This window comes from Oncorhynchus mykiss, chromosome 11 (assembly GCF_013265735.2).
Source record: "Oncorhynchus mykiss isolate Arlee chromosome 11, USDA_OmykA_1.1, whole genome shotgun sequence".
NCBI classification, from domain to species: domain Eukaryota; kingdom Metazoa; phylum Chordata; class Actinopteri; order Salmoniformes; family Salmonidae; genus Oncorhynchus; species Oncorhynchus mykiss.
The window spans coordinates 47,931,670-48,075,848 of NC_048575.1; the positions used below are offsets into that span (position 1 = coordinate 47,931,670).

At 41.8% G+C, this 144,179-nt stretch overlaps 4 protein-coding genes, 1 long non-coding RNA gene and 1 pseudogene across 9 annotated transcripts in view; 3 read left to right on the plus strand and 3 right to left on the minus strand.

The window, feature by feature from the left end:
• LOC110536626 overlaps positions 1-2,191 on the plus strand; it is a 4,842-nt gene extending 2,651 nt beyond the window's left edge. The window contains exons 2-5 of one of the 2 annotated variants that reach the window (XR_005034648.1): positions 499-542; positions 884-994; positions 1,140-1,313; positions 1,753-2,191. This is a non-coding gene — a long non-coding RNA (uncharacterized LOC110536626). The remainder of the gene's footprint in view (positions 1-498; positions 543-883; positions 995-1,139; positions 1,314-1,752) is intronic. The other variant, XR_002475493.2, reaches the window with a different exon arrangement.
• Positions 2,192-22,420: 20,229 nt separating this feature from the next.
• On the plus strand, positions 22,421-70,322 carry si:dkey-96l17.6 (kinesin-like protein KIN-14E). Its single transcript, XM_036935626.1, has 10 exons — positions 22,421-22,669; positions 31,647-31,713; positions 46,232-46,420; positions 62,546-62,738; positions 65,977-66,157; positions 67,881-68,091; positions 68,491-68,651; positions 68,993-69,195; positions 69,661-69,739; positions 70,190-70,322. The coding sequence occupies exons 1-10, from the start codon at positions 22,613-22,615 to the stop codon at positions 70,238-70,240; spliced, it is 1,392 nt and encodes a 463-aa protein (XP_036791521.1). The 5' UTR covers positions 22,421-22,612; the 3' UTR covers positions 70,241-70,322.
• LOC110535798 (annexin A1) lies at positions 23,690-32,834 on the minus strand. Of its 3 annotated transcripts, none has more exons than XM_021621084.2 (13): positions 32,734-32,834; positions 32,055-32,126; positions 29,074-29,152; positions 28,727-28,821; positions 28,439-28,552; positions 27,981-28,071; positions 27,812-27,891; positions 27,661-27,717; positions 27,448-27,541; positions 26,649-26,744; positions 24,644-24,702; positions 24,204-24,326; positions 23,690-23,817 (listed from the first exon to the last, which is right to left on the minus strand). In XM_021621084.2, exons 2-13 carry the CDS (start codon positions 32,112-32,114, stop codon positions 23,758-23,760), a joined length of 1,008 nt encoding a protein of 335 aa, XP_021476759.1. In that variant the 5' UTR covers positions 32,115-32,126; positions 32,734-32,834; the 3' UTR covers positions 23,690-23,757. The 3 variants fall into 3 exon arrangements, with proteins under 3 accessions (XP_021476759.1, XP_021476758.1, XP_021476760.1); XM_021621083.2 differs by lacking the exon at positions 29,074-29,152 and adding an exon at positions 31,352-31,442; XM_021621085.2 differs by lacking the exon at positions 32,734-32,834 and adding an exon at positions 31,352-31,442 and having other exon boundaries at positions 32,055-32,082.
• A 30,332-nt stretch (positions 70,323-100,654) lies between the features above and the next one.
• Positions 100,655-106,091, minus strand: LOC110535039 (annotated as a pseudogene).
• Positions 106,092-110,207: 4,116 nt separating this feature from the next.
• On the plus strand, positions 110,208-120,063 carry LOC110535799 (retinal dehydrogenase 1). Of its 2 annotated transcripts, none has more exons than XM_021621087.2 (14): positions 110,208-110,623; positions 112,147-112,286; positions 113,592-113,696; positions 113,895-114,035; positions 114,191-114,320; positions 114,930-114,991; positions 115,143-115,271; positions 116,691-116,804; positions 117,039-117,141; positions 117,294-117,478; positions 117,674-117,838; positions 117,943-118,100; positions 118,414-118,488; positions 118,595-120,063. In XM_021621087.2, the coding sequence occupies exons 1-14, from the start codon at positions 110,566-110,568 to the stop codon at positions 118,665-118,667; spliced, it is 1,638 nt and encodes a 545-aa protein (XP_021476762.2). In that variant the 5' UTR covers positions 110,208-110,565; the 3' UTR covers positions 118,668-120,063. The 2 variants fall into 2 exon arrangements, with proteins under 2 accessions (XP_021476762.2, XP_021476763.2); XM_021621088.2 differs by having other exon boundaries at positions 112,150-112,286.
• Positions 120,064-120,180: 117 nt separating this feature from the next.
• Positions 120,181-141,140, minus strand: LOC110535040 (transmembrane channel-like protein 2-B). Its single transcript, XM_036935627.1, has 21 exons — positions 141,095-141,140; positions 140,767-140,812; positions 140,113-140,392; positions 140,000-140,067; positions 137,243-137,392; positions 132,937-133,027; positions 132,599-132,680; positions 132,389-132,495; positions 132,130-132,228; positions 130,995-131,137; positions 130,564-130,711; positions 129,650-129,844; positions 124,963-125,142; positions 124,343-124,501; positions 124,049-124,177; positions 121,857-121,924; positions 121,509-121,748; positions 121,304-121,429; positions 121,069-121,147; positions 120,782-120,911; positions 120,181-120,566 (listed from the first exon to the last, which is right to left on the minus strand). Exons 1-21 carry the CDS (start codon positions 141,138-141,140, stop codon positions 120,337-120,339), a joined length of 2,796 nt encoding a protein of 931 aa, XP_036791522.1. The 3' UTR covers positions 120,181-120,336.
• Between the last annotated feature and the right edge of the window lie 3,039 nt (positions 141,141-144,179).

Below are 144,179 nucleotides of genomic sequence, written 5' to 3' on the forward strand. Positions count from 1 at the left end.
TGATAAATACTAGTGGCCCACTTTGGCGCAGGACGTAGCCCACTGAGCACAATCTGAACCTGAATTGACAATCCAAATCCCCCCGCAACGCTCCAACAGTACAACTCCTTCCTGTGCCTCAGCGTCCATGGTCTTGTCAGTCCATTGACTTTGGTACTGATCTCCCCTCTTTTGATGGTTTTACCATCATTTTGCTGATAGTGGACAGATTCTCTAAATCATGCCGTTTCATCCCTGTCTGGGCTCCCTACCGCTCTCCAGGTCACTGAGGCACTGTTCCAGCAGGCCTTCTGGCACTATGGCCTTCTGGAGGCCCACAATTCACATCACGGGTATGGAAAGCCCGTGATGCACGTTACTAGCTACTGTACTTATTTACCTCAGCCTGCCTAGCCATTTACAGTGGCTGTTTTATTTATCTAACTCTAGCTAACTACTGTTATTGTAGCTTGCACTTCAATGGCATCCCTCAGATTTTTCTTTTATCTTTCCAAACAGGCGAAGTACTATGAAGAAACCACTGATCTCGACAACCATTCAGGGTAACGTTAAGCTTTTATTAGATAACTGGACGTATGTAGCTATGTACAACCATTTTCCATCTTGCTAGCTATACCTATTCAGTGGAAGCTGCTGAGGGGAGGATGGCTCATAATAATGTCTGGAATGGCTTGAATGGAATGGTATCCAACACGTTGTTTCCATGTGGTTGATATTCAATTGACTCCATTCGAATCATTATTATAAGCCGTCCTCCCCCTCAGCAGCCTTTACTGATGTAGTTATATGTCTGTCATATTGAGGTGTCTAGCTATAAGGTAAACCTGATTAATCAAATGGATAGGTGTAAGCAATTATGGTAACTCCAAATGACCTTAACTAGGTGTCTTCGCTAGACAGACAGAGGGGAGGGGAGGTGTCCCATCCACCGGAACCAGTGAGTTCAGATCACTCTGATTCTTTGTGCTCTGAGTCGGAGGGAGACCAGCTTGAGGTAAGCTATACCTTCCAAAAGTGTTAAAGTACATATCTCCCATTTCTAACACTGCACTAATCATATTTTCTCACAGTAAAGTGTAACCTGTGTGTTTGTCTCAGTCTCCTTCCTGTTCCCTCTAAATTCTGCTCCTGTTCTCCAGGAGCTAGGGGTTCTGCCTAACACCCAGACCTGGATACACCTGATGTCCTCCATTACCAACTACATAACATCAGATGCTGTTGTCATTATCTGTCAAGTTCTTGCTTTATCATAATGTGAGACCCAGATAAAAAAACTAATTTGCATATGAATGGAGACTTACTTACTTCGTAAAGTAAGTAACTTTAATGTGTCAAGCAGATTACACTTTGTCTGCCAGTAACGTAGCGATGTTTAAGACATGGATTTCATGTTGTAATGTTAACAAGGTACCCAAAAGTCGTTTGAATTAATGTTTTCATTTGATTAGTTAAGCAACTTGTTCAAACAGCGAAATTGTGGTCGGAACTCTGCCTTGTTTGCATAGCGACGATGAAAAGAATGTAATTTAGGCGGTAATCTCAAACTCTAATCATTAGGTCATCACACCGTTGATACAGCAACGGCCGCTAATAGTTTATAGAATCCCAATGTGACGCAGAGGACACTATTTGTCATGACATGCCCGATTCCTTCCTTGGGCGGAGTATGCCCAGAATTAACAACTGAACATACAGATTACAACTCCCCTCCAACTACCAGAGTTCACCCTCTTTTCACGTTTCCCTCTTAAGGCCAGTGGTTCCTGGTCTCCTGGCTGACGATGTCCCGCACAACACTCCACCTCTCCTGGACATCGAGGAAGCCCAAAAATAGTGTACAACACCCCAGTTAGCATGCACAATCACGTCTCCTCCCCTTCGACATGACCGGTCTACTAACTATTGGTCCTGGCAACCCATCTTCACGCACACCTGCATCTCATCAGTCATAACTGGACCTCATTGCTCCCTGCTTATTTACCCTTCTAATAGCACTCTTTTGTTACTAGTTTTCAAGTGTGTTTGTTTCTGTGTGATGCTTCTCTTGTTTTGCATCATTCCAGGTTCATTGATACTAAACTCACTAACTGCACCTGCTTCCTGCGTCTACTTTACACCTTATGTTGCGTTTTATATTTTTTGTTCAGTGTACATTCCCATACTCATCTTCCTTGAGTGTTTAAATAAAGTTCCTTTGTAACACTAAGGCTGCTTTATTCCCCTCTAACTGGGGGCGGTAACAATTGGGCACAAACCAGTCAAATGCGTAGAGCATTTTCCTTCTTTCAGAAGTGTTTCCATACTTGAGGGGTGTGTCTATACACTACCGTTCAAATGTTTGGGGTCACTTAAATGTCTTTTTTTTTTTAAAAAAAAGCTTTTTTTTGGCCATTAAAATAACATCAATTTGATCAGAAATACAGTGTAGACATTGTTAATGTTGTGAATTACTATCGTAGCTGGAAACGGCAGATTTTATTTATGGAATATCTAGAGGCCCATTATCAGCAACCATCCCTCCAGTGTTCCAATGGCTAATCCAAGTTTATCATTTTTAAAAGGCTAATTGATCATTAGAAAACCCTTTTGCAATTATGTTAGCACAGCTGAAAACTGTTGTGTTTAATAAGCAATAAAACTGGCTGCCTTTAGACTAGTTGAGTATCTGGAGAATCAGCATTTGTAGGTTTGATTACAGGCTCAAAATGGCCAGAAACAAAGCACTTTCTTCTGAAACTTGTCAGTGAGAGAGAGGCCCTGGTGCACAACTGCGCAAGAGGACAAGTACATTAGTTTGAGAAACAGACGCCTCGCAAAACACCAGTCTCAATGTCAACAGTGAAGAGGTGACTCCGGGATGCTGGCCTTTTGTACTTTTTTTGTAACACTTTTGTAACTGCAGTAGCCTAGTGCAGGGCCACCGTGTCCCCCCCCCCCTGCCGCCCCACAGTTTGGGAATCACTGGGCTAGTGCAGTCAGTTTGTAGTTCAACTGTAGTTTATTTTGCAATTACTGCGTCCAAATTAACACTATTCATTTTTGGATAGGGAGGATAGGCAGATAACAAGGATTGCCCATGGCAATGTTTTTTTTTTGAGTGTAGCATATTTGTTTGCTTTATAGATCAGTGAGATAGAACCTCCCTTTACACTGCTCTTGGCGGACCATAATTGAAAACACCTCACATTCCTGTGCATGATGAATGAGGGGATTGCATTCGTTTATTAGGGCTGTCACAATTACGAATAACTGTAACAGACTGTTATGGATGAAAATAACCTTCATAACTGTTTATATTTTTAGCAAAAATATTTTGTGGAATGAACAGCTGACTTTATGGGATGGTAGGGCAATCATGTGGTTGAGTCCTTTTCAGCTGTAACATGGACTCTTAATAACAACGTGATGAAACCACAGTTTTTAAACCCAAAGGCGCAACATCGCGAGACTTCCGGGAACGCTTGCGAAACAGACTAAACAGTTTGAGAAGTCAATGAGAGAAGTGAAAGATTCTTCCTTAGTTGTTAATTTCCTCTAAATCTAGTCAATGTCTTAAGAGGCTGAACATGTTATTACTCACATCTTGTGAAAGTGACAAACAGTCACGTTTTCATTTTCGTCAAAAACAACTTCATATCAAAGGACTGCCTTTGATTTGAAGGCCTGCATACGCACAGTTCGCCACCGTTAGACCCGATAATGTGTTTCTACACGAGTTTAGCTAGCCTTTGGTTCCCAAACTGTGGGGTCTAAGGGGAACTCAATCCAGCTTTCAATTTACTCTTGAAAGCTGCAACAGTAGAATGCACAAGGTGCAATTTTGAAATGAGGTAGTGCTGATCAGTTTTCCTCTTGTCATGTCAGTCATTGCAAACCTTTATAACTTGTCAGAAATGTCTGATTAACTAGCCCATGCCAGCTAAGAATTTTTAGCCCATATATTTTGTTGCAATGTTTGAGTCGCTCAAATATCACATGAATACACATTAGACATGGCAAAATGTATAGAATTGCAATAAAATTAGCTCAAAAACGGCAAAATGTTCTCTGCACCCCATGACAAAATGTGGAGAATTGCATGAAATAAGCTTTAAACCTAAAACATTTTCTCTCCGCCAACAAGAGGGGTGTGAACAGTTGGTGTTACAGTGCTTGTGCCCATTAAAATAGATGTGCCACGCGTGCAGGAGGGCACGGGATGTTCCCCAATGCTGGAAGGGGGCCTGAGTGAAAAAGTTTGGGAACCCCTGAGCTAGCCAACATCGCCATGACATCGCCTATAAGTGTGATTAGGGATTTCTATTGGAGAAGCAATCTTCTGAACCTATCTTCATACTGTACTGTCTTTGATGAAACTGTTGCTGCCTGCTGAAACAAGCAAAAGAGTCTATGGTTCCCTAGGCAACGTCCCTCAAAATGCAGCAGCAGCACACATCGAAATAGAATGAATATATTACATTTTTTATATAATTATTAACCTTTATTTAACTAGGCAAGTCAGCTAAGAACACATTTTTATTTACAAACCAAATCATTTTTATTTACGACCTACCAAAAGGCAAAAGGCCTTCTGCGGGGAGGAAAAAACACACATCACGACAAGAGATATACCACAACACTACATAAAGAGAGCCCTAAGACAACAACATATCATGACAGCCACACATGACAACACAGCATGGTAACAACACAACATGACAACAACACAACATGATAGCAGCACAACATTGTAGCAGCACAAAACATGGCACAAACATTATTGGGCACAGACAACAGCACAAAGGGCAAGAAGGTAGAGACAACAATAGATCATGCGAAGCAGCCAAAACTGTCAGAGTGTCCATGATTGAGTCTTTGAATGAAGAGATGGAGATACAACTGTCCAGTTTGAGTGTTTGTTGCAGCTCGTTACAGTGACGAGCGACCCAGGGATGTGTGTGCTTTGGGGACCTTTAACAGAATGTGACTGTCAGAACGGGTGTTGTATGTGGAGAATGAGGGCTGCAGTATATATCTCAGATAGAGGGGAGTGAGGCCTAAGAGGGTTTTGTAAATAAGCATCAACCAGTGGGTCTTGTGACAGCTATACAGAGATGACCAGTTTACAGAGGAGTGTAGAGACGTGTCCTATTGATAAGGGAATGATATGCTTAACTTCTTTGTGACTAGGGGGCAGTATTGAGTAGCTTGGATTTATTATTTTTTTACCTTTATTTTACTAGGCAAGTCAGTTAAGAACAAATTCTTATTTTCAATGACAGCCTAGGAACAGTGGGTTAACTGCCTGTTCAGGGGCAGAACGACAGATTTTGTACCTTGTCAGCTTGGGGATTTGAACTTGCAACCTTTCGGTTACTAGTCCAATGCTCTAACCACTAGGCTACCCTGCCTAGGTGCCCAGAATAAACTAACTGCTACTCAGCCATAAAAGCTAGAATATGCATATATAGATAGAAAACACTGAAGTTTCTAAAACTGTTTGAATGATGTCTGTGAGTATAACAGAACTAATATGGCAGGCGAAAATCGGAGAAAAATCCAACCAGGAAGTGGGAAATCTGAGGTTTGTGGTTTTTCAACTCATTGCCATTCCAATATACCGTGTCTGTGGGGTCATTTTGCACTTCCTACGGCTTCCACTAGATGTCAACAGTCTTTAGAACCTTGTTTGATGCTTCTACTGTGAAGGGGGGCCGAATGAGAGGGGATTGAGTCAGAGGTCTGGCAGATTGCCATGAGCTCGTGATGCGCGGTCATGTGAAAGTTAGCTTGCGTTCCATTGCTTTTCTACAGGCAAAGGAATTCTCTGGTTGGAACATTATTGAAGATTTATGATAAAAACATCCTAAAGATTGATTCTATACTTTGTTTGACATGTTTCTGCGACCTGTAATATAACTTTTTGGATTTTTCGTCCGACCTTTCGGCTGGACTTGCACGCGCGTTTGGATTTGTTTACCAAACGACCTAACAAAAGGAGGTATTTGGACATAAATTATGAACTTTATCAAACAAATCAAACTTTAATTGTGGAACTGGGATTCCTGGGAGTGCATTCTGATGAAGATCCTCAAAGGTAAGTGAATATTTATAATGCTATTTCTGACTAATGTTGACTCCATCTCCAACATGGTGGATATCTCTTTGGCTGTTTTGGTCTCTGAGCGCCATACTCAGATTATTGCATGGTATGCTTTTTACGTAAAGTTTTTTTTTAAATCTGACACAGCGGTTGTATTAAGGAGAAGTTTATCTGAAGTTCAATGTATAATAGTTGTATCTTTTATCAATGTTTATTATGAGTATTTCTGTAAATTGATGTGGCTCTCTGCAAAATCACCGCATGTTTTGGAACTACTGAACATAACACGCCAATGTAAAAGGAGAGTTTTGGATATAAATATGCACTTTATCGAACAAAACATACATGTATTGTGTAACACAAAGTCTATGAGTGTCATCTGATGAAGATCATCAAAGGTTAGTGATTAATTATATCTCTATTTGTGCTTTTCGTGACACCTCTCGTTGGCTGGAAAAATTGCTGTGTTTTTCTGTGACTTGGTGGTGACATAACATAATCGTTTGTGGTGCTTTCGCTGTAAAGCTTTTATGAAATTAGACACTGTGGCTGGATTAACGAGAATTTTCTCTTTAAAATGATGTAAAATACTTGTATGCTTGAGGAATTTTAATTGTTGTTTTGAATTTGGCACCCTGCACTTTCACTGGCTGTTGGCGGAGTGGGACGCTACCGTCCCGAATATCTGTCATGTATTGTCATATTATGTCTTGTTCCTGTTCTTTCTCTTCACTCCGTCTCCCTCTGCTGGTCGTATTAGGTTACCTTCTCTTCCTCTCCTTCCCCCAGCTGCTCCTCATCTTCTCTAACTACCTCGTTCACCCTTTTCCCACCTGTTCCCTTTTTTCCCTCTGATTAGGTCTCTATTTCTCTCTCTGTTCCTGCTTCTGTCTTTGTCAGATTCTCGTTTGAGTTTCTCATGCCAGAACCAAACTATCGTCTCGTTTGCTCCACCCTTGTCCTGTCCTGTCGGAATCTGCCTGTTCTTCTGATGCTACGTGTGATCAGGTACCTCTGTCCTCTACAACCCAGCTATTCTCCTCTGCTGCTAGAAGGGGAACTCTTCTGTGATATTCAGAAGGACTTTATGTTTAATTTGTCGCCCTCTTTGCGGGTTGTTTATTTTGCCATCATATACATTTGAAGAGGATCTATGTCTTACCTGTGTTTTGACATTAAAGGACTCTGTTTTTGTTAAACCGCTTTTGGGTCCTCACTCACGTGCATAACAATATCTCAGAGAGTTTAATGATAATGACTAAAAATATTCCACCCTGAAACCATATAATTGTATGAAATATATTAGAATCATAAAACTATAATCTGATGATGTGTGTAGTTTTAGTCAGAATTAGAACAAGGGCCTTTTGTTCCTTTTTAGTTTGTAAGCAGGGTGCAAGTGTGAAACAAATGATAAGAGGAGCTATTGACAGACAAGCTGGACTACTGTGTTCCTTACAGGACATTCTGTCTCCACCCTTGGAGGGGAGAAACTGTTAGGCTTGCAGAAAATTATGAAACATGTTGCAGATTAAAGAAACTATGTATCTGTGTAGTGGAAAAACACTGACTGTCTGAGCAAGGCGTAGCTTAAGATTTTAACTTGTTTGAGTGTTATAAAGACTGTGTTTGCATTCTTGACTTTAGAACGTTCTCGTGAATAAACTGTACTAGCCTTTTGCATTAGATGAGTCTTTGCCAAATTATTATTAAACCCATGGTCTTACAAACCTCGGGGGATGGTCAAAGCTATTGATTGTTAGTGATTATCATTGGAATTGAACATTCTCGTGACACCTATAAGGAGCATTGGTGGCAAATCTGATGGCCGAATGGTAAAGAACAACTAGCCCCTCGAGAGCACCCTTACCTGCCAGTCTATAAATTACCTATCCGTAATCTAGCATAGGTACGATGGTCAGCTGAATCAGGGTTAGTTTGGCAGCTGGGGTGAAAGAGGAGCGATTACGATAGAGGAAATCAAGTCAAGATTTAACTTTAGCCTGCAGATTTGATATGTGCTGAGAGAACGACAGTGTACTGTCTAGTCAAACTCTAAAACCTCAGAGGTAGTAATCCCGCCTGTGGAGAGAGGGGCATTCTTCTTACCAAACCATATTAAGTTTGTTTTGGAGGTGCTCAGAACAAGGTTAAGGGCAGAGAAAGCTTGTTGGATACTAAAGAAAGCTTTGTTGTAGAGCGTTTAACATAAAATCTGGGGAGGGGCCAGCTGAGTATAAGACTGTATCATCTGAATATAAATGGATGAGAGAGCTTCCTACTGCCTGAGCTATGTTGTTGATGTAAATTGAGAAGAGCTTGGGGCCTACAATCGAGCCTTGAGGTACTCCCTTGGTGACAGGCAGTGGCTGAGACAGCAAACCAGGCTAAAGACCCCTCAGAGCCACCAATACTCCTTAGCTGGCCAACAAGAATGGAATGGTCTTCCGTATCAAAAGCTTTGGACAAATCAATAAAAATAGCGGCACAACATTGTTTAGAATCATGGGCAATGATGACATCATTGAGGACCTTTATAGTTGCAGTGACACATCCATAACCTTAGCAGAAACCAGATTACATACCAGAGAGAATATTATAGACATCAAGAAAGCCAGTCAGTTGATTATTGACAAACACTTTTGATAAACAGGGCAACATAGAAATTGGCCTATGACAGTTACTTTAGGAATCGCTTGATCTTTAAATAAAAGGTGCAGCGTGGCTGCCTTCCAAGCAATGGGAACCTCACCAGAGAGGAGAGACAGGTTAAAAAGGTCAGAGATAGGTTTGGCAATGATAGGGGCATCAACCTTAAAGAATAAAGGGTCTAAACCATCTGACCCAGACGTTTCTTTGGGGTCAAGTTTAAGGAGCTCCTTTAGCACCTTGGACTCAGTGACCGCCTGCAGGGAGAGACTTTGTAGCGGGGCAGGGGGAAAACAGGGACTAGGGGCTAGTCGCATTAGAATGTGTGGGAGAACTGCTCCTTAAAGTAACTAACTTTGGCTTTCCGGTTAGCCTGAATGCACATGAATGCATATCAAGAGCCAGTCAGCTTGAGTATGCGTGTGACGAGCCTTTCGCAAAATGGAATTCTTGAAGTGGAGTAACTCTGCATGATCACGGTCGAACCAGGGGCTGAACCCGTCTTTAATTCTCCTTTTCTTTATGGGGGTATGTTTTGTTAACAATACCACTGAAAATATAAAAAAAGAAGGTCCAAGCGTCTTTGACATAGGGGATCAAGCTGATTCTATACCAATTTACAAAGGTCAGGTCATGAAGGAAGGCTTGTTTGTTAAAGTTTTTTAGAAAGCGTCTATGACAAATCAGGACAGGTCATTTCACTGAGCAGCAATTACGAACACAGGCTGTAAAACAGTTATCACTAAAGTCATTACAGAAAACGCCAGACTGATACCAATCAGGATTATTTGTGAGGATAACATCGAGGAGAGTAGCATTTTCTGGGTCTTTGGAGTCATACCTTGTGGGATTGGTAATAATTTGAGAAAGATTTAAGGAGCCCCATAAGCTTTTGGACTTGGTAAGATGGTTTAAGCATGTCCCAGTTCAGGTCACCTAGCAGGACAAGTTCAGATTTAGTGTAAGGGGCCAGGAGAAAGCTAAGGGCAAGTAGGGTACAGGCTGGTGCTGATAGAGTACGATAACACCCAGCAACAGTCAACAAATAGCTATTTGAAAGTTTAATTCTTAAAACCAGCTAATCAAATTGTTTGGGGACAGACTTGGTGGAGACAACCGTGCACTGAAGGTGATCCTTGGTAAAGATTGCCACCACCCAAGATTGCCACCAGCTTTAGAATAGGATGGGAGGCCAATAGTCTGTGTAACCAATAGAGAGTCAGAGTCCCGAGTGTGGGAACAAACATAGTCTGTCCCACGGTTGGGTGAACAAGAAAGTTCATAGTCAACAAAGCATGCAGGAGTCATGAGGCAAATAGCATAAAGCTCAATAAAAAAATATAATGACTTGTGTGTGCTGGAGGCGAGCGAAAGCTCGGGAGAGAGGGGGGAGTGTGGCGAGGGTATCTGTACCAGACAGGGGGAGACAGGCCAGGGAAGATGACGAACAGATCACCAGGTTCAATCCAAGCAGCAGTGCAGCAGGCAACGGGAGTAGGTGTCACACCCACTTGGGAGAAACATTTTTCTGGAGGCAGATATATTATAGAAAATGCCAGTGGATGGTCTCTGAACAGCCTTAGGGGACTTCAATGGCATCTGGATTTGTGTGGGGTTTGCTGTGAAACTTTCTTGCCATTGTTGGGCTCAAAGTAGATTTTAACCTACTAACAACCTATTCATTTAGGCTGTGGAGCAAATCTACTATTTCCTTGTTGTGTAGTGCAAACTATTTTGTTTTGCTGGTGTTAAGATCGCGGATCTCCCTCAACTCGGATACATTTTCTTTCTCGCTATTTTCACTTCTTTACTTGAAGTATACCAAAGTAACCCTCTCTCTGGCTGGCCTGGGTTCTATCCTCAGCTTTCCCTCAGTGGAGTGTCTTGTCCAAGCTGCATCTACCCCCACACCGAATCTACTCACATGCGCACACACTCACATACAGACAGACATACATACACATAGTCCCTCTCTCCCCTTACCTTTCCTTGGCCTCTATTTTTTACATCTCTCAGAGAAAATGATTTTTTTTGTGGTATTGCTTTGTGCACTGACTTTACTGAACTCTGGAGAAAACTAACATTGTCGCTGGGTGAGTACATCTGACACTGTGCTCTCCCGTCCATTAGACATTTTGTCTGCGGGAATTCGCTATGAACTTGTGTCACTACCAAAGTCTAATGGTTTTAAATTACTGTTATGTATTGTCTGGAAACTCACTTGTACAATTCGCTTACAGTAGGTCTCTTAAAAAAGAGAAGCCCTGCAAGGTTATTAAACAAAGGTGTCTATTTTCTTCTTTTGTTGATATCAGGTAACGTGCAACCTAATCCTGGCCCTGATATGCAATGTCTCCAACACCCCCTCTGATTTTAAATCTAGATCTGGTTTTTGTATTTTCATTTAAATGTACACAGCCTGTTGTCAGAAATGTATGGGGTTAGGATTTGGGCTAAATCAACTGATGCTGATGTACTTGTGTTTTCTGAAACCTGGCTCAGCAAGTCTGTTCTTGATAAGGATATTTGTATAAATGTGTATCGCACTGATCGAGTTAAGAAAGGTGGGGGTGTGGCTACATATGTAAAGACTAAATTCCTTGTAAATGTGGCAAAGTCTGAAGCTATTTGTAAGCAGAATTTCTTGCTTTGAATCTTGAGGTTTCAAAGGGTCTCTCTATAACTGTGATTGGCTGTTATAGACCCCCCCCTGCATTTTCTTCTCTGATGCACCTTATGTCTTAACTTCTTTACGGTGAAATGGTCTTGATTCGTGATCTCAACTGGTGTTGGTTAAAGCTGGTGTCTGATGATTTTAAAATGTTTTGTCATTCTATGAATCTTACCCAGTTGATTAACACACCCACTCGCCCAAATCTCAAATGTCCAGAGAAATTTACCCTGATTGATTTGATGTTGACAAATGTTCCACATAAATATCCTGCGGTTGGTGTTTTTTGTAATGATTTAAGTGACCATTGTGCTGTTGTTGCTGTTAGAAATACTGAAGTTCCTAAAACAAAACCACACTTTATTCGTAAGAGAAACGTTAGGAGTTTTAATGAGCAGACTTTCTTTCATGATTTGTTTTATTTTGACTGGAGCAAGATTGAGTTTATTCCTGATGTGGAAACGGCCTGTAAGTTCTTTCGTTATGTTGTTTTCCAAATAGTAAACAAACATGCCCCATTCCACAGGTTCAGAGTTAAAGGGCGGGATAATCTATGGATTTCTTCTGAGCTGTCTTGTATTATTCACAAACGTAATTAAGCCTGGGCTAAAGCAAGGAAATCATGTTCTGATGCTGATTGGCTACGAAACAAGTGTTATTTTCTTCTCAGGAAGGCCAAGTCTGAATATTTTATGTCTGTTACCACTGATAACCTGAATGACCCGAGAAAGTTTTGGAAGGCTATTAAGTCTATGTCTGGTAACAGTAATGTTAATGAATTACCATTGTGTATTGAAGGACTCAATATGACTGTATATGACAAAACTGAAACGCTGAATTGTTTCAATGAGCACTTTGTGTCATCTGGTAGGCTGTTTGATTCAGTGTCCTCTGTCTCTGTACAACCCTGTGTGGATGAACCAGTGAGAGCTGGTCAAACCTTTAGCTTTTTGACATTCTCAGTGCAGGAGGCACTTAAAAAGCCCTGAAATCATCCTTAGATCAGAGAAAGCCTGGAGGTCCCGATATTCTTGATCCCTGTTCTTTAAAACTGTCAGGTGATTTCATAGCTGAACCACTTACATATCTGTTCAATCTAACCCTGGAATGTAATGAAATTCCAAAGTTCTGGAAATCAGCATTTGTCCTACCACTTTTAAAAGGGGGAGATCCAACTCTTTTAAATAATTATATGCCAATCTCAAAGCTGTCACCCCTGGTGAAAATACTTGAAACCCTTGTTAGTGAACAGCTAAAATAGTTTTTATATACTAACTTTATTTTATCAATGTACCAATCGGGCTTCAGGAAGAAGCATAGCACAATTACAGCAGCCATGAAGGTTTTAAATGATATCACTGAAGCCCTTGACAGAAAACAGCACTGTGTCTCACTTTTTATTGATCTCTCTATGGCTTTTGATACAGTTGATCATGCTATACTGAGGCAGAGATTGTTAAGCGTAGGTCTTTCGGAGCATGCAGTTGCATGGTTTGCTAACTATCTGTCTGATAGAACTCAGTGCACTCAATTTGATGTGCTCATGTCTGTTAAATTGTCTGTCTGTAATGATATGCCCCATGGCTCTGTACTTGGTCCCCTCTTATTCACTATTTATATAACTCATTTAGACAAAAATGTGCAAAATGCGCAATTTCACTTTTATTCTGATGATACTGTTATTTATTGTTGTGCCTCGTCTCTCACAAAAGCTTTACAGAACTTGCAAACTGCTGTTCAACATACCTTGTGTCAATTGAAGCTTATCCTCAATATTGACAAAACTAAACTAATGGTGTTTTCTAAAGCAAGAAAGAGACCTCTGAACCTTTCACCTATTACAACCTGTCAGGGCAATGAGATTTTAATCTCATATAAATATATTGGAATTTTAATTGATGACAGCCTCTCTTTTAAACTGCATATTCAACAACTTACAATTTTTTTTATCAGCTACATTTATGGAGACTATGGAGATATTTTATATATGAACATATATGTTTGAGATCAATTGACACCCTTTACCATGGAGCATTGAGATTTATTTTAAACTGCAAAACCCTTACGCACCACTGCACTGGTATCCAAGATGGCATAGCAGTTCAGACGTCTTTTGTCCTCATCTTATATATTTACAACTTTTTTCATATACCTTTTTATGTATATTTTTTTAATTTTCCATAAACTCATCTTCAAAACACTCTCCTGCAACCCGCCTCACCAATTTATATTTATAAAAAAAGTATTATTTACCTCAAATCTGTAATCCTCCAAGAAGCTAGCCAGAAACTAATCCAGATGCTAATCAGAAGCTAATCAGAAGCTAGTTAGCTTCTTTACTGGCTAATCGTTAGTATTCAGCTAACCACGGTTTGTGGTCATCAGCTATCCTTTAGCTCGAAAATCTATCGGCAGTTTTGTACGGCGCGGCTCGGAACGGAACATACCGGACCATTTTTTCTCTCCATGTCCCTGGATTTCAACCGCTAACTCTGGACATTCATACCTGGATCTCACAGCTAGCTAGCTGCTATCCGTGTGACTATCGGCTTTCGTCGATTCCGGAGCAAACATAAATTATTCCGGAGCTAGCCAGAGTTCCATCAATCACTCCTGGGCTACAATCACCTATCCGGACCCGTTTTACTGCCTACGCGGAGCCCCACCGGGCCTTCACAACTGGACTGCCGACGTTATCTACCCGAAGGAGTTATCCGGCTGGCTCCTCCGTCGCGACGTTACCTGAACGCCCATCTGCGGCCCGCTAACCGTTAGCTGTCTTATCGGCTGCTATCTGAATAGACAATCGGACAATTTTTTTATTTTATTTTTATTATTATTATTATTATTATTATTTTTTTCTTCTTGGGCCTCTATAACTATATCTATTGTTTTTTTTTTGTTCTAGCAAGAGGTGGCTAATAACAGACCTCCATCCTATGCTAGCTTGCTACCGATGGCCTGGCTAGCTGTCTAAATCGCCGTGACCCCCAACCAACCTCTCTACTCACTGGACCCTTTTGATCACTCGACTAAGCATGCCTCTCCTTAATGTCAATATGCCTTGTCCATTGCTGTTCTGGTTAGTGTTTATTGGCTTATTTCACTGTAGAGCCTCTAGTCCTGCTCACTATACCTTTTCCAACCTATTAGTTCCACCACCCACACATGCAATGACATCTCCTGGTTGCAATGATGTTTCTAGAGACAATATCGCTCTCTTCATCACTCAATACCTAGATTTACCTCCACTGTATTCACATCCTACCATACCTTTGTCTGTACATTATACCTTGATGCTATTTTATCGCCCCCAGAAACCTCCTTTAACTCTCTGTTCCAGACGTTCCAGACGACCAATTCTAATTGCTTTTAGCCGTACCCTTATTTTACTCCTCCTCTGTTCCTCTGGCGATGTAGAGGTGAATCCAGGCCCTGCAGTGCCTAGCTCCACTCCTATTCCCCAGGCGCTCTCTTTTGACGACTTCTGTAACCGTAATAGCCTTGGTTTCATGCATGTTAACATTAGAAGCCTCCTCCCTAAGTTTGTTCTATTCACTGCTTTAGCACACTCTGCCAACCCGGATGTTCTAGCTGTGTCTGAATTCTGGTTTAGGAAGACCACCAACAATTCTGACATTTTAATCCCAAACTACAACATTTTCAGACAAGATAGAACTGCCAAAGGGGGTGGTGTTGCAATCTACTGCAAAGATAGCCTGCAGAGTTCTGTCCTACTATCTAGGTCTGTACCCAAACAATTTGAACTTCTACTTTTAAAAATCCACCTCTCTAAAAACAAGTCTCTCACCGTTGCCGCCTGCTATAGACCACCCTCTGCCCCCAGCTGTGCTCTGGACACCATATGTGAACTGATTGCCCCCCATCTATCTTCAGAGCTCGTGCTGCTAGGCGACCTAAACTGGAACATGCTTAACACCCCAGCCATCCTACAATCTAAACTTGATGCCCTCAATCTCACACAAATTATCAATGAACCTACCAGGTACCTCCCCAAAGCCTTAAACACGGGCACCCTCATAGATATCATCCTAACCAACTTGCCCTCTAAATACACCTCTGCTGTCTTCAACCAAGATCTCAGCGATCACTGCCTCATTGCCTGCATCCGTAATGGGTCAGCGGTCAAACGACCTCCACTCATTACTGTCAAACGCTCCCTGAAACACTTCAGCGAGCAGGCCTTTCTAATCGACCTGGCTGGGGTATCCTGGAAGGATATTGATCTCATCCCGTCAGTAGAGGATGCCTGGATATTTTTTTTAATGCCTTCCTAACCATCTTGAATAAACATGCCCCATTCAAGAAATTTGGAACCAGGAACAGATATAGCCCTTGGTTCTCCCCAGACCTGACTACCCTTAGCCAACACAAAAACATCCTATGGCGTTCTGCATTAGCATCGAACAGCCCCCGTGATATGCAGCTGTTCAGGGAAGCTAGAAACCATTATACACAGGCAGTTAGAAAAGCTAAGGCTAGCTTTTTCAAGCAGAAATTTGCTTCCTGCAACACTAACTCAAAAAAGTTCTGGGACACTGTAAAGTCCATGGAGAATAAGAACACCTCCACCCAGCTGCCCACTGCACTGAAGATAGGAAACACTGTCACCACTGATAAATCCACCATAATTGAGAATTTCAATAAGCATTTTTCTACGGCTGGCCATGCTTTCCACCTGGCTACTCCTACCCTGGTCAACAGCACTGCACCCCCCACAGCAACTCGCCCAAGCCTTCCCCATTTCTCCTTCTCCCAAATCCGTTCAGCTGATGTTCTGAAAGAGCTGAAAAATCTGGACCCCTACAAATCAGCCGGGCTACACAATCTGGACCCTTTATTCTAAAATTAGCTTCCGAAATTGTTGCCACCCCTATTACTAGCCTGTTCAACCGCTCTTTCGTGTCGTCTGAGATTCCCAAAGATTGGAAAGCAGCTGCAGTCATTCCCTCTTCAAAGGGGGGGACACTCTTGACCCAAACTGCTACAGACCTATATCTATCCTACCATGCCTTTCTAAGGTCTTCGAAAGCCAAGTCAACAAACAGATTACCGACCATTTCGAATCTCACCATACCTTCTCTGCTATGCAATCTGGTTTCAGAGCTGATCATGGGTGCACCTCAGCCACGCTCAAGGTCCTAAATGATATCTTAACCGCCATCGATAAGAAACATTACTGTGCAGCCGTATTCATTGATCTGGCCAAGGCTTTCAACTCTGTCAATCACCACATCCTCATCGGCAGACTCGACAGCCTTGGTTTCTCAAATGATTGCCTCGCCTGGTTCACCAACTACTTCTCTGATAGAGTTCAGTGTGTCAAATCGGAGGGTCTGCTGTCCGGACCTCTGGCAGTCTCTATGGGGGTGCCACAGGGTTCAATTCTTGGACCGACTCTCTTCTCTGTATACATCAATGAGGTCGCTCTTGCTGCTGGTGAGTCTCTGATCCACCTCTACGCAGATGACACCATTCTGTATACTTCTGGCCCTTCTTTGGACACTGTTAACAACCCTCCAGGCAAGCTGCAATGCCATACAACTCTCCTTCCGTGGCCTCCAATTGCTCTTAAATACAAGTAAAACTAAATGCATGCTCTTCAACCGATCACTACCTGCACCTGCCCGCCTGTCCAACATCACTACTCTGGACGGCTCTGACTTTGTCTGGTTAGACTGTAAACTCTCCTTCCAGACCCATATCAAACATCTCCAATCCAAAGTTAAATCTAGAATTGGCTTCCTATTTCGCAACAAAGCATCCTTCACTCATGCTGCCAAACATACCCTTGTAAAACTGACCAAAACTGTAAAACTGACCTGCTCTCGTTGGCTGGCCCTCGCTTCATACTCGTCGCCAAACCCACTGGCTCCATGTCATCTACAAGACCCTGCTAGGTAAAGTCCCCCCTTATCTCAACTCGCTGGTCACCATAGCATCTCCCACCTGTAGCACACGCTCCAGCAGGTATATCTCTCTAGTCACCCCCAAAACCAATTATTTCTTTGGCCGCCTCTCCTTCCAGTTCTCTGCTGCCAATGACTGGAACGAACTACAAAAATCTCTGAAACTGGAAACACTTATCTCCCTCACTAGCTTTAAGCACCAACTGTCAGAGCAGCTCACAGATTACTGCACCTGTACATAGCCCACCTATAATTTAGCCCAAACAACTACCTCTTTCCCTACTGTATTTAATGTATTCATTTATTTTTCTCCTTTGCACCCCATTATTTTTATTTCTACTTTGCACATTCTTCCATTGCAAATCTACCATTCCAGTGTTTTATTTGCTATATTGTATTTACTTTGCCACCATGGCCTTTTTTTTGCCTACACCTCATTTGTTCACATCGTATATAGACTTGTTTATACTGTATTATTGACTGTATGTTTGTTTTACTCCATGTGTAACTCTGTGTCGTTGTACGTGTCGAACTGCTTTGCTTTATCTTGGCCAGGTCGCAGTTGTAAATGAGAACTTGTTCTCAACTTGCCTACCTGGTTAGATAAAGGTGAAATAAAAAAATATATTAAAAAAAATATACAAGGGTTGGCTGGCCTTCTCTAGGCTCAGTCACCGGTATACTTTTATTTACAAAGCCATTTTGGGTTTACTAGCATTTTATTTGTGCATTTTTATTGTTCAGAAATGTGGTGGGTACTCTCTTCGTTCACAGGACTTTATCTTGCTAACTGTTCCACATGTCCAAACTGAATTTGGTAAAAGGGCTTTTATGTGCTCTACGCCATCAGCTATGAACACCTTACAAAATACTTTTAAACTGGAAGAACTTGATCTACCCCAGTCTACCTGGCCACAACTGTTGTGTCATCTCAGGTCTATGGTGTATAGAAAACCAAACACGCCAGGTTATCTTTTCGGTATTATCCTTGACTTTGTGAGCAGTGATTCCTCAATAGATCCTCCTTTGAGGCTGGCAGTAAAGACAGTAAAGAGTGCCTCTAAGCCTAGGGTGTGGTTTGCTAGTTACCTCCTGCAGTTGTCAAGGCAACATGACTGTCTGGGTCCTGACGCTACCTTTTTACTAGAATAGAATAGAATAAAAATGTATTGTCCATCCAGGATATACATTATACAAAGATTTTTCTTTGGCATCACCTTCCATTAAAATAATCACATACACATACATTCTCACATCATACACATTTAAACTAGTCAGTCCATCATGTAGCAAACACTAAAAACATAGAGGACGTTGCAAACACTAACAACATAGAGGACATTAATACATTCACTCACAAACGACCAATGTCCCAACTGCATTAGATAGATACAGTTAAAGTCGGAAGTTTACATACACTTAGGTTGGAGTCATTAAAACTAGTTTTTCAACCACTCCACAAATGTCTTGTTAACAAACAATAGTTTTGACAAGTCGGTTAGGACATCTACTTTGTGCATGACACAAGTAATTTTTCCAACAATTGTTTACAGACAGATTATTTCATGTATAATTCACTGTATCACAATTCCAGTGGGTCAGAAGTTTACATACACTAAGTTTAAACAGCTTGGAAAATTCCAGAAAATTATGTCATGGCTTTAGAAGTGTCTGATAGGCTAATTTACATAATTTGAGTCAATTGGAGGTGTACCTGTGGATGTATTTCAGGGCTTACCTTCAAACTCAGTGCCTCTTTGCTTGACATCATGGTAAAATCAAAATAAATTGACCAAGGCATCAGAAAAACAAATGTAGACCTCCACAAGTCTGGTTCATCCTTGGGAGCAATTTCCAAATGCCTGAAGGTACCACGTTCATCTGTACAAACAATAGTACACAAGTATTAACACCATGGGACCACGCAGCCGTCATACCACTCAGGAAGGAGTTGCGTTCTGTCTCCTAGAGATAAACGTATTTTGGTGTGAAAAGTGCAAATCAATCCCAGAACATCAGCAAAGGACCTTGTGAAGATGCTGGAGGAAACAGGTACAAAAGTATTTATATCCACAGTAAAACGAGTCCTATATCGACATAACCTGAAAGGCCGCTCAGCAAGGAAGAAGCCACTGCTCCAAAACCGCCATAAAAAAATCCAGACTACGGTTTGCAACTGTACATGGGGACAAAGATCGTACTTTTCTGAGAAATGTCTTCTGGTCTGATGAAACAAAAATAGAACTGTTTGGCCATAATGACCATCGTTATGTTTGGCGGAAAAAGGGTGGAGGCTTGCAAGCCGAAGAACACCATCCCAACCGTGAAGCACAGGCGTGACAGCATCATGTTGTGGGGGTGCTTTGCTGCAGGAGGGACTGGTGCACTTCACAATATACAATATACATGAGGAAGGAAAATTATATGGATATAGTGAAGCAACATCTCAAGACATCAGTCAGGAAGTTAAAGTTTGGTCGCAAATTTGTCTTCCAACTCGACAATGATGCCAAGTGTACTTCCAAATTTGTTGAAAAATGGCTTAAGGACCACAAAGTTAAGATATTGGAGCTGCCATCACAAAGCCCTGACCTCAATCCTATATGTGTGGGCAGAAAATGTGTTTGCAGAACTGAAAAAACTTGTGTGAGCAAGGACGCCTGCAAATCTGACTCAGTTACACCAGCTCTGTCAGGAGGAATGGGCCAAAATTCACCCAACTTATTGTGGGAGAAACGTTTGACCCAAGTTAAACAATTTAAAGGCAATGCTACAAAATACTAATTGAGTGTATGTAAACTTCTGACCCACTGGGAATGTGAGTCAAAAGCTGAAATAAATAATTCTTTCTACTCTTATTCTGACATTTCACATTCTTAAAATAAAGTGGCGATCCTAACTGACTTAAGACAGGGAATTTGTACAAGGATTAAATGTCAGGAATTGTGAAAAACTGAGTTTAAATGTATTTTGCTAAGTTGTATGTAAACTTCCAACTTCAACTGAATATTGAACACCGTCTTAACGGAGTGTGTGCACAATTTCTTAATACATAATATCAGGAGTAATACAGCCATGGAAACTACCATATTTAAATGTGGAGGGGTCAGTCACATTAATTTGCACTACTTTGGAGATCGATTTGCTCTAAAGTTGGCAGGTAGTGCTGCCATTATTTAGCTTAGCTACTTCCGTTTCATTCCAGACGGTTTTATTCAGACAGGGGTCACATTTAACCCCCATACCCATGTACGCATGATGAAAAATTATAACCCTTGCTGATGAGGATCTTCTCCATGAACCACCACACATACCCTGACTCATTCAGTCTAATAGCCTACTCCTCTAGTTTCCAACCTTCACCAAAAACATCCTTTCCAAAAGTGACGTTTACGAACGACCATAGAGGAAAAGGCGATGCGTGTCACGCCCTGGCCATAGAGAGGTTTTTATTCTCTGTTTTGGTTAGGCCAGGGTGTGACTAGGGTGGGCATTCTATGTTCATTTTCTATGTTTTTTTGGGATGTCTTTGTTGTTTGGCCGGGTGTGGTCGTCAATCAGAGGCAGCTGTCTATCGTTGTCTCTGAGAACAATAGCCTTTTCCCACCTGAGTTTTGTGGGTAGTTAATTCCTGTTTTGTGTTTTGCACCTGACGGAGCTGTTTCGGTTGTTCTTTTGTTACTTGTTGTATTTAGTGTTCAGTTTAATAAATTAACATGAACACGTACCACGCTGCGCTTTGGTCCTCACCTTCTTCCACCAACGGCCCTTACAATGAGAGAGTGTCTACTCCGCCCAAAATCTGTCTGCATGAAAATAAGCATTAAGCAGACCAAGAAGTTTATTTTATTGGGGACAATAAGATAAAACTTAATTGCTATTTTGATGCGTAAGGCTTATTTTATCAAACATAAGTTTTATAATGCTTAGGTTTTATGAGTGTACTGATTTAGTTGTATGTACGGGATATCCAAGGTATACTGTACATCGTCCAACGAAATGCTTACTTGCAGGTTCCTTCACAATGCAACAACAAGAAATAATTAAAGAATGGCTGTAGAATAGTATAATACATTTTAGCATAGGTATAATACAGGAAGGCACAATTTATAGTCCAGTCTTTACACTTGTATTGGGGATGGGTGGCAAGTATGTAAATTGAGCAGTATAGAAGTCTGGTGGCAGCAGTGGTGGACAAAGTACTCAATTATCATACTTGAGTAAAAGTAAAGATACCATAATAGAAAATGACTCAAGTGAAAGTCATCCAATAAAATACTACTTGAGTAGAAGTCTAAAAGTTTGGTTTTAAAGACTTAAGTATTAAAAGTATAAATAGTTTCAAAATCCTTTAGATGAAGCAAACCAGACGGCTCAATTTTCATATTTATTTTAATAATGTATGGTTAGGCAGGGTTAGCCATTTAGACATGATGTTTAATGAGTCCGCCAGATCCGAGGCAGTAGGGATGACCAGGGTCAAGTGTTCTGTTAAGTGCATGAATTGGACCATTTTCCTGTGATGTTAAGCATTTTTATTTAATTTAACTAGGCAAGTCAGTTAAGAACAAATTCTTATTTACAATGATGGCCTACCCAAACCTTAACCTGGACGAGGCTGGGCTAATTGTGCCCCGCGCTAAGGGACTCCCAATCACGGCCGGTTGTGATACAGCCTGGAATCGAACGAGGGTCTGTAGTGGCGCCTCTAGCACTGAGATGAAAGGAATACTTTTGGTGTCAGGGAAAATGTATGGAGTAAAAAGTACAATATTTTCTTAACGAATGTAGTTCAGTAAAAGTCAAAAATATAAATAGTAAAGTTAAGTACAGATACCCCCAAAAACTACTTAAGTACTTTTACTTAAGTAGTGTACACTACTGGGTAGCAGCAGTTGTGATGTGTGTGCAGCATGAATGTATGTCTGTGTGGGTGGGTGTGTGCATGATTGAGTGCATGTGCGCTAAGGTACGGAGAATCAGAGCAGGTGGTCAGTCCAGTTTAAGTGTTCAGCAGTCTGATGGCTTGTATAGACTGTTGTTTTCAGACCTCATGCTCCGATACTGTCTGCCCAAAGGTAAGGGAAAGAACAGCTCGTGTGCGGGGTCCTTGATGATGCTGTGTGCCTCCCTCAGGCACTGCTTCGAGTAGATGTACTGGATTGGTGGGAGTGTGGTCCCAGTGATGTACCTATGGCCGTGTGAATAGCGATGTAAATGGCATCTTCCGTGGATCTGTTGGAGCAGTAGGTAAATTGGAGTGGGACCAGTGTGCCTGGCATGCTGGCCTTGATGTGTGCCATGACCGGCCTTTTGAAGCACTTCATAATGACCAAGGTGAGCGCGTCGGGCCGATAGACAAGTTTTGTTGAAATTTAAATTAGGCCTGCGATCTATAAGATTTGTTTGTTCACGTTCCCTGTATTTTTCAAAAAATTGCCTTACTTTTGAGGCTGGTGGGAGAACCTATATTTATTTTACTAGGCAAGTCAGTTAAGAACAACTTCTTATTTTCAATGACAGCCTAGGAACAGTGGGTTAACTGCCTGTTCAGGGGTAGAAGGACAGATTTGTACCTTGTTAGCTTGGGGATTTGAACTTGCAACCTTTCGGTTACTAGTCCAACGCTCTAACCACTAGGCTACCCTGGACAGGCGCATTATGATGGATGGAATGGGATTAATGGAACAAAGTCAAACGTGGTTTCCATATGTTTGATGCGTTTGATACCATTTCCTTTATTCTATTACAGCCTTAACAATGAGCCCATCCTCCAATAGCTCCTCCCACCAGCCTCCTCTGCCTTATATGTAACATAGCTGAAGTCTCACATGACCATCCTTCCAAATCCCGTCTAGCTACTGTAGATTTAATACAATGAAGTCCATTTAAAATTGAGGGCGAGATCCTTCATTTGTATTAATTACATATGCCATGTCTGTCTGTGTTTTACAACTGAATCTGTTGTGAATATATTTCATGACAGGTCTTAAGAGGTTCATTGTTGGCGGGTCATTCTCAAATTAGACCTCATGGGCTATAGTCAAACGTGCAATGTAGGATAGAATAAAAAATATACATACAGATCAATAAAGACAATTTGAAGCAACATAAAAAGCTTTATTTGCACAAAGGACCAGTCATCCAGGCTACATCATATTCTTGCCACTCAAATGGTGTCTGGTATATTCCACTATAGATCCTCAAGTCAGCTGAAGCTTGGCTAAATATATGTCAATGTTGCTTACCATGTTTACTGTGCTCATTGCTGTTAGCAGGCAGAGAAAATACATCATGACTGCTATTTCAGACAGTTGTCATGAACCATAATATTTTGCATTTGGGAGGGGAACATTTGTGTACATTATTCTCCATTGGCACTCATGCACTGTGGTAATTGGCTCCAGGTGAGATCTGAGAGAAAGTTAGTTGTCACTTCCACACAGGGCCAGTAGGATCTTCTCATAGTCTCCCTTGGTGTCATCCTAAGGAGGTAAGAGACAGAGCACAGAGTTACTCTGCAAAATGTAAAGGTCAATCATGTTTAGACATGTCACACCATTATAACATTTTAGTTCAATTATTTTCAGATGCCATATTTCCCAAATGGTTTGTCTTTTGTCCAGATGCCGATTGGACCTAGTAATCAGAATGCCTTATACAATGTGATGCATTACTTAACTCGGAGGGGGTGGTGTCAGTTCCCCAGACCCGATTAAGTCTAGTCCTGGATATAAAACATTCTCAATGGAGGATCTGTTTAATTAGATTTAATTAGATTAGATTTAGATTAGTCCAGTACTAGGCTTAATCTGGGAAAACAGTCCCTTGTCTTTTATTGCCACTAAAGAAAGTGGAGATGTTTGCTCACCAGAATTTCCTGGGAGAGGGTTTTCCCAAACGTCTTCTTGTACTCCTGAATAATCCGGGCCAGGTCGACTTCAGACCTGCTCACCATGACCCGGGTCAGAATATTGGTCCTGGTTCCTTTACCCTGGGGTATGGCACAGACACAAACTGAAGATGTATAACCGGATAGTGGAAGCTCCTTAGCCTGAATCCAGATCTGTTTGTGCTGTCTTGTACAGTATGTGCATAACCAGTGTTCTTGTGTAGATTGTCACATCTTATAACAGGGTCATATTTATTAAGTAGAAAATGGACTGAAACAGGGAAGAACTACCAGGATTTGTCCAATAAGAAATGCACATTTTATTTTTTTAAATATCTTTGTTGTGTACCCTAATGATCAGGACCCAGGGCAACCTCATCTGGTACATAACATGTAACAATGTTTAACAGTTAACACACCTTCATTGCCAAGTTTAGCTTCTCAGCAAAGAAAACCGGCTTGCTTCCAGCACACTTCACTGAAAGACAGAAAAGAAAAACAGTCAGGTGACAGCATCGACAAGAAGGGGCATTCTCCAAAGCTGTCTCGAGACAAATGTTATTTGTCACATGCTTTGTAAACAACAGGTGTAGACTAATGGTGAAATGCTTACTAACGGCCCTTCCTAATAACACAGAGAGAGAAATTTAATTAAAAAAAACAGGAATAAATACATAATGAGTAACAATAACTTGGGTATATACACGGGGTACCAATACCAAGTCGATGTGCAGGGGTACTAGGTAGTCGAGGTAAATATGTACATATTAGGCAGCAGGATAGGTAATAAACAGTAGCAGTGTAGGTGATGAGTCAAAAGAGTTAGTGCAAAAAGGGTCAATGCAGATAGTCCGGGTAGCTATTTGATTAACTATTTAGCAGTTTTATGGCTTGGGGTTAGAAGCTGTAGAGGCTCCTGTTGGTTCCAGACTTGGCGCATTGGTATCGCTTTCCATGTGGAAGCAGAGAGAACAGTCTATGACTTGGGTGTCTGAAGTCTTTGACAATTTGTAGGGCCTTCCTCTGACAACTCTTTGTAAAGAGGTCCTGGATGGCAGGGACCTCGGGCCCCAGTGATGTACTGGGACGTACGCACTACTCTTTGTAGCGCCTTGCGGTTGGATGCCAAGCAGTTGCCACACCAAGTGGTGATGCAGCCAGTCAAGATATGGTGCAGCTTTAGAACTTCTTGAGGATCTGAGGGCCCATGCCAAATCTTTTCAGCCTCCCGAGGGGGAAGAGGTGTTGTCGTGCCTTCTTCACGATTGTGTTCATCTGTGTGGACCATTTGAATTCCTTAGTGATGTGGACACTGAGGAATTTAAGCTCTCAACCTGCCCCACTACAGCCCTGTTGATTTAGATGGGGGGCGTGCTCCGTCCTCCTGTTTCCTGTAGTCCACAGTCAGTTCCTTTGTCTTGCTGATGTTAAGGTAGAGGTTGTTGTTCTGGCACCATACTGCCAGGTCCCTGACCTCCTCCCTATAGGCTGTTTCTTCATGTAGGTTATCGGTCCTACCAACGTCGTAAAGTCTGCAAAGTTTATGATGGTGTTGGAGTCGTGTGCGGTCATGTAGTCGTGGGTGAACAGGGAGTACATGAGGGAACTATGCATGCCCCCACGATGAGGGTGTGTTGCTGCCTACCCTCTCCACCTGGAGGCGTCCGGTCCGGAAGTTCAAGATCCAGGGTACTGAGCTTAGTGATGAGCTTGGTGTTGAATGCTGAGCTATAGCTGCTGAACAGCATTCTTACATAGGTATTCCTCTTGTCCAGATGGGAGAGGACAGTGTGGAGAGCAGTAGAGATTGAGTCATCTGTGGATCTGTTGGGATGGTATGAGGATTGGAGTGGGTCTGGGGTGTCTGGGATGGTGGTGATGTGAGCCATGACCAGCCTTGCAAAGCATTTCATGGCTACAGATGCCGTTTAGACAGGTTACCTTGGTGTTCTTGGGCAGAGGGACTATGTTGGTCTGGCTTGAAACATGTAGGCTTTATAGACTGGGTCAGGGAGAGGTTGAAAATGTCAGATAAGACACTTGCCAGCTGGTACTATGGTATTTTCTTAAATCAGACATAGTGCTCCATTGTCCTCACACAAAACAAAACGGCTATGAAATGATAAACAGGCATTTGCAATCAATAATTGGATAATATGAATATGCCTTGGGTAATGTGCCATCACATCTATTTATACAAAAAAGTGATGATTGTTTTAGTCTCGAGAGACTAATGTTATTTTGCTCAGTGTGGCCTTATTTGAATGAAGAAAATGGAGCCATGATGTAATGTTACAGAACTAAGGACTAGTGAAGGGTGTGAGGCAGCAGAAGACATGGATTGAAGGTGATGCACAGATTATTTGAGGACATTGGAACATTTGTGCAACGTTACTAAGCTTGGTCCTGGCTGTGCTCTCTCACCTACGGCAGTCAGACAGTTCTCAATGTCTCCCTTCAGTTCCAGGTCAATAGCCTTTGCCACATCCACCTTACTGTACTTGGAGTACCTCTCAAACGCTGACAGAAAGAGAGAGTGGGAAAGGATTATGTACTTAAAATTATTATACAGTATCAACCATGTGTGTTTGTACATGCAGTGTATGAAAAAGGAAAAAGCCTCCACACACACATCTAGATTCTATTAGTATTTGTGGTGCGTTGACTAAAAGCAACATTCTATGATTAAAAATGAAGGTCCACACTCAGGTATTTGCAGTGAAAAAAATGTATGAAGTGTCTAAAATAAATTCTGGACAAATGTTGCTTCGCCCGACTTCATCAAAATGTGCAGTCTTCAAATTTAATATATGTCCTCGCAGTCCCCCAAAATATGTTCCTATCTATCACGTTTAGAAATTTTGATGCTCCCTGACTGTTATGCTTTTGTTTCAATGACTGTTAGTAAGCTGGACAGAGTGAAGGGACTATGAATGTAGGTCCATTATCATTGGTACACAGTTTCGATTTGGTTTTAGTCATTTAAAATGTTGACTAAATATATAAAATAACGCCCCCACCACCAAAGCACCCGCAGGCCGGATTGAATGTGCTCGTGGGCCGCATGTTTGACACCCCTGGTCTAACTGATGACAAAAACAAATCACACTATAGGGTTACGACATAATGAACAGGTGGTGAGACAAGAAATAGTGTAAGCTTATTGGGCAATGTCTTCTTTACCAAATGTGTGTATACATGTGCAGTTTGTGTGTATATTCACTTTGGCGGAGCTGAGGAGCACTTCTGGTGGTCAGAATGTCAATGAAGACAGAGCAGTCTGTTCCCTTCCTCTTCTCTCCAGCCTCATACAGGGCCTATAGACAGATACAGTAGGCACGGGCATCACACACACAGGGTTTGCATTACACATCGACTCTTTGCGGTGCCCAACCTTGATTCTGACACACATTCACTCTTTTCCTCTCCCCCATACCCTGGCATCACTGTCAGCAAGTTCCTGGTTCACCATGGTGTCCTCATTCCTAGTAGCCTACAGTATGCGAGTGAGAGAGAGGGGGAGTGATGTTAATTGTGCCAAACTATGTATCTTTAAACATGTTTAAACAAACTGTAAATAAACACACCTTGCAGAGCGAGAGCAGAGCATTCCTGAAGTCTGCGCTTGTGTCAGATTTGATGTCATCCTCTAGCTCCTTTTTGTTTTCTAGCAAAGAAAATGCCATGATTATTGGTACGTTGTAAATATCACATACAGGACATTTACATAGACATATTTACATATTGCTGACACACCTCCCTTATAGACTTTCTTTATCTCTCTGATCTCCTTATTGGTCCTGGAGGCCAGAATCTCAACCAGAGTATCCTCATCTGTGTCCAATCCCTGAGAGAGAAGTCGAGAGGGGAGGGGTGTGAACAGTCAACAAGGACAAAAGGGTCAGGTCACATCAGTCGTAAAGCTAAGAAAAGTCCAGGATCGGATAACACAAACAGGAAGTGCAGGGCAGTGTTAATTATGCCCCAAACACAAAACATGGAGGGACTACCTGCACTTGTTCAATAATAGCTCATTTTCAGGTCTACCGCTATACCAGACACCTCACACACACTGCACATCATGAAATCTAAAGTACAGTAGATACTCGTCAGCACCGTCTCCTCACACATAAAACAGTCCCACCAGTTGTAAAAGTCCCACCTTTTGCCTCTATTCTGAGTTATAGTGAGTGACTAGGTGCGTGCATGTTTACATTCATGGCCTGTTTGAGCTGTTGGGCGTCATATTGGGCTGGCGTCTTGAGCAGAGCCAGAACCACATCCTCCAGGTCTCCCTTTAGGGCTGACTTCAGGGCAGTCTCCAGAGGCTGCAGAGAGAGGGGTGACACACTCTTCCACAGTCATACACAAATGTGTGTGTTTGCACGTTTTGCATCATTCCATCGGCCCTAAAGTGCAAACTCCACCCACCCGCCGCCAGCCGCACATGCTAAACCAAACACAACTAGTGTGTTGGTAAGTGTGCATGTGTCACATCTTACCTTGCCTTTAGCCTTCTCATAGGTAGCTTTGATCTGCTGTCTCTGGGCGTTGCTCCTCCTCACCAGCACATCAATGATGGTGTTCTCATCCACACCTACATCACAAGATGGAGGGACTTGTTCAATAAGAAACACTGTTGCGTATGTTGCCTAATCCATGAGCCCTCATCTGTTTTTTTACTAATACGTGTGACCCCGGCCTTACGGTGAGGCAACCCTGACTACTCACCAGCAACAAACAATGAAAAAACGGACATGTTCACACGTGTTTTTTTTACCAATACCAGGTTTAGTATCATGATACTTGATACCGAAGAGATACTCAATACCAAAACGATACTCAATACCACAGATAACCGCGTGGCTCAGTTGGAAGAGCATAGCAGTCGCTACGCCAGGGATGTGTGTTCTATTCCCACAGAAGACCTGAAAGGGGGAATAAAGTTTGAAAATGTATGCAATGTTGAATAATACATGGTAAAACTAAAATAACAGATAGAATATCTTCTGTAGGCAATGTCTTATTAAAGTAAATAACAGAAGAATATCTACAATGGTCTTTCTTTTTGATACACAGTGTTAATTTGCTCATCTAGGCCCATAATATTGGGTCAAATGACATTCGTGAGGCATATGATTCATTATAGCATAATCAATTAATGTATTAAACTAATAGTTTAGTTTAAAAATAGACATAAAAACACTGAAGCTCATTTCGAAAGCTTCTATATTGCAATAGTCTATTACACACCACAGAAATATAATGAATTTTACACAGCAAACTACGATTCCCAGAGTGCATTTCACTTCCCATGGTGCAATGCTCCACCCAGGGCTGCTGGCTGTAGTAGTCTAAATATCTTGCTGTCAAGTTATGAGTGCATTTCACATTACTTTTGGGTTGTAATCATATATTACAATGCTCACATGAATGCCATGCTGAATATATGTTCATGTTATTGTTACTCAAATTATTCCAATTTAGTTGCTAGTAGACTAACGTTACAATGTAAAAGTAATGTTTAATATAGTTTTTCTTAGTTGTTTCAGTAGGCTGGCCCTCATCTGCTTTATAAGCAAAGTCTTCCAATAGTTTGCTTCTGCAGACAATTTTGTCAACAAACTGCAGGCGTGGAGGTATGATGTTTCTGTTATAAGTAGCCATGCTGTCAGCATTTTCTCTTTCCCCCTTGTTTTCTTCTCAAAAGTGGCTCACACTGTGTCAGCTGCATGCGCAAGTAGCCTGGTTAGCTACTGCCCCCTTGAGAAGTTTCAGACAAATTACAAGATGGACAATCCGTATATAACGTGAGACACATTTGACAGTACTGAAATAAACATTCTAGTACCAAACTAGGATCGAAAAAGTCCCGAAGTGTTGGTATAATGTCCAACACTACACACATGCTCAATTGAAGAATTGAAGGAATGATGGATGGTGCTAAATACAAGGAAATTCTTGAGGGAAACCTGTTTCAGTCTTCATGAGATTTGAGACTGGGGCGGAGGTTCACCTTCCCGCATGACAATGACACAAAGAATACTGCTAAAGCAACACTTGAGTGGTTTAATGGGAAACATTTAAATGTCTTGGAATGGCCTAGTCAAAGCCCAGACCTCAATCCAATTGAGAATCTGTGGTATGACTTAAAGATTGCTGTACACCAGCAGAACCCATCCAAAATGAAGGAGGTGGAGCAGTTTTGCCTTGAAGAATGGGCCTAAATCCCAGTGGCTAGAAGTGCCAAGCTTATAGAGACATACCCCAAGAGACTTGCAGCTGTAATTGCTGCAAAAGGTGTCTCTACAAATTATTGACTTTGGGGGGTGAATAGTTTTTTTTTGTTGTCTTGTTATTTTCACAATAAAAAATATTTTGCATCCTCAAAGTGGTAGGCATGTTGTGTAAATCAAATGACACAAACCCCCCCAAAATCAATTTTAATTCCAGGTTGTAAGGCAACAAAATAGCAAAAATGCCAAGTGGGGTGAATACTTTCGCAAGCCACTGTAGTACGCAACCCAGACTTGCCAAAAGCCATGAGTGATGTCATCTTTCATGTAGGAATCAGGTCCTTTTCAAACCTGTTTCATCAGAACACAACTATACTGAAATCCTTTCAAGAGGCTCTGCAGTGAATTCAATGTGACAAGATCAAATTCATATTCAAATTAGACACGTCATTTCCTCATTCACTTCCAAGGGGAGGTTTATAGCTCAGCTCAATGAAGTTGAGATCCTTCTTGCAACAGCACAGTCCATCAAAGGCTAAATCTCCCATATCTATAGGCTCTTATCTGAGAATGTGGGCTCCTCCTTTAATCCTTTGAAAATAATCTGGGAAAGGACCTTTGTCTGACTAACAGTGATGAATTATGGGTGGATGTTTGCGACAGGGTATACTGCTCCTCTCTAACATGAAAATTAAAGAATTGAATTAAACATTTTTGTACATATTATATTATACTCCAGTGAGACTCCATAGAATGAATACTTTAAAATACTTTCAATTTAAGAAAAAAAGTTTCCTGGTACGGGGACCTCCTGTCTACTTTCACCCGTAGCTATGTATCACACACATGTACTTTGTTGAGTACATGCGTGTGTGTGTATGTCAATCTCACCCTTGGCCTTGATGGCCTTATCCAAGATGAGTACATCCCTATCGACATTGAAATCTGGGTCAGGAGTCACAGTCCCCTGACTGGGTAAGGTCTGTGGAAGAGACAGAGAGAGAGAGAACACTTAGCTGCCATGCAGTTAATTAATGAATACCTTCACAAAATCCAGAACAATAGTATAGAAGCAAAGGAAGGAACAGCACATACAAAGAATATGATAACCTACTCCTGAATTCCTTCTATGAGTCACAAGACTACCATTATTTTGTATCTCAGACTCTTTCTTTATCCTCAACAGCCATCACTTTTCTCTGTCTTCCCTCCCCGTCCTGTCTATCCGGCTACGAATGTACAAACACCGCCTGGTAAGTTTTTACACACATTTAAATGTTTTTTTGACATTTTGTATTTAACCTTTATTTAACTAGGCAAGTCAGTTAAGAACAAATTCTTATTTACGATGACGGCCTACACCAGACAAACCCGGACGTCGCTGGGCCAATTGTGCCCTGCCCTATGGGACTCCCAATCACGGCCATTTCTGATACAGCCTGGATTCTAACAAGGGTGTCTGTAGTGACGCCTCTAGCACTGAGATGCAGTGCCTTAGACCTCTGCACTACTCGGGAGCCCATGAAATACCACAAGAAGGGGAAAAAAGAGCAGATTTGAGGCGTTCCCTCTAGAAAGTGGAACAGAACCCTACCGAGTCATCGGGCTGGCCCAGATAGAAGATCTGCTTGAAGAAGTCTGCGATGAAGGACATGGTGGCACGGGTCTGAAGAGAAAGGACAAGGGGGATTCAATAATAACCACAGTATTAATAACATCCTTTGTATTGAACACCAAGGCCTTTTGCATTTCTGAGTGTTAAATGGAGGGATGAAAGGCTCTTTCTTTGTTTCCAGAATATGCTACAGTACAAGACCAAATTGGTCAAATTACATTTTAGTAGACTCACCCCCAACACAACCTCATTCAATGTGGTTCAAACATTTTGTTATTTTCCTATGACTGCCACTTACACAGGATAATCATCATTACATAGAGTAAAATTAAACATGTCTAGAACAAGGGGATATAATTCCTGTTTATGATGCTGCACAGATGATTTATTTATTTATTTAACTTGAACCGTTTCATCACTTTTGCTCAGTTAGTTCACAATGGTTCTCAAGGCATGACAGGATCAGCTACATAAAATAATTCATCAAAATAATAATGAAATGTCACTACTACGCCCAGTCACACACACATATGCTAAAGTTCCTTGGTAACTGGGCTGTATTTAGAATGTAGGCTATTCATACAGTGGGAAGTTTAGTTTCCCAGTTTAACAAGGTTCAAACTCCCGAAAAATAGAGAAATTAACAAATGACTGTTACCTAGGTTCGCCAGGTGCTCAATTTCCAGGAGTAGGTTCAATGAAGGGACTGGGAAACTTCTTCAGAATGAGTTTGCAGGGGCATTGTGAAGTTGCGCTCATGTATTATATAGCTACACAATAAATCCCACCTAGAAACCGTGCATCCCACACTTGCTCTATGCTACCATTTGATTGGCACTTGCCATTTGATTGGCACCCAGGGTGGTGAAAGTGTATGGTGATCTTGATGCTCGTTTCTAATAAATATCAAGGGTCTTATTCTGGTGACATGATGATCGATGCTTGACTGCCATTTGACAAATACAAATATTCTCGCTCTTATCAATAATAGTCTCATCATGTAGACTAGCCTACAGGCACAGCCTACCCCGTATGCAGCACACAGAACGCACTGCAACTGCCTCTGCAATGCAATGCTATAAAAGCCAATCCCTTACAAAAAGCAGTGCAGTAACTGCAATCGACTGTGAAATGTTGGAAACATGAATTGCAGGTTAACTGCAGCGTACTGCAGTTGAGCTGCAGTTATACTGCACTGTGACTGCAGTAACACTGAAAAAAGGTTTTGAAAAGTATTCCGACCCTTTCACTTTTTCAACATTTTGTTACCTTACAGCCTTATTCTAACATGGATTAAATTGTTTTTCCCCCAAATAATTCTACTAACAAAACACTATAGTGACAAAGCAAAAACAGGTTTTTAGACATTTTAGTAAATGTATAAAAAAAAAGATATCACATTTACATGAATTAGTATTCAGTACTTTGTTGAAGCACCTTTGGCAGCGTTTACAGCCTCGAGTCTTCTTTGGTATGACACTACAAGCTTGGCACACCTGTATTTGGGGATTTTCTCCCATTTTTCTCTGCAGATCCCCTCAAGCTCTGTCAGGTTGGATGGGGAGTGTCGCTGCATAGCTATTTTCAGGTGGTGCCAGGTCTACTTCAGACGTTTAAATAAAGTTCCTGTGTGTTAACTCTTGGGCTGCTTTATTCCCCTGTAACCGGGGGGGGGGGGGGGGGGGGTCAGTTGGTCATAAAACCAGTAAAATAGGTAGAGCCAGGTCACTCTCTTTCAGAAATGTAGCCATTGTTACTTGAAGAATATAACCTGGAAATACTTCATGAGCTTAGTTCAACTGTCTTGCCTTTCAACAAACCCTGTAAAGCTTTAGAACGTGGTTAAACTATCATTTTCATTTCATGGATGGTCAGGTCTTGCATTCATAGCTCTGTCTATGAATTTGAAAGTGGATACATTTATCCAGCCCCATCCTTCAGCTGTTTCCCAAAGAAGTGGCAGGGTGCCAGTTTTATTGTTGTTTGAATCACAGATTCAAATCTTTTTAGACTGCCCCTTTAAAGGAAAGAGATATTTTCAAAAAATGTAATTGGACAGAATATGGGGCACACCTCCCCATGCCCATAAGCAAAAACTCAATTAACATTTTGTTATTACTGCATCCTCACTTTTGTAACTGCAGTAGCCTAGTGCAGGGCCACCACGCCCCACCGAACAACGCATGCAAGCACCCACATATAAAGGGGGTTCTACAGTAACTAGTCATAAGTATAGTGATGATCCTTCTTGTAATTTGTAGTTGTTTGGATCCTTGGTGAGGAGTGTTGTGGAAATTCTACACATTAAAGGGAAAGCAAGAGAGACTGCAAGTTTCCTCAAACAACAAAGTTCTTTATTAGTAAGATTTGCGAAAATGGAGCTGGTTAGCGGAGACCCAAAATGTTGCACAGCTAAGAGCCCCTGAACGAACACATTCAGACTCTGTCATTTATAGCCATCCTCAGTGTCTGTCTTTGCCAGATAACCTACAGCTGGCAAAGATAAATATGTCCTTATATGGTCACTTATGTTAGAGTTTCGCTAAGCATGTCATAGTCATCTCATACCTTGAGAAAACAGGAACCGTATCCCAGATAGGAACACTTGAAACGGGTCAGACAAGTCTGCAGAAACCAGTCGTTCCCTGCTATCTCACAACTAAGATTAACAACAGAATCAGATTTATTCTCATATAAATCTTTAAGCATGCAATGTCAAAGTAATTGAGTATGCACAACATTTCTCCCATAGGAGGTACGTTAATATCGTAATAGACTAGAATAACTTTCTTTTTCCACGCAAGGGAATTTCTTTTTGGAGATAGTGAGGTCATGAGGGAGGATTCAAGGTTGGACCCTGACTGATGTTCACAAGATGGCGCTGACAGAGATGGTCTCCTCGCTTCAGGTCCTTAGGAAATATGCAGTTATTTGTTTTTTTCTGTATTATTTCTTACATGTTAGCACAGGATATCTCAAGTGTTATTACATACAGCCGGGAAGAACTATTGGATATAAAAGCGATGACAACTTACCAACATTACGACCAGGAATACGTCTTTCCCGAAGCGGATCCTTTGTTCGGACCTCCACCCTGGACATGGGATCTTATCCCAGAGGCCGACCCAAAACAACACAGTCGCCACAGGAGAGACAGACAGAGCGGCCTACTGGTCAGACTCAGAAGGCGAGCACACCATCCACATATAGCATATCACTCTCCAATGTCCGATCTCTAGATAACAAGGTGGACGAAATCAGAGCTTGAGTTGCCTTCCAGAGAGACATCAGAGATTGCAACATTCTCTGTTTCACGGTAACATGGCTCACTTGGGATACGTTGTCAAAGTCGGTACAGCCACCCGGTTTCTTCATGCATCGCGCCAACAGAAACAAACATCTCTCTCGTAAGAAGAAGGGCGGGGGTGTATGCCTTATGATTAACGACTCATGGTGTAATCACAACAACATACAGGAACTTAAGTCGTTTTGTTCACCTGACCTAGATACCGACCGCAATATCTTCCAAGAGAATTCTCTTCGATTATAGTCAGAGCCGTGTATATCCCCCCAAGCAGATACCTCGTCAGCCCTGAAAGAGCTTCACTGGACTCTATGTAAACTGGAAACCATACATCCTGAGGCTGCATTTTTTGTTTGTCAGGGATTTTAACAGAGCTAATCTGAGAACGAGACTTCCTAAATTCTATCAGTATATCGAATGCGTGACACGGGCTGCTAGCATTCCGGATCATTGCTACTCTAACTTCCGCGATGCATACAAAGCCCTCCCCCGCCCTGCCTTCGGCAAATCTGACCATGACTCCATTTTGTTGCTCCCAGCCTATAGACAGAAACTAAAACAGGAAACGCCCATGCTAAGATTTGTCCAACACTGGTCGACCAATCGGATTCCACGCTTCAGTATTGTTTCAATCACATGGACTGGGATATGTTCCGGATAGCCTCAGACAACAACATTGATGTATACGCTGACTCGGTGAGCGAGTTTATTAGCAAGTGCATCGGAGATGTCGTACCCACTGTGACTATTAAAACATTATCTAACCAGAAACCATGGATTGATGGCAGCATTCACACAAAACTGAAAGCGTGAACCACCGCTTTCAATCATGGCAAGGTGACTGGAAACATGACCAAATACAAACAGTGCAGCTATTCCCTCCGCAAGGCAATCAAACAAGCAAAGCATCAGTATAGAGACAAAGTAGAGTCGCAATTCAACGGCTCAAACACGAGACGTTTGTGGCATTGTCTACAGTCAATCACGGATTACAAAATGAAAACCAGCTCCGTCGCGCACATCGACGTCTTGCTCCCAGACAAATTAAACAACTTCTTTGCTCGCTTTGACGACAATACAGTGCCATTGACATGGCCCGGTACCAAAGCCTGTGGGCTCTCCTTCTCTGTGGCCAACGTGAGTAAAACATTTAAACGTGTTAACCCTCGCAGGGCTGCCGGCCCAGACGGCATCCCTAGCCGCGTCCTCAGAGCATGCTCAGACCAGCTGGCTGGTATGTTTACGGATATATTCAATAAATCCCTATCCAAGTCTGTTGTCCCCACATGCTTCAAGATGGCCACCATTGTTCCTGTTCCCAAGAAAGCTAAGGTAACTGAACTAAATGACTATCGCCCCATTGCACTCACTTCTATCATCATGAAGTGCTTTGAGAGACTAGTCAAGGAGCAAATCACCTCCACCCTACCTGATACCCTAGACCCATTCCAATTTGCTTAATGCCCCAATAGGCAAACTACCTGCCCTCCAGGACACCTACAACCCCCGATGTCACAGGAAGGCCAAAAATATATTTTTTCATTTTATTTACCTTTATTCAACTAGGCAAGTCAGTTAAGAACAAATTCTTACTTTCCATTTTTATTTTCAATGACGGATACAGCTCAGCCTTTTCTCTGTTTACTCTTTTATAACACCCGCAAGTAGCACGCACTCCAGCAGGAATATCTAACGGGTCATCCCCAAAGCCAACACCTCCTTTGGCCGCCTTTCCTTCCAGTTCTCCGCTGCCAGTGACTGAAACGAATTGCAAAAATCGCTGAAGCTGGAGACTCATATTTCCCTCACCAACTTTAAACATCAGCTATCTGAGCAGCTAACCGATCGCTGCAGCTGTACATAGCATATCTGTAAATAGCACACCCAATCTACCTACCTCATCCCCATATTGTTTTTATTTACTTTTTTGCTCTTTGGCACACCAGTATTTCTACCTGCACATCACCATCTGCTCCTCTATCACTCCAGTTTTACTTTGCTACTATGGCCTATTTATTGCCTTACCTCCTCACGCCATTTGCACACACTGTATATCAACATTCTTTTTTTCCTATTTTTTTCCTATTGTGTTCCTATTGTGTTCCTATCTGTGTTGTTGTTTGTATCGCACTGCCTTGCTTTATCTTGGCCAGGTCGCAGTTGTGAATGAGAACTTGTTCTCAACTAGCCTACCTGGTTAAATAAAGGTGAAATAAAACAAAAAAACAAAACAGCCTAGGAACTGTGGGTTAACCACCTTGTTCAGGTGCTGAACAACAGATTGTTGCCTTGTCAGCTCAGGGATTCAATCTTGCAACCTTTCAGTTACTATTCCAATGCTCTAACCACTAGGCTACCTATCATCAAGAAAAACAACCACCCGAGCCACTGCCTGTTCACCCCGCTATCATCCAGAAGGTGAGGTCAGTACAGGTGCATCAAAGCTGGGACCGAGAGACTGAAAAACAGATTATTTCTCAAGGCCATCAGACTGTTAAATGCCATCACTAACATAGAGATGCTGCTGCCAACATACAGACTCAAATCTCTGGCCACTTTAATAGATGTACTGAATAAAGGTATCACTAGTCACTTTAAATGTCCCCATTTTAATCATGTTTACATATCCTACATTACTCATCTCATATGTTTATACTGTTATACTGTACCATCTACTGCATCTTACCTATGCCGCATGGCCATCGCTCATCTATATATTAATATGTACATATTCTTATTCATACCTTTACATTTGTGTGTATAAGGTAGTTGTTGTGAATTTGTTAGATTACTTGTGAGATATTACTGCATTGTCGAAACTACAAGCACAAGCATTTCGCTACACTCACATTAACATCTGCTAAACATGTGTAAGTGACCAATACAACTCCGTAGACAGCAGGTGTAGATTAACAGGGAAAAACTTACTTCTGGGTTATTTTCCAATAATGCAGAGTTAAAGCTAAGACACACAAAAAAAATTGAAATAGTGAATAACGAATACAAATAACAAGTAAAAATAACATGGGCACACTCGTGTTGTCTTTATGAGGACATTACTTTTGTACTAAACCTTGTGCTAAATCTTACTTTTGTACTAAAATAGATATATTTTTCTCAATTTTATGGTATCCAATTGGTAGTAGTTACTGTCTTCTCTCATTGCTGCAACTCCCGTACAGACTCAGGAGACGCAAAGGTTTAGAGCCATGCATCCCCAGAAACACGACTGCTGCAACCACACTGCTTCTTGACACAACACACATCCAACCCGGAAGCCAGCAGCACCAATGTGTCAGAGGAAACATCGTACACCTGGCAACCTGGTCAGCATGCACTGCACCTGGCCCGCCACAGGAGTCACTAGTGCGTGAGGAGACAAGGATATCCCTGCCGGCCAAACCCTCCCTAACCCGGACGACACTGGGCCAAATGTGCGTCGCCCCATTGACCTCCCAGCTGCCACAGAGCCTGGGATCAAACCCAGAATCTCTGGTGGCACAGAGTGGCACGATGCAGTGCCTTAGACCACTGCGCCGCCCGGGAGGCCAAATAGCCATCTTTAAACCTGGGCATTGGGCTTGAGTTATCTTCTTTAACAAACTCATATAATATAGAAAAGTTTGTGCGCCTTAACAAGAGGCCTGTCCTGTTTTGTGTGTGTAGAATGACCCCATGATGTCTGGGCACTCAGCCAAGAATATGACAGAAACTGACTGGTTCCTCTTGATCCTAGACAGGGCAAAGTGTTATATTCTGCACACCAGAGATAGAGCTATTGTTCTGTTTTGGAGCCTTTTTCTGGGTGAAAGGTTCATGTTTTTATGTGTGTATGTGACCAGTACGACCATACATCATATGGGCTGACAGTCAGAGGCGTTTGCTTGCCCAACTTGGGGGAACTGTGGAGCTACGGTTAGAGGAAGTATGTCTGGTTCCTGTCATTCAGGCCCCTGTCGTCCTCACTCAGTTGCGACAGACTCACACACACACACACACAGACACATACATTGGGTCAAGTGTTTTGCAGATGCTTGCATGGGGTAGCTTGACTATATAAATGTTCCTGTACGTTCTGTACAGGAGGCTCTCACTCTATCTCACCTGCGGGAGTGGGGCGACACGCCTCCTTCTTATAATATTTTTTTTTTTAAATGACACTTTGATTGATTATTGATTTTGCCTCTCCTCATTATTAGTTAATGGTAGAATTTCCACCACACGTTCAACATGGGCAATAGTTAGCAAACGTTGGCTAATGTTAGCTAACATTTTTCCATTTGTTTTATGTTTGCCGCAGATAGAAGATAGTGTGGGGTGAACGTACGTGTCTGTTTCGGGTCTAAACTGCCGCAAAAAATAATAAAGTGGGCATGTAGACTTTCTACTATATTTATGTTAGTAGTTGCTATTCAAACGGCTATTAAGGTGACCCCGGTCAGTTTTCTGTGGGTTAAGCATGTGGAGTAAAGAGTAGGATTCTTTGTTTTCACATGCAAAAGTGGTTGATTTTGATACAAACGCTTTATCTGTCTTCCCAATGAAAACTAGTTTAAAAATTCTAACATATTCATGTATGATGCATCATTGTTCACACTATGACCACCTGGTGCAGATTACTGTTCGATTTGAGCAAGGTGCGCATCCCACTGGCTTCACCCGGTCATGTGACGGGCCATAGCCCAGTGCAACGCAGGGCAGCTTAATCAAATCCCCTGTTTGGCTGTCCATCATCCATGACTCTAGCCGGCAACCTTCAGACACCGCCCACTGATCTACTCCAGCCTACTGAGTAACAAGAATGCATCAGAGATAAAGTGAAATAACTTTCACTGGCAGTTAAAATATCAAAGAGGATAAGACTAAGATTGCAGAGGCAGCCAGGCTGATGATGGCCAAACGCCACGCCCCTCAGTTGTGACCTCTTTAACTGTAACTCGCCCGGCCCCTGGAGAGTATTGTGCCACCCTTACCTGCATGACCCTGGCATATGCATGGAATGTCAACTGTGAGTGACTTACTGACAGGTCTGTCTGTATGCCAGGCTATGGATGTCCTATGGGCAATCTGGGTTGTGGAAGCGGAAGCATGCTATTGGTCGTTTCCTGCTGAGTCAGGATGTTCATTAAAAGGCCTCAAGATGGATGTACGGGTTATAACACATGCTTTGCTGGTGCGAGCTTACCCTTTGTGCCTTCTAATTCAGATTAGTTGGAGCATGGGTGGTTTCATAAATGTTTCCTGACCATGTGACCTGACCAGAAACACTCTGGGCCCTAGGTATAGCATGTACACTTGATTAACTGAAATCTTACAGATGATGGCTTTAAAGTGATTCACTACCGATCATCTAACTTTCCTGTTAGTCTAGTTTCACTCTGTTTGTTACTGCTCTGGACATATTCTGTTTGGCATGACGACCACCACAACAACAACAACAAAGCTGGCTAAAGCAGAAACCAAATTGCATCCAGGCTAGCTGAACATACAGCACAGCAGTTACTACGATCACTCTGTGTAAGGTCCCCCAATTATCCCACCACTACCTTTCTCATGCACCCTTGAATACGGGTGACCTACTGTACAATACACCCTCACCTCCACCTGAGAAGAGAAGGGTTATATTGGACAATGCTGATCATAGACCTTGGCCCGTGTTCATAAAGCATCTCAGACTGAGTAAGCTCTAGGATCAGTTTAGCCTTTTAGAGTACAATGAATAAGAATAGAGGGACATGGGGGACCTGATCCTAGATCAGAACTCACTACTCTGAGGCACTTGTGAATACAAGCCCTGATCCAATCTAGACAATGGTGGTGATGTATGGGGTCTCATGGACTAGAGAGACAGCATCTAATTGCAATCTCTATCTCACACACTGGAAACCCGATGAGTGTTTGGAGCTCTTCCTCCACAGCGAACAGGGCAAACTAATACCCAAGTGGCGAAACCCCATCTCTGAAGTTTAATATTTAAAGAGTGTTGAGAGTTTGGTTACCCTGAAAAGCAAGCAGCAATCCATCTATTCCCTATCCGTACCTGGACAGCAGCAGGTCTCCGACATCGCTTTGCCACAGCAGGGATCGGATCTGAAAAAAGGTGCTCATTTATAATCAATCCAATATTTGATTTGATTGTTCTTTTTTGGGGGGTGGGGGGCACATGTCATTGATAAGCTACACGTGTGAACGAATCTCATCCTGTAGTTGAGTGAGAGTGCAAGTTCAGATCAAACCGGTTGCTTTGTGTAAGTTATTGATAATAATGTTTGAAAATGTTCAATTCATAGTGTTACAAAGTGAATCAGTTCAAGGTCTAGACCAACCTCTGTGGAAAGTAGCTTAGGATAGGTGGTGAGACAGACGTGCATCTTCCAGAATGTTCTTTGTTTGATAAAGATGAGATGCTATTTTCAGTTGTTTTTTTCTGCATGGACAAACAGTTAGTGTGAAATCCTGTTTTGCAAAGCACACACACACACACACACACACGCACACGCACACGCGCACGCGCACGCACACGCACACGCACACACATGCACATGGACAGCTGCAATGGTTATGAAGGCATGAGTGTCTCATGTGCCATCAAATGAGAAAGTCTTTATTTAAGAGTTCTGTGGTTTTGTCACTACTCTACTCTTGTCACCACTCGACATGTATCCCTGTTTTGCAGCTTTATGACCGGGTCCAAGCAGTCATACATGCACAAACACAAACACTCATCTCAGACATCATGTACGTGAGTTCCTCGGGAACTGAGAATGTGTCCCTGTCTCTTTCGTTTCTGGGGAAGACGGTAGGGAGGCACTGCTCTGTTGCCCCTTCATCAAAACAACGTGAGTATGGCACCAACTCCCAAACACTGGTGCATGCACGAACAACGCATGCAAGCACGCACATACAACTAGATGCTGTCACCCTGGTAACTCTACTTGCAAATCATCATCTGCACATACATCACTCCAGTATTAATGCTAAATTGTAATTATTTTCACCTCTATGGCCTATTTATTGCCTACCTCTCTACTCTTCTACCTTTGCACACACTGTACATAGATTTTTCTATTTTTCTTTTCTATTGTGTTATTGTACGTTTGTTTATGTGTAACTCTGTGTTGTTGTTTTTGTCGCACTAATTTGCTTTATCTTGGCCAGGTCGCAGTTGTAAATGAGAACTTGTTCTCAACTGGCCTACCTGGTCAAATAAATGTGAAATAAAATAAAATAAAAATATAGAGGAGGTTCTAACTAGTTATAAGTATAGTGAGGATCCTTCTTGTGATTTCTAGTTAATTGGATCCTTGGTGAGGAGTGTCGTGTAAATTCTACACATGAAAGGGAAAGCAAGAGAGGCTGCAAGTTTCCTCAAACAACAAAGTTCTTTATGAGTAAGATTTGCAAAAATTGAGCTGGTTAGCGGAGAACCAAAAGGTTGCACAGCTAAGAGCCCCCGAACACATTCAGACTGTCATTTATAGCCATCCTCAGTCTCTGTCTTTGCCAGATAACCTAGAGCTGGCAACGAGCCATATGTCCTTATATGGTCCCTTATGTTGGAGTTTCGCTAAGCGTGTCATAGGCATCTCATACCTTTAGAAAACAAGAACCGTATCCCAGAAAGGTCCACTTGAAGTCAACAGAAACCAGTTGTTTCCTGCTTTATCAGGGCATAGCACACAGCTAAGATTAACAACAGAAAAAGATGTATGCCTATATAAATCTTTCAGCGTGCAATGTCAAAGTAATAGAATATTCACAACATTTCTCCCATAGGAGGTACGTTAATACCTTAATTGAATAGAATAACTTTATTGTTCCCGTTTCTTTTTGGAGATAGTGAGGTCATGAGGGAGGATTCTAGGTATGACCCAGACTGTGAGGTGCTGGTTTGTGTGTGTCTGGGAAGCTCCCGGGTTCTTCTCAGAGGAATGTGTTGGGTGTAGACATGTGAAGACAGAAGAGGTTTAAATATTTCAGCTGCTTGGTTGGGTCCATTTACAGGCAGCAGAGCAATCAAATCAAATTGTATTTGTCACATGCTTCGTAGACAACAAGGTCTAGATTAACGTTGAAAAAATGACTTACGGGTCCTCCAACAATGCAGTTGAAGGTAAAGTTAAGAGTACATTTTTTTGTGTGCATGTTATTTGTATGTGGGCTTATGAGGTGTATGTGTGTGTGTGTTTAGGTCTGTGTTGGGTACCTGTGAAATTGTTTCAACAGCTAATGTTATTTTTCTGGAAAATAATATTCAAGCACAATTTTTCCCCCAACAAAACGTTGATTTGGAATAATAGAGTTATTAAAACTTCTTAGGGTAGAGAAAAGTCATTTGGAAATGAGCTCCCTGGATGCAATTCCTATGGCTTCCATAGGGTGTCAGCAGTCTATGTTCAAGGTTTCAGGCTTGTAACTTCAAAAACTAATAAGAAATAACAGTTTTAGTAGAAGGACAAAGTCTTGTAAATTTGTGTTTGCGCGCACCATGAAGACATTACGCACCTGGTAAAATCGGTTTCCTATTGAACATATTTCTTTCCGAAATAAATATTATAGTTTGATGACATTTTAGTGTGTCGGAGGAGTAAACAGAAACTGATTCCTTTCTCTGCAAGTTGAACTAGTGGTTTACTCAAATCGATGGCGCCATCTCAACAGAATTTTTGGGATATAAAGTAGGATTTGATCTACCAAAACAACACTACATGTTAAAGCTGGGACCCTTTGGATGACAAATCAAAGGAAGATTTAAGTGAATATTTATTAAGTAAGTGGATATTTAATCTTTATATGTGAATGTATGAAACCTGTGCCGGTGGGAAAATATTTTTATGTGGTGCGCCGTCCTCAAACAATCGCAGGGCATGTTTTTGCTGTAACAGCTACTGTAAATCAGACAGTGCAGTTAGATTTACAATAATTTAAACCTTCAGCTGATATAAGACCCTTATATGTACCTAAATGTTTAAATTCCATAATATTTATGATTATTTATTTGACTGGAAGTTGTCCCGCTAGCGGCACACCGATCCTTAATGAATAGGAAACCCACTTTCAAAGGCCTTTGGTTTAACAAGGGTATTCATTTTGTATTTGATTTGGTAGATAACGCTGTGGAGTTTTTGCGGTTTGATGAGTTCATTAGTACATTTCAGGTTAATATTACTCAGAGAATTACTCCACATTCTTTACTTTGACTTATTAATAACACTTTGTTATATTATGAGGTTGTTCTCTCTTTTCCAAGTTTACAAAATAATGACTTGAAGCTTTTGGATAAAAAAAAAATGCAACAATAAGTGGATACAATTGGCAGTTAATGAAGTCATTTTTTGTGATTATAATTCAATATATTGCTATGGAAGTGACCAACCCATGCTATGGTCAAAAGCGACTTCCTTTTACCTTACTTGTTCAGTTATCCCAAAAGGTAAAGAAACTAATTTTAAAATATGTTATTTGATCTACCCTGTTAATGATTTCTTGCACAAAAGATTCAATTTTGACAAAATTCCTCGTATTTTTTTCACCTCCGATTCAGAATCAATAGAGCATTTTTTTTTTCATGCCGCCATTCTAGTAAACTATGGATTGAAATTCATGGATGGCTGTGTATAAAATCTCCAGAATTGCCTATGTTTACCTTTGATGATGTTAAATGGCATTATGCTTATCCTTGTAATTCCGATCATAACTATTTCATTAACATTATTATTCTCTTGGCCAAATATTATATTCACAAATGTAAATGGGGTGGAAAAATTCCTTATTTTGTAGTTTTTTTTCATTGAACTGTTACAATTGTATAAATCCCTCAAACTTGTGAAACTTAAAAAGTTGGATTTTTTTTTAGAAGTCATGTCTCTGAATGTCTGTTAATGTCTCATTGCCTTGTCACATATTCATGTCCTGAATCGCCTGGGGTTCTATTATTTCATTTGTTTCATTGTATTCACAGGAATGTCCTTGTATTGATGTGTAATATTCTTTATTATTGTTGCAATAAAAAAATGTCTGTGTTGGGGTGTCAGTGTAAGTATGTGTGAGTGTGTGCGTAGAGTCCAGTCTGTGTGAAAAGAGTCTGTGCAAGAGAGTTAGTGCAAAAAAGTGTCACTGCAGGTAGTCCATTTAGCCATTTGATTAGCGACTGCAGTCTTGCCGGGAGCCGGGCCCGCAGTGATGTATTGGGCCGTAGGCACTACCCTCTCTAGTGCCTTGCGGTCGGATGCCAAGTAGTTGCCATACCAAGCAGTGATGCATCCAGTCAAGATGCTCTCGATGGTGCAGCTGTCAAACGTTTTGAGGATCTGAGGGCCAATGCAAAATCTTTTCAGCCTCCTGAGGGGAAAGAGGCATTGTCGTGCCCTCTTCATGACTGTGTTGGTGTGTTTGGACCATGATCCTTTGTGATATGGACACCGAGGAACTTGAAGCTCTCGACCCGCTTCACTACAGCCTCATCCATTTCCTGTAGTCCACAATCAACTCCTTTGTCTTACTGACATTGAATCTGTCCGTCAGTGGCATTCCTCTGTTTGGACCAGAGCCCTTGAGAGCCTGTGTGTAGTGTGTGTGCGTGCATGTGCGTGTGCTTGCAAGCGTGTGTTAGCCCGTGTGCATCTATTCCTATTCTCTAGTTTAGCAAACCTGTAGGCTGTCCTCACTGCCAGACAGCCTGATGTGTTCTAGCTGCCAGCTCCACCGTCTTCTGTCCAGATGTCCTGTTTAAATCAATTACCTTCTCTGTCTGCTTTATCCCAGTCATTAGGCATCTCTCTGTCCTCACATATCTTCTTCTTCCAGTCTCTAATCTCATAGTGACGTATATCCTGTGTTGTATTTTGCTCAGGCGCTTGGGAGACGACCACCCGGTCGCCATATCCTGAGGTGACAGTGAGGTCCTCGCGGGTGGACAACCCGGCAGTGTCAGTTCTGGAGGAGTTACCTGGGAGTGTCCCTGACCTGAGGGAGGAGGCCAAGCACCACCAGCCATGCCCGGTAGTACACAGCACACATCTGGACCAAGAGCTGGACACAGGTCAGCACAAGCAGAAACCCTGTCATGACACCATAAACCGGAAAACTTTAGCCATAACTGTGTCAGGAGAGTAAATATCCATTATAACGCTAAAGCCTAAATAACTTTAAACTTGAACAACAGTCTCCAACAATAACCATGAATCCTACCTAAACACAGGCCCTAAGACGTGTAGGCCAAATGGACTATGTTTAATCATAGAATGCAGCAAGCTTGTATACTGTCTCTTAACCTTTCAGATAAATAATTATTTACCCTGATTCATAACATAATTTCTCTCCACAAAAAGGTGTTTCTGGGAAGAGAGTTACCACATGAGGTCATAACCATTCTTCTTCGGAGTAAAAGAGGCAGGAAGAGAGAAGGGGCGGGGATGAAAGACAGAATGAAGAAAGTATTCAAAGGCGACCATCTCAAGCAATGAACTGTGTTGCTGGTTCTTTAGCCATGTTGCTGATATCGTTTCCTAAATCATGATAATAACGAACTAACCTTTACATAAATACTGCATAGAAATATAAAATATATTGTGGAAAACATACACCGTTAAACATATATGTTCTGTAGAATACACCTTTAAACATATATGTTCTGTAGATCATCATAATAACAAAACATAAGTGCATCTGTGTAACTATACAAAGTGTTAAACTATTATTATGAGAGCAACGTGGTCTCTGAGCATTTCATATTATTCTGTACGTAAATCCGAGACACTCCATTTAGTATGATTTTTAAAGTATCTTATGGTATGTGTTAATTTGTGGATGTCCATAATCCATTTCGTACAATATGTTACAAATTGCAATTTGTACAATATGTTACGAATTTGCAATTGTATTACAAATTCAAATTTGTTGTGGCTAATGTTAGCTAGGTGGCTAGGTTGCTAATGCTAACTTTAAGGTTAGGGTTAAGGTTAGGAGTAAGGTTAAAAGGTTAAGGCTTGGGTTAGGGTTAGGAGAAGGGTTAAGGTTAGTATTTGGGGAAGGGTTAGCCAACATGTTAAGTAGTTGCATAGTAGCTAAAAAGTAGTAAGTAGTTACAAAGCTGCTAATTAGCTAAAATGTTAAAGTTGTTTGCGATGACATTAGAACATACAACCTTTGGGCTGCTAGATGTTTGCGTTATCTGCCCACCCATCCACCCCGTGTTATACGCCCACACATCCACCCCGACCAACCACCCTTCTTTAGTTTTTGCCCTAAGTAACCTTCTATCTTATGCAACAATACCAAACGTAACATATCATACTAATTTGAGTGTCTCTGATTTACATGTAATATGTTACACCTAGTCTATGAGACCAGTCTGATCAGAAACGTGTAAACCGTGTTTTAAACTAAATTAATAAAATATAAACTTGACTTAAAACAATGCTGCAGTGTGTGTGTGTGTGTGTGTGTGTGTGTGTGTGTGTGTGTGTGTGTGTGTGCGTAAAAATATCCAGGCCAGCACAGTACAAATCAGTTCGGCCCTATGTTTGTTCGACCATGATAAAATTGCAGTTCTCAACAGACAAATATTGGCCATATATCTCTAACCTTCAGCCATGACCTCAATCTGAACCGCAACCATTTTTGACTTTTTAAGTGGTGGTTGAACACAAAGCATTGTGGTTGAAGAGGTGGGCTGCATTTCGACGCTGGATTGGAGCTGACCACAGAAAAGAGCCTGGAGGCGGGTCCGTGGAGCAAGGTGCTGTATACAGACAGGAGAGAAGGATGGGAGATTCAGATTTTTGTCTGGGTGGCAGATAGTTCAAGCAGGGTGGTTGGTAAATAAATCAGTTTGCCGAAATTATCGGACGCCGATTCGGTCACGAAGCCTCAGCCTAAATAAAATGACTGAAACAGAAGTTGTTTAATTGTTAAGCACAATATTTGCTGCTGATCTTCCTGCTTTTCCTTCCTTGCATGGGTACACTCAATATGGCAGCAGGTTCACCCATCACAGAATATGACTTGAATGGAAATGTCCATTGGAGTCACTCTATATGGGAGTGGCAAAGGGAGCGTGTTGGTATTGGACAGAAGAGAGAGATTGGTATGTTTGGGCGATTCACTGCAACGATAATTAGGGAGCGTGTGGGTGGAAATTAAACTATGACATTATCTAGAATTCTTAGGAATGGCTTGACTTAGGGTCAGGAAGCGGAAGAGAATGGGTACCCACTGGGCACAAACTGGTTAAATCAACGTTGTTTCTACATCATTTCAACAAAAAAATCAATGTGATGATGTTGAATCAATTTGGGAAACTGATTGAATGATTTGCAAAAAGTCATCAACTTAAAGGAATTCCGTGAATATTTGACTTTTTTCCACCCAGCTTTGAACCTAAATCTAGTTAAATGGTTGTTTTGGCACTGTACTCCAACACTTTGGGTTTGAAAGGATACAATGACTATGAGGTTTAAGTGCAGACTGCGAGCTTAAATTTGAGGGTATTTTCATCCATATCAGGGGAACAGTTTAAAATGTCAGCACTTTTTGTACATAGTCCCTCCATTTTAAGGGACCAAAAGTATTGGGACAAATTCACTTGAATGTTTATTAAAGGAGTAGAAAGTGAAGTATTTGGTCCCATATTCATAGCACGCAATGATTACGTTAAGCTTCTGACACCACAAATTTGTTGGATGCATTTTCTATTTGTTTTTGTTTATTTTTCAAATTATTTTGTGCCCGATAGAAATGAATGGTAAATAATGGATTGTGTCACTTGGAGTCACTTTTGTTGTAAATAAGAATAGAATATGTTTCTAAACACTTCCAGATAAATGTAGATGCTACCACAGTTACAGATAATCCTGAATGGATCGTGAATAATGATGAGTGAGAAAAATATATATTGTTATTGTAATAGCAATGTAATGGTGAGAGGTTGGCATGTCTTGGGGGTATGATATTTGTGTGTAACTTTTTCACAAATCCTTATTCGCGATTCATTCAGGTTTATCCGTAATCATGGTAGCATCTACATTCATGTGGAAATGTTTAGAAACGTCTTCTATTCTTAGTTACAATAAAAGTGACTCCAAAATGTAACAATACATTATTTACCAATAATTAGAATTTTTGTTAGATTGTGTGTGTTATCCCTTACCTCCCGTAGGCATCTCTGAATCTCTGCCCTCAAATGAGAGAGGGAAGCACCAGGAGTTGAAAGTAGAGGGGGCCATGGACGTCAAGCTCTACATCCCCTACGAGTCAGCTGAACTCTACATTACGCAGGTACACATCCATAAGTCATACAAGATCTGGGGATCTTTAGAAAGTATTTTACACATTTTGTTGTGTTCCAGCCTGAATTTAAATGGATTCAGTTAAGAATTTGGGTCACTGGCCTACACACAATACCCCATAATGTCGAAGGGGAATTATGTTTTTACAAATGAATGAAAACTTAAAAGATGACATTTCTTGAGTCAATAAGAATTCAACCCCTGCCTCTAGTTATGGCAAGCCTAAATAAGTTCAGGAGTAAAAATTGTGCAATAATAGTGTTTAACATGATTTTTGAAGGACTACTTCATCTGTAATAACAATGTACCTCACACATACAATCAATTATCTGCAAGATCCCGCGGTAGAGCAGTGAATTTCAAACACAGATTCAACCACAAAGACCAGGGAGGTTTTCCAATGACTCGCAAAGAAGGGCACCTACTGGTAGATGGGTAAAAAAATAAGCAAAATGTGAATATCCCGTTGAGCACGGTGAAGTTATTAATGACATTTTGAATGGTGTAACAATACACCCAGTCACTACAAACTTAGGTACCGGAGGGGAAGGAAACTGCTCAGGGATTTCACCATGAGGCCAATGGTGACTTTAAAACAGTTACATAGTTTAATGGCTGTGATAAGAGAAAACTAAAGATTGCAGTTACTCCACAATACTAACATAAATGACAGAGTGAAAAACTGGAAGCTTGCACAGAAAAAAGAATATGGAAAATAAATAAATAAATATATATTTGCAACAAGGCGTACTGAGTACCATCCTTCATATTTTCAAGCATGGAGGCTGCATCATGTTACGGGTATGCTTGTCATTGGTAAGGATTCAATCGAAAATCCTGGAGGAAAACCTGGTTCAGTCTTCTTTCCAACAGACACTCAGCAGGACAATAACCTAAAACACAAGGCCAAATATACACTGGATTTGCTTACCAAGACGACATTGAATGTTCCTGAGTGGCCTAGTTACAGTTTTCACTTAAATCTACTTGAAAATCTATGGCAAGACTTGAAAATGGTTGGCTAGCAAGGATCAACGACCAACCTGACAAAATCTATGGCAAGACTTGAAAATGGTTGGCTAGCAAGGATCAACGACCAACCTGACAGAGCTTGAATAATTTTTTAAAGAATAATGTGCAAATATTCTACAATCGGTGTGAGCAAAATTCTTAGAGACTTACCCAGAAAGACTCACAGCTGTAATCGCTGCCAAAGGTGATTCTAACATGTATTGACTCAGGAGTGTGAATACTTATGTCAATTAGTTATTTCTGTATTTCATTTTCAATACATTTGCAAAAATGTATAAAAACATGTTTTTCATTATGGGGTATTGTGTGCAGATGGGTGAGAGAAAAAACTATATTTAAGCCATTTTGAATTCAGTCTGTAAGACAGCAAAACGTGGAATAAGTCAAGGGGTATGAATGCTTTCTGAAGGGACTGTAAGTTTATAATTTCTGTGAAGTCACATAGTACTCAATATGAAATGTACAGAGAAGGAATGGGTTAAGATAGTCAGACGTGTGACTAAGGGACAAACCCGATGTTGATCGTTGTGAAAAGAAGCACACACTGAGCTCATTGTTAGAGATCATGTTGTGTTTTCCTCTTTACTCACATGTCTGCCGCTCCTTCTGTCTGGAATAGGCTTTATTGTGTGTGTCTGTGTGTGTGTGTGTGCGCATGCCTGTGCGTGTGTGTCTGTGCAGGATCAGAAGACCAGAGGCCTTTGATTTTTCAGTCTTTATCTCTATTTAATTGTTAGGCTATCACGCTGCTGTGCATTCTGTGTGTGTATAGTATATGAGTCATTAACCTCTGTCATGGCATGTTATCAGCTGACTGACTGATGATCTTTTTAAGCAGTCACTGTGAATTTATTGTGTCAATATTAAGACGCCATTGCATCATTTCTTGTGGCAACAGATAGCTGAGGACATGCAGACTATGAAAAGTAGACATCTGGAGATGGTGCAAGAGCTAGAGGAAAACTTTCAGATCGCATCACGAGAGAACCAGGTGATCTGTGTGTGCGTGCGTGTGTGTATTGATCAGGTGTCACTACAAGTTGAATTCAACACTTATCTGTGCTAGTAGGAGAGGACAATACAGAAGATCCGATCTCACTACCAGAACAAGCTGAATGCACTGAAGAGAATCTTAGACCTTTACCAAGAGAAGGTAGAAAAGAAGAACACACACTGGGAGGAGAGAATCACAGTGAGTTCCCTCTTACCGACCAACCATCACCACCCCTCATCGGGGGACAACTTTATCACTATGCTATATTCTATTTACTTCAGTAGACCTTTATTGTCCCCAGAGGCCTTGTTGAGTGTAACATAACAATAAGTAAATAAAAAATAAAAAAACATACAAAACATGAAACCATACCGTATGATACATTAAGATCGAAATTGGGTTTGCCTCTTCATCAACAAGAAATGGTGTGTTGACTCTAGCGTAGTGGAAGTCTCGCCCTTCTTGGAATACCTGATGGTCAAATGTTGACACTTCTACCCCCCGAGAAAGTTGTCAGCTGTTATCGTGACTGCTGTATACATTACAACTCAGGAAAAGAAAAATAAGAAGCTGGCACTTAACAAACTGTACGAGGCTATAAACAAACAGGAAAACTTGCACCGGGAGGCTGCTTTCCTTGTTGCCTTGCTAGATGATTGTAATATGTTCCGAGACTCCGCCAATAACATCAACGAGCTAACCACCTCCGCCGGCTTCCTTATGAAATGCATCGGCGACGTTGTCCCCACAGTGAAGGTTCACTGCTTCTCCAATCAAAAGCCCTGGATTAACGCCGAAGTTGGCGCTAAGCTAAAGGACAGGGCTACCGCACACAGTGCTATCGCAGGTAACCCTTAGGCTACGGCTGAAGACAGGAACAAGTACAAGAAGTCCTGCAAAAGGACAATATAGGAATTAGGTGGAATCATATTACACAGGCTCTGACGCCTGCCACATGTGGCAGGGGCTATTGTCCATTACGCGTTACAAAGAAAGACCCGGCCGTGATCTGCCCAACAATGCCTCTCTACCAGACCAACTGAAATCATTATATGCAAACTTCGAACACCGCGAGGACCCCCACTGACCCAGAGGACTGGGTGATCTCGTGCCGACGCGAGTAAGGTCTTTAATCAGATCAACACTCTCAAGGCCGGGGGCCAGACGTTGTTCCAGTGCTCGTTCTCAGACCATGCGCAGAACAGCTGGCAGGCAAATTCATGGTCATTTTCAACCTCTCCTTGTCCCAGTCTGTAATCCCCACGTCTTAAGCTGACCACCATCATTCCTGTTCCAAAGAACTCTAAGGCTTCATGCCACCCTGGAGCACTCGCATCTGTAATCATGAAGTGCTTTGAAAGGCCGGTTATGGCACATGTTAACTCCATCTTCCCAGACACCCTACATTAGACCCACTCCAATTTGCATACCTCCCCAACAGATCCATAGACAACGTAATCTCAATTGCACTCCACTCTTGCCTCACCCACCTAGATAAGAAGAATATCTATGTGAGAATGCTGTTCATTGACTACAGCTTAGCGTTCAACACCATTGTTCCCTCCAAGCTTTTCACCAAGCTTTGGACCCTGGGACTGAACACTTCCCTCTCCAACTCGATCCACGACCCCAGGTGGCGAGAGTAGGCAACATCACCTCTGCCACTCTGCCACTCAACACGGGGGCCTCACAGGGGTGTGTTCTTAGCCCCTCCTGTACTCCCTGTTCACCCACAAATCCGTGGCCCCACACGACTCCAACACCATCTTCAAGTTTACTGACGACATGACTGTGGTAGGCCTGATCACCAGTGATGATAAGACAGCCTACAGGGAGGAGGTCAGTGACCTGGCAGTGTGGTGCCAGGACAACAACCTCTCTTCAAATTGCTTGTTGTCCAAATCACTAAGGACTTGAAATGGTCCACACACACAGTTGTGAAGAAGGCGCGACAGCCCATCACTGGGCCCAAACTCCCTGCCACCCAGGACCTCTATATCAGGTGGTGTGAAAGGAAGGCCCAGAAAATCATTAAAGACTCCAACCACCCAAGCCATAGAGTTTTCTCTCTGCTTCCACATGGCAAGCGGTACTGGTGCATCAAGTCTGACACCAACAGGCTCCTGAACAGATTCTATCCCCAAGCCAATCAGACTGATATATAGCTAACAAAATGGCTACATGGACTATCTGCGTTGACCATTTAATTACATTTTTTATTTGTAGTCTCTATGCACACTCCCAGGACTCTACACACTCACCGACACGCCAACACACACACACACACACACACACACACACACACACACACACACACACACACACACACACACACACACACACACACATTCACTTAATTTGCTCACACACATAACATGTGCACACATTTATACTGACTCTACATACAAACACACAAACTCACATACAAATCATCATATACGCTGCGGCTACAGGTTATGATATATCCTGATGCCCCTACACATACAGTATCTACCTCTATCACAGTATCCCTGCGCATTGTTAACATGGTATTGGAACTGACCCTGTATATAGCTTACCTTCCTTCTCTTGTTCTTCTAATTTCTTATTTTTATTTCTCTTGTGTTTTTGTTCTACCTTATGTTATTTTTAGTACTACATTGACATTGATTACCGCATTGTTGGGTTTAGAGCTTGAACGAAAGGTATTTCACCATACTTGTGAATGTGATATTACCACTTGGGTAACACTCAGTGGCGGTCGGTGAGGGAGGATTTTTTTTTTTTTCATGATCATGGCCTTATTTCTATCACAGCATATTTGTCACGATTGTTATAAGGAGAGGACCAAAGCGCAGCGTGGTAGGCGCACATTTTCCTTTATTAAATTAACACTGAACAAAAACAACAAAATACCAAATGAAACGTGATGCTAAATAATAGTGCTAACAGGCAACTATCCATAGTCATGATCCCACAAAGCACAAAAGGGGAAATGGCTGCCTAATTATGATCCCCAATCAGAGACAACGATAAACAGCTGCCTCTGATTGGGAATCATACCAGGCCAACATAGATATATAATTTCCTAGATGACCCACCCTAGTCACACCCCGACCTAACCAGCATAGAGAATAACAGGCTCTCTATGGTCAGGGCGTGACAATATTGGATGACTGTCATTCACATTCCATTCACCCAGTTCAATGTAACAGCGATAGGTTTAGGCTACTACACTACAGGTCAAAAGTTTTAGAACGCCTACTCATTCAAGGGTTTTTCTTTATTTTTACAATTTTCTAGATTGTAGAATAATAGCGAAGACATCAAAACTATGAAGTAACACACATGGAATCATGTAGTAACCAAAAAAGTGTTGGACAAATCAAAATATTATTTATATTTGAGATTCTTCAAAGTAGCCACCCATTGCCTTGATGACAGCTTTGCACTCTCTTGGCATTCTCTCAACCAGCTTCATGAAGTAGTCACCTGGAATGCATCTCAATAAACAGGTGTGCCTTCTTAAAAGTTAATTTGTGGAATTTATTTTCTTCTTAATGTGTTTGAGCCAATCAGTTATGTTGTGACAAGGTAGGGAGGTATACAGAGGATAGCCTTACTTGGTAAAAGACAAAGTCCATATTATGGCAAGAACAGCTCAAATAAGCAAAGAGAAACGACAGTCCATCATTTCTTGAAGACGTGAAGGTCAGTCAATAAGGAAAATGTCAAGAACTTTGAAGGTTTCTTCAAGTACAGTCGCAAAATCCAGTTCTGGATGCTTGCTTGACAACCATTTTCAAGTCTTGGCATAGATTTTCAAGTCGATATAAGTCAAAGCTGTAACTCGGCCACCCAGGAACATTCAGTCTTCTTGGTAAGCAACTCCAGTGTACTGTAGATTTGGCCTTATGTTTAAGGTTATTGTCCTGTGTCTGACGATGGATCACCAACATTGTAGTTACTCCACAATACTAACCTAATTGACAGAGTGAAAAGAAGGAAGCCTGTACAGAATACAAAATGTGGGAAGAGCCAAAATTAAATGCACAGCCTGTTCATGTTGCAAATACGATAAGGTAGTGCAACTAGGCAGAGTTGTTATGCATAATACAAGTAAAATAGATATCAAGAGAGCAGCAAAAGGGTAACCCAACGTAGCATTCACTCCAGTTTTGGCCTTGGGTTTACATGACCCTTGTGCCCAAGAAGTACTCTGTACCGATGCCCCGAAGAGGCAAATCCATACATACAGTGGGTCAGATACATTTCCTTATCAAATATGGAGGAACTGTAAACGTTATGACATGATCCTCATACAGTACAGAAAGGCGATCCTAGAGCAGTACCACGAACTTACACATCATAGTCTACCCTACTTTCAATTCAGAGGTTTTCCTCATCTCAGTTGTCTCACTAACCATCCCATGTATTCATTTGACATAAGTTCAAATCACAATGTCCATCGGGTCGCAATTTCTGTCTCATACGTTTGTCCTCTTCCATTCAGAGTGTGAGCCGGCAGAATGAGAGGCTGCAGGGAGAGCAGATCGCGGAGAGGAGGAGGAGTAGAGAGGAGGCCCTGCAGTGGCAGAGAGAGAAGGTCTGACCATACAGAGGCTAAAAGAGGTTCTGATTCTCTGCTTTGTTTGTGAGTCTCATAGTGTGAGCCATGGTCACCCTCTTATGGCCACAGCGGCAACAGAGGCCCTGCTACAGCAGCATTGGCTATGCTACTTAATTGTACAGTAATACACTGTTTCTGAACTGACATTGAGTTGCATGGCGAAGACACATGACTTTTGTGACATGAAACAACATGACAGGACAGGGATTTTTCCTCTCTCGAAATGATAGTGAAGCTCAGACTGATGATATTTGTCTCTGCTTAGATAACCTCAACATGGTTCTTTTTCCCAACAGAATAAAATGATGGAGCTTTTCTCCACCAGACTAGACCTCCTCCACAGCCACCAGGCATCCAGTGAGTTGGTGTGCTTATGTTTGTGTACATGTGTGTGTTTCTGACTGTTATAAATGGTGTACAATGGTGAATAGCACTACAGGAGCTGCAGATGGCCAGGCAGGAGGTGGGGAAAGTCCAGGAGATTCTCAGGGCATCCCCACAGGAGAAGGGGCAACAGGAAGCCCCTCCTACTGATGCTGGTGACATATTAGAGAATGACAACGGTCCCGTCCAGCAAACTGAGGTGGGTGTAGGTGTGTTTTTGCCCCAAGTCACTGAGACTGGGTCAGACTGCTTTCATTGCCCTAATTGCTAAGGTAAAGATTGGGGGTTAGAGTAATCTGATCCTCGTTCTGTAATTAATGGCATTTTCAGCCATGAACATTGGTCAGTGTTGTGGGGTTGTGACAGTGAACACTGAGCAGGGCTTTGCTGTCCATAGGGGTGCAGTGGCACAGAGCTGCCACTGGAGGGGGCCCAAGCTCGCCTGGAGGAGTTGAAGGAGAGTCTGTATAAAAGGGAGAGAGAGATTACTGAGCTCCTGGAGGCAGAGCAGACACCCATCCCACCTATCCCGGTGGCACAGCCCCCCTGTGCTGTCTTGCTCCGCATTGTCGTTGAGAAGGTGAGGTGTTTAAGTGTCTAATTGAAACACATTGGAACACTTTGGAACTAAATGCTGAGACACCTAAACGATGCCTCCCAGCAGGGCCGGCCCTTGCCTTTTGCCCCCCCCACCTCGCAGGCAAAACATTTTAGAGTCAGAGAGAACATTTTTAAGTTTTAATGTACATTTCCTGCAATTCTACACATTTTGCCATGGGGCAGAGAGAATATTTTCGTACCAGGTCGGTAATTTGGCCATGATTAATACAAGTTTAGATAGCTGGCTAGACTAATTTACCAATCTGGACTAATTGAGTAACTGTCAGTGGCTGACATAGGAAAACTGCTGATGCACAACCACATTTCGAAATTGCACTTTGTGTATTCTACTATTCTCACTCTTGACTGAGTAAAAAATGTGCTTATGCCCAGGGCCAGCCCTGCCTAACTGAAATTGTTCTATTATTTCACAGCTATGACTCTAATGATCAGTGAATCACACCGTTCAAACAGTAAAAGAGCCACATTATTGAAATAATTTGTCTTAGGCCCATGATATCTGTAGCGAAGTGATTGAGGCGAGGCTCCTTGTTGACCACATGTTCGAGGAGAACCATGTGGCCTTGGCCCAAGCAAGAGAAAAACTTGACCATATGTCACAGATGACCGCAGATGATGACAACAGCAAAGACGAGGTCAACTCTGCCCCAGAATGGTCAGTATACGAACTACAAAGCCAATTTCTTTCTCTTACTGTAGTTTCCTTTTCTGCCATATACAGTGGGGAAAAAAAGTATTTAGTCAGCCACCAATTGTGCAAGTTCTCCCACTTAAAAAGATGAGAGAGGCCTGTAATTTTCATCATAGGTACACTTCAACTATGACAGACAAAATGACGGAAAAAAATCCAGAAAATCACATTGTAGAGGATTTTTAATGAATTTATTTGCAAATTATGGTGGAAAATAAGTATTCGGTCAATAACAAAAGTTTCTCAATACTTTGTTATATACTCTTTGTTGGCAATGACGGAGGTCAAACGTTTTCTGTAAGTCTTCACAAAGAAGATCTCCTCTAGAGCAGTGATGTTTTGGGGCTGTTGCTAGGCAACACGGACTTTCAACTCCCTCCAAAGATTTTCTATGGGGTTGAGATCTGGAGACTGGCTAGGCCACTCCAGGACCTTGAAATGCTTCTTACGAAGCCACTCCTTCGTTGCCCGGGTGGTGTGTTTGGGATCATTGTCATGCTGAAAGACCCAGCCACGTTTCATCTTCAATGTCCTTGCTGATGGTAGGCTTTGTTACTTTGGTCCCAGCTCTCTGCAGGTCATTCACTAGGTCCCCCTGAGTGGTCCTGGGATTTTTGCTCACCGTTCTTGTGTTCATTTTGAACCCACGGGGTGAGATTTTGCATGGAGCCCCAGATCGAGGGAGATTATCAGTGGTCTTGTATGTCTTCCATTTCCTAATAATTGCTCCCACAGTTGAGTTCTTCAAACCAAGCTGCTTACCTATTGCAGATTCAGTCTTCCCAGCCTGGTGCAGGTCTACAATTTTGTTTCTGGTGTCCTTTGACAGCTCTTTGGTCTTGGCCATAGTGGAGTTTGGAGTGTGACTGTTTGAGATTGTGGACAGGTGTCTTTTATACTGATAACAAGTTCAAACAGGTGCCATTAATACAGGTAACGAGTCGAGGACAGAGGAGCCTCTTAAAGAAGAAGTTGCAGGTCTGTGAGAGACAGAAATCTTGCTTGTTTGTAGGTGACCAAATACTTATTTTCCACCATAATTTGCAAATAAATTCATTAAAAATCCTACAATGTGATTTTCTGGATTTTCTTTTCTAATTTTGTCTGTCATAGTTGAAGTGGAGCTATGATGAAAATTACAGGACTCTCTCATCTTTTTAAGTGGGAGAACTTGCACAATTGGTGGCTGACTAAATACTTTTTTGCCCCACTGTAACTGGAGGGTCCCATCCTTCAGCTTTAGGTGGAATTTTACTTATTGAATCTTGGTCTGAGGGCATCTCTGCCTCGAATCCTAATTGATTAGGGAATGGGTTGAGGCAAGGATTAGGGTTTAACCAAATATATAGACATGAAGGTAGGGTTAGGGGTTAGGGTTAGGTTTGAGGCTAGGGTTAGAGTTGAACCAGGATATGGACATGAAGCTAGGGGTTAGGGTTAGGTTTGAGGCTAGGGTTAAAGTTGAACCAGGATATGGACATGAAGCTAGGGGTTAGGGTTAGGTTTGAGGCTAGGGTTAGAGTTGAACCAGGATATGGGCATGAAGCTAAGGGTTAGGGTAAGGAGTTAAATGTAGAAAATGTATGGGATTGGTTAGGTTCAGGATTGGGCTAAGGGTTGAGGTGAGTTTCGAACCAGCTGCCTTTTGTATGGAAGCACTGAAGAGACCATAGAGACCCTATTTTACAAAGTCTCCTTTTGATACGGGTCAAACAAAATGATCACCCCTCTTGTTATTGAGTGAATAATGTTATGTACCACAGGTTGGACTCTTCTGATGAGTATGCATCTAATGTGCTGTTGCTACAAGAGACACTGAGGGAATGTGAGATTACCCAGATGGCTCTGGACTGTATCAGAGTCGGGGCCAGGCCTTCTCTCTCTGGTAATGTAATGTTGTGTGTGTGTGTGTGTGTGCGGGCATGCGCGTTGCTGCTACTACGTATGTTTACCCATGTGTGTCTGTTTCTATTTGTGTGACTGAACATTGTAGTGGGATTGAGGGTCTAAATTGCATTAAATGTTGTATTTTCCTAGATATGTGTTGTGTAATCACGTGACATGTACAGTGGGTATCATGAGTATCCACCACCTTGGATTTCTTCACATTTTATTGTGTTCTAAAGTGGGATTAAAATGGATTACATTTTCATGTGTTGCCAATGATCAACACAACATACTTTGTAATGTCGAAGTGGAAAAACAATTTGTTTCATGTACATAAAACAATACTATATACCTTGTTAAGATAAGCATTCACCCCCCCCCCCCCCCCCCCCCCCCCCCCCCCCCCTCTCTTGAATCAATACATGTCAGAAACCCTTTTGGCAGTGATTATAGCTGTGAGTCACCTTGACTACGTCTCTAAGAGCTTTGCACATCTGGATTGTGCAATATTTGCCCATGATTCTTTTCACAATTCTTCAAGATCGGTCAAGGTGTTGGGGATCATGGCTAGATAGCAATTTTCAAGTTTTGTCATAGATTTTCAAGCAGATTTATGTCTAAACTGTAACTTGGCCACTCAGGAACATTCACTGTCTTCTTGGTAAGCAACTCCAGTGTTTTAGGTTATTGTCCTGCTGAAAGGTAAATTCCTCTCCTCGTGTTTGGTGTAAAGCAGACTGAAGTAGGGTTTCCTCTAGGATTTTGCATTAGAGCGATCCCGTTTCTTTTTATCCAGAAAAACTGTCCAGTCTTTTCCGATGTCAAGCATACCCATACCATGATGCAGCCACCACCATGCTCGAAAATAAGGAGGCGGTTACTCAGTGATGTGTTGGATTTGCCCCAAACATAAGGCTTTGTATTTAGGCCAAAAAGTGTATTATTTTGCAGTGTTTTTTGTTGTTGTTCCAGTATTACTTTAGTGCCTTGTTGTTATTTCGCTGAACACTAGATGGTTTAGTTTTATTTTTGGCAGTGAAACGAGGCAACACAGGTGAGGAAATAACCTCACTCAAATGTATAACCCCATTGGAAAATATAAATGGACTGTTTGAAAAAGAAAAAGAAATCACATTTTTATTTGGCGTACCCTCGACGGCACGACAAAAAAAACAAATTAAATAAATCCCACTTTATAATGTTTTTTTTTTTTTTTTTACTCAACGGGAGGGGAATACTTATGATACCCACTGTTAACTGCATATCTTTCATTAGTTAGATGCACTACAGCAGGGTTGGGGTCAATTTGAATAGAAGTCAGTCAATTCAGGAAGTAATCTGAAATTCCAACTCAATAAATAAAATAAAAAGCCTTTTATTCTCAGTAGCTATGTTTCCATTAACTTGTCCAGTGATTGTTTTTGTTGACATTTAGAAAGTTTGCAGAGAAAAGATATTTGACAATTGCCTGCTATGGTGCGTTTCCATTTAACTATCTTGTGTCAATAAAAACAGCTGGACGTAATGACATCACACCTTAAAACCCACATTTTCCCACAAGTTTATAATATTTAGGCAAATTGCACATTAAATAATTGGCGACCGACCGCCTGTATGCCCTCCCACCTATCTGTTTCATGTCTCAGGTAGCCCGCAAAAGCCAGCATGGATAGAATGCAGGAATTGACTCATATATGCCATATTCTAATAATTCTCATGTGCCAACATATCTCCACGGTCTGTGCCATGACAAAACTTGTAATTGGAGGGTGAAACTTGCATCCAGCCAAACTGAAAAGCAACTCGAAGCAATTCAGCCATTCTTGAAAGTCAGGATGAGAATCCTGCAAAGAAACATTATAGTTGGAAAATAGATTTAGCAGGCAGTTGGCATTTAGAATTAAATCTATATTTTCCACTTCCATTACACGTCACAAAAAGTTTTGGGGTGACATTGCTTTTGTCGAATAAACCTGGATTAATGGAAACCTGCCTATAGACTTCTTCAAATCGACTTGACCCCAACCCTGCACCACAGTACCCATACTGTGCTTTCCTCTCCACTCTCTCAGACTGTGACACAACTCCAGAGCTGGATGAGATTTTGAGGAAAGGTGAGGGAGGGAAAAGCGTTGGCCAGCAACTTTTATTGCTGCAAGACCAGGTGAGATGTCCAAACAGGGACCTGGATGTGGTGTGACTAACTAGCCTATAGCTAGCTAGCTAAGACCTGAAGTAGAACCTTCAGTGCGCACAATCAGCATTTCTCAATGCTAAGGGCCTTGACGGGACAACCATGTTTGTAGTTTATGTTTTCAGAGGGGTTCTCATCCACTCTACTCTTGGTTGTCTTACTATTTGTAGTCTCAGTTGTACTGTCTCTTCTATCCCCTGTTGGCAGCTGAAACAAGTGAGAGAGGAGAATAGGAAGGTCGTAGAGAACTACACTTCAGAGAGGACCATGAGAAAGAAGTACTACAACATGGTGGAGGACATGAAAGGTAGTTATCTATCTATGTAAATGACTAGGTTTGAATGCGGGTCCTCTGCATGCCACAATACTATTTTAGTTGAGCTAGCATAGGTGCAAGTTCAGTACTGTACAGTTTGGGGTCAGTGGCGTCGCTTGACCTTTGCAGTGGTTTTGTCGTGTGGTGCAGGTAAAATTCGGGTGTTCTGCCGGATACGGCCCATGAGCCGCACCGAGGCAGCTCAGGGAGGGGCCATCGCCGTGGGGCGTCTGGACGATTACTCTGTTACCGTGGAAACCTCAAGGGGGCCGAGAGAGTTCCAGTTCGACCGGGTATTCAGTGGGGAGAGCTCCCAGGAAGATGTGTTCCAAGACACCAACAGGTGATGCTGCCAATCTTAACATCCTTTTATTGGCTCAAATGGTTCATTTTGATTTGATTTAGGAAGCCAAAATGTTCATGTCTAAACCAAAGGAAACAGGAAAGGAGGTATCTTCCCCTTTCAAAACTTCTGCCAAAGCCCATCCTTAGACCCTATTACCCCTATGTCAGATTCAATAGGTCTGTCAAGAAATACAGTACAGAGCACTGTGATTGGTTTGGTGGAGGAACTGGAAATGTACTCAAAGGTCTTTTGTAAATTTAGAGTTTTGTGCTTATTGTACGCAACATTGTATGTTTACCAGTAAACTACCAGAATTTTTGTGAACAATTTTTATTCATTTTTCTTGCATGTCTTAGACAATGACAGTTTCAAGATATTAATATGTACAGTTCAACAGGGGCTAAATCGATCATAAATTATCTAGTGGCCCTTTTGAGTACTTCAGATTATTACAGGTGTCTGTAATTATCTCTGGCCCTCTCTCTGGCCTTATCACATGTCAAATATATGAAATAATTATAAAATATGTTTTAAAATAAAAAGCTAGAATGACAAAGCTGAAAAACATTATCCTAAATACAAACCATTAGCTTAGTGAATGCCATTGGTGTTTAATATGAGGGTGTCAGCATGAAATATCCTTTATATTATTATTTTATACATTTATTTTACTATATCTATATGTATATATTGTAAATGTTTTGGCATCAAACTGGTGAATAGTTGAACGAGTTGCAGAGGCAATTGAAAATAATGCCATTGTTGATTAGATGCTTTTCTCATTAATTAGGTTATTTCCACTTGAACCATATGGTCTGTGTACTAGAAACTCATGGATAATATAAACACAGATATACAAAAATGAATACTATACGGTGCAGTATTAAGACCCCTCCCTTTTTCCACATTTTGGTACATTACAGCCTTATTCGAAAATGGATTAAATAAAAAAAATCCTCATCAATCTGCACACAATAACCATAATGACAAAGTGAAAACAGGTTTTTAGAAAGTTTTGTGAATGTATGTATTTTTTTTTACTTTATTTACATGAGTAAAATATTTATTTACATAATACTTATTTACATAAGTATTCAGACCCTTTGCTATGAGACTTGAAGTTGAGCTCGGGTGCATCCTGTTTCCATTGATCATCCTTGATATGTTTCTACAACTTGATTGGAGTCCACCTGTGGTAAATCCAATTTATTGGATATGCTTTGGAAAGGCACACACCTGTCTATATAAGGTCCTACATTTGACAGTGCATGTCAGAGCAAAAACCAAGTTATTAGGTCAAAGGAATTGTCTGTAGAGTTCCGAGACAGGATCGAGGCACAGATCTGGGAAGGATACCAAAAGATTTCTGCAGCATTTCTGCAACACAGCTCTAGGAAGATTCTTAGTGGTTCCAAACGTATTCCATTTAAGATTGATGGAGGCCACTGTTTTCTTGGGTACCTTCAATGCTGCAGACATTTTTTGGTACCCTTCCCCAGATCTGTGCCTTGACACAATCCTGTCTCGGAACTCTACAGACAATAGAGTTCATCCATTGTTTAAAGCTCATCCATTGTTTAAAAATTGCCTTTTTGCCTTTGTGCAGATTGCCATGTCTCATTTTCGATTAATTGAAAATGATACTTTTTTCAAAGTAGCTGTCTTTTTCAAGCAAGCATTGCAGAGCTGGCTACAATTTCAAATTCATCCCCCTGAAAATATAGAACAAATATTATGGCTGAACTCAAATGTGCTGGTTGATAAAATACCTATATTTATGGGAAAGATGTTTGAAAAGGGTATTTTGTTCTTAAATTATTTTGTAAATTGTAATGGTAGAGTTATGTCCTTCATGGAGTTGAAGGACATAACTTGTACGGGAAGGTCTGCTCAATCAAAGAGTACAACCAATTGATTACAGCATTGCCCCAAAAATGGAGGAGGTGTGTGGCAGCGGGAGGAGGTAGGGAACTGGTCTGTCTGCCCAATATAAAGGATCAAAACTGGCGGAGGAATAAACATAGCATAAATAGGAAAGTATACCAGTTTCATTTGAGGACCAGGATGTTGACAACTGTGCCATACAGATTGCACAGGGTGTATGAGTTGATATATAAAACAACGCAAGATTCAAGACTTTGTGCTTTTCAGCTAAAAATATTATATTTAATTCTTGCCACCAACAAAATGTTGAATATTTGGGGTATAAAATCATCTAAACTCTGCAGATTTTGTTGTGAGGATACAGAATCAATAGATAATTTATTCTGGTATTGCCCTCAGGTAGCCTGTTTCTGGTCTCAGGTTCAGGAATGGCTGAAAATGCATAGCATTGGTCTAAAATTGACCCTAGAAATAGTACTGTTAGGAGATCTGGAGAGACCGGGTCAGTCAATTACTAATATAGTAATACTCTTAGTAAAAGTATTTATCTTCAACACGCAATCTGTAGATTCGATGAGATAGATTCAAATTGTACGTTAAACATCATAGCATAGTGAAAGATATGTGTTGCGTAGAAACAGGACGTGGGTGGCCAGCAGAGATAGACGGGATGGGCTGAGGGAAGCTGAGGGTTGGTATGTGGAATTGGAGACAAGCGGGTGTGGAGTTGCTGTGTGAGAGAGAGAATGATGGTCAAAAGATAAAAGGAAAAAAAGTCAAAATAAAACATAATAAAAGTACATTTGAATGACACTAACTGGCAGTGTTTTTACAACTAACGCCGGTTTGCCTGAGGTTGATGCCGTGCAGGTGTTTGGACACACGCATATACACACACTCTCATTCAAATAAACACATGCAAGAACACACACATACATGTAATAGTGCTAGACATGCACACAAACATATACAGTTGGCATTGCTGTTATGATTTCAGTTGTCCTTGATGTCCTTTGTTTTAAATGTATTTATAAAAAAAAAATGTTTGCATTGTTGTTTGCCGTTTTCTTTTGTCTTTTCCTTTTTTCTCTTTAGTGTCTTGATGCTGTATTGTTTGTCCTTCATGTTCTAATTCTTTAATGTTACCCCTTCCTTGTGTAATTTGTAATAAATAATTTTTACAAATGTAAAAAATAAAAATAAAAAAAAATGGTCAAGACGTTGGTTTCACCCTCGTTAGACCCAGGATCATATCCCATGTGTTACAATGACATGCCTCAGGTTCCTGTAAAAACATTTCTGACCTTACAGTGTCTTTCAGAATCCCTGTTTGAACCAGTCTCTTTTCCAGGCTGATCCAGTCAGCCATCGACGGCTTCAACGTGTGTATCTTCGCGTACGGTCAGACAGGCTCCGGAAAGACCTTCACCATGGTGGGTGACAGAGACCAGAGAAGCCCAGGCATCATGCCTAGAGCGTTCAATGCCGTATTTGACATCCTCCAGGAGAATGCCACCAAGTTTGACTTCAAGGTGAGGGATGCAAAGACTTTCTGAGCGATGAGAAACTATTTCCTATTGTATACAGTGAGGGAGAAAAGTATTTGATCCCCTGCTGATTTTGTACGTTTGCCCACTGACAAAGAAATGATCAGTCTATAATTTTAATGGTAGGTTTATTTGAACAATGAGAGACAGAATAACAACAAAAAAATCCTGAAAAACGCATGTCAAAAATGTTATAAATTGATTTGCATTTTAATGAGGGAAATGAGTATTTGACCCCCTCTGCAAAACATGACTTAGTACTTGGTGGCAAAACCCATGTTGGCAATCACAGAGGTCAGACGTTTCTTGTAGTTGGCCACCAGGTTTGCACACATCTCAGGAAGGATTTTGTCCCACTCCTCTTTGCAGATCTTCTCCAAGTCATTAAGGTTTCGAGGCTGACGTTTGGCAACTCGAACCTTCAGCTCCCTCCACAGATTTTCTATGGGATTAAGGTCTAGAGACTGCCTAGGCCACTCCAGGACCTTAATGTGCTTCTTCTTGAGCCACTCCTTTGTTGCCTTGGCCATGTGTTTTGGGTCATTGTCATGCTGGAATACCCATCCATGACCCATTTTCAATGCACTGGCTGAGGGAAGGAGGTTCTCACCCAAGATTTGACGGTACATGGCCCTGTCCATCGTCCCTTTGATGCGGTGAAGTTGTCCTGTCCCCTTAACAGAAAAACACCCCCAAAGCATAATGTTTCCACCTCCATGTTTGACGGTGGGGATGGTATTCTTGGGGTCATAGGCAGCATTCCTCCTCCTCCAAACACGGCGAGTTGAGTTGATGCCAAAGAGCTCCATTTTGGTCTCATCTGACGACAACACTTTCACCCAGTTGTCCTGAATCATTCAGATGTTCATTGGCAAACTTCAGACGGGCATGTATATGTGCTTTCTTGAGCAGGGGGACCTTACGAGCACTGCAGGATTTCAGTCCTTCACGGCGTAGTGTGTTACCAATTGTTTTCTTGGTGACTATGATCCCAGCTGCCTTGAGATCCTTGACAAGATCCTCCCGTGTAGTTCTGGGCTGATTCCTCACCGTTCTCATGATCATTGCAACTCCAAGAGGTGAGATCTTGCATGGAGCCCCAGGCTGAGGGAGATTGACAGTTCTTTTGTGTTTCTTCCATTTGCGAATAATCGCACCAACTGTTGTCATCATCTCACCAAGCTGCTTGGCGATGGTCTTGTAGCCCATTCCAGCCTTGTGTAGGTCTACAATCTTGTCCCTGACATCCTTGGAGAGCTCTTTGGTCTTGGCCATGGTGGATTGGAGTGTGGAATCTGATTGATTGCTTCTGTGGACAGGTGTCTGTTATACGGGTAACAAACTGAGATTAGGAGCACTACCTGTATAAAAGACAACTGGGAGCCAGAAATCTTTCTGATTGAGAGGGGGTCAAATACTTATTTCCCTCATTAAAATGCAAATCAATTTATAAAATATTTGACAAGCATTTTTCTGGATTTTTTTGTTGTTATTCTGTCTCTCACTGTTCAAATAAACCTACCATTAAAATGATAGACAGATCATTTCTTTGTCCGTGGGCAAACGTACAAAATCAACAGGGGATCAAATACTTTTATCCCTCACTATATCAGCAACAAGAAGCAAATATACTTTACAGTAAACTTCCTCTCCTCCATCATGTCCTTTTTGCTCCTCTCATCTCTTCTCTGTGTTACTCTCTTCCTAGGTCTCGGTCTATATGTTGGAACTGTATAATGACCGGCTCCAGGACCTCTTTGTGAGCGGGGCCGAGGCCCAGAGCAGGCGGGTGGAGATTAAAAGGAACAGAAAGGGGCTTGTGTTTGCCCAGGGAGCTGAGACAAAAGAGGCCTCCAGCGCCGGGGAGCTCTTCGCCATGTTTCAGCAGGCTTGCGCCAACCGCCATAACGCAGCCACCAGTATGCCCAAACGCCCGCTCCCCATTTCAAAAGCACCCTGTTAAATGGTTTTGATTTATTGGTTTAGTCAGTCAGATTGAGTGGATGGTAGGTACATCCTTACAGAACTGGGCTCAGAGAGAGAGAGAGCTGCTAAGCAAGGCACATGTAAAGAGGAGATATTGGGGTCTTAACTGAATCACTGGCTCTTTCATTTACTTCAGGGGTTAACGTGACAACCATGATACCATACTTCACAATTCTACCTCATGTCATAATTCTGTTTCTCTGACAAAATATGATACAATCAGAAAATAGGAATAAAGTAAACAGGAAATAAATCTATATACAGACATTGAAAACAATTTTAGGTGTTGATTTAAAAAGGCTTACTTCTTTTCCTCTGTGTGGTTGATGCAGAGATGAACGTGGAGAGCTCTCGTTCCCACCTGATCATTGGGATCATGGTGGAGAGCAGGAATCTGACCAATGGGAGTGTGAGCTTTGGGAAGTTGAGTCTGGTGGATCTGGCAGGGAGCGAGAGAGCAGCCAAGACTGGGGCAAAAGACGACCAGCTCAAGGTTATTAGGTTACCCTGTTAGAATTCAGGCATAAAGCTTTATATATTACAGTCATTTATGTGGGCGGGCTGTTTTACAACTAACAGTTTGCATTTTTTCCCATGGATATCATTGTTGAATAATCCTCCCTCTCGTTCTATCTCTCGCTGTTTCTCTCTCTCTCTGTCAATTCAATTTGCTTTACTGGCATGACGTAACAATGTACATACTGCCAAAGCTTACTTTGGATATTTACAATATGAAAATAATAAGAATCAAAATTGTCAATGGGACAACAGTAACAACAATAACCAAGGCTCTCTGTCTCTTTCTTTCTCTCTCCCTTCCTCCTCTTTCTATAGGAGGCTAACTCCATTAACAAGTCTCTGAGTGCTCTGGGAGATGTGATCTCTGCCCTGTCCTCGGACTTGCCACATATCCCCTACAGGAACAGCAAGCTCACCCAGATCATGCAGGACTCGCTGGGCGGCAATGCCAAGACGCTCATGGTCGTTAACGTCTCGCCTTCTGACTGCAACCTGGACGAGACGCTCACCTCTCTTATGTGAGAGAGTTTTCCCATCAAACGTACCCCATAAAACACACAACTCAAACACCTAAACACCTGGCCCCCCACCGACAAAAACTTCTAACAAACTCTGCTATAAGAAGAGAAACTCATGTCCAATTGAACCATGCCTATAGTAAAAAAAAATGCTGAAATCACATCCCTACATCCTTACCAGGCTGGAGCTCCAGGAAATGGTTAAAACTGTAGTACTAAGCCCCCAAGATGCACCCTCCAAAATGGCACCCTTGTGCCATTTCAGTTGCCCTTGCTTGGGTTGTTCTTGTTTGTGTGTAACGTACCATGTATGTGACACGTACCATCTCTGTAACACGTATGTAAATCGTATCATATTTTAACACGCACCATCTCTGTAACACGTATGTATATCGTAGCATAATTTAACACGTACCATCTCTGTAACACATACCATCTCTCCGTTTCATATTATTTATCCTCTAGTTATGCCACTCGAGTGAAGACCATAACCAACATTGCACAAAGAAACCTGGAGAGTAAAGAGATAGCCCAGCTCAAAGAGGTAAGGTTAATTTTCTTCACACTACCCTTCCTTTTTTTGCAGAATGTAGATAAAACTCCTCTTCTTGAGGACGTGATGTCTGGGATATAAATTGACTAATGGCCCAAGACGACTATCAGACAGAGCAATACATTGGCAAACTGAGGAACCTGAGGCATGCCATTGTAACACATGGGATATGATCCTGGGTCTAACGAGAGGGAAGCCAACGTCGACCATTAGACCAAGAGGATATTCCCTCTTGGCCCAAGGGCCGACACGGATTTTGTGACCATGAGCAACCATGGCCGACTCATGTCCACTACACCATCATGCATGCACACACACGCATACACACACCAGTTTTAATCTGACAATGAGGAATTCTCTGTCAAAACAAATGTACGGAGTACAAGCCCCACTCATGACCCTTCTCTCTCGTTTACTCCTTTCTTTCTCTATTTCTGGCAGGTGATCATGAAGTTGAGGTCAGGACAGCCAGTGGAGGATGAGGAGGTCTAATTCCAGGCTTGGAATTGGATCTACAGTGCTTTCAGAAAGTATTCATACCCCTTGACTTATTACACATTTTGTTGTTACAGTGTTACAGAGTTCAAAATTCATTAAATAGATTTTATTTTATCTCAGACATCTACACACAATACCACATAATGACAAGGTAAAAACATGTTTTAAGAAATGTTTTGAAATGTATTGAAAATGAAATACAGAAATATCTAATTTCCATAAGTATTCACACTCCTGTATCAATACATGCTCAAATCACCTTTGGCAGTGATTACAGCTGTGAGTCTTTCTGGGTAAGTCTCTAAGAGATTTGCACATCTGGGTTGTACAATATTTGAACATTATTCTGTCAAGTTGGTTGTTGATCATTACTAGACAGGCATTTCAAATCAAATCAAAGATTATTTGTCACGTGCGCTGAATACAACAGGTGTAGGTAGACCTTACAGTGAAATGCTTACTTACAGGCTCTAACGAATAGTGCAAAAAAGGTATGTATGTGTGTAGGTAAGTAAAGAAATAAAACAACAGTAAAAAAAACATTTGAAAATTAGAGTAGCAGGGCTATATACAGACACCGGTTAGTCAGACTTATTGAGGTAGTATGTACATGTAGGTATGGTTAAAGTGACTATGCATATATGATGAACAGAGAGTAGCAGTAGCATAAAAAGAGGGGTTGGCGGGTGGTGGGACACAATGCAGATAGCCCGGTTAGCCAATGTGCGGGAGCACTGGTTGGTCGGGCCAATTGAGGTAGTATGTACATTAATGTATAGTTAAAGTGACTACGCATATAAGATAAACAGAGAGTAGCAGCAGCGTAAAAGGGGCACACAGTTCAAATAGTCAAGACCATTTGGTTACCTGTTCAAGAGTCTTATGGCTTGGGTGTAAAAACTGTTGAGAAGCCTTTTTGTCCTAGACTTGGCACTCCGGTACCGCTTGCCATGCGGTAGTAGAGAAAACAGTCTATGACTGGGGTGGCTGGGGTCTTTGACAATTTTTAGGGCCTTCCTCTGACATCGCCTGGTGTAGAGGTCCTTAATGGCAGGCAGCTTTGCCCCAGTGATGTACTGGGCCGTACGCACTACCCTCTGAAGGGCCTTGCGGTCGGAGACCGAGCAATTGCTGTACCAGGCAGTGATGCAACCGGTCAGGATGCTCTCGATGTTGCAGCTGTAGAACCTTTTGAGGATCTCAGGACCCATGCGAAACTTTCGTTTCCTGAGGGGGAATAGGCTTTGTCGTGCCCTCTTCACGACTGTCTTGTTGATGTGGACACCAAAGAATTTGAAGCTCTCAACCTGCTCCACTACAGCCCTGTCGATGAGAATGGGGACGTGCTCGGTGCTCCTTTTCCTGTAGTCCACAATCATCTCCTTAGTCTTGGTTACATTGAGGGATAGGTTGTTATTCTGGCACCACCCGGCCAGGTCTCTGACCTCCTCCCTATAGGCTGTCTCGTCGTTGTCGGTGATCAGGCCGAACACTGTTGTGTCGTCTGCAAACTTAATGATGCTGTTGGAGTCGTGCGTGGTCATGCAGTCGTGGGTGAACAGGGAGTACAGGAGGGGACTAAGCACGCACCCCTGAGGAGCTCCAGTGTTGAGGATCAGCGTGGCAGATGTGTTGCTACCAACCCTCACCACCTGGGGTGCTATACCACAAAAAGTATAGCTGAGAACTCTCTAGGCAAGTAGTGTGGCCTGTAATTTATCACAATATATTCTACTTCAGATGAGCAAAATCTAGAGACTTCCTTCGATTTCGTGCACCAGCTGTTGTTTACAAATATGCACACATCGACCCCCCTTGTCTTACTGGACGGGGTGTGCTGTTCTGTCCTGCCGGTGCAGCGTGCAGCTAGCTGAATATCCATGTCGTCATTCAGCCACGATTCCATGAAACATAGGATATTACAGTTTTTGATGTCCCGTTGGTAGGATATTCGTGATCGTACCTCGTCTAGTTTAATGTCCAATGATTGCACGTTGGCGAGTAGTATTGACGGTAACGGCAGCTTTCCCACTCGCCTTCCGCGGGTCCGGACGAGGCATCCGGCTCTTCATCCTCTGCGTCACTTCCTTCTGCGTATAATTGGGATGTCTGCCCTGTGGGGTGTTTGGAGAATATTGTGTGTGTCCTGCTTGTTGTTGTTGTTGTTGAAAAAGTCTTTGTCTAATCCGAGGTGAGTGATCGCTGTCCTGATATCCAGAAGCTCTTTTCTGCCGTAAGATCCGTTTGCAGAAACATTATGTACAAAATAATTTACAACTATCGTGAAAAACCCCCACATAATAGCACAATTGGTTAGGAGACCGTAAAACGGCGGCCATCTCCTCCGGCGCCATCTTGATATTTTCAAGTCTTGCCATAGATTTTCAAGCCGATTTAAGTCAAAACTGTAACTAGACCACTCAATAACATACAATGTAATCTTGGTAAGCAACTCCAGTGTATATTTGGTCTTGTGTTTTAGGTTATTGCCCTGCTGAAAGGTGAATTTGTTTCCCAGTGTCTGTTGGAAAGCAGACTGAACCAGGTTTTCCTCTAGGATTTTGCCTGTGCTTAGCTCTATTCGGTACATTTTTATCCTAAAAAAACTTTCTTGACAATGACAAGCATACCTATAACATAATGCAGCCACCACCATGCTTGAAAATATGAAGAGTGGTATATGAAGAGTGATGTGTTCTCTTGGATTTGCCCCAAACATAACCCTTTGTATTCAGGACATGCGGTTCATTTCTTTACCACCTTATTTTGCAGTTTTACTTTAGTGACTTATTGCAAACAAGATGTATGTTTTGGAATATTTGTTATTATGTACAGGTTTCATTCCTTTCACTCTGTTATTTAGGTTAGTATTGTGTAGTAATTACAATGTTGTTGATACATTCTCAGTTTTCCCTATCACAGACATGAACCGTTTTAAATTCACCATTTGCCTCATACTGAAATCCCTGAGCGGTTTCCTTCCTCTCCGGCAACTGAGTTAGGAAGGATGACTGTATCTTTGTAGTGACTGGGTGGATTGATACACCATCCACAGTGTAATTAATAACTTCACCAGGTTTTTACATGTTCACCCATCTATCAATAGGTGCCCTTCTTTGTGAGGCATTGGAAAACATCCCTGGTCTTTATGGTTGAATATATGTTTGAAATTCACTGCTCGATATACAGATATTTGTATATGTGGGGTACAGAGGTGAGGTTGTCATTAAAAACACATATTAAACACTATTATTACAAATAGAGGGAGTCCATGCAAATTATCATGTGACTTCTTAAGCAAATGTTTAGTCCCAAACTTATTTTGGCTTACCATAACAAAGGGGTTGAATACGTATTGACTCAAGACATTTCAGCTTTTCATATTTAATTCATTTGTTGAAAAACTGGCACTTTAACTGGCACTTTCTAAAAACTGTGTCATTACTGGTGAGGTTGATTCCACTGGTTTTCCCTTCCACTCGTTTCCCTTTCAGCAATGTCTTACTTTTTCGGGTGTTAAATGTGTTGAATATACAGTACAGTGTGTCCCAGCAGGTGTCAATAAAAAAAAAATGTTATATACAAATTCAGATCCAAAATGTGCTTCTCTGCAGTTGAGTGTGGGAAGGTAATTTTGTTCCCCTAGGTTATGTACAATTTTTATGCTTGTATTCTATTTTGATACAGTGATCTTAGAGTGGACTGGGTCAATCAGGTCACTTTAGGGGTTATTCTATTTCTAAATTAATATTCTACTGGTGTTGTTGCTTTATTATTTTACCACTTTTTTATTTTATCACTTTATTATTTTATCATAATTTTTGGTTATTATTGGTCTTATTTTATTTCTCAAATAAATATAAATCTGTCGTGTCATCTGAGTTTAGCAGAGCTGGTACAAGAAAATATGACGATCAAGACTATGAGCCCGTTGGTGCTACGTGTTCTGTTTTCTTCTCCATTCTTCTCAGTCCTCTATATGTTGTTCTGCTCCGCTAATTATTTTAGAAGTGTTTAAAATATCACCGTAGTTGTAAAGTATGTTCTCTGTTTCAAACTTTATGAATTGAGTCGGAGTTCTGGTAGTTTTAGAATGTTATCTGTACAACCTCAGTGGAATGATCACTGTAATGTTGAGCACGAGCTGCTAGTTCTTAGTGTCGTTTTTTTGCACTGTGCTAGGGTCAGTGCTATCCGGGATGTCCCTAACCTTAACCCCTACGTCCCAAGGATCACAGATAGCACGGACCATTATGCTAGCTTTGTATCCTAGCTAGCATGTTAGTATTTCAACAATCGCTATTCTGTTATTTTATGTAAAAATAACTATGCATTGTGCTCTCACTGTTGAGGCACAAAGCGTTATTGCTTTACTCAGTCCCTCCAGGATTTTGTAGCATTTTTTTGTGATAGTTTCAGGCCATAATGATTGATTTTGCTGCAGCATAATTACATTTTGCATGGCAATTTGCAATGATATTGTCCAATTTGTCGCAATAATTCACTGACGAGGGAAAAGGTTTGTTGACATGTTGCATAATTGAACCATTTTTGTGGTTAAAGCGCGGTGATTGGTTAAAATGTGCATTCCCTCACATTATGTGTGAGTTTGTTAATTTTGCTAAAAATGTTGCTATTCAGAATAGTGAAATTCTGGGGGGACTGTTTACTGTCCAACAGGCATGGATGCAGTTGATAGACATTAAACTGAATACCTCTGTTCCTATAGCTAACTCTCTATGCATGTATGGTATCTTATTATGTGAGAATTAAACAAGTTTTTATAATTGTGTTTTTATTATAATTATAATATGCTACTGTATGGTGTATCTAAATTGTGGAGCCATGTGCATTGTATATGCGTGTGATTCTGCTACACTCTTAGAAAAAAAAGGTGCTATCTAGAACCTAAAACAGTTCTTCAGCTGCCCCCATAGGAGAACTCTTTCAAAAACCCTTTTTGGTTCCGGGTAGAACCCTTTCTAGCTACTTCATTGTTGACGTTGAGATGGGTGTTTTGCGGGTATTATTTAATGAAGCTGCAAGTTGAGGACTTGTGAGGCATCTGTTCCTCAAACTAGACACTCTAATGTATGTACTTGTTATCTTGCTCAGTTGTGCACCGGGGCCTCCCATTCCTCTTTCTATTCTGGTTAGAGACAGTTTTCTCTGTTCTGTGAAGGGAGTAGGACACAGCATTGTACGAGATCTTCAGTTTCTTGGCAATGTCTCGCATGGAATAGCCTTCATTTCTCAGAACAAGAGTAGTAGTAGTAGTAGTTGTTTCTGGCCATTTTGAGCCTGTAATCAAACCCACAAATGCTGATGCTCCAGATACTCAACTAGTCTAAAGGCCCGTTTTATTGCTTATTTAATCAGACAACAGTTTTCAGCTGTGCTAACATAATTGTAAAAGGGGTTTCTAATGATCAAATGATTAGCCTTTTAAAATGATAAACTTGGATTAGCTAACACAACGTGCCATTGGAACACAGGAGTGATGGTTGCTGATAATGGGCCTCTGTACGCCTATGTAGATATTCCATTAAAAAAATGCGTCTGTTCCCAGCTACAATAGTAATTTACAACATTAACAATGTCTACACTTGTCAAGGCGTAGGTGTAATAGGTGGCAGGGAAGTCAGGCGCAGGAGAGTCAAATGGAGTATAAAATGGAGTCTTTTAATAAAGTCCACGGAGTATGCTCCATAACACTAAATGTACATAAACACACAAACATGGGTACGAAGACCCGACGCGCACCTATACAACAATCACACTACACTGACAATAAAACAATCTCTGACAAAGACATGAGGGGAAACAGAGGGTTAAATACACAACAGGTAATGAATGGGATTGAAAACAGGTGTGTGGGAAGACAAGACAAAACCAATGGAAAATGAAAAAAGGATCAATGATGGCTAGAAGACCGGTGACGTCGAACGCCGAGCACCGCCCGAACAAGTTGAGGCAACGACTTCGGTAGAAGTCGTGACAGTACCCCCCCCCCTGATGCGCGGCTCCAGCTGCGCGTCGACACCGGCCTCGGGGACGATCCGGATGGAGACGGTGGAATTCTGATAACATGGAAGGATCTAACACGTCCTCCACCGGAACCCAGCATCTCTCCTCCGGCCCGTACCCCTCCCAGTCCACGAGGTACTGAAGGCCCCTCGCCCGACGTCTCGAATCCAAAATGGATCGAACAGAACCCCCTCGATGTCTAGAGGAGGCGGAGGAACATTACGCACTTCAGCCTCCTGGAGCGGGCCAGCCACCATCGGCCTGAGGAGAGACACATGGAACGAGGGGTTAATACGGTAATGAGTGGGTAGTTGTAACCTATAATATACCTCGTTCACTCTCCTCAGGACTTTGAACGGCCCTACAAACCGCGGACCCAGCTTCCGGCAGAGCAGGCGAAGGGGCAGGTTTCGGGTCGAGAGCCAGACCCTGTCCCCTGGTGCGAACACGGGCCTCACTGCGGCGACGGTCTGCGCCAATTTTCTGGCGCCTTATGGCACGCTGAAGGTGGACGTGGGCTGCCTCCCAGGTCTCTTCAGCGTGCCGAAACCAATTGTCCACCGCAGGGGCCTCGGTCTGGCTCTGATGCCAAGGAGCCAGAACCGGCTGATACCCTAATACACATTGAAAGGGAGTAAGGTTAGTGGAGGAGTGACGTAGCGAGTTCTGAGCCATCTCTGCCCAGGGCACGAACTTCGCCCATTCCCCCGGCCGATCCTGGCAATAAGACCGCAGAAACCTACCCACATCCTAGTTAACTCTCTCCACCTGCCCATTACTCTCGGGGTGAAAACCTGAGGTAAGACTAACCGAGATCCCCAGACGCTCCATGAACGTCTTCCAGACCCTTGATGTGAACTGGGGACCCCGATCAGACACTATATCCTCAGGCACCCCATAGTGCCGGAAAACGTGTGTAAACAGGGCCTCTGCAGTTTGTAAGGCCGTAGGGAGACCGGGCAAAGGGAGGAGACGACAGGACTTAGAAAACCGATCCACAACGACCAGGATCGTAGGTGTAATAGGTGGCAGAGAAGTCAGGCGCAGGAGAGTCAAATGGAGTATAAAATGGAGTCTTTTAATAATAAAGTCCACGGAGTATGCTCCATAACACTAAATGTACATAAACACACAAACATGGGTACGAAGACCCGACGCGCACCTATACAACAATCACACTACACTGACAATAAAACAATCTCTGACAAAGACATGAGGGGAAACAGAGGGTTAAATACACAACAGGTAATGAATGGGATTGAAAACAGGTGTGTGGGAAGACAAGACAAAACCAATGGAAAATGAAAAAAGGATCAATGATGGCTAGAAGACCGGTGACGTCGAACGCCGAGCACCGCCCGAACAAGGAGAGGCAACGACTTCGGCAGAAGTCGTGACAACACTGTATTTTTGATCAATTTGATGTTATTTTAATGGACACATTTATTTTATTATTTTCAAAAACAAGGACATTTCTAAGTGACCCAAAACTTTTGAATGGTAGTGTATGTATATATAATCATGAAACAAAACCCTCTACCTTTCATTTTCCCGGAGACTTCTTTCTCCCTGTCTGCTTGATAGACGGGGAACCCCGCTGGCTGAATGGATGAAGACAATATATCCGGAGAGGGCCATGATTCCGTAAAATAGAGTATGTTACATGGTATGCACGCCACCCGAGTCTGACTTGGACCCCATTTCTTCTTCCTCTTCTCCGGCGTCGGTGTTTTGGTGGAACACCCGGGATGAATAAAGCTGCCTCGGGAAGTTCAAACAAACAAAGTTTCTGTTCTTATTTCTGGTGAGTGAGCGCCGATCTAATGTCCAAAAGGTATTTTTGGCTATATGGCTCTAGTTTAGAACAGGGTTATCTTAAACATAACTGAATCTCACAGATACCTTTAAAGCTATGGCTCCTCCCTATTAGGGCTGGGCAGTATACTGTATTTTATGATATACCGGTATTGATGCACAGACTGGTTTGGGTTTTTACTTTACCTTCTATAACTGTTTTTGAATGTTTGGTTTGTTAAATTCTGATATGCCGTGTGTACCGTCCATTTTTATAGTTTACTCTGCTACTTGAGTCATCTCTCTCTCTCTCTCCATACCGCTTTCCACACAGACATAGCCCAGCCTCCTGTCACTCAAGGAGTGCATTTGTTATTGCTTGACCACTTTCAGCATTCAGTCTCCAAGGTCAATGCAACACAAGCAACAATCTTGATGACAACGATGCTGTTTTCACTGCTTCTTAACTTCTTGCGACTCCAAACCCGTATCCGGGAGCGTAATCATAGCCTCAAGCTCATTACCATAACGCAATGTTTCCTATTCATGAAAATCGCAAATGAAATGAAATAAATATATTGAAACACAAGCTTAGCCTTTTGTTAACAACACTGTCATCTCAGATTTTCTAAATATGCTTTAACCAAAGCTACACAAGCATTTGTGTAAGAGTATTGATAGCCTAGCATAGCATTAAGCCTAGCATTCAGCAGGCAACATTTTCACAAAAACAAGAAAAGCATTAAAATAAAATCATTTACCTTTGAAGAACTTCGGATGTTTTCAATGACGAGACTCTCAGTTAGATAGCAAATGTTCATTTTTTCCAAAAAGATTATTTGTGTAAGAGAAATAGCTCCGTTTTGTTCATCACGTTTGGCTAAGAAAAAAAAAACGAAAATGCAGTCAACACAACGCCAAACTTTTTTCCAAATTAGTTCTATAATATCGACAGAAACATGGCAAACGTTGTTTAGAATCAATCCTCAAGGTGTTCACAATTCTATTCGATGAAAAACATTCCTGGCAGTGGCCACGCATGACTCCATCCCCATCAAGTTTGCTGACGACACTAGGCCTGATGGTAGGCCTGATCACCGGCGACGATGAGTCAGCCTACAGGGAGTACTGGTTAGTAGTGGTTTCTTTGCAGCAATTCGACCATGAAGGCCTGATTCACGCAGCCTCCTCTGAACAGTTGATGTTGAGATGTGTCTGTTACTTGAACTCTGTGATGCATTTATTTGAGCTGCAATTTCTGAGGCTGGTAACTCTAATGAACGTATCCTCTGCAGCAGAGGTAACTTCGGGTCTTGTACTGTACACTGAACAAAAATAGAAACAACATGTAAAGTGTTGGTCCCATGATTTTTATGAGCTGAAAAAAAAGATCCCAGACATTTTACATACTCACAAAAACTGTATTTCTCTCAAATGCTGTGCAGAAATTACTTGACATCTCGGAAGTATTTCTCCTTTGCTAAAATAATCCATCTGCAATCTCCATAGACAAACACTGGCAGTGGAATGGCCTTACTGAAGAGCTCAGTGACTTTCAACGTGGCACCGTCATAGGATGCCACCTTTCCAACAAGTCAGTTCATCAAATTTCAGCCCTGCTAGAGCTTCCCCGGTCAACTATAAGTGCTGTTATTGTGAAGTGGAAATGTCTAGGGGCAATAACGGCTCAGCCGTGAAGTGGTAGGCCACACAAGCTCATATAATGGGACCGCCGAGTGCTAATGCGCGTAGTGCGTAAAAATAGTCTGTCCTCGGTTGAGACACTCACTAGCGAATTTCAAACAGCCTCTGGAAGCAACTTCAGCAAAATAACGGTTTGTCGGAAGCTTCATTAAATGGGTTTCCATGACCGAGCAGCCGCACACAAGCCTAAGATCACCATGCGCAATTCCAAGCATCGGCTGGAGTGGTGTAAAGCTCACTGCCATTGGACTGCAAGTGAAAACGCGTTCTCTGGAGTGATGAATCGCACTTCACCATCTGGCAGTCGGACGGACAAATCTGGGTTTGGCAGAAGCCAGGAGAACACTAGCTGCCCGAATGCATAGTGCCAACTGTAAAGTTTGATGGAGGAGGAATAATGGTCTGGGGCTGTTTTTCAGGGTTCGGGCCAGGCCCATTCCAATGAAGGGAAATCTTAACGCTATAGCATACAATGCCATTCTATACTATTCTGTGCTTCCAACTTTGTGGCAACAGTTTGAGGAAGGCGCTTTCTTGTTTCAGCATGACAATGCCCCCGCGCACAAAGCATGGTCCATACAGAAATGGTTTGTCGAGATCAGTGTGGAAGAACTTAACTGGCCTGCGCAGAGCCCTGACCTCAACCCCATCGAACACCTTTGGGATGAATTGGAACTCCGACTGCGAGCAAGGCATAATCAACCAACATCAGTGCACGACCTCACTAATGCTCTTGTGGCTGAATGGAAGGAAGTCCCTGCAGCAATGTTCCAACATCTAGTGGAAAGCCTACCCAGAGGAGGGGAGGCTGTTTTAGCAGGAAAGGGGGGGCCAACTCCATATTAATGCCCATGATTTTGGAATGAGATGTTCGACAAGCAGGTGTCCAAATCATTTTGGCCATGTAGTGAAAATTGCAGATTATTACTATAGGTTCATGATGTTGTAAAAGTACTTTGTCTGTTTCTACCTCGGCACCTACCTCCCCACTCACAGAATTACAGAAGATCCTAAGAGAAATCACAATTACTGTTCAGATGGTAATACTCTGGAATAGACAGTATGGAAAAGAATGTGAGCTGGCCACTACAGTCAATAGAACAAACATCTACTCACCATAGAATAGGTGGAGATAACAAAGTTGATCGGGTTGATAAATTATCATCTGATTAGGTCAGGAAGTGTTTCTCATTAGAATGTTCAGCTAAATGACTCTTGCAGTATTGAAAAGAGACAGCTAGCTATTACACTTCCAATAAGTTGCAGTCTGCAATATTACTCTTGCAGTATGTCATGTATGATGTATTGTTAGTCCAAGGTATGTACTGTATCTATCCAATAGACAGATACACATTATGTAGCTAAATAGATACGTTGTACTACCACACACAGCATACTGAACAAGTAATACCATATTGCAGGACTGCACCTTATTGCATTGCTGTTCTCATCCATTAATAAGTTTTGAACAATTCACAAAGACAGCTAGCTAAACAGATACACATACAGTGCATTCGGAAAGTATTCAGATCTTGACTGCCAGCTTGCAATAGATTTCCAAGCCGATTTAAGTCAAAACTGTAACTAGAAAAAAATTAAACAAATACAAATAAAACTGAAATATTAAATTGACATATGTTTTCAGACCCTTTAGGGGCAGCAGGTAGCCTGGCGGGTAGGAGCGTTGGGCAAGTAACCGAAAGGTTGCTGGATCGAATCTCGAGCTGACAACGTAAAAATCTCTTGTTCTGCCCCTGAGCAAGGCACCTGCTGTACTTTGCTACTTTCATCTTTGCCCCGATCCTGACTAGTCTCCCAGTCCCTGCCGCCGAAAAACATCCCCACAGCATGATGCTGCCACCACCATGCTTCACCATAGGGATGGTGCCAGGCCAAAGACTTCAATATTGGTTTCATCAGACCAGAGAATCTTGTTTTTTTTTGGTAAACTAACACGCGCATGCGCCATCGTGAACTATCGTGTATAAATGTATTTTGCCCCCCCACACCAAACGCGATCACGACACGCAGGTTAAAATATTAAAATAAACTCTGAACCAATTACATTAATTTGGGGACAGGTCGAAAAGCATTAAACATGTATGGCAATTTAGCTAGCTAGCTTGCACTTGCTAGCTAACATTAATTTGTCCTATTTAGCTAGCTTGCTGTTGCTAGCTAATTTGTCCTGGGATATAAACATTGAGTTGTTATTTTACCTGAAACGCACAAGGACCTCCACACATAAAACAGCCAACCGAATCGTTTCTAGTCATCTCTCCTCCTTCCAGGCTTTTTCATCTTTGAACTTATATGGTGATCGCATCTAAACTTCCATTGTAATTACCACGGCAACCGGCAACAAAGTTTGTCTTTCAATCACCCACGTGGGTATAACCAATGAGGAGATGGCACGTGGTTATCTGCTTCTATAAACCAATGAGGAGATGACTTTCAGCGCGATCTGCGTCAGAAATAGAAACGACTTCTATTTTAGCCCTTGGCATCGCAGACGCTCGTTGGCGCGCGTGAGCAGTGTGGGTGCAATAACTGAATAACATGGATTTCTACATTTATTTTGCGACGCTCGCGCACACGACGTGTCCGGTCTGGTCAGCATGTAAGAGGGCTGCCATGTGCTTTTTACTGAGGAGTGGCTTCCGTCTGGCCACTCTACCATAAAGGCATGATTGGTGGAGTGCTGCAGAGATGGTTGTCCTTCTGGAAGTTTCTCCCATCTCCACAGAGAAACTCTAGAGCTCAGTCAGAGTGACCATCAAGTTCTTGGTCACCTCCCTGACAAAGGCCTTTCTCACCTGATTGCTCAGTCTGGCCAGGTAGCCAGCTCTAGGAAGATTCTTGGTGGTTCCAAACTTCTTCCATTTACGAATGATGGAGGCCACTGTGTTCTTGGGGACCTTAAATGCTGCAGACATTTTCTGGTACCCTTCCCCAGATCTTTGCCTCAACACAATCCTGTCTTGGAGCTCTACGGACTATTCCTTCGACCTCATGGCTTTGTTTTTTTGTTTTTTGCTCTGACATGCACTGTCAACTGTGGGACCTTATATAGACAGGTGTGTGCCTTTCAAAATAATGTTTAATCAATTGAATTTACCACAGGTGGACTCCAATCAATTTGTAGAAACATCTCAAGGATGATCAATGGAAACAGGTCACACCTGCTCAAAATTGAGTCTCATAGCAAAGGGTCTGAATACTTATGTAAATAAGGTATTTCTATTTGGGGGGGGCAGTCTTGATACAACATTTTGAACATAAATGCAATGGTTCATTGGATCAGTCTAAAACTGTGCACACACACTGCTGCCATCTAGTGGCAAAAATCTAAATTGCAGCTGGGCTGGAATAGTACATTATGGCCTTTCTCTTGCATTTCAAAGATGATGGTACAATAAAATACAAAAGAACGGTTGTTTTTTCCTTTGTATTATATTTGACCAGATCTATTGTGTTATATTCTTCTACATTCCTTTCACATTTCCACAAACTTCAATTTAATCCATTTTAGAATAAGGTTGTAACTTACCGAAATGTGGAAAAAGTCAAGGGGTCTGAATACTTTCCGAAGGCACTGTAAAAACATTTTTGACTTCACAGGGACTTTAAGCATCCCTGTTCGAACCATTCTCTTTTCCAGGCTGATCCAGTCTGCCATTGACGGCTTCAAATCAAACCAAATCAAATGTTATTTGTCACATGCACCGAAAACAATTAGGTGTAGACCTTACAGTGAAATGCTTACTTACGAGCCCCTAAACGTGTGTATCTTTGCGTACGGTCAGACGGGCTCCGGAAAGACCTAAGGCTGTAACGTAACAAAATGTTGGAAAAAGTCAAGGGGTCTGAATACTTTCTGAATGCACTGTACCTCTCGAGCGTTTCTTTCTACACATCTTTTAACCGGCTGAAGCAATCCTCTCCTCGCATGACGATACGTTGTGTATTTCTCCATCTCTTTTTTTTTGCTCTTTTCTGTTCAGCCTCCATTGCTGCCACAAACAAAAATGAAAAGGACGGCACAAAATAGCCTAACTCTACCAGCACGTCTCCCTCCTCCATACTTAAAAATGCCAGTCACCAAAGATCACAACAATGTCACTGTCGAAACATTTGCAGTTTTTCCCACATATTAAACATAGTCTTGTTTCCAGCTCCACGGCAAATTAAAAAACACACCAAGAACGAACAAGTCTAGTTCGTGCTGGTTGCAGTTCGGCCCAGCACGGTTTGGTTCCTCTTGTAGAAATGCACAAGTGAACAAAAACAGTAATATAAATAAAAGCTCAATGAAATAACTTCACCAATTTAAAAATGGGCAATGTTTTAAAAATAGTTACATAGCCTATATGGATATAACATGTTTACCTGTAGAATGGAATAGGTTATAAGACGTGATTAATTTCATTTTGACAGTTCTACCACCTCAACATTTAAACACAGTTAATATCAAGTTGTAGTAAAGTTCCGTTTCAGTCCACATGGGGGCCCTGTGTCACTGTCAGAAGAAGGTGCTTCAGTCAGAAAAACTCTCTCAACTCAGCTAGCTAGCCAGCCAATAGCTACCGAAGTGGCTACCAACCAAGCTAGCTACAGAAATGAAACCCATCAAAAACCCACACTCCCTGGAAATAAACACTTTTCCAAATATCATGACTTATATCAACATCCTTACCTTGCCCATTCAATAAATATACTATTAAATAACTCTGACTGACACCCAGTAGCATAAGGATGCTGAGCACTACCACTAGCTAGTTAGCTGCCACCAACCCTGCACAAACCTGTGGCTAACTTTGCTATTGTTGCTGCACCTCGACTTTCTGGCTGTTCTGCCTTCTCCACTTCATTCACTGCAGACCGCTCATGCTCAACCTGTTCACTTTCTTCCCTCTTTTTTCGGAAGAAGTTCCAAATATCCATATTTGCTCTGTGCTATACTGAGCAGAGCGACAGGCGTTTTGCTGTAGGGGTGGGGGAGCGTTCAAGGGACGTGAGCAGCCCACAGAGTTGTGATATCTTGACCAATCACAGCAGCTACTGCTTCACTCCAGGGGCTTCTTGCAGTGTCTTCTATTGGGTTTCTACTAGATAACACGGCCACAAGGTCAGATTGCACAGCCATAAAGGCTACAAGAATGAGCCTTTTGGTCTTAAATCAAGGTTAGGATTAGACATAAGGTTAGCAGTGTGGTTAAGGTTAGGGTTAGGTTTAAAATCATACATTAAGAAGAGAAAGTGTAGAAATGGGTGGGTTTTAACCAGAATAATGACTTTATGGCTGTGTTAACTAGTGACAACCCTATACTGGCTAGCGCAGTATATTGTATCAAATCAAATACAATTGTACTAGTCGCACACATATTTAGCAGATGTTATTGCAGATGTAGAGAAATTATTGTGTTCCTAGCTCCAACAGTGTAGTAGTATCTAACAATACAGAAATATACACACAAATCTAAACCTTAGAATGGAATTAATAAATATAGAAATATATAAATGTGTGTGTGTGAGGGGATGTATAGACATTATGGACAGCATGTGGATAGAATATGTAGCATATCGGAAGAATATGTGGATAGAATAGTGCATGTGCAGGAATAGTTGAATAGGATGGCCTTGACTAGAATACAGTATAAACATATGAAATGGATAAAACAGTATGTAAGTGTAGCCGATGTGAAATGGCTAGCTAGTTAGCGGTGGTGCGCGCTAGTGGCGTTTCAATTGGTGACGTCACTTGCTCTGAGACCTTGAAGTAGGGGTTCCCCTTGATCTGCAAGGGCCGCAGCTTTTGTGGAGCGATGGGTAACGATGCTTCGAGGGTGACTGTTGAAGTGTGCAGAGCGTCCCTGGTTCGCGCCCATGTCGGGGCGAGGGGACGGGAAGTAAAGTCTATACTGTTACATAAACATTATTAAAGTGACCAGTGTTCCATTTCTATGTACAGTACATAGGGAAGCAGCCTCTAAGGTGCAGGGATGAGTAGCCAGGTGGTAGCCGGCTAGTGACAGTGACTAAGTACAGGACAGGGTACCGAGTGGAGGCCGGCTAGTGATGGCTATTTAACAGTCTGATGGCCTTGAGATAGAAGTTGTTTTTCAGTCTCTCAGTCCCAGCTTTGATGCACTTTGCCTTCTGGATGATAGCGGGGTGAACAGGCCATGGCTCGGATGGCTGAGGTCCTTGATGATCTTCTTGGCCTCACTTTGACACCAGGTGCTGTAGATGTCCTGAATGGCAGGCAGTGTGCTCCCGGTGATCTGTTGAGCTGACCGTAACACCCTCTGGAGAGCTTTGCGGTTGCGGACGATGCAGTTGCTGTACCATGCGGTGATACAGCCCGACAGGATGTCCAAATACCTCTTTTTGTTTGCGCGTTTAGCCCAGTAATCCAAATACTCAATGCGCTTAGTTCAGACGAAAAGTCAAACATTTCCATTACAGTCCATAGAAACATGTCAAACGAAGTATAGAATCAATCTTTAGGATGTTTTTATCATAAATCTTCAATAATGTTCCAACCGGAGAATTCCTTTGTCTTCAGAAATTAAATCGAACTCAAGCTAACTCTCATGTGAACGCGCGTGACCAGCTCGTGGCACTTTGACATACCATTGACTCAATCCCCTCTCAATCGCCCATCCTTTACAGTAGAAGCATCAAACGAGGCTCTAAAGACTGTTGACATCTAGTGGAAGCCTTAGGAAGTGCAATATGACCCCATAGACGCTGTATTATCGATAGGCCAAGAGTTGAAAAACTACACACCTCAGATTTCCCACCTCCTGGTTGGATTTTTCTCAGGTTTTCGCCTGCTATTTCTCCTGTTATACTCACAGACATCATTAAAACAGTTTTAGAAACTTCAGAGTGTTTTCTATCCAGATCTACTAATAATATGCATATATTAGCAACTGGGACTGAGTAGCAGGCTGTTTACTCTGGAGATGCTTTTCATCCAAACATGAAAATGCTGCCCCCTATCCCAAACAGGTTTTAAGCTAGTGCTACAGTGCTTTAGGAGGAGAGCACTAGTGCTAACACAGCCTCTATCATTACAGTGTTTATCCCTGGTCAAAACATTGCCTGAAACAGTATAGTGTAAGAAGAACCAGTGGCGACCTGTCATTCAGTGCAGAGACCCACCTGATTAAGTTAAAAATATACATACAGTACCAGTATCAAAAAATGTGGACACACCTACTCATTCAAGGGCTTTTCTTCATTTTTGCTATGTTCTATATTGTAGAATAATAGTGAAGACATCCAAAATATGAAAAGACAATCATGTAGACAATCATGTAATCATGTAGTAACCAAAAAGTGTTAAACAAATCAAATGTGTTTGACCCAATCAGTTGTGTTGTGACATGGTAGGGGAGGTATAGTGAAGTTAGACCTATATGTAAAAGAGTCCATATTATCCATATAGTCCATATTATGGCAAGAACAGCTCATATAAGCAAAGATAAATGACAGTTCATCCTTACTTTCAGACATGAAGGTCAGTCAATCTGTAAAATGTCAAGAACTTTGAAAGTCTCTTTGAGTGCAGTCAAAAAACCATCAAGTGCTATGATGAAACTGGCCCTCATGAGGACCACCACAGGAAAGGAAGACCCAGAGTTACCTCTGTTGCAGAGGATAAGTTCATTAGAGTTACCAGCCTCCAAATAAATGCTTCACAGAGTTCTAGTAACAGACATATCTCAACATCAATTGTTCAGAGGAGACTGTGTGAATCAGGCCTTCATGGTCGAATTGCTGCAAAGAAACCACTACTAAAGGACACCAATAAGAAGAAGAGACTTGCTTGGGCCAAGAAACAGGAGCAATGGACATTAGAAAGGTGGAAATCTGTCCTTTGGTCTGAGATCTTTGGTTCCAATCGCAGTGTCTTTGTGAGATGCAGAGTAGGTGAATAGATGATCTCCACATGTGTTGTTCCCACCATGAAGCATGGAGGAGGAGGTGTGATGGTGTGGGGGTGCTTTGCTGGTGACACTGTTGGTGATTTATTTTGAATTCCAGGCACACCTAACCAGCATGGCTACCACAGCATACTGCAGCGATACGCCATCCCATCTGGTTTGCGCTTATTGGGACTATCATTTTTTTTTCGGCAGGAAAATGACAAAACACACCTCCAGGCTTTGTAAGGGCTAGTTGACCAAGAAGGAGAGTGACGGAGTGCTGCATCAGATGACCTGGCCTCCACAATCTTCCGACCTCAACCCAATGGAGATGGTTTGGGATGAGTTGAAATGCAGAGTGAAGGAAACGCAGCCAACAAGTGCTCAGCATATGTGGGAACTCCTTCAAGACTGTTGGAAAAGCATTCCAGGTGATGCTGGTTGAGAGAATACCAAGAGTGTGCAAAGCTGTCAAGGGAAAGGGTGGCTACTTTGAATAATACTTTTTTTGGTTACTACATGTTTCCATGTGTGTTATTTCATAGTTTTGATGTCTTCACTTTTACAATGAGGAAATTGTAAAAATAAATAAAAACCCTTGAATGAGTAGGTGTGTCCAACCTCTTGACTGGTACTGTATATATATATATATCTTTGCTGGTTTTGCATGTTATTTTGGCATTAATACGTGTCATATATCAGTTTGCAAACAATGTAAAAAACTTGTTGAGTTAAATAAGTGGCATACAAACAAAGTCTCTTTTTTTCTTGAGTGAGTGAGGCAGCTCCAAAACGCTGGTGTTTCAGCCTAGTTTAGTGCTTTCTGTGGAGGTGGATCAGCCAGCTGAAAATACGGAGAGTAGAGGTTGGTAATGTTTTCTAGTTGCGCAGTGATTGTCTCAGTGTTCTGTCCCTCATGGGGACATTACGTCACAGCAAAATCTTTGGGGAGTGCTCAGAAATTCAAGCCCCTTGGGTGCTGCCATAGAGTTACATTAGAAGTGCCCATTCAAGAAGGCTCAAGGTCATTGGCCACAGATAAAATTACGTCAAATCACGTTATATCTACAGTAGCTTTGATTGGACTGATCATGTCAACGTCATACTTTCAAAATCCTAGTTAGCATGCTAGCAGTCATTAACATAAATCAAGTCGACAATCTACTGGCAAATCCTTTTCAATATTTGTCATATGAAGATAAATTCTGAAGAGAAATTATTATAGATTATAAATAAAACGTATCGGTGCTTTTCAACCATTGGACATAAACATTACACAACAAGTTGCAAATCGCAAATTCAACAGAGTGGCTTGGAAGGAATCAGAGGCTAACTGCATGCATTGCAAAGCAATCACTAGCCTGCTATTCAGTGGAGTGGATGTGTGGTCCAAATCTGGGATTAAGGGTCTCTTTTCCAAAAGGGACCAATATATATATATATATATATATATATAATTTTTTTTTGCTCTGCCCCACCTGCCCTGAATGATGGGTCACCACTGCTCAGTAGCCTATTCCAGCAGGCTATTGGGAAACGGAAGCACTTCTTACCTTGAAATCATCTCGCTGTTCTTGTTGAATATATGAGTCTGTCAAGTAAGCTGCCAAATCGTTAATTTTACATCTTGCCTACTGTAGGCTATCTGAAATTAGATGTACTGTAGGCCTATCCGTAGCTATAGGCTACCTGCATCTAGCTAACCATACCATGGCAAAGTTGAATTACAATCAAAAACCCAGATTTTAGTCAGCAGGCCTAGCCTATGGCTATTGAAATGACAAGTCAATCTTGCAAATAGGCCATTTATAACGGTTTGTAGTCTTACCATCTGGTACATAATACCACATAATTTGCTCAATTACATTCTGGAAAAAGGGGTTTTGTCTAAATGTGGTAACTCCTTTCTTGCTGCGAAAAACACAAGACATTTTTGGGCTGGTTTTCAGACCTTGTGGCAGGGTTTTGAGTAGTCATTGGGCTAGAAATGTTAGATAGACCTGGCAACCCTGCAAGAGGCCACCATTCTAAAAGTATAGATGTCTGATCTTAACTGCTGATGGTCATTAGTAGCCTGCCAAACTTTCGAACTGTTCCCCTTAAGGGTTTACCTTAAAAACTTATTCGGGATCGGTGTCCCTTCCACGGGACGGTTGAGCTAACGTAGGCTAATGTGATTAGCATGAGGTTGTAAGTAACAATACAATTTACCAGGACATAGACATATCTGATATTGGCAGAAAGCTTAAATTCTTGTTAATCTAACTGTACTGTCCAATTTACAGTAGCTATTACAGTGAAAGAATACAATGCTATTGTTTGAGGAGAGTGCACAGTTTTGAACATGAAGTTATTAATAAACATATTAAGCAGCTAGGCTGGAATAATACATTATGGCCTTTCTCTTGCCTTTCAAAGATGATGGTACAAAAACAATACAAAATAACGTTTTTGTTTCCTTTGTATTATCTTTTACTAGATCTATTGTGTTATATTCTCCTACATTCCTTTCACATTTCCACCGACTTCAAAGTGTTTCCTTTCAAATGGTACCAAGAATATGCATATCCTTGCTTCAGGGCAGTTAGATTTGGGTATGTCATTTTAGGCAAAAAATTAAGAGGTTTTTAAGGATTAATTTTCCCTTGCCAAAGAGAATTGTTTTAAGGGTGAGTCATAGAGCCCCTCAAACATTTCCACAGAGACAACCTGATTCACTGACTGAACATCTCATCAAAGAGATCACATTTATTTTGGAGGATCACAAAATAGAACTTCTATATTCAAGAGAGGAAAAACAAATTGATTCAGAAAATAATAAAACACATTATTTTAGTTACTTTTTTCTCAACTTGTTTCTATTACTTTCTAGCACATCAAGCTAATTTACAGAGTAGGTAGCTTGTTAGCCAGCTAGCTTTGTAACCATGAATTATGCACCTTCCATTGTTTAGCTAAGTAGCTAGCCAGCTACTAGCTAGTTGGTGGATATTTTCACTTTGAATCCAGGGCAGAGGAAAGCAACAGTCACCTCCACAAATGCTGTTTACATTGATACTGAATGAAGCACTTAAGGGACTTCATGGGCACCCTTAACTTTTTCCACTTAATTTAAGAGGGAAATATGCCCTAAAATGTTTTGTGCAACTTACTTAAGGGAAAGATAAGGCTCAAATTAACTTAAGATGTTTTATGTAACTGGGCCCTGGTACTCAGCACTCTCTTGTCCCTCTAATCACACTGACATCAATGCAAATGTAATCAAATCAAACACTTCATCAGAACCCATGAGCTCATGTTGCACTACATTTCTATAGGCTATGCTATTAAAAATAGGAGGATCCCATCAGCTTACTATAGGCTAGGCCTACTATATTTATTTCTCAACTTTCCTAATATTAAGCACATTGCTTTGCTTTAAAACAGGATTATAGCCTACGTGTCTGGCATGAAAATGAACCGTGGGAAAAGCTTCCTCTATTCGCTATTTACTGTAAGTGAATAGACATGTATTTTGTTTCCCCTGCCCCTGTTCCGAGACAGGTGCATGATCATGGTCAATTCTAAATCAAAACAAATTTCACACATATATTATTTAGTATATGTAAAAACAAGATTAAATTAAGAATAGTCTAATGGGTGACAATATTAGTATTAGCCACTTGTGAATGATGTATTATCACTTGTGAATGATGCCCAGCTTGTGTGCAGTAAGGCAAGAAACAGTACATGCCTTTTTTAACCTGTTAAGCTGAAAAGGTGGCGTAGGGAATTCAAAAATATTCTTTAGAAATATTTAACTTTCACACATTAACAAGTCCAATACCTCAAATGAAAGATAAACATCTTGTTCATCTACTCATCATGTCAGATTTTTTAAATGTTTTACAGCGAAAACACAACGTATATTTATGTTAGACCACCACCAAATCAAAGGAAAAACACAGCCATTTTTTCCAGCCAAAGATAAAATCACAAAAGCAGGATTAGAGATAAATTGAATCACTAACCTTTTGAAAATCTTCATCAGATGACAGTCATATGACATATTACACAGTACATTTATGTTTTGTACGATAATATGCATTTTTATATCCACAAATCTCGGTTTACATTGACGCCATGTTCAGAAATTCCTCCAAAATATCCAGAGGAATTATAGAAAGCTACGCCAGATAACAGAAATACTAAAGACTAAAGATACATGACTAAAGATACATGTTCTACATATAATTAAAGATACACTGGTTCTTAATGCACCCGCTGTGTCAGATTTTTTAAAAACGTTACGGATAAAGCCTAACATTGCAATAATCTGAGACGGCGCTCAGACGTAAAAGTATTTCTCCGCCATGTTGGAGTCAACAGAAATACGAAATTACAACATAAATATCCCCTTACCTTTGATGATATTTCATCAGAATGCAGTGCAAGGAGTCCTAGTTCCACAATAAATCGTTGTTTTGTTCCATAATGTCCAATACTAGTGTCCAAGTAGCTGCATTTGCTATCACTTTCAGCTCACGTGCCCAAAAACTGACTGCTGGTCCAAAATAACTTGCACGAAAAGTTCAAAATTATATATTCCAGGTCGAATAAACTGGTCAAACTAAGTAGAGAATCAATCTTCAGGATGTTATTATCATATATATCCAATAACGTTCCAACCGGATCATACGTTTTCATCTGGAGCCAAATGGAAGAGTGGTAGCACCCACAGAGAAATGCGCCACAGGAGAATGGCATTCTGTCTGACTATTTCCCCTCCCATTAGGTCAAAGTTCACAGCAAATGCTCCATTCCACTTTCTACTGAATGAGGACATCTAGTGGAAGGCGTAGGAAGTGCTTCCAGATCCATATCTTGTTGGGAAAGGAGGGGGCGATGACGTCAAAGTTGTCCCAACTTTCAGAATTTCACTTCTTGTTTGGAAGATTGCCTGCCCTATGAGTTCTATTATACTCACAGACATAATTCAAACAGTTTAAGAAACTTGTGTTGTGTTTTCTATCCAATAGTAATAATAATATGCATATATTAGCAATCTAGGACAGAGTTTGATGCAGTTCACTATGGGCACGCAATTCATCCAAAGTGAAAATACTGCCCCCTATCCTCAACAAGTTTTAAGACTTTTTGAAATCATAGTCACAAACCTCATGTAAGCCTAGGCCTTAGGTCTATATGTTTTGATAAGGTTTGTATCACAACTAAAGTGGCCAAATAACTTGGGGAAGATTTGGGGAAGATCATATTCACCACAAATGCACCTTTATAGTAAAGCATTACATGCATAACTGCATTCCCGCTAATTGATTGCAATTTGGAACATTCACGCTTATAGCCTGCTAGCGTGTGCGCATTTCCGCGCTTATAATGTGAAGAAATACCCTAATGTTTTTTCAGCATTTTAAGCTAAACATTCTGATCTGTTTTATCAGCCTTATTGCTTTTAAAAGGTTATTTGAAGCGAGTGGTTATTTGATGCGAGTGGCATCCCACAACTGTCCCAGAGTGTGTTTGTAATATTTATTTCTCGCACCGAAGGACAAGTTCACCAATAGAGTAGGTCACCTTTTGTACTATGGGGGATAGTAGATTGACATAGGCTAGTGCTTCTGCTGTTTGTTAGGCCATCTTGTTGACTGACGAAAAGTAAATGTAGACAGTTCTCCTAACATCTTGCTACTGCTATGCGCAGTAGCATCCTCAATGTGGCTGTCTTCACTTGGCTGTCTTCACTCGTACTCTACTTCGGGGCTGAGAAGGACCCAATCACGTGACTGCATTGGCTAATAAGAATTGAGATATCTGAGAGAGCCATGTGAGTAAGAGGTGCTTCGGTGCACGGCTGCAGGGAGAGGGGAATTATAATTATTATACTTTGGCTGCAAAAGGCCTGGATTTTTAAGGGGGTATTATGGCCACACAAGGGGGATGCCGCAGGAAATTCGAGGCCTGGTGAGAAATGTATGAAGTGCTTGTCAAATTGTGAACGAGAGACTGATGAAGTGTGTGTAGTCTTCACAATAAAACAAAGCAGAGCTCATGCCTTTCATGCGACTTAGAATGTATTAAAAATCAAAACACAGACCAAAGTTTCTATCACAACTAAAGTTGCATAAATAACTCTAAATTAAGCATATAGGAGGACCTGTTTCTTTGTTAACACAGAAAAGCTGCATTCCTTCAGGAATTGTTCTATTTTATTCAGTTAGGTTCTGTTGTATTCTTAATACTATAAAATAATTTAAGAGAATGCTACGGAATTCTAAGCAAATCTTGTCAGCTTAATGAACTAGTTTAGCCCACAGCCATAGCCAGATCAGGGCCTAACATAAGGACAACTCAGAATATACTATTCTGTTCTTCTGAAAATAGACTACTTTTTCTTCATATCATGTTTCTTTAGACCTGTGTAAAATAACTAATGGATTTATTGTGATGGTGTGGGCTATATTAAATGGATTTATTAGACTTTTTCAAATGTAGATGTTCCAAAGTGGCTTGTAGACTATGCACGGAAATCAGGAGATGCTAAATGTGTTTATGTTAATAAGTTGTTCCGATGATTAAAAATCAGAGGGTGAACATATCTTGAAAGACTATGGTTACAAGCAGGACTAATGCTGCGTTCACATGCTAGTTCACATGCTAGGAACTCGGAAACTCTGAGAGTCTGACATTTCAGAGTTTCCCAGTTCCGATTAGCATGTGAGTGAGGCATAACGTAATGCCGACGTAATCTTTTAGGGAGAGGTAACCAATCATGTTTGCAATTGAGATCAACTGTGCAGGTGAATTTTTTGTTTATTGATGGTTTAATATGACATCATATGGCGATAATCCAGTGCCATCTATGGTTGCAATAGGCCAATTGTTATTTGATTATATTCCAATGCAAACTGTAGGCTGTAAAGTCCATGGAGAACAAGAGCACCTCCTCCCAGCTGCCCACTGCACTGAGGCTAGGTAACACGGTCACCACTGATAAATCCATGATAATCGAAAATTTCAATAAGCATTTCTCAACGGCTGGCCATGCCTTCCTTCTGGCTACTCCAACCCCGGGCCAACAGCTCCCCCCTGAAGCGGTCATCAACCACTTTCAAAGGGGGTGACACCCTAGACCCAAATTGTTACAGACCAATATCCATCCTGCCCTGTCTTCGAAAGCCAAGTTAATAAACAGATCACTGACCATTTCGAATCCCACCGTACCTTCTCCGCTGTGCAATCCGGCTTCCGAGCCGGTCACGGGTGCACCTCAGCCAAGTTCAAGGTACTAAACGATATCATAACCACCATCAATAAAAGACAGTACTGTGCAGCCGTCTTCATCGACCTAGCCAAGTCTTTCGACTCTGTCAATCACCGTATTCTTATCGGCAAACTCAATAGCTTTGGTTTTTCTAATGACTGCCTCGCCTGGTTCACCAACTACTTTGCAGACAGAGTTCAGTGTGTCAAATCAGAGGGCATGTTGTCCGGACCTCTGGCAGTCTCTATGGGGGTACCACAGGGTTCAATTCTTGGGCCGACTATTTTCTCTGTATATATCAATGATTTCACTCTTGCTGCTGGCGATTCCCTGATCCACCTCTACGCAGACGACACCATTCTGTATACTTCTGGCCCTTCCTTGGACACTGTGTTAACTAACCTCCAAACGAGCTTCAATGCCATACAACACTCCTTCCGTGGCCTCCAGCTGCTCTTAAACGCTAGTAAAACCAAATGCATGCTTTTCAACCGTTTGCTGCCCACACCCGCCCGCCTGACTAACATCACCACCCTGGACAGTTACGACCTAGGATATGTGGACAACTATAAATAGCTAGGTGTCTGGCTAGACTGTAAACTCTCCTTCCAGACTCATATTAAACATCTCCAATCCAAAATCAAATCTAGAATCGGCTTTCTATTTCGCAACAAAGCCTCCTTCACTCACGCCACCAAAGTGACTATCCTACCGATCCTCGACTTCGGCGATGTCATCTGCAAATAGCTTCCAACACTCTACTCAGCAAACTGGATGCAGTCTATCACAGTGCCATCCGTTTTGTTACCAAATCACCTTATACCACCCACCACTGCGACGTGTATGCTCTAGTCGGCTGGCCCTCGCAACACATTCGTCGCCAGACCCACTGGCACCATGTCATCTATAAGTCTATGCTAGGTAAAGCTCCGCCTTATCTCAGTTCACTGGTCACGATAACAACACCCACCCGTATCACACGTTCCAGCAGGTATATCTCACTGATCATCCCCAAAACCAACACCTCATTTGGCCATCTTTCCTTCCAGTTCTCTGCTGCCAGTGACTGGAACGAATTGCAAAAATCGCTAAAGTTGGAGACTTTTATTTCCCTCACCAACTTTAAACATCAACTATCTGAGCAGCTAACCGATCGCTGCAGCTGTACATGGTCCATCTGTAAATAGCCCACCCAATCTATCTACCTCATCCCCATACTGTTTTTATTTTATTTACTTTTCTTCTCTTTTGCACACCAGTATCTCTACTTGCACATCATCATCTGCTCATTTATCACTCCAGTATTAACCTGCTAAATTGTAACTATTCGTTCCTATGGCCTATTTATTGCCTACCTCCTCATGCCTTTTGCACACACTGTATATAGACTTTTTTTTTCTATTGTGTCATTGATTTGTTTATTGTGTTATTGGCTCCTTTATTGTTTACTCCATGTGTAACTCTGTGTTGTTGTCCGTGTCACACTGTTTTGCTTTATCTTGGCCAGGTCGCAGTTGCAAATGAGAACTTGTTCTCAACTAGCCTACCTGGTTAAATAAAGGTGAAATAAAATAAATAAATAAAAGGCTAGCCTATCCATTGTCACATAATAAAAGTTGTGAGAACCAGTAACAGGCTACTGTTTGTTTCCCTAGCTGAGTTGATGAGCTGATTTGGGCCATCAGTTGATTGACAGCTGATTGAACAGCTGATTGAACAGCTGATTGAACAGCTGATTGAACAGCTGATTTCACCATCCCCACTCCAGCGGTGCACGCCATCCCTGTCTCTTTAATCATGCGACAATGACTGGATATTATCATTCAAGAATCGGACACTTTTCCGCACCCATGTGTTGTGTTGACATAGCCTATATCGTCATTATATTATACAAGCCTATTATTATTCTTAAAATTATTTTTTAAAGTAGTGGGAAAGAGAGTGGAAAGAAGGGGAAGGTAAGTGGGCCTGATTCAAACCCATACCTACGCTGTTATATGTGTGCTGGGGTCAGCGGCTGTAACCGCTGTAGCACACAGGCAATGAGGCCAGCAATAATGAATTCTGCTTATTGCTTTCTTGAACATATAACAGGGTCCCCCTCCTTTGATTTAAATAAGATGTGTAGTGCTAAAGCAAAAACAAAAATGTGCACCACTTTGGGTCCCTACAGGACAAATTAATGAGTGTTGTGCCATGACTACAATGGTTCATGCCCAGGACGACACAAAACTGGGTATGGAACTGAACTGGCAGCTGGCAGGCTCCCATGTACCATCTCCTGACATTGTGTCCTTGAGCAAGGCACGTAACCCCCTCAGAATTGCTCTCCACCTAGGGTTGCTGCACTGCAGGGTGTTGGGAAAAGCAGAAGACACATTTCCTTTCTAACCCATGAACAAAAAAGTATCTATTCTCTCCATGTTCTTGTCACAAGAGGACTCTTTCCATATCTCTACACCGACACCGCTGTGAACTATATTGCACCACTGTACAAGTATTCCTGGTATTCTACTACACTGCCATTACTGTATGTAGGACTACTATTTAATTGTGCAATGTAAACTATCCTGTACTATGCCTATTTAAATATTTCACACTGTGAAAGACTAATGTCGCAATTACTGTGCCTACTTTGAATATTATTGTGAATGACTTGTTTATGGTGAAATATACTGATCTTGTGAGATACTAATATGTCACATTATAACATGTTTACTTTGCCATCAAATGAGAGAGCTGAAATGAGAGGGCTAAAACCATACCTTTGAACTTGAGATGGGTTAAATGGAATTCTAACTGAAATATGAACACTGACAGGCCTGTAACATCTCTCATGTAACCTTATATGAAATTAACTCCTGCAGAATTAAGTATTTCTTGCAGTACAATGTTACACCAAATGTCATTTTTTGTCTCGGAAAAAGGAGTGGAGCAATATGGTAAGATGTATTTCTTTCAGTATCTCGAGCAAATGTGAATACTTCAGAGGACGTGGGCTACTTGGCCTGGAAGGTGGTGAAAAGCAGCGGGCTGTTGTAATGCGATATATTCGTTTCTCACAATATCACAATCTTTCACAATAAACAAGTCATTCACAATATACTAAAAGTATGCATTGTAATAGAGACATTATTCCTCACAGGGGTGAAATATTTAAGTAGGCATATGTGAGTGTCTTATTCAGTGAGTGATAATTTTACATAACAGCTGACAGTATTTCAACCACCTAAAATATGCATCAGAAACATGGATTTTCACTGGTTTTAATCTGAAAATGTTTGCAAGGGAAGAATATGTAGGCTACCCTGTTAGAGCCCATTTGTTTTCTCCCCGGGCCCATTGAGAGGAGTAACATTGAAAGAGAAAGCTTTACAGGTGTCAGCTAGATGATTGACGCGTTCATTCTAGTATTATTATTAATTTGTCTTCTAATTCAAGAAGTTATGAGGGAAGAGAAGCTGCAGGCCTAGTGTAGGCATGTTTGACTAGACAAGATGACTAAAATAGCCTGTCAAATTTTGGAAATTATAAGCAGATAAATATAAAAATGTGGCTTCCCTACAGCCCTGTGAAAAAAAATGGTCCTAACATCTCTGCCTGTCATACAAGGAGTCTAATTTCTATGGAGGCGACAGTGTCCACTGTACACCTCCCCAATACAGCCCGCTGCTTCTCACCACTATCCAGGCGAAGTAGCCCACAGCCTTTAAAGTATCTGGCTGGCTAGCTCCGCCTCCATCTTCTCCACACACTGACTAAGCTACATGTAACACTGCTTTTCTGTCTTTATATGTAGACTTTGTTTGCTTTCCTGCCTGTGAACATGCACTTGGCAGCTAGCTAGCCGGAGGTAGAGTGGGGCCATGCATTCTAAATGAGTTTGTTATTTTTGACCATCCCAAAAAGGTCTATAGCTTAACTCAGATGCCCCCTGGCGGCGATTCTAAATATGAAGTATTTATTAAAATCCTTCTGCTAAAGGATTATTTTCTCCTGTGGTGAAATGGGTCAAATTAAGATCCGACATCTGTAGACCTCCCTTTGTCTTCAATGGGGCGATCCTAATGGCTCAGTATTTTTTAAAACCATACTGTACCCCTCAAGTGTTTTCTGCCGCATTAGCCTTCTGATTCGCTTTGTGCGTTCCTGCTGTATTGGCCCAATCAGATCAGAGCTGCTTCTACACATGCTCACCCTAGTTTGTTATTCTTAATAACTCCAGAGTTTAATAGATACTATGAGCTCTGCTGACTAGAACTAAGTGAGAGACAAATGGGTTGATCAGAGAGCAGAGGGAACAGGCAGAGAAATTGGGTGAGCGTAGGGGGGTCGCGTTCCCTGTAGAGTATGGCAGCTATTTTGCTGATTAACAACCCTTATTTCACCCGCCCAAACGATCTCTCTGCTATAACAGACATAGTTGGAGTCTCCTATGACAGCACAGAGGCAAATTAATTATCCTATGGCTCACTTAACAGGATTTATCATGGAGAAAATAGCATGGAGCCTGAACATGAAACCAAGTTTATATTTTGAGGCAAGTTATATTCTTAAAGAATTAGTCTTGGCGAACAAACAGTGCTTTAAAATATGTTCAAAAAATGTATCTCAATCTACGATTTTGAGTGGTCACATTTCTCCAGTCCCATCCCACTTTTCAGTTCTAGTTTTATCTAAAAATATATATATTAAAATAGAACATCACATGATCCAAATTTGAATTTCTCAGACGTGTGTCTTCTGTCCTCTTAACCTCCCTGGAATAAGTCTGATAGATCCAAAGACTGTGTCTAATCGGTCTGTTGGAGAGACGGGAGAGCATTTAGTAAAAAGGCGATTCTACTCTATCTATGAGTAGCCCCGGAAACTACTTCAGATGGGGATTGGGGAGAGAAAGGGAGATAGAGAGATCTCTTTAAACCCCGGAGTTACAGATGAAGAGGAGGGGAAGAGTGAGACGGGTAGGAATGAACCCTGAGTGAACGCTGCGTGGTGCCCAAGGCTCTTATCTAAAACAACACTCCCCGTCTTCCTAAGCATTTAGTTGTGATTAATAACCAGATAAAAGGCATTTCTAAACTCATTCCACTTGATGAAGGTAGAAGGACCAATCACCATCCCTAATAGTCAAAATAATACTGGGGATGACCCTTTACAATACTCTTTTCCAAATCTTGGAATGCATAGATATTCTTTCATTGTATTCAGATATCATAAAAGTACTTAAGTTATATTTGGAATAGGCTGATCTTAAACCACTAAAATAGCACATAACATGCTTCTAGGTAAATATCAATATCAATCAATTGTATTACCAATGAGGAAATGACTCTGAACAAATCCTTGGATATGGCTGCTCACTATGTATCGGCTCAACTCTGTCTTGACTCTGACAGCTTGCAACTGTGTTTGCATTACAGGGATAATGACGCCACTGCCACTGACGGTCAAAACCAGTTGGAGTTAAACGACAACCAACCAGTGATGACCACCACAAGAGAGTTGTGTTCATTAGGGCACACAACGGAAAATGTTTTGCAACTTGGAAACAGAAATTCGCATTTCTTATATTTTTAATTTTTTTATTTACTCTTTTTTCTCCCCAATTTCTTGGTATCCAATTGGTAGTTACAGTCTTGTCTCATCGCTGCAAGTGTGTTTTGAGACGCATACAGATAACACTCACGTGTCATGATCAACTTGATACGGATTGACGAAGACAAGTGTCCTTAGGAATGAAGTATGCATTGAGTGTGACGTTTTCTGTGGTACTAAAGGGAGGAAAAGGAGGACAAAAGAGACCAACTGAGTGAATAGCAACATTCCATTCCCAGAACTAACACTTTGATCTGCACATACTTGCAGACAGGCACCATGCAGAAATATACATTACAAGTTGTTACTGTGAGTGTTATCAGAGCCTCACCCGTGTGGTATGGTGAAGAGGACGTAGGATACGTGATGGAACACCTTGTTTATGAAGGCGTCGGGTAAAAGGCATCTTGGTCTTATCCACAAACCGTGGGAGTCTGGCAGGGCCAATGTGGTCGCCTAAACCATACAAAGGCAACATACTAAATGTCTCGGGTGAAGACAACAAGATACTGTACCTGAAAGTGAAAATGCAGAGAAAAGGATCAGATACATTGCCAAGTCGATCAGAAAAAGTGAGACCCAAGAAAAAAGAAAGACTGTTGGATTATTGCCATCTATCCTGGAGTTCCCATCTTCAAATAAAGGGATGATTTGTGTGATTGTGATTCACGTACGGTGCAATACCCCTGTGTGTGATCCCCTTTGTGTCTGTCTGAGTAGACTGTCCAAGTATCCAAAATCTCTCTCTCTCTCTCTCTCTCTCTCTCTCTCTCTCTCTCTCTCTCTCTCTCTCTCTCTCTCTCTCTCTCTCTCTCTCTCTCTCTCTCTCTCTCTCTCTCTCTCTCTCTCTCTCTCTCTCTCTCTCTCTCTCTCTCTCTCTCTCTCTCTCTCTCTCTCTCTCTCTCTCTCTCTCTCTCTCTCTCTCTCTCTCTCTCTCTCTCTCTCTCTCTCTCTCTCTCTCTCTGTGAATGCATCGTGCCTACTGAACAGACTGCACCAGTTTTCTCAGCCCACATCAAAACTAGCTTGGGCTTTAGCAAATTAGAGTGACCTTTTGCGTGTCACCCTGGCAAGCAATGGTCTCTAGCCATTGAGGACAGGACAGAAGGGAGGGGGGGGGGGGGGGATCTGTCTATGAAAGATTAGATCATTGTATGGAACTGCACGGACGGCCCATCTACACCATCAAACTGTCAAACTGGGCGGTACTGCAGGAATCTCTGCTCATTAGGACATGCTGTTTGTCAGGAATGACCGTTCATTCCTAAAACAGCTGAACTCCCATCCATTTTTTTATAAAACAAAGGAATGATTCTTAGCAGGTAAAGTAGCAGGTAAAGCAGACACCCAAGCAGACGTACAAAGAGACAAGGTATGAGGAGACAATAAGACCATATAGCGCTATAAGGGCATAAGGTATTCAAGTTTTCTAGAAGGAGTGCTGTTCAGTCAGGAGGAGTGAGGAGGTGTTGTTCCTATACAGGAGGATATCCTGGTGTGTTTTGACCTGGATGTCAGGAAACTTGATGTGGTAAAAGAGGCTCCACTGCAAACCAGCTATGATGGTATCGAGTCCTGAAATGTAAAAGTGTACTAAAAACTGTAACATCATTTACAATCCTCTTTATTACCATCATCGTATCTATGGTATGATGAGCGCCAACTAAACGAGATTTCCGCAGTGCTGGTCTGTTCAAAGGCATTCTTCAACCCATCCCTGCCAGGCATGGAGATCCTCCAGAAGAAAAAATGAACTCATCTGGATTTGAGGGAGTTGGACAGCACTGCTGTGTCCTCATCCTCCTGCCGCTCCTCACAGAGTGCAACCAGAGCATCTGTGATGTCACGGATACAGTCCTGGAAACACACATATCATCAAAACGTTACTTCACACTCTACTTAATGCCTGCAGCTATTACGATTCAGATGAAATGCGCAGGACGAGTCCTAACCTTGCCACGCCAGGTTATATCCGGGTCCTATATACATCCATTACATTTCCATATACACTCACAATCAAATGTAATCCTTTCAAAACTTTAGCACACGACCCACTAATCAAATGTACCCTCAAACTGTGAGAGTGAGACTGTAAAATGGCAGCATCTTCTAGAAAACATGTGAGCTTCCACCAGATTAATAATTCCTAATTAAAGAGTATGCGCGGGCGTTTTAGACACTGTGCACAAGAACAAAGCCTCGTTCGGTATATGTTAGCCTGGTCTGTCCTGTCCTAGAGTATAGGTCTCTTATACTGTAGCTTCGATTTCAGCTTCCAACTATTTCCATTTTTCACATATACAACCCGAAGAGGCAAGATCACAAGCAAAAATATGCTTTCCAAAAAGTAACCTTGCCTTTTCCACATGTACCTCTCCTCAAACTATCTCTCCCTCCCTCTCTCCCATCTCTTCCTTTCTTTTACCCCTACATTAGTCCTTTACTCTCTGTGTATCCCCCCCAGCAAAATCTATCCCTCTGAAACAAATCCCTCAATGGCTGACTGGTTTTCTGTGCCTGTGTACCAGCATCTGATAGCACTGATCATATCTAATCTAACGGTTTACTAATCTACCAAGTTCAGCCTCAAAGTCACACATGAAAGCTGAGATGTCTCTCCAGGTTGAGATGTCTGCAAAAACTATCCTCGTCAACTCGTTTTTTCACTGTATACACATGATAGATTATACGCCTCTAGCCAATAGTTTCAATAGCATATCTATCAACATTTCCTACCCCTGCCTCCAGCTGTAACAGTAGAATGGCTAAATCCCGTTGGATATGTTACCATACATAAATATTGCGATATATCATACTGTCTGTGTTCAGGGTCTGTTCATCCCCCAAAAAGTTGATTTTAATTATTAACAAGTATACTTAAATATACAAAATATTAAAATAATATACTTTAAATATGAGAGGTATTTTTGTAGTATATCTTAAGTATACTATACATTTCATATCTTTACACTTCAACACACTTATTAAAAGTTAACTTTATATTGATAGTTGTTTCAGTCTTTTAGTATACTATAAATATACTATCATCTACCTTTACTACACTTATTAAACGTGAACTTTAAATTAATAGTTTTTCAGGCTTTAAGTTCACTATCATTAAATTATTGGGAGAAAACTGAGGATGGATCAACAACATTGTTGTGATAAAGTAATACTGCAAAAAAAACTTTTGGGGCCTAAATACAAAGCTATATGTTTGGGGCAAATCCAATACAACACATCACTGAGTAACCGCCTCCTTATTTCAAGCATAGTGGTGGCTGCATGAAAATCTATGGTAAGATTTGAAAATTGATGTATAGCCATGAACACCAACATATTGACAAAGCTTGAATAATTAGGAAAAAAATAATGGGCTAATGTTTCATAATCCAGGTGTGTAAAACTCTTAGAGACTTACCCAAAAAGACGCTGTAATTGCTGCCAACGGTGTTTCTAGCATATTGGCTCATGGAGCTGAAAACTTATGCAACGACTATATTTTAGTTATTTCATTTCTATCAATCTTTTGAAAACAAATAAATACAAATCTTCCACTTTGACATTATAGCATTTTGTGTAGATTGTTGTCAAAAAATTACCAATTACAATTACAAATCCATTTTAATCTCACTTTGTAACAACAAAGTGTGAATAAATCCAAGGGGTATGAGTACTTTTACAAGCACTGTAGTTTCAGTGCCAATAATGAGTTTTGATGTACTTTCTGAAATTCTGTTCAGAAATGTGCAAAGTTGACAATGATAACGATTGTTTATTGCACAGTGGAGGAGCATGCTTCCTGAGAGTATAGATTTTCATATTACAAAAAAATATACTTAAGTATACTTTCAAAAAGTATATTTAGCTTAAATGTCCACAAAATATATTTAAAGTATACTTTCAAAAACGCATTAACACAGAAATGTGCATATCCCCCAGCATCCTTTTCTGTAGAAGTTTAGATTTATAATATGATATTGTTCCTCACATTTATCTCATTCAAATGTAACACATTGCACATTTTATTTAAATGTTAATGTATTACCATTATGCGAACAACTAAAGTGTGAAATGTGAATGGTGCACAGTTCTCAAAAGGGTTACAAAGCAGTTGTGTGCTCCAGCCACAGAGAGAAGATGCCTTGGTCAATCAAGGTAACCTTTACATGGCTAATTACAATAGCTAATGTGGTTAATGAGTAGCAGTGTATTTGTACAAGTAAATTATAAATACACTTTTTTGGTATATTTATAATTTTGGTATATTTATAATTTATGAGAAATATAAATAAAATATCCTTAAGGTGTATTCAACGTATATTTGTTTTGCTCTTTATCTAATATACTAAAAATATACTTAAGTACAAAAAAGTGTCCCAATTTAGATATCTTTACATGTATTTAATATACTTAAATGCCAATAAAATAAAAAATAAACTGGACATTAAATGTATTAAAAATTGTTCCAATTTAGATAATTTAAATATACTCATGAAGTATGATTTAAGCATATTTACATTTTAAAAATTCCCCGCTTGGGATTAGGCACCAAACAGAAGAAAACTGACTGGAACAGGGAGTGACTATAGGGAGTGACCCAAAATGAAGCACTCGTGTTTTTTTTCTGTTTTAAACTATTTCTGTGGCGTGCTCTAATTTGCATGACCCAGGTGTGGTTCATACCTTTTCAAATGTCTACAGGTGCTCCTCGATGTTGTGTTCCACATTCTCTTGATGTGCTCGACCATCTTCCTCAGAGACGGGCTCGGCAGGTAGCGGAACACAGGAAAGAAGTCGGCCAGGATTCCTGCAGCGAAGATCCACAACACCTCGTTGTTGATGTGCACAATAGTGAGGAACTCGGTGTCATTGTAGTCATTCCTCTTCCCGAAACACAGGGCACACACCACATTTGCCACCAACGTGACCAGCGGGAGCACAGGGTCCAGAACTAACCCCTCGCTCCCCTCTGAGCGCTCCCAAATGACCACCACCATACCAGCCGCTTCGGCACACATGTGCTCCTTTAGCAGACAGATGGTGCCAGGGTCCCGCGGCTCTGCCTGCAAGAAGGAGCGCAGGGTGTTCTTGCACAGCTTCCTGTGGAGCGCACAGGCAGCGCCGTACTCACTGAAGGTCATGCTGGTGCCATTGGCCCACGGCAGAGAAGGTGAAGAGGTCAGGGTGTCTGGCAAAAGCCTCCCCATGCCGTACCAGCACCTGTTTAATGGTGGCATAGCCTTGCAGCACCACCACCACAAGGGAGCCCACATGCATTTGGAAGACATCTCCGTACTGCAGACGGAGACACGTCAGTGATAGGTGGATCTGGAACAGGTTACCCACCAGGGCAACGGGGTCGGCCCTGAAGGGCAGAGTGCCTTTTGGGGCCGCTCCCGCCTTCTCGCTTTCAGCCGCTGAGAGCAACTAGGAGCAGGGTGAGGGTACAGAGAGCCAAGGTGACTCCAGAGAAGATTATACAGGAGCCATACTTTGGGAATATCCCAAACGTCAGCCTCATATTGCAGTCTCAGAGCGCCCCAGCCAGGATACTGTATGTTACTCACTGAATTCCAGGAGTGGAAGTTCTCTAAAGTTGGAGACTGGTCTAATGAGTGCAGTTTGACCTCCAGCTAAGCAAATTGCCGCAGGGTCTGATGACTGGATACACTCTGCGAGAAGACTGGCACTAGGCAGGTCCAAGTACCATGAGAGGCAGTGACATATCAGCCTGTTTTAGCATAGACTGCAAACCAGCGGGCGGTCGATTGAACAGCTTCATAGAGCTTGATCTAGCATTCCATTTTCATCTTGTTCTTTGCGTTGTTTTAACAGGATGAGACATTATTGTGCGTGCTCAATATGCGTATCAAGTGCTAACTGTGTGGTCCACGGTAGCTTAATTCTCTCATCATTTTGTGTACAAGCGGCTGCAGACCGCACACATCTGGCAGTGGCCAAACATACACAATCATTGTAAATTCGTGTTTGGATTTCCTCACTCTAAAAATGTATGGACTCTCTGACTAACTGCAATCTAGCCTGCCCAACATGAAGAGAGAAAATAACATGATTAATCTAAACATCAAACTTTTGATATTTCAATTCATAACAATTTAATTCCAGAAAACAAAAAATGAATGTAATTTGACAAACAAATTAATATTTTATAGCACACCATGGAACAGAGGCCACAGGTGTTAATGAAATTCATTAAGTCACATACTATACTACTGTACATGCCACAAGATGGCAGACTCAAAGTACGTATTGACTAGCACTTGCATTTCACCACTCCACACTAGCTTTCCCCTCGTTTGGCTGCTTGCAAGCTAGCAAGCATGTTAGGTACTGCTAGGTATCCCCAATCAATCCAGTAGGGTCTGCAAGCTATAGTGAGCTTTGATTGGTCAATAGCGCAGCAATGTCACAGTGTATTTGCATAAAGTTCTGCTTTCCCCAACTTTGGTCACGCCCTGTTCACGTCCCTCGCCCGTGCTCACGTCCCTCGCCCGTGCTCACGTCCCTCGCCCGTGCTCACGTCCCTCGCCCGTGCTCACATTGCCCAACAGTCCCCCTGCACACTTCACTTCTTCCATTGTAAATTAATGCTTTCCCAAGTTTCATCGCCCATGTCGTCTTCAGTTAATATGTTCTGTAAGTCAGTGAGATTCAGCTGTGTAGTAGTAGGCAATGACAGAGCCAGTAGTTTGAACCCCTGGTTGGTTTCGAGCCTACATGGCCCTAAGAGCTGCTCCAGCTCATGGTACTGATATGTACTTACTGACAACATGTAACTAATCCCGTGACACTGAGCAAGTGTGCAAAGTGAGTGTTGAAATCCATCGTTTTGGATTCAAAAAAAGATTTAGACGCGGTCTCTGCCAAAATTGCGTCAAGGGAGCCGCAGAACAACCCAGGAAGTTGAGCTTACATAACCTGCTCCACTGGGGGTGTAGCAAAAGAGGAGATGCTATAATGCCATTGCTGACCTGCGAAAAAAGACTAACCAAAATCAAAACTGATCCTTACCTTAACCCTAACCAAACCCTTAACCCTATCCCTATCCCTGACCCTTACCCTTACCCTATACCCCTAACTGTGGAAAAGATCCCTGTTGATTGACAATGTTCTGTGTGTTGTGTAATACACAGGCACAGACACATGCATACAAACACATGATAACATACGCACTATACACACAGGTACACATGGATTTTGTGTTGTAGATATGTGGCAGTAGAGTAGTGGCCTGGGGGCACACACTTAATCTGTTGTGAAATCTGTTGTAATGTTTAACTGCCTTAATTTGCTGAACCACAGGTAGAGTAGCTGCTACCTTGGCAAATACAAATATCTATGCTATGTGTTTTGTTTATCATACCTGCTTTTCATTGCTCTTGTAAACGGTTGTTTCCTCCTTCAGAAGTAAAACAAGAGAAATTAAATATTAACTTAGCTGGCGGATCTGTATAATGTCAACCTAAACAACAAGCTGAAAGACTAAATGGGTTAAAATGTCAAGAGTTACCATGAAAAGAGTGGGTCTGGGATCAAATGATTCAGTGACAGCGACATATATGACCCTGGACTGAGTCTTGCAGCATAGAAACAACTTTGTAGGGGTCAATACATTTTTAATTAGGGCAAATCAAGCCTTAAATGTTTGTGGAAAGTATAAACTTTAGAAGCCCTTTTAAACCTTGAATACACTAAGTTTCTATGTCCAACTGTACAGGACATTTCCTGCAACAACAGAGTGATCAAATTAAGATCCTACATCTGTATGTTCCTCTGGTAAGTCTCAGGATCCTTGGAGTTGGAATATAATGTGTTGACCTTGAACCAAAGTTTTTGGTTAAGAAACAATAAGGAATTATCTTAGACAAACATACACTCACTACCTTTCAAAAGTTAAGGGTCAATTAGAAATGCCATTGTTTTGAAAGAATTTTTTTTTTTTTGCCCATTTAAATAACATGAAATTGATCAGAAATACAGTGTAGACATTGTTAGTGTTGTAAATGACTATTGTAGCTGGAAACTGCAGATTTTTAATGGTATATCTACATACATATATCTAAGGACAGTTTTATTGCTTCTTTAATCAGACAACAGTTTTCAGCTGTGCTAACATAATTGCAAAAGGGTTTTTTAATGATCAATTACCCTTTTAAAATGATAAACATGGATTAGCTAACACAACGTGCCATTGGAACACAGGAGTGATGGTTGCTGATAATGGGCCTCTGTACGCCTATGTAGATATTCTATTAAAAATCAGCCGTTTGCAGTTACAATAGTCATTTACAACATTAACACTGTCTACACTGTATTTCTGATCAATTTGATGTTATTTGAACGGACAAAAAAAATAGCTTTTCTTTCAAAAACAAGGACATTTATAAGTGACCCCAAACTCTTGAACGGTAGTGTATATAATATCATACAAGGAAGCCAGCGTTCACAAGATAATGCAAAGAGGAAGACTTGTACAGGATTGACTCTTTTCTATTTCATGATAGAGTATCAACATTGAAAGCAGGCCACCAATCCAGACTCAGCATTTTGTCTCTATGCTGCATGTTTACTTTATTTGTAACTCTGACTTGCCCTGCTTTCTCTATGTTTCTGGCGTCAGTGCAAATCCTCTCTCTCCATATCCCTCCATATCCCTCTCTTCCTCTCTCCAATGGGTCGTCGGTTCCACTCAGGCTCAATTGTGGGACACCCGGTGCTGTCAGGCTGCGACGCCTCCTTTGACCGACCTAGGCCCAGTCCCAGTCCCAGTCCAGGCTGAGTGATCCGGCAGTCCCGCCACTCCTCCTCCCTCCAGTCATTAGCACAGCCACTGGGGCAACACGTGTCATGGAACCATGGCGACAACCAACACAGACTAGACTCACTGGAGACACCACCAAGGAACCTCCCAGGACCCTACCATACACACAGGCACGCACACACAAACACATACATTACAACACACAGCAAATACAGATGCACACATACTCACACACACATGCATGCCCGCATAACATACGTAGAGCTGATTAAATGTCTATTGGGTTGGGATGCGGTCATTAGTTGCAAATAGCACTGATGAGGCTTTTGTTCCTTCTTTCTGGCATACATATGTTCAGTTTTATAAGACACCATCGAGCCTAATTTCATTGACAAGGATATCATCCTCATCCTCATCGCCACTGCAATTGGCTCAAAGAATCAGCCTACTAAGTGAGTCCACAATGTGCGCTGAGTTTGCGACAAAGAGAAAAATGCATCAGCGTACGGCTCTTTTTCACGGCACATTACAACACTCCAAAACGCAGCTCCGCTGTGCTTTTCATTATTTAACTAGGGTTAATTACGAAGGTTATGTTGTCTAAGCCCAGGGGTCATTTTCAAAGGACTTTGCGTCTTTCCAGACAGGCTACACCAAAATAGAGCCGCACCAGACACAGTTATGCGATGGTATTGTTCCTGGGAGACAGCGGGCCAGCAGGGGGCCCTTATCAAAGCTAAAATCTTCCCAATTATTACGTTCACCGCCTCCAAATCGGGCGTGCAATATCCCAAAGTGGTGTAAAACTAGTCCCTTTTTTAAATTTCCCTTTCAGCAGAGATAAGTGGTTTGGACCAATGCAAAGGTGACGGGGAAAGACAAGAGGTGGCTCTCACATCAAAAAAATGACATGCTGCATTTCACGGTCATGGAAGCTGAGCGGTATGCGTGCTTGCCTCGCGGCCAGTGTACAACAAGCGTGGTGTGTAAAGTGGAAATTAGGGATTGGTTCTGTTTGAACAGTGATTAAGTGTATGGGCCCAAAGGCGTGGGTCCCTGGTGGGTGCGACAGCTACGTGGTTCTCTGTTGGTCCCAGTAAGAAGTGGGTATTTTTTTTACCAGTGAGTGCAACTATATAAGAAGGGTGGTGGGTCTGCGTTGGGTACTTTTGCCTTTCTCAAATTTGGGGCTGCTGTGAAGAGAGTTGAAGACATGCCGGTGATTGGAGTTGAGAACGTTCAATCTGCAGGTGCACCATCTGCATGCACAGGTAAGACAGCCAAACTCAGGTCCATTGCGTCCAGTCATTTATTTGTTTCTCACAGTCTGCTAATGCCATACGTCACAAGTCAAGGTTAATTAAGTGATAATACATGTACATTATTCTTGTGTAAATAACCTGTTTTTCTTGACATACCATAATTATGTTTGGTATAAAGTTTGGATTTAGAAACTATTTGGATTTCATTTTAAAATTAAACTAAAAATACTTTTCACATCAAGTGAAGACAGAAAAATAACTTTAACTTTTTTCTTCGGGAGTACATGAAAATGGATACATTTTCTGTAAATGTGACTTGGATTTTATAAGAATGTCAGCCGATTACGAAAACGACTGCTGTGAAATATTATCCATGAACTATAATAGGCTAATACATTTTGAATTCTGTGTCTTTCTCAAGTAGTGCTTCAAAATGCAGAATCAGTTACAAATCAGTCACAATCAGAGTAGTGTTCATGAAAACACAATGTCAATACGATACATCGTTTCTAAAGTATTTTTTCCCAAGTAAACTTTTTTAAGACACCATTTTAACTAATTGTTAAATTGAACATGTTACACACATGACTAGCAATGAAATCCTGGGTCACTTAAAATAGTCCAGTTTTCTTGTCGTAAAAAAATTTGGGTCACAAAAAAACCAGCTCTATCAACATATTTGCCAACTACTGTCCGACAAGAAACATTTGTCATTCGTGTCCAATAACTAAACAGTTTTGTGTTCATTAGGAGACACAACAGGTAGTCCCCTCCCTGTTTCAGTCCATGTGATGCCAAAAGTGACATGATAATGATGTTTGAAAAAGTGGACTGAAAACATTTTTAAAACCCTTTGCAATGGAAAACAAAAATCAGCATTTTTTCCAGGGAGTTCCTCCATGTTTCACTCTGTTTTGTTTAATTTAGTGCCTAATAAACATGACCCTGCTGTCCTCAGGTTCCCTCTGTAGCCTAATGAGATGAGATCAGGGCTCTGGAGCCAGCACCGCCAGCCCCGACTTTATGGTGCCAGTCGCGACCTCTGACCCCTTAGTGTGAGGCAGTAGCAGATGCCAATATCTAATTTGGCACAATTTTCATATGGTATATTCTGTAGGGAAGACAATTACATAGGGATGACAACGTTTGCACACTTGCTCTTGCGAGTACTATGTGCGCTCACACGGGCACACACATTGCTTGTATTGCTTTTAGTAGATTTTACTGTGTTATTTTTACTTTTGTGTGTTGCCTTTCTCTTTTCGTAGTTTGGAAACTTGATTGGTCGGTTTGATTTACTTAAATGTCCACCAACCACGTCTCTTTGATAGAACCCGTCACTGTGAAGTTCTCACAGGTTCTCACCATCCCTCCAATCAGGTTGAACAATGCAAATCACCCCCTTCCACAGGTTTGCCTATTGTCCAATCAGTGCCTCTCAATGAGAGGAAGGGGCAGGAGACGGTAGGTGGGATGGGAGAGGGGCATGTGTTCAGCCCAGTGTCATACAATTTCACCTTTCGCTGTCCCAGTAGGAAAACAGGGCAACATGAGCTCCGAGCCAGGAAACTGCCAGAACCACCAGGACCATGATCCGGACCACGGAGACGCCGGGCCAGCCAAACAGACCATGCCCATGCCCGTCCCTAACCTGGAGGTCCAGTACACTAAGGTCAGCTGGAACAATCTTTATAGCTAATGTAGTATGTCATTATGTTTGTGTAGGTTATGTATTCTCTTTTGCTTTTTGTTTTAAGTGTTGAATTTTGTGGAGTACTTTGCTGCTAAAATCATCTATGCATCATTAGTTTTAGGAGTATTTTGTAGTATATTGGGTGGTGAAAAAGCTTTTGCTACAGTGAATATCACACAGTATGTTGTGAAGTCCAGTCTTTTTCCAGATGTCCCCTCTCTAAATCTTCAGCTACAAAATGCTGTCTAAACATCTCCATGCGCTGATGCATTTGATTTATAATGGCATATTTCATTAATAGTTCTTCATGAATACTTTGTGTGTGTGTGTGTGTGTGCGTGCGTGCGTGTGTGTGTGTCTGTCTATTGGAGATGTAGTAGAATAATTGTGGTATTTACATCCCTTTGGCAAGACGGTTCCCAGGAGCAGAGGAAGTCAGTAAACTGTTTACTATGATCTTATCAGAAAGTTTATTACAGTAGAGTTACCACAATTTATTACTTTAATATATTGACTTACCAACAACACTCAGATGCATCTAATCAAGTGAAAGGATTTAATCCAAGGTTAATCTTCCTTATACATTAAACAGAGATCTGGTCAGGACAAAGCTATAAAACATGCTCTACTGAGGATAAAAATCTAACTCATTGTTATGGAGTCTGTTCCCTGAAATGGAAAACTATGCTCTCTGCCAGAGGCCCGTGGTCATGGATGACAGGAGGGAAGGGCGTTCATTAGCCTGGTCCCAGATCTGTTTTCTCTATATAGCCAACTCCCATGGTCACTGTTTTGTTATGTTTTGGCATGTCAATTCCCATAGTTGTCAAGACAACGCAAACAGATCTAGGATCAGGATAGGAGTTCATTGACACAGGAGTGTTTGTGTGTAGTGTACAGTATACACTGAGTGTACAAAACATTAAGGACACCTGCTCTTTCCGTGACATAGACTGACCAGGTGAATCCAGGTGAAAGCTATGATCACTTACTTATGTCACTTGTTAAATCCACTTCGATCAGTGAAGATGACGGGGAGGAGAACAGCATAAAGAATGATTTTTAAGAGTGACATGGGTCGTGTATGCGTGCCATTCAGAGGGTGAATGGGCAAAGGGGAGATGCAACTCAATATTAGGAAGGAGTCCTTCTTGTTTTGTACACTCAGTGTACAGCACCAGCTTGGGGTTTGTTGGGTCTGTGTGCAAGGCCTTTTCATTAGTGAGGTTTTTACTAACGTCATCTGTTTTGCTGTTGTGTCTTTCTGTGATTTGGGGAGATCAGATATTCATTGATAACGAGTGGCATGAGTCCTGCAGCGGACGGAAGATGCCAGTTCACAACCCTGCCACTGGAGACCTGCTGTGTGAGGTAGAGGAGGCAGACACCGTGAGTGACATTGTCAATTAGTCAAACAATCAATCAATACATTTTTTTTGTGTATGGTTCTTTGAGTACGGTTGAGAAAGAGAGAGAGAGAAAAAGGGGGGGTGTTTGTGCGCTTGTGTCTATTTGTGTGCCTGTGTGACCTTCGTAAGTGTGCCTGTCTGTGTGGATGTGTGTGCCTAACTTTCCTTTCATACCTAGGAGGATGTGGACAAGGCGGTCCAGAGTGCTAGGGCAGCCTTCCAGCTGGGGTCTCCATGGCGATGCATGGATGCGTCCGACAGAGGGCTGCTGCTCAACAGGCTGGCTGACCTGGTGGAGAGGGATCGCCTCCGACTGGCTGTGAGGACCACACACACACACACACACACACACACAGTCTAACACTGCAAGTGCTCAACAACCATATGTCCCACATGTCCCATACCTGGGCTCAATATTTGTTATGGAGTTGCTAGATGTTGCTGAGGAGTTCTGTTTAATATATATGTACTCAGACGTTGGAGGCTCTTGACTCAGGGAAGATCTTCCTCATGGCATACTTTGTGGATCTAATGGCCACTGTTAAAACCCTGCGTTATTATGGAGGATGGGCCGACAAGATACAAGGCAAAACCATTCCTGTAGGTGAGTTAATCCCCAAACACTTTAATTTGACCATCTCCCAAATATGAGATCATATCCACCCGATTGACATGAATATATTGTATATATATATCTATTGTATTAAATTATGTGTATCAACAATTGTATTTACATACCGTACCAGTCAAAAGTTTGGACACACCTACTCATTCAAGGGTGTTTCTTTATTTTTACTATTTTCTACATTGTAGAACAATAGTGAAGACATAAAAACTATGAAATAACACATATGGAGTCATGTTATAACCAAACAAGTGTTAAACAAATCAAAATATATTTTAGATTTGAGTTTCTTCAAAGTAGCCACCAGAAACTAAGAGTGTGCAAAGCTGTCATCAAGGCAAAGGGTGGCTACTTTGAAAAAACTTGTTTAACACTTTTTTTGTTACTACATGATTCCATGTGTTATTTCATGGCTTTAATGTTTTCACTATTATTCTACAGTGTACAAAATAGTAAAAATAAAGAAAAATCCTTGAATGAGTAGGTGTGTCCAAACCTTTGACTGGTACTGTAACAATTATGAAATAGTTTCAAAGGCCAGAACAGCAGTCTTACTGCCCAAATTCCTTTACATGCCATTGTCTTCAGATGGAGAGTATTTTACCTACACACGACACGAGCCCATTGGGGTGTGTGGACAAATAATTCCAGTAAGTAAATCCCCTTTGTGTGTGTGTGTGTGTGTGTGTGTGTGTGTGTGTGTGTGTGTGTGTGTGTGTGTGTGTGTGTGTGCGTGCGTGCGTGCGTGCACGTGTGTCCTTAGCTCTCATATAACCCATACCTTTGCTCCTCTGAACTCAGTGGAATTTCCCTGTGATGATGTTTGCCTGGAAGGTCGCTCCAGCTCTGTGCTGTGGGAACACTGTAATCATCAAACCAGCTGAACAGACACCACTAACAGCCCTGCACATGGCCTGCCTTATCAAAGAGGTAGACTACACACATGTGAACATCCACCTCTAATACGTCAGAGGTATTCTCACAACACATTAGCCGCACACTGTTGTGCTTAACTCAACGACTATTACTCACCCTCAACCTCAAGGATGAAGTGTGTTTTTTCCCCCCGTTTTAATCTGGCCCCGCTCTTTACCCTTATGTGAAATCACCCTGTTAATCACCCTGTCATCTCAGATTTTCAAAATATGCTTTACAGCCGAAGCTAGACAAGCATTTGTGTAAGTTTATCGATAGCCTAGCATAGCATTTTGTCCAGCTAGCAGCAGGTAACTTGGTCACGGAAATCAGAAAAGCAATCGTTTACCTTTGATGAGCTTCTGTTGTTTTCACTCACGAGACTCCCAGTTAGATAGCAAATGTTCTTTTTTTCCAAAAATATTGTTTTTGTAGGCGAAATAGCTCCGTTTGTTCTTCACATTTGGCTGAGAAATCGCCCGGAAATTGCAGTCACAAAAACACCGAAAAATATTCCAAATTAGCTCCATAATAACGACAGAAACATGGCAAACGTTGTTTATAATCAATCCTCAAGGTGTTTTTCAAATATCTATTCGATAATATATCCGTCGGGACAGTTCCTTTTTCTCTAGGACCGATTGGAATAATGGCTACCTCTGTATTTTACGTGAGAGTCACTATGGGAGCCATCAGGTGACCACTTGCGCAATGTAGCCGCTTACGGGTATTCTTCAACATAAATGCGTAAAACTACGTCAGACACCTTCGGAAATATGGAGAAAGAGTAATCTGGTTGATAGCCCATTCACTGCTCAATAGGGACGCATTGGAACGCAGAGCTTTCAAAACATGAGGCACTTCCGGATTGGATTTTTCTCAGTCTTTCGCCTGCAACATCAGTTCTGTTATACTCACAGACAATATTTTTACAGTTTTGGAAATTTTAGAGTGTTTTCTATCCTAAGCTGTCAATTATATGCATATTCTAGCATCTTGTCCTGACAAAATATCCTGTTTACTACGTTTACCCGTTATTTTTCCAAAAATTAAAATACTGCCCCCTAGTCACAAAAGGTTTTAAACACTTTGAAATTTGACATTTGGAAGAACTTCGTAATTTGACGATTTAGAAACATGGATGAACATCTAATTCTGAAGTGAGACTATGAGAGCTGGTAGAACTAGCTAATGGCATAATGTTGTTGAGGCACGTCCATAATTAATGATTCCAAAATCAGACATTTTAAAAATATAGACCTGAGTTAATAAGATCATGTTGTGTTGGTCTCTTTCATTCTGTCTCTGTGTGTGTGTGTGTGTGTGTGTGTGTGTGTGTGTGTGTGTGTGTGTGTGTGTGTGTGTGTGTGTGTGTGTGTGTGTGTGTGTGTGTGTGGTGTGTGTGTGTGTGTGTGTGTGTGTGTGTGTATCCAGGCTGGTTTTCCCCCGGGCGTGGTGAACGTGCTGCCAGGATACGGTCCAACAGCAGGCAGTGCCATTGCTCATCATATGGACATTGACAAAATAGCATTCACTGGATCAACTGCTGTACGTATTCAGAGAATGACCCATTCACTTTCAATCATGACACATGTCACTGATCACCCAAACCTTAATTCACAATATCCTTTCTGTTTGGTCCAGATTCTGACGTAATCTGCTATCTCCTAAACCAATAGCCCAGTGCCCTCCCCATTTGGTGTGAATGGTTACCAGATAGGATGGGGGGTTTGGTATTAGTTATGTTGTAAATTGAGCATTTTTTCCTGTGGTGGTTTCCAGGTAGGGAAACTCATCCAGAAGGCTGCTGGTGACAGCAACCTGAAACGTGTCACTCTGGAGCTGGGCGGCAAGAACCCCAATATTGTCTTCGCAGACTGTGACTGTAAGTGTGAGTGTGTGCGTGTGTGTGTTTGTGCATACGTATGTTTGTCTGTGTGTGTTTCTGTGTATATGTTTTTGGGATGCGTTGAGTTTGTGTCTGTGTATACAAGTAAGTGTTCATGAACATAACATGAGTGTGTATGTGTGTTGTAGTGGAGTATGCAGTGGAACAGGCCCACAGTGGTCTCTTCTTCAACCAGGGCCAGTGCTGTCTGGCTGGCTCCAGGGTGTTTGTGGAGGACTCCATCTATGAGGAGTTTGTTTGTCGTAGCGCGGAAAAGGCCCGTAACAAGGTCCTGGGAAACCCACTGGTACCAGGAGTGGACCAGGGACCACAGGTAAGGTATAGTGGTAGAACACACTGTTATTCCTCAAATGGATAACAACAGCAGTACAGTCGAGTGAGTTCAGGACAGTCGAGTGAGTTTTAATATCAAAGTCGCAAGATGTGAGGCTTTCATATTAACACTTTTAGAATGACAGTCAAAGCTTGTGTGGTGATGATTTGTCGGATGTTCTCCTTGTTGGTGCAGATAGATCAGAAGCAGTTTGATAAGATCCTGGAGCTAATCGAGAGTGGGAAGAAGGAAGGGGCCACACTGGAGTGTGGGGGTGGGCCCTGGAACCGGAACAGCCTCTTCATCCAGCCCACTGTCTTCTCTAACGTCACCGACGACATGCGTATTGCCAGAGAAGAGGTAAACACACACACACATACATACGTGCATGCATGAGAATGCACAAATTCTGTCTCACTCTCTTTCTCTCCCCCTCCTCTCTTTCTCTCTCTTCTCTCGCTCAGATCTTTGGACCGGTGCAGCAGATCATGCGTTTTCGCAGCGTGAATGAGGTAATTCAGAGGGCCAACGCCACCCATTACGGCCTGGCTGCCGGAGTTTTCACCAATGACATCGACAAAGCCCTCACCGTGTCCTCAGCTTTACAGGCCGGCATGGTGTGGTATGTATGGACACCGCCAAAAGCTTTTGACCATTTCGGGCAACATTTCCATCTGGCAAAAGAGCACAGATCTGTGCAAATTCTGTAAACCTCATTATAATCTGGCAGCGTGATTTCATATGAAACACCTCTTCAACACTGTAGATTATAAAGACGTGATTAGTTATGGATTATTCAATTTACTCTAATCTAGTTCAATAATCACATCCGTATAACGCACATTGTTGAAGGAATGTTTCGAATGAATTTACGCTGCCAGATTTTGTATTTCAAAGGTATTTGAACTGGGTCTTTGATTTCCTCTTTATCATAGGGTGAACTGCTACAATGCCATGAGTACCCAATGTCCCTTCGGAGGGTTTAAGATGTCCGGGAATGGGAGAGAACTGTGAGTGATTCCAGATTTCCAGATTTCTAGAATAAGACCAACATTAATTTATTCAATTAGTTTATCTTAGTTTCCTTATTGTTTGTACCATGTGTCTGGGTTTCAGAGGGGAGTATGCCCTCCAGGAGTACACAGAGGTCAAGGCTGTAACTATCAAAATCTCACAGAAGAACTCCTAAGATTTGCTGTACGGTACCATTCAAGTATTTCAGTGGGACTTCCACCGAAATTCTCTATGGACCGACTGGGAATTCTCAGCAACGACCCACAGACTATTGTATGCTATTAGACAAAACAGGGAGTCACTTTCTGTTTAAAACAGCTCTCACAGTGCTCAAGGTTGCCCAAAATTATCGTCACCATTTAGACGGGACAGCACCTAATCCGAAACAAGTTTGCATGCACAAACGGTTAACTTTGTCATCAATTGGAATCATTGGTTTATCATATAAACTGCATCCCACTGGTTATTCTGGTCCAATTCGACAGAAAGACAATGTTTTTGGTATAATCTATCATTTGTACACTGTATGTGATCTATTTGAACAGTCCAGTAGTTTGAGATCCGTTGGAATGCTAATTGTGTGGTTTATAGTACATACTGTCTTGTCGTTGTCATTGCCAATGGATAGTGACGGTGTATTTCTGTAAATGTGTGTGTGTGTGTTTGCTTTTGTAAATCTCCCATAAGTAAGCATATAAAACCTGATTTATCTGGCATAGAGATTCGTAGACATATGTTGTAACTCTTGTATTTTATTGGTTGTAATAGCAAAACGGTAGCTTTTTGTACCTTCCAGGTTGGTGAAAACAGCCCAATAACACAATAGCCATCCAACCCTTTTCTAACTAGCTAATGGTTTTGTGTCTGGAAACAGAGATGGTAGTTTCTATGTAATAACGCTGAATCCGTGCAGGAAAATGCCACATCACCCATTTCTCTTTGGTTCTACTATTATATCCATTCCGCGTAAACGTGTCATGTGGCCTTATTTTGTGTAAAGTGACACCAAATTGCCCCGGGCCGACCAATAGCTCAATAACTCGGTCTTTGAGCCGTCTTTTTCCTTTTTAGTTAAGTTAGAGCACGTCACCGAATGTCACTTGTCAAATCTTGTGCATATATTTTTTATCAATAAAGAAACCTCTGATTATGTACTGGGCTTTGTTTTGTCACTTGAACACTTTATGACACTTTACACTGAATAAGGCCACGTGACAATTTCATGGGGAATGGATTTAACAGTACAGAACTAAAGACGAACAGGTAATGTGGTTATTTTCCAGCACTGATTCGGCGTTCTTACATAGAAGCTTCCATCTTCCGATTAACAAACCATGGGCTAATTGGGATGACAAGAAAGGATTGGGGGGGGGGGAAACTACATTGGTAACTACTACTGTAGTTAAAACATAGTTATTACCCTGTTATTACCGAGTGTGAATGTAAAGTGCTGGAAGACAAAAAAAGTACTACAAATGCATCTCTTACAAACTATTAACATACGATTTCAGACTGAAATGAGTAGAAGTTTAGATTTCTGCTGAGACAAATATAAATAAATAAACATTCCCTAAATTGGTCACAGAAAATCTCCTCATGTTGGAATTTTGGATGCTGTTATGTCATGATTGCGAGGGTGTTACAAATACTACCTACAGGCTTTAGATCTTTGGCCAGATTCCCAAACTTTTTCCGATGGAAAACAAGGAACTTTTCTTATTTGAGTTTCGGTCTGTTTTCTTACGTTTGGTACCTAATGAACACAACCCTGCTCTTCCCCTGCTTGTCTACAGCCTGATTTGTCAGGGTGGTATTGACATCCTAGCACCCTGGTTTTCACCTGTTTAGCGTCTAGAGGGAGGTGTCCCCCTCCCTCTGCCCCTCGCCGGCCCTGGGGGTGGTCCTCTGGCGTTTCCAGACGGCCCCCTTGGGCCTGGGGGATGGGTCACAGCTGCTTTGGGGTTTGGTGCAGCCAACGATACATCCTTCTGAATATTAACCCCCTTGCCATTGGCTGCTGCTCCTGGACGTTTTGCCACTTTGGGAGGTTTGCTTCCCTTCTCGCGCACTATCTCTGAAAAGGCGAAAAACGAATATACCTATATACATGTAGCTCTGCTGAGGGGCGATATTATGATACAATTCACTCAAAACAAACTGTTTCTTAAATTATGTTCATTAAGTGGGTCCACCGTTTTTTGTGAATTCCCAAAAAACATCCAGCCACTAGGTGGCACTGAGTGGAGACGGTAGGTAGGTAGGTAGGTAGAGTTGGCTATGTGAACTGACCTAGTGGGGGCTTCTCCTCCGCAGCAGCAGGTGGGAGCAGAGAGCGGTTGGGCAGGAGGTCCTCCAGGTCCTGCATCACCTGGTTGGTGTTCTCCTTGTTGTTCCTCCTGTTCTTCTCTTCATCTCTAGCCTAACCACAACGCAGATAATACTGTTGCTGTTTCTGCAATCCCCACATCAGCATTGTGTGCATGCATTGACCAACACGTACTTAGTAGCATTACATTGTTTACAGTAAATCATTTAAGGCTTGAGAGACAGCAGTTTAGGTGATCATGCTCATTTACCATTTGCATCTTCTTCTTCAGTTCCAGGTTGGCATTTTGATAGTTTTTAGAGGTCGCATTCAGATAGTAGATGGCCAACCTGCCACAGGATCACAGAAAACTATTTAACCTGTTTTAAACATGGCATGTATTATGATGATTATGATATTTTACTATGACCATATCTGTGTTGCTGTAATGTGTGTGTGTGTGTGTGTGTGTGTGTGTGTGCGTGTGTGCGTGTGTGTGTGCATACACCATCAGCAGCACTGCTGGTAAGATCAGCCCAGGATTAGTTGCGTAGGTGAAGATATTCCCAATGAATGCTGGTAGGTCGTTCTCTATAGTCTCCATGACGACATTATACATTTGCTCCCTTCCGCTGGTAGACAAGAGATCAGCATTAGATGTGTGCCTAGTGTGTGTGTGTATGTGTGTCTGTGCGTGTGTATGAGAGACACCTGAAGGGGCCACAGTCGAAGGAGGGCGGCAGGGTCATTATGGTGTAAACCACAGGCAGAAGGCTGAGGAAGAGCACCAGGAGGAGGAGGCCCATGTAGAAGTTGTTGGATTTAGAGGCCTTGAAGACCCTCTCATGGGGAACGTTACAGCTCATCACTGCCCAGCACTGGTAATACATGGAGGTGAGGAGACGCAGGACGTTCAACCCTACCAGGCCAGGGGCGTAGAACGCACCCATCCTGAAACAAACACAAATACAGAAATGTGACTCTTATCGCAGATCAACACAACTTACAGGGTTTGTGGAAATGTGTTGATGGTTTATGGGGTGTCTCATATTTACTCACCAAATCATTCCTTGATTGAATATTAATCCAAGCACGTTGCCGCTGATGTCAAACTCTCCATACGACGGCTAGAATCACATACAAAAAAATATTGCAAATCATGTTAAATAATGTAAACGTAATTCTATTCTCTCTCCCTCTTTCTCTCCCATAGTAATTAACTTAACGGGGCAGTGTCCTGTGTCACTACGTGAAGGATCACCTATCTTGCCGGATGTCACTGTGTTGTATCACTGTTCATTTTGTCAGCATTTTTTTTGTTTTAGTCTTAGTCCTTTGACTAAAATAGCTTTTATTCTTAGTCCCATTTTAGCCCTTACATGCTTCGTAGTTTTAGTTTATCAGTCAATTAAAACTCTGGACAATTTTTGGGGGGCAAATAACAGCGATTCCCTTAAAATGGGGAATCTAAGCTTTCCAACAACGCCAGAATTATTACTGTACTCCTCATATTCAGCAAATAACAGTAGCATTTCCAATAGCCGACCACGAGAGCGGCAACACAGATGAACAAAAGCACACATAGTAATTGAGCTTCTGATGTGATCAAAGCAAAAATAGCCTATATGAAAGTAAGAAAGAGTAAACATCATTTTTTCTAGTTGAGGTTAGTTACAATCTGCAATCGTTCAAAGGCGAGACGAGTGACTGCCTGGTAGCTTTGTGTGTGGAGGAGGGCCAGGCAGATCAGCTCATGCAGCCCGCGCAACTGAAAGACCAATGAGAGGATTGTATTTTATTCTGCAAAGGCATGGTTATGATTGGACAAAACAGATCAAAAGGAGCTTCATGTGCAATTGAATGTCCATTAGTCTCACATGGAGGTCCCGTCTCGTTACATTGTCATCAACTAAAATGAAAAGTCATTTGTAATAGTTCTATTTTTTTTCAGGGCATCTTGTCTTGTTATCGTCATTCGTTTTCATTGTTTTCAGTTTTCAGGAAAAATAGGTTGTTGCTGAATGTTTTCTGTCATAATTAGTGTTGACGAAATGAACACTGAGGTATCAAGTTTACTTGGAACAAACACATAATGTACTCCCACTTGCAATAAGCAAAGAAAAACACTAGTGTTGAGTATTTACATATGTGGTGTATAACCTTGAAACAAGAATATAATTACACACAAATGAAGGGGTTAACTGTGAAGAATGATGTATTGATATTGAGTAACTCTACCTTGTTACCATACTATTAACATGTTATTACCACTTTATCCCATATTGTAATGTAAAATGAGACAGGTAGCCTAGCTGGTTCAAATCCCCAAGCCAACTAGTTGAAAAATCTGTCGATATGCCCTTGAGCAAGGCACTGAACCCTAATTAAGTGTCTGCTAAATGACTAAAATGTTTTAAAAAATGTAATGCTACTGTGGGATTCTGTGTTTTACATTATAGCCATTGCCATATATATGATTAAATATTATCTGATGTTGGCTGTTTGAAGTATCTGCATTTGTGCACTTGAGCATCATCATTAGATTAAACAACTGCTTGCTACATCTACTTGCCTGTTTGTGTGTGTGACAAGAACTGAGTAACATGGTGTGACCTGCATGTTGCAAAACTGTAGATAACAGCCCAGCAGATGCTTTGTCCTTGTGTTTGTATGTGACAATATTGAGCACATGGTGTGACTTGCTGTATCTTACAAAGTTGTGGTTAATCAGGTATAGGGAGGGGTGGTCATCACGAGGTTTAAATGAGATGGACAAATACTGAACAACACAATAGCAGGAACTGAGCAACTGTTATAACTAGGGGGTGATACCAGAACAGTGAGAATCTATACATTGACAGAGGGTTGACTCCAAGAAGCGCCAAGAGGTGGGACCAGCCTGAGCGCCTGCGATAGGCTGAGCAAGTCTAAACCACGCTCAGCCTCTACTGTGATAGACATAGTTCCAACCCGTCTGTTGGCCTATCACAGCTGTTTTCTTACATCCTGTCAGTTCCCTGTTCTGCCCTGCGTGGTATTACAGTGAGCCCGTATATACGAAAGTTGCATTTGCCATTTATTGCTTAGCTTATAAAATTACATAGAGTACAATCAGTGACTCAGTGTTATAACTTGTTCTGATACCAGATTCGAATTGACGCAACCCTAACACTACCAAAAACTATTATAATAAAATGGGAACACACACACACATACAGTGGTCTGTAATGCTTTGATAGCCTAGCACGTACAAATCCAGCCTCCAGGTCCCAGCACCAGCAGTAGTTGAGGAAACGCACGATCATGGCTCGCAGGAAGTCACCAATCAGGATGGTCATATACGTCACCTGGATGTCAGAGACGGTGAGCTTCACAAACTCCTAGAGATACAGCACAGAAAGAAAACTAAACAGGAAACACCCGGCATGTCACAGACAGCCTCAGTCATATCACTGATGTACAATGAAGGGAACTTTTTCCTGCTCAGGTCAATGAAAAACTCAGTGACGAAGGGAAAACGGAGGAAGAACGCATGGAAGCCTCACTATGCCAACGGCGGTCTCCCAGCACGGCCCTCTGATGACATCAGCAGGGTGGATGTCTGGAGGGGGGATGTCAGTAGTGTTGTGGTAGGAGCTATAGTTGGAATAGTACTCATTCAGTCCCCAGATAGTGGCATTCCTAATAGACTTCTCCTTTTCCAACTGTACACATGTTAACACACAAAGACAGGTTCAGGTGAGTAAGTCAAATACACATGCATACAATATGTACTGAACACACCATCACACACACACACAGACACAGACACAGACACACACACACACACACACACACACACACACACACACACACACACACACACACACACAGTGGCAGTTCTAGCTTGTATGGCTAGAACCGCCTGCCTATCTCACAAACTAGAATCAGGGAGCCCACTCCGACAAGGTTAATTGACCCACAGTCCCACAAGGTGACATGATATCATTGACGTGACATGCAAATGGGCGCTAGAAAACCAATTGCGCAAGATGCCGTCCTGGGTGGGAGCCCATGTTGCCTATTCCTAAATCCGCCACTGCACACACACACATACATACATACAGGTGAATAAACACACACATATGCATTTGCAGGTACATGCCACTGACATACTGTCTGGTACCTTTGCGTTGACTTCGTCAAAAAGGGCGAACAGAAAGGTGTAGAGGTTCCCGAGGAACAGGGCAAAGATGCGGCCCAGTTGCCACTTGAGGGCGATACGAGGGTGGTACTCCTCCAGCTCAGCGATGGTCTCAAAGAGAGGGGGGCACACCAGCCCCAGCAGTGACATCACAAACTCCACCTGGAAGGTAACACACAACCAATCACCGGGATGAAGGCTAGAAAAACAATTTATTTGTAAAGAGATATTAGCATTCATTATAATTTTAAGCTTTAAATTCATTAACATTTATAACATAGCCTATATCATTTAATGTATAAAGTATGTGTAACATTTATAAAAACATGTACAATCCTTTCAATGGCTTATTCATTTAAGTTATTAAGTGAAACCGAAGCGTGGTAATACTTTACAGGGTAAAAAATCATTTTAAGTGGTCCTTATTTCAGTGTAATTACATATGTAATTTGAAATGCAATGACCCTTCACTAATCCCCGCCCAGAGTGCACTCACAGATAGGTAATTAGAGCCTATTGAGCCTCCGACTTTAGTAATCTCGATCATCTAGCACATCTGTCCACGAGAGATGTACAACCTTGTGACAGTTGTTACTGAATCGGATGCAGCTGAGAAGAAGCGAAACATTGAATTGGTAAATTTAGTGGAAACTTGCACGTATGTAACAAGCACAGTAACAAGCATTTGTTGTTACAGGTCTGTAATTACAGACTCCATTTACCACCAGTTATAATGTTTTTATTAGAGTGTAACTTTGATTTATTACAATTTACTACAATACTTGTTATTGTAATTACACAAATTAAATCTAGAATCGGCTTCCTATTTTGCAACAAAGCATCCTTCACTCATGCTGCCAAACATACCCTCGTAAAACTGACTATCCTACCGATCCTTGACTTCGTCATTTACAAAATAGCCTCCAGCACACCTTCAGCAAATTGGATGCAGTCTATCACAGTGCCATCCGTTTTGTCACCAAAGCCCCATATACTTCCCACCACTGCGACCTGTATGCTCTCGTTGGCTGGCCCTCGCTTCATATTCATCGCCAGACCCACTGGCTCCAAGACATCTATAAGTCTTTGCTAGGTAAAGTCCCGCCATATCTCAGCTCACTGGTCACCATAGCAGCACCCACCTGTAGCACACGCATCAGCAGGTATATTTCAATGGTCACCCCCAAAGTCAATTCCTCCTTTGGCCGCCTTTCCTTCCAGTTCTCTGCTGCCAATGACTGGAACAAATTGCAAAAATCACTGAAGCTGGAGACACATACCGCCCTCTCTAACTTTAAGCACCAGCTGTCAGAGCAGCTCACAGATCACTGCACCTGTACATAGCCCATCCGTAAATAGCCCATCCAACTACCTCCTCCCCATACTGTTATTTTTTTCTCTCTTTTGCACCCAAGTATCTCTACTTGCACATTCATCTTCTGCACATCTATCACTCCAGTGTTTAATTGCTAAATTGTAATTATTTCGCCACTATGGCCTATTTATTGCCTTACCTCCCTTATCTTACCTCAATAGCACACACTGTATATATACTTTTCTATTGTGTTATTGACTGTATGTTTGTTTATTCCATGTGGAACTCTGTGTTGTTGTTTGTGCCTCACTGCTTTGCTTTATCTTGGCTAGGTTGCAGTTGTAAATGAGAACTTGTTCTCAACTGGCCTACCTGGTTAAATAAAGGCACAATTAAAAATGTAAAAATAAAAATTACACTGTAATAAGGACCACATCAAATTAAGTGTTACCCTTTACAGTACGATATATTTTGAATCTTGTGTTCTGAAATGTTTTTAATCTGTTCCCATAGTTGAACCCTTTTTGGTTCCAGGTAGAACCCGGTGGTTATTCCAAGATTTCACCTATGTGTTCTAAATAGCACTTTTTTTTCTAATACTGAAGAAAACAGGACAAACACAAATGTACATTTCCGGCTCACTGCATTTGATGAGATGAACCATAACACAGCATGTACAGTGCTTGCAAATGTATTCAGACCACTTGGATTTCTTCACATTTTATAGTGTTACAAAGTGGTATAGAAATGGATTGTAATTGTTTTGTCAACAATCTACACTAAATACACTGTAATGTCAAAGTGGAAGAAGAATTCCTGTGCTTAGCTCCACCGCGTTTTCTGAAAAACTCCTTTGTGTTTGCCGACGTCAAGTACACCCATACCATGATGCAGCCACCACCATACTTGAAAATAAGGAGGCAGTTACTCAGTGATGTGTTGTGTTGGATTTGCATTTATGCCCAAAAGGTGTATTCCTTTGCTTTGATATTTTGCAGTATTACTTTAGTGCCTTTTGGATTATTTGTATTCTTCTTTTCGCTCATTTAGGTCATTGTTGTGGAGTCACTACAATGTTGTTGATCCTTCCTCAGTTTTCTCCCATCACAGCCATTGAGCTCTGTATCTGTTTTAAAATCATCAATGTCCTCATGGTAACATCCTTGAGCAATTTCATTCCTGTCCTGTCCTGCAGCTCAGTTCAGAAGGACTCTATCTATGATGTGTCTGGGTGGTTTAATACATCATCCACAGCATAATTATTAAATTGACCATGCTTAAAGAGATATTCAATGTCTGATTTGTTATTGTTACCCATTGGGGCGGCAGAGTAGCCTAGTGGTTAGAGCGTTGGACTAGTAACCGGAAGGTTCAAAGTTCAAACCCCCGAGCTGACAAGGGTACAAATACGTCGTTCTGCCCCTGAACAGGCAATTAACCCACTGGTCCTAGGCCGTCATTGAAAATAATACTTTTTTCTTAACTGTCTTGCCTAGTTAAATAAAGGTAAAATAAATCTACCAATCTTTATGAGGGTTTCGAAAAGATCCCTTCGAAAAGGTCTTTGTAGTTGAATCTGTGATTGAAATGCAATACTTGACTGAGGGACCTTACAGATGTTGTATGTATGGGGGACAGAGGAAAGGTTAGTCATTAAAAATCATGTCAACCACTATTATGTCACACAGAGTGAGTCCACGTAACTTACAGTGGCAAGAAAAAGTATGTGAACCCTTTGGAATTATCTGGATTTCTGCAAAAATTGGTCTTTAAAGTCACAACAAGAGACAAACACAGTCTGCTTAAACTAATAACACAGAAATTATTGTATTTTTCAGGTCTATATTGAATGCATCATTTAAAGATTTGCAGTGTAGGTTGGAAAAAGTATGTGAACCCCTAGGCTAATGACTTCTCCAAAAGATAATTGGAGTCAGGAGCCAGTTAAACTGGAGTTCAATCATTGAGACGAGATTGGAGATGTTGGTTAGAGCTGCCCTGCCCTATAAAAAACACTCACAAAATGTGGGTTTGCTATTCAAAAGAAGCATTGCCTGATGTGAACCATGCCTCGAACAAAAGAGATCTCAGACGTGTTGACATGCATAAAGCTGGAAAGGGTTACAAAAGTATCTCTAAAAGCCTTGATGTTCATCAGTCCACGGTAAGACAAATTGTCTATAAATGGAGAAAGTTCAACACTGTTGCTACTCTCCCTAGGAGTGGCTGTCCTGCAAAGATGAATGCAAGAGCACAGCGCAGAACGCTCAATGAGCTTAAGAAGAATCCTAGAGTGTCCGCTAAAGACGTACAGAAATCTCTAGAACATGCTAACATCTCTGTTGACGAGTCTATGATACATAAAACGCTAAACAAGAATGGTGTTCATGGGAGGACACCACGGAAGAAGGCACTGCAGTCCAAAATCTTTGCTGCACTGTCTGTGGACAGATGAAACTAAAGTTGAGTTGTTAGGAAGGAACACACAACACTATGTGTGGAGAAAAAAAGGCCCAGCACACCAACATCAAAACCTCATCCCAACTGTCAAGTATGGTGGAGGGATCATCATGGTTTGGAGCTGCTTTGCTGCCTCATGGCCTGGACAGCTTGCTTTCATTGACGGAAAAATGAATTCCCAAGTTTATCGAGATATTTTGCAGGAGTTTGTTAGGCTATCTGTCCGCCAATTGAAGCGCAACAAAAGTTGGGTGATTCAACAGGACAACGACCCAAAACACAGAAGTAAATCAACAACCGAATGGCTTCAACAGAAGAAAATACGACTTCTGGAGTGGTCCAGTCAGAGTCCTGACCTCAACCCGATTGAGATGCTGTGGCATGACGTCAAGAGAGCGGTTCACACCAGACATCCCAAAAATATAGCAGTTGAAACAGTTTTGTGAAGAGGAATGGTTCAAAATCCCTCCTGACCGTTGTGCAGGTCTGATCCACAACTACAGAAAACATTTGGTTGAGGTTATTGCTGCCAAAGGAGTGTCAACCAGCTATTAAATCCAAGGGTTCACATACTTTTCCCACCCTGCAATGTGAATGTTTACACAGTGTATTCAATAAAGACATGATAATGTATAACTGTTTGTGTGTAATTAGTTTAAGCAGACTGTGTTGTCTATTGTTGTGACTTCGATGAAGATCAGATAAAACGTTATGTCCAATTTATGCAGAAGTCCAGGTAATTCCAAAGGGTTCACATACTTTTTTCTTGCCACTGTATGTGATTTGTTAAGCCACATTTAGCTTCTGAACTAATTTAGACTTGCCTAAACAAACAGGCTGAATAGTTGTATATTTTTGCAAAGCACTGTATCTGATCAAAACAACTGTACCTGCCTCATTCTTTTCAAACCAGGAAAGCTCATCCTGATCTAGGTTGGCAAACTCCTGAGACCTCTTGACCACAAAATAGATGAGGAAGCCGCTGCCCCCCAGGCTGCAGAGGATTAAAAAGTTGGCTAGAACCCGCAGGAACCTTCGCAAGTGGATGTTCTCATCCTTCTGGTTCTCCTGTTCGTCTACTATGGATTCCTACCAAGAACAGTTCGGTCAGTGAGAAACACAGAGAATACTTTGTTTTGAAGATAGTAAGTGTGTAGGCTCATACGTGTAGTACCTTTTTTACGTGCATATGATTCTTGGGAGATTGAAGATAAGAGCAGGAGAACGGATATTTGCAGAACAATGTTATGGGGAGATTCAATGCCAGGACAGCCCAAAAATATTTTAGGTACCTCAGATAGTTCTGGCAATTTTCACATATAAACTTCAATGCAGGAAGATGTTTGACATAATTTTTACATTTGTATCAAGAGTCATATTTCAGAAAATAATGATAAAAGCATCCATTTTAGGCCCTTTTCAGACCTATACATGTCTCCTGTAAGACCCTATGATCTGTGATCCGTACATGATACAGACAACTTCGTGGTGCCATTGTTCTCCTTATAGTGTGCTCTAACATATGGAGTATGTCTAGATTCTGAAATACAATTATTCACATTCTAAAAAGGGCTTAAAATGCCCACTTTCATCATGATCCCCCCCCCCCCCCCCCCGCAAAAAAAAAATGTGATAACAATGTAAAAAAAACATATCTAAGATCCTTCCTCCCAATGAAGTTTCTATGTGAGAATTATAACAATGTGAGATAGCCAAAATATCCAGGCTGTCCTGGTGTAGAATCATCCTATGTCATAAACAACAGGGCCTACTAGCTATGGATAAGAAGTAGCTTCTGCTGTGATTACCTTAAAGCTGGTGGTGATTGAGGCATACTTGTTGTCGGCTGTCTCTGGGTTGCCAATGAGGTAATCCCAGCTGGTGAACATCTTAAATGCGAAGGTGAACTGTCCGTCATCCCCACCGTCTCCTCCCTCGTCCGAATTACGGGCCATCCTGAGGAACACAGAAGATGGATGTGACATACAGTACACTATACTGGGAGGGGGGGGGGGTGATTTTAGAGATGTGGGCAAGTAACTGGAGGGTTGCTGTTCGAATCCAAGTGCTGACTGGAAAAATGCGGAGGGAGTGAGCTGGCAATGGGAGGGTTGCTAGCATCAATATTTTAGATACGGGGTGTGAATGTGGATTATAATTTACTGTGTGTGTGTGTGTGTGTGTGTGTGTGTGTGTGTGTGTGTGTGTGTGTGTGTGTGTGTGTGTGTGCTTTACCCACGTTCTAATGACCACCATCAGGCTGTAGCCGAAGATGCCTACACCAACTAGTAGGTAGGAGAGAGGCAGTCTGAACTGGAGGACTCCGATGGTGCGCTCGTCATTATAGAAACCATAGAACAGAATAGAGTACTTGCAGTAACCCTGTTGGAATTAACCAAAAATAATCATGGATGTGTGAAAGCAATCCATCTCAAAGAAAGCGGATGTAGATGCAAAATGATAGTGACAGGTTCTTATGCCAAGGGCCAGCCCTGTCGAACACATTACACACCAGCAAACCAAGCACATAGGCATGTGACAAACCCAATCAAAGAATGGCAGGATCAGATGGCGATACAGTGGTCTATGTATAGTTAGCAGGACCCCCGCTATTGTGTGGTGGATATGACTGGATTCCTTTCATCAACTGCAGGGCATAACATTGTGTTTAATATTCGAATCAGCAAAACCTCTGTCATTACCAGCCGACAGAGATCTGAAATACAGGGAGAACACAAGCAACCATATTGCCTGCAAAAACCATCCCACTGAATAACTTATCAAGGGTCCATCAGAAAAGAGTTAAATACAGAGTTGCGTTCATTTGGACAATTTCCTCGACTTACTTTTCACTGCTGCCTGTTGCCAGTCGATGTTACCGGCACTAAAATAAGTTAGCAATTAATATTAAGACTGGGCAGGGTCTTGGCAGTTACCCTGTAGCTCAGTTAGTATAACATGGTGCTTGTTACGCCAGGGTAGTGGGTTTGATTCCCAGGCCCACCACTATGTAAATGTATGCCGCATGACTGCAAGTTGCTTTAGATAATAGTGTCTGCGAAATGGCATACATTCTTACTGAAAATGTGTAACACTTCACTTAAAGCCTGCAAGTACAATGCATTATCATGCAGTTATTCATGAACATATATGACAGCTTATGTCTTAAAATCACATTTTTACCTGTATTTTAAAAGTACTGTATGACATCACATTGTATGTATGTTTTTTCATAGGTATAATCATATCAAGTAAACCTGAACCTGAAGTAGTTTAAGTCTAAACAAGGTTTCTAAATGTGACATCACAAGGCAATTGCTTGGAAGGAAGAGTGTCACTCCGAAGGAAGTATTAAGTCACTCCAAGATCCTCACACCAAAATCAAGGAGAACAGAGATGTCCATGGCTCTGTCCTGCTCTGCTCTGGGAACAGTTTTTCTGGGAATAGACCCATACGGAAGACCCATCATCACCTCCGGACAGTAGGAAAAGAGGAACAAAAAGAGAGGGAAGTGGGGATTGGGAGAATGAGACAGTGAGTCCTCCTTCGATATCTCTCCATATACTGACCAAATGTACTACAACAGTATTGCAAAACAATGGACTCTGCGCTGAAGGTAAAAAGCTGCTCACCTCTGGGAGAACCACAAGACCAAACATGAACGCAAACAGGACCAAGTTTAAACCGTACATCCACCGCAAGAAGATGAAGTAGGAAGCCACAGATGACCCAAAGTGACCTGAGGGTTAGAGGTCAAACTCCAAAAGTTACATGATGAATAGATCAAACTACATGACATGAACAAGATAGTAACTGAAATAGCTTTAAATGACGGTACCCACTTTCAACCTCTTTTATCTTTCTTTCCCACGGAATACAGGCTGTTTTGAAATTGTCAAAGTCACGGTTGAACTTGATCATTTTCTGAAGAAAAAGAAAAGGTTATGAGAGAATATTTGAAAAGACAAGTTAATCACAGAAGTATAGTTCCTGACTAACATATCAGGTTGTAACTGATGTGGGCAACAAACATTCTGCTAATGATATTATGGTCATGACAAATCATGAAGCTAATGATGAACTTATGATTAAAAGTTGTATTGTATGCACGTTATAACTTAAGTCTTAAAGTATATAAATGCATAATTGCGTGAAGTATGTGTGGACTGAGAAAAGTTACCTTAGCCATCATGACTTTGTAGGCATAGAGCTTCCTCCCTTTGCCCTTTCCCAGAGCCCCCTCGAACTCCTCCACAAACGCCTGGCATTCTCTACAATTTCAACCCATAAAAAAGGATGACCCGTCAACCAACAAAAAAAAACATATCAATCACTGGCTTGAAGAACCGCCAACCAATGAATCAACTTTTCAAATTTATAACAGGTGAATTTTATTTACCTTTATTTAACTAGGCAAGTCAGTTAAGAACAAATTCTTATTTTCAATGACGGCCTAGGAACAGTGGGTTAACTGCCTTGTTCAGGGGCAGAACAACAGATTTTTACCTTGTCAGCTCAGGGATTCAAACTTGCAACCTTACGGTTACTAGTCCAACGCTCTAACCACTTGGCTATCTGCCGCCCCAATCATGAATTAGTCACGATTAAATTAAGTAGATGAGAAAACAACCAATCCATCAATCAACACTGTAAATTACTAGTCAGGGAAATTTGGAGGAGGCCATGTGATGAAAGATTATCAACCTGGAAAGACCAGTGATGAGAGGGAATTGACAAGCTACAGGCAGCTACAACTGCATGCATATTAGACAGTGTTGAGCTCATGAAAAAGTCAAGGCGTCTCATCTGTCTTAATACTGTACTTGTGTCCTGACCTGTAAGTGACTGTCAGCTCACAACCCTGGCTGGTGAGCTGGCTGTGAGTCCAGCAGGCCTTGTTGATTTTTTAAAAATGTAACCCAACACTGTTAGAAACAAAAAAAAGTTCTAAAATGGTTTTAATGTTAAGTTAAAAGGATCTACCTGGAACCATAAAAGGGATCTTCTACTGGGACAAACTGAATAACTTTATATGGTTCTGGGTAGAACCCTTTTAAGAGTGAATGATAGGTGAATACTGGTCAGTGGAGATACACTCAAGTTGTGGAGATACAAGTGAGAAACTGTCTAAAAAAACAAACAATTCAAAGAACATCGATCAGCAAAGCCAATTCACGAAACTCCTAAATAGTTCAAAAGTAGTTTAAAGGATTTCACACACACTCAAAAATAGGAAAATGTATCAGGCAATGTAGCATCAGACACAATTATGCTTTAATTAAATTAAACAAAAACATATATAGTATTTCACAAATAAGATGATAAATAACACACAGGTTGAATCAATGTTGTTTCCACGTCATTTCAATAAAATTAAGTTGAAACAACGTGAAATAATGGCGGTAGTGATAATGGTGCCGGAGGAGATGGCTGCCATTTTACTTTCCCCTAACCAATTGTGCTACTGTGTGTGTTTTATTGCATTATTTGAAACTTATTTTGTACATAATGTTTCTGCCACCATCTCTTATGATAGAAAGGAGCTTCTAGATATCAGGACAGCGATTACTCACCCCATACTGGAAGATTTTTTTTTTTCCTTAACGAGTCTGACGCAAATGATTTACTCCAGAAACCCGACAAGGCCCTCCTCCCCGTCATTAGCAGGAGAAAGAGACGGAGATATCGGGGAGATAGGTCTCTGTGCCTTGTAAGGATCTGACGACGAGTGGGTAATCTGCCTTTACCATCGATCCTATTAGCCAACGTACAGTCATTGGATTATAAAATAGACGAGCTACAAGCAAGTATATCCTACCAACGGGACATTAAAAACTGTAATATCTTATGCTTCACCGAGTCATGGCTGAACAACGACATAAATAACATACAGTTGGCAGCTTTACTAAAGCATTTTCGGCAGGATAGAACAAGACAAGATAGAACAAAAATAAGGAAGTCTCAAGGTTTTGCTTGCCTGAGGTAGAGTATCTCACGATAAGCTGTAGACCACACTATTTACCAAGAGAGTTTTCATTTATATTCTTATTAGCTGTCTATTTACCACCACAAACCCATGCTGACACTAAGACAAGACTCAATGAGCTGTATCCGGCCATAAGCAAACAGGAAAACACTCATCCAGAGGCGGAGCTCCTAGTGGCCGGGGACTTTAATCCAGGGAAATTTACATCCATTTTACCTCATTTCTACCAGCATGTTAAATGCGCAACCAGAGGGGGAAAAAACTCTAGACCACCTTTACTCCACACACAGAGACGCAAACAAAGCTCTCCCTCACCCGGCAAATCTGACCATAATTCTTTCCTCCTGATTCCTGCTTACAAGCAAAAACTAAAGCACCCGTGTCTGGTCAATAAAAAAGTGGCCAGATGAAGCAGATGCTAAGCTACAGTCTAACACAGACTGGAATATGTTCAGCGATTCTTCCGGTGGAATTGAGGAGTACACTACATCAGTCACTGGCCTCATCAATGAGTGCTTTGATGACGTCGTCCCCACAGTGACTGTACGTACATACCCCAACTAGAAGCCATGGATTACAGGCAACATCCGCACTGAGCTAAAGGGTAAAGCTGCCACTCTCAAGGACCGGGACTCTAATCCGGAAGCTTATAAGAAATCCTGCTATGCCCTCCGACGAACCATCAAACAGGCAAAGTGTCAATACAGTACTAAGATTGAATCGTACCACACTGGCTCCAACGCTCAACGGATGTGGAAGAGCTTACAAACTGTTACAGGCTACAAATGGAAGCACAGCCGCGAGCTGCCCAGTGACACAAACCTACCAGATTAACTAAATTACTTCTATACTTGCTTCGAGGGAAGTAATACTGAAACATGCATAAGAGCATCAGCTGTTCCGTACGACTGTGTGATCACGCTCTCCATAGCCGATGTGAGTAAGTCCTTTAAACAGGTCAACATTCAGAAGGCCGCAGGGCCAGACGGTTTTACCGGGACGTGTACTTCAAGCATGCGCTGACCAACTGGCAGGTGTCTTCACTGACATTTTCAACCTATCCCTGACTACGTTTGTAATACCAATATGTTTCAAGCAGACCACCATAGTCCCTGTTCCCAAGAACACTAAGGTCACCTGCCTAAATGACTACCGACCTGTAGCACTCACGTCTGTAGCCATAAAGTGCTTTGAAAGGCTGGTCATGGCTCACATCAACACCATTATCGCAGAAATCCTAGACCCACTCCAATTTGCATACCGCCCCAACAGATCCACAGATGATGCAATTGTTATTGCACTCCACACTGCCCTTTCCCACCTGGACAAAAGAAACACCTATGTAAAAATTCTGTTCATTGACTACAGCTCAGTGTTCAACACCATAGTGCCCTCGAAGCTCATCACTAAGCTAAGGACCTTGGGACTAAACACCTCCCTCTGCAACTGGATCCTGGACTACCTGACAGGCCGCCCCAGGTGGTAAGGGTAGGTAACAACACATCCGTCATGCTGATCCTCAACACAGGGGCCCCTCAGTGGTGCGTGCTCAGTCCTCTGCTGTTCTCCCTGTTCACTCAGGACTGCATGGCCAGGCACGACTCCAACACCATCATTAAGTTTGCCGATGACACAACAGTGGTAGGCCTGATCACTGACAACGATGAGACAGCCTATAGGGAGGAGGTCAGAGACCTGGCCGTGTGGTGCCAGGACAGCAACCTCTCCCTCAACGTGATCAAGACAAAGGAGATGATTGTGGACTACAGGAAAAGGAGGACTGAGTTGAGAGCTTCAAGTTCCTTGGTGTCCACATCACCAACAAACTATCATGGTCCAAACACACCAAGACAGTTGTGAAGACGGCACGAATAAGCCTATTCCCCCTCAGTAAACTGAGAAGATTTGGCATGGGTCCTGAGATCCTCAAAAAGTTCTACAGCTGCACCATCAAGAGTATCCTGACTGGTTGCATCACTGCCTGGTATGGCAACTGCTCTGCCTCTGACTGCAAGGCACTACAGAGGGTATTGCATCCGGCCCAGAACATCACTGGGGCCAAGCTTCCAGCCATCCAGGACCTCTATACCAGGCAGTGTCAGAGAAAGGCCCTGAAATTTGTCAAAGACTCCAGCCAGCCTAGTTACAGACTGTTCTCTCTGCTAACACACTGCAAGCGGTACCGGAGTACCAAGTCTAGGTCCAAAAGACTTCATAACACTTATTTTCCTTAAAACTGCATTGTTGATTTAGGGCTTGTAAATAAGAATTTCACAACTGTTGTATTCGGCACATGTGACAAATACAATTGGATTTGTTTTGATTTGAATTGACATGTGTGCCAAGTCACAGTATAAACCTTCAGGAATGTGTAAAGTATTATAGGAAAGAGAAAAACAGCACAGCAAGAGCAAGTCCCTATGAGTCATGAAGGTAATCAGCCAATGGGAAATTGGCAGAGGAATGCACATGCCATGTGAAATGCGTCCATTTTGTTTACTTGAGGAGTTTGAGCCTCCTCTTCATGCGCCATGGTTTGTTCCTGAGAGTGGCTATCAGCTTCTTCTTCTCCTCCACCTCCTCCTTCAGAGAAGCCATCTCCCCCTCCGACAGAGAATCCTCGTCCCCTGACTCGCCCGAAGAAGAAGAGCTGTCAGAAGAAAGAGCTGTCACCAAGTGCCAGGGGTCAAGTCAGGGTCAATCATGTGTCAACCAGAGTAGAGTTCTAGTTGAGGTGGCCAGTTACACAGTGCCGCATTATCATGGTAGAAACTCAGAAGGACTTTGGACTTGTCACATAATGTTGAAAAGCATCTGGAAGACCAACAGAAAATACAAAAAGAGAACAGAGCGAGAAATTAGGCGACAAGAGGGGGTATACAGTATGCAAGTCAAATGACAGACATCCTAGAATGATCCAGTAAGCATGTCCATCCATTGAAACTACAGGCTAGAATCCTTAGTTGCTACATCTATTTTTGGACTTATAAATGAATGATGTTTACCCACTGATTCTTGAAGAATATAACTTATATACAGTGCATTCAGAAAGTATTCAGACCCCTTGACTTTTTCCAAATGTTGTTACGTTACAGCTTTATTCTAAAATGGATTAAATCGTTTTTTCCCCCTCATCAATCTATCTACAATACCCCATAATGACAAAGCAAAAACAGGTTTTTAGAAATGTTTGCAAACGGAAATATTACATTTACATAAGTATTCAGACCCTTACTCAGAACTTTGTTCAAACACCTTTGGCAGTGATTACAGAGTCTTCTTGGGTATGACGCTACAAGCTTGGAACACCTGTATTTGAGGAGTTTCTCACATTCTCCTCTGAAGATCCTCTCAAGCTCTGTCAGGTTGGATGAGGAGTGTCGCTGCACAGCTATTTTCAGGTCTCTCCAGAGATGTTCGATCGAGTTCAAGTCCGGGCACTGGCTTGGCCACTCGCGGACAAAGAGAGACTTGTCCCAAAGGAACTCCTGCGTTGTCTTGGCTGTGTGCTTAGGATCGTTGTCCTGTTGTAAGGTGAACCTTCGCCCCAGTCTGAGGTCCTGGGCGCTCTGGAGCAGGTTTTCATCAAGGATGTCTCTGTACTTTGCTCCGTTCATCTTTCCCTCGATCCTGACAGTCTCCCAGTCCCCGCCGCTGAAGGACATTCTCACAGCATGTTCTGCCACCACCATGTTTCACCGTAGGGATGGTGCCAGGTTTCCTTCAGACTCGACTCTTGGCACTCAGGCCAAAGAGTTTAATCTTGGATTCATCAGATCAGAGAATCTTGTTTCTCATGGTCTTAGAGTCTTTAGGTGCCTTTCGGCAAACTCCAAGCAGGCTGTCATGTGTCTTTTACTGAGGAGTAGCTTCCGTCTGGCCACGCTACCATGAAGGCCTGATTGGTGGAGTGCTGCAGAGATGGTTGTCCTTCTGGAAGGTTCTCTTATCGCCACAGAGGAACTCTGGAGCCCTACCAAGGCCCTTCTCCCTCGATTGCTCAGTTTGGCCAGGCGGCCAGCTCTAGGAAGAACCTTGGTGGTTCAAAACTTCTTCAATTTATTAATGATGGAGGACACTGTGTTTTTGGGAGCCTTCAATGATGCGGTACCCTTCCCCAGAACTGTGCCTCGGCACAATCCTGTCTCTGAGCTCTACGGATAATTTGTTCGACCTCATGTCTTGGCTTTTTGCTCTGACATGTACTCTCAACTGTGGGGCGTTATACAGACAGGTGTATGCCTTTCCAAATGATGTCCAATCAATTGAATCAATCAAGGTGTAGAAACATCTGAAGGATGGTCAATGGAAACAGGACGCACCTGAGCTCAATTTCAAGTCTCAGAGCAAAGGGTCGGAATACTTTTATAAATAAGGTATTTCTGCTTTTTAGCTTTTATACATTTGCAAACATTTCTAAAAACCTGTGTTCACTTTGTCGTTATGCGATATTGTGTGTCGAGTGATGAAGATTTTATTTTATTTAATACATTTTAGAATAAGGCTGTAATGTAACAAAATGTGTTAAATACTTTCAGAATGCACTGTAAATGCCCCATGAGCTTAGGTCAACTGTCATACCCCATCAGAACACAACATATACCCTTGTTTTTACCACTACAACCTAACTCTATTCTGGTAACAAATTCTGGTTGCCTGTCCCTTTCCAAAACTTTAGTTGTGACATTTTGATAATGTTGACACGTTTATAACCAAGGTTCCCATGGATGTCCCTAGGGATGTTCCCATCAGATGGCTATAACGATTTATCCATAAAAGTTTAGTTAACACATTCTAGAAATGTAAAAAAACAAGTATTATTGGATGATTTTCCCAAATGTTCTTATAACCATTACAGCATGTCCTACTAATGTTTATCAAATACTGTTTTCCAGGGACATTTAAAAAATATGTCAGGGACGTTGTCATGCTAACGTTAGCGGCAAACCATTGGACTCAATCAGGACTCAATCGAAACGTTACCTGATGTTATAGGATCGTTCACTGTGTGAATTTATTTATTTTTTTGCCGAGTGCCAAATAGTGAGCTTGGGTCATTGTCGTAGTATTTTGGAACACTTTAGCGCAACCCCATAGCCCAATTTCATAACTCAACTCCCTGAAGCAATAACTCAATACAATGAAGGGGCATATACCAACAGAGTCTGTCAGAGTCCTCCCTCATACATGAGGGTGCGTGGAGTGTGGAGATACGTGAGAGAGATGGCCCTCTCAAAGGATACTGCACCTGCTGTACTTTCCATTCTCCTTTTTCTTGTCTTTCCCGCTCCCTTTCTCCTTTCCTCCTTTGCCTTTGGCATCGCCCTTCTTTTCCTTGTTCTGCTCGTCTTTCTGCTTCTTGCTAGTCACTTTTCCGCCTTTCTTTTTCTTCCCTCGTTTCTCCTCCTCCTCCTCCTCCTCCTCCTCCTTGACTGCCTTTTTCTTTCTGCCCGCAGCCTTTGTGCCCTTCCGCTTGGCGCTTCTGTCGTCTTCCTCCTCCTCTTCCTCGCTGTCCTGGGCACTGGCTTTCTTCTTACGAGCCCTCTTCCTCGGTGCCTCGTCCTGATCCTCCTCTTCCTCTTCGTCCTCAGTGGTGGCCGGTTTGCCGTTCCGTCCCCCGGCTCGTGGAGAGGCTTTGGCTTTCCTGTTTCTGTCCCTCCACCTGGCCTCATCTGATACACACGCACTCACGTATATATCTCACACAAATATTAACAGACAGACAAAGGCTTCATAGATCCATAGATTGCATTCAAACCTGAACAATTAAAACAAACATATAAATCATACAGGTTGGTAGCCTCCCACTTCCTTTTTTGATGTTTGTTCCATAATTTTGACAACTAAATGTCATAATTATGATGAGGTGTGTCTCCTCTTTTGGAATGTCATATTTTTCAAAATAATATATTTTTTGAATATCCACAACCAATCAAAGTGAGCTTGACTGTACATACACCCACTCGCAGGAAGTAAGCAAACTCACATAAACACGCACATCAAACACTTTCTCCATCTTATGACTTACCCTCACTCCCACTGTCTAACTCTCCATCGATTTCAATTCCCACTATAAAATAAAAAACAACATTGTGATGCAACACCACAGGCATCCAGAATATCCACAAATATTGTATTTTGTCTTTGAACCAACATAAATACCATAATCTTACTGTTCCTTTATGGTTTAACAGTGTGGATTATGTTACATGTCATAGAACATCTAGTAGTACATCTATGTACTACCTCCATATTTACCACGAGCACCTCAAAGAAAGTGAAGAGCTGAATATTCTTCAGCATTCAAGAGAAATCCAAAATAAGAAAGAGGAACAGAATAAATCCAACCCACCGTCTTCCATTCTAATTGCAATGTCATTTTTCTTCTGAGAAGGCATTTTGGCTGAGTGTTGTCCTCTTGCTATCTTCTTTGGGTCAGCCTGCTCTCTCCCTCTCAGGCCATGGAGACCTCAGCTAAGCAGATAGCCATCACACCTGTGCAAGCACTCACATACTCTGACAGTTACACCTGTGTTTGGGCTACTAGACTGGCTGTTTCCCTGACAACCACCAATGATATTGGCCAAGAGATGATCATCTTTAAACCTGAAGGAGAAAGACAAAATCTAAAGGGACAATAAAGGGGTACAAAAAGGGATGTCAATTAAAAAACAACATCAGTTGATACGACTTACAGCATGCGTGTAGACACACAGATACAGTACACACACCCACACGCACAGCCACACACATCAATTCCAACTGAATGCCTTCATGGGTGCATTATAACCATTATTCACCTGTTTTGCAGTTATAATTTGTTTTGAACAACAGTTGGAAAACTCACACCAATATATTCCATCATGTACTGTACGTAACTCTGACCCTGAAATTCGAAACCTTTGCACAAATGCTGAAATAAAGGACAGTTCTCATTAAAATTCAATGAACTCTTAAGTACTGTAAGCTTGAGGGGAAAGTGAGACAACAAGCAGCCTCTATGACATGATCGTGCTATACAAATACTATCATGGGCTCTTGACATGGTAATATCGATGGAAGATGGAATTGGGCTGAAAAGAATGAGGGTTGCAACATAACCATTAGTGATACATCTTGGACATCTTGGACAGAACTAGTTCATGCCATTGTAAGATTAGTGTAACATGTCTCAAAATGCATTTCTGCTCTTGTTGCCAATAAGTCCATTCAGAACACCTACTCGAAACGGTGCCTGAGGAAGGCAGGCAGCATCATCATGGACCCCACACATCCCAGCCACGAACTGTTCTCCCACTCACCGTCGGACAGACGTAGCAGAGCATGAGGTCTGATACCAAGAGGCTCAGAGTCGGTCTCTGTCTACAAGCCATCAGACTGCTGAACACTTGAACTGGACTGACCACCTGCACTGATTCTCCACACCTTAGCACACATTCACTCACTCATGCCCCCCCCCCCATACACACACACGCACACACACACACACTGTATATACATTCATGCTACACACACATCACAACTGCTGCTACCAGACTGCTATTATACTGCTCAATTTATACACTTGCCCCATCCCCCAATACACGTGTATATATTGGACTATAAATAGTCCTGTATTATACCTACACTAAAATGTTTATTCTATTCTACTGAGCCATTTACTTTATCTTCATGTTGTTATATTTTATTATTTATTATTGTTGTTGCATTGTCAAGAAGGAAGTAAGCAAGCAAGCATTTCGTTGGATAATGTATACCATGCGTATCCCATACATACGACTAAAAAACTTGAAATGGACAAATTGAAACTAAACAAAGAATACACAATGCACTCGCGCATTAAGCTTCATCCCTCACTGTTAATAAGAATAGCTTGTCTGCTTATGGTGACATGTCAGGGATGACCTGGTGAATAATGCATGGCAACCGGAGACATGTAGCGAAAGCAGCTAACGCAACTCTTCCTGTGATTATGTGGGAATTAATAGGGCATGATGCTGAAACCTAAGCCCCGCTGTATCCCTCCTTCTCTGGGTAACTCTTCCTCTCCCATCCTCTGTCCTTCTCAAGTTCCCGTCGAGACGCGCCACTGTAGATGGACAGTACAAACCATACAGTGAGCCCTTTAAGATCAAAAGAGGAATGTAAGGCTGCTGCATAAATGACGTATTATGCCAGGGAGATATGTATACAGTGGCTAAGAAATTAATACTAATGTAACGTCTGCTTCCAACTCACACCCTCAACCACGGAGATCCCCTGAACGCAGCTCACTTTCCAGCCCACTTTCCATCTCACACTCTCAAACACCTCGATCCCCCGAACGCAGCTCACTCTCCAGATCCCAATCACCTGAATTCTGATCACCTGTTCACACACCTGTATGTCATTATCACACACTATTTAGTTCAGTTCTTTGCACCCCATCACTGTGAGGTATTGGTCGTTTTGTGACACACGTCTTGCTGGGCTCTGTTTTTCCTGTGATTTACTCCTCCCGTGTATGATAGTTTTTGCCTGCCTCGCTAATGACACCTTTTGCCTATTCCCTGCCTGTACTTTAGCCTAAAGGATTTCCTGTCATCTATCTATTGCCTGATCTCCTGGACTACGTTACTAGCCTTTTCCCTGCCTGTACTGTTTCCCTTTTGGACCCCTGTGTATGACCTTCTGCCTGCCCCTAGACCCAGCTACCTGCCTCCTCCTGTGGTCCTTTTCGATAAACACCTGCTGCGCCCTGCGCTTGAAACCAGCTCTCTGTCTCCCCTCGTGTTCATTACAACTAAGTGTATTTTATGCAGTAAGCTGTTAGTAGCCCATGTGCATCACCCTAATAATTTGGTTCCTTTCCCCCTCATAATTTAGCCTACTGTTCTTACTTGGTGGTGTACATGTAGCCTATAGCCTGTTTTAGAGAAATGTCATCATCAAATATTGTAAGAGCTTTCATTGTCTGCATATATGCCCCCTATATTTATCCTACGGTTCTGACTTGGTGTACAGGGAGAAAACTGTAAGAACAGCGCATATTCTGAATTCTGTCACTGTCCATTTCAAAAGTGCTGAACAAATAGTAATATTGACTACGTCAGTCCTAGCTCATTAACGTCTTAATTAACGCTCATTAATGTCTTAATCGAAATTACGGTTTGCCTCTTATCGTCTTATCCGCTCGTCGTCACCTTATGCCAGAGTTTGTACATCTCAATTGTCAGTAGAAACCACAAAGTCAGCCATATCAGCTATGTTTTTTTAAGGCAGTAAATGAGGCTGAATGAACTGTTTCACTGCCAGACAAGGCTCCACTGATAGCCAAGTGTAGCAGTGGGAAGGATTCCTACATAGTTCTGAAAAGAAAGCTCTGCTTGGGACAGATTTATGAAGGCCCTAACAGTTTGTGGGCACCGTTTGGCACCATTATAGTGCAATTAATGTAT

Coding starts and splice junctions, on each gene's coding strand:
- LOC110535040 (XM_036935627.1), bottom strand. CDS start 141,140: ATGCCTTCTCAGAAGAAAAATGACATTGCAATTAGAATGGAAGACG. Junction 133,028..137,242: donor AGGAGGCTCAAACTCCTCAA/GTAAACAAAATG, acceptor TTGAAATTGTAG/AGAATGCCAGGCGTTTGTGG. Junction 124,502..124,962: donor TTGACGAAGTCAACGCAAAG/GTACCAGACAGT, acceptor ACATGTGTACAG/TTGGAAAAGGAGAAGTCTAT.
- si:dkey-96l17.6 (XM_036935626.1), top strand. CDS start 22,613: ATGCTGGCCTTGATGTGTGCCATGACCGGCCTTTTGAAGCACTTCATA. Junction 22,670..31,646: donor AGCACTTCATAATGACCAAG/GTGAGCGCGTCG, acceptor TATCCTCAACAG/CCATCACTTTTCTCTGTCTT. Junction 46,421..62,545: donor GGACCAAGAGCTGGACACAG/GTCAGCACAAGC, acceptor CGTGTGGTGCAG/GTAAAATTCGGGTGTTCTGC.
- LOC110535798 (XM_021621083.2), bottom strand. CDS start 32,114: ATGTCCTTCATCGCAGACTTCTTCAAGCAGATCTTCTATCTGGGCCAG. Junction 27,542..27,660: donor TTGCTGACAGTGATGCCAGG/GTATGGGGGAGA, acceptor ATCTGTCTATAG/GCCCTGTATGAGGCTGGAGA. Junction 24,327..24,643: donor AGCTAAACTTGGCAATGAAG/GTGTGTTAACTG, acceptor GCCATACCCCAG/GGTAAAGGAACCAGGACCAA.
- LOC110535799 (XM_021621087.2), top strand. CDS start 110,566: ATGCCGGTGATTGGAGTTGAGAACGTTCAATCTGCAGGTGCACCATCT. Junction 110,624..112,146: donor TGCACCATCTGCATGCACAG/GTAAGACAGCCA, acceptor TCGCTGTCCCAG/TAGGAAAACAGGGCAACATG. Junction 113,697..113,894: donor AGGTAGAGGAGGCAGACACC/GTGAGTGACATT, acceptor TTTCATACCTAG/GAGGATGTGGACAAGGCGGT.